This window comes from Lasiodiplodia theobromae, assembly GCF_012971845.1.
Source record: "Lasiodiplodia theobromae strain AM2As chromosome Unknown scaffold_17, whole genome shotgun sequence".
Lineage (NCBI taxonomy): Eukaryota > Fungi > Ascomycota > Dothideomycetes > Botryosphaeriales > Botryosphaeriaceae > Lasiodiplodia > Lasiodiplodia theobromae.
In genome coordinates this window covers 649,576-780,118 of record NW_023336377.1, presented here as the reverse complement: position 1 = coordinate 780,118, position 130,543 = coordinate 649,576, and the positions used below count along the sequence as shown (strand labels likewise).

The following is a 130,543-nucleotide window of genomic DNA, read 5'->3' as shown; positions in this document are numbered from 1 at the left end:
ATAACAGATATTGAAGAGGAATAACATCGTCACGGCTGCTGGCGCAAGTTGTGTCGCCTTCTCTGGCTGCCATCGTGCTGCCTCGTAGAGGGCTCCGGCGATGAGATTCACAGCAAACAGACTTGCCGCCCCGCCCATCAGGCACACACGACGCCCGAGGCGATCAACAATCTGGGCACTGATGATCGTGCCTACTATACCAACTGTATTTAAGCCACCTGCCAGCCCGTTCCGCGTGAGTCGAGAATAGCCGGCTGCCGAGAGGAGCACTGGCGAATATGCAGTCACGGCCTTTTCCGAGCGGTTAGCGGAAGGACGTGGACAATGGAACATGCGCTCACTGTTATACCAGTCCACGACGCCATAATCTGAAGCCACATGCAGAGCCAAGCGCGCCGGCCTAAATGATGCCCCTTTTTCCCGCCTTTCCCAATCAGGATTTTGCCAAATTGAAGAGGCGAGCTCTTCATACTCTCCTTTGCAACAGCTGCAATTTCTAGGTATTCCATTTCTACCTCGGCATCATAGCTGCCGCGGATATGTTCTAGCACTTCCCTTGCTTCGTCATGCTTTCCAGCAACTGCGAGGTGGCGAGGACTATCTGGCAGCATTTTGACACCGACGAGCAAAAGAAGCGCCGGAAAGCATTGGAAGGCGAGTAGAAGACGCCACCGAACATCCGAATACCCGCCGTCAATGAAAGCGAGGCCAAAGCTAAGCCAATACGCAACCGAGATGCCAAGATCTGTAAGCATGGTAAGTAAAAGTCACTGCTGTTCCAAGTGTGCACCAGTACAGTTGGCAATGAATACATATCCTAGGAAGCCTCCACGGTGTGAGGCTGTGGACGTCTCGGAGACAAGAACTGGCGTGATTCCAGTCAAGGCACCGGTTCCAAGGCCTGTTACAACACGCGCCACGATGATGAAATCGCTCGATTGACTGGCAGCCTGCAAGGCACCTCCAATGAGAGCAAAAATGGATCCGATGAAGAGCCTAGTGTCAAATCAGCACTCAGAACAATCCCTGGGATTAGAAGCACGTGCCCGTTGATTCGCCCAACCCTGTCGGCTGCCCAGCCGCCACCAAAACAACCAACAATACAACCAAGGTAGTAAACGGACACGATGCCTCCTTGATGAACCTGATCTGTCACAGTCCCATTTGGTAGACCAATGTCCACTTCTTGTACGTATCTAGGCGAGGCGTTGACCCCACCCATGACCCCCTGGTCATATCCCTCGAAGAATATGCTGATTAGAGAGAATATCTGGATGGAGATATTCAACTTTTTCGGGGACAAGCACTTCCAAAGCGTCGTGTACCCCATGGCGACCAATACCCGCTGCAGCGGCAGAGGTATTGACGGAAAGCCAGGGATGAAGCCTTAGGCGAGCGTCTTCGCAACTGCCGAATCCTGCAGTGGATTCGTCCAATTATGCGGTTGGGTGGGATGACACAATAGAAGCCCCTTCTCGTTTTCTCGAGGGAACTCACGGACAACAGGCGCTCTCTCTCAGCCACAGAAGCCTCATCTCACAGACTCACTGCTCCTCCACGGCTGTTTCTCTCCGCAATCTGCAGGGACCGGGCGGCCAGACCCGACAACGTGGGTGGTGGGTACGGTACGGCGAGGCTGATGTACGGTCGATCAGATGTCGTCCGGTCGGGCTCGGGAAGGATTTCTCGGTGCCACTCAGACGCTTAACCGGTTTGCCGCCTTCCACAGCACCTGCAGCCCATTCGTCCGTTTAACAATGATGATCTGTTAAGCGCTTAAGCTGCATAATTCCCATGTTCTCTCACGCTACCTGCATGGTGCGCCGCTCGACGGGTGTTTGGGTCGAAAGGGGCTGATCAACATGCCATCTAACCGTTTAACAGATATCGACCTATTTACCTCCGGTTTTGATTTATGCGCGATGACGCCTGCAAAAGCATATAAATCCTCGTCAGACCACACAAACTCTATACTTAATCCTAGTCAACTTTGCCCTTCGAATCGAAAGTAAAAAAAATTCTGCGACTGTAGCTATGCGAATGGAGCTATCTTCGACTCTTCCAATTGCAACATTGCCAATGAACTTTGCAGCTAGTTCCTACTAGAGCTGACAATCAACAAAGCACAAAGAATGGCCCTACGACTTTCGTGACAATGCATTGTTTACAGGTCTCGTATGTCTCGGCATTTCTGGAACAATGTCTTCGACAAACAACAATTCAGATGAATCACGAGATATAAGAACACGCTGCGTAGAGACAGAGACATCGACACAGCGACACTAGCGAAAATATCTCTGGCAGCAGAACTGGCTTCTTGACTGACCTGTGATAACCTTCGCAACCTGTCACACCACACACGCCAAGAGAACCGAGCACATCCAAAATGGCTATCGACGGCAATGTCACCGCCATTGCTCTCATCCTCTCAATCCTTTTCAGTACTTACTGCAGCACGCTCATCTATGGCATAGTTGAAGAGCGCCGCCTCCGCCACGCAAATCACCGCGACGTCGAGGTAGCCAACAACAACAACAACCCCATCCCCCGTCCCATTGCCGCCCGCCTGGGCCCGACTATCGAGCTGAACAACAACCTGCCGACGTCGTCGCCTATCCTCCGCTCCGCGAACGGCATCTTGCACCACCCTTCTCCCGTCTACCCCGCCCGCCTCCAGCGCGCCCGCGTCCGCTTCGAAGCTTGCACGGACTCGTGCTGCCAGGACCCGTTTGAGCTGGAGTCGGCGATGCCCGCGCCTCCTCCGCCGGCGGTTTCGCCTTCTTCCATCTACGGTGATGATGATTCAGTCTCCGTTGCGCCTGATGATGCGTTTTCTGTCGGCAGCGATGACGAGGAGGAGGACGGTCTCCATGGCATGGAGGCTGTGGAGCTGGATGATCCGCTCAGTGAGATTATGGAGAAGGAGGTGTTTCCTGGTGGATGCATCTGAATGGTCCGATGGGATCCGAATGGTAAGTAAGTAGGTAAGTGCCGAGTTCTCATCTCAATTCATTTTCCTTTAGAAAATTTTCTTCGATTGCATGCATGATCCTGTTATCAATGTGACTTGAGCACACTACGCTCTTATTGTAATACTTGTTCGATTATAGGCTTCTGCTGATAGCTGAAGTATTTTGGTGGGAAATTAATTATGTAGTACCGGAACAAAGGGGACATTCGACACTGATTCAGGACTGTAGAAACCCGAAACAGAGCGGCCTTGCCCAGCCAACCAGCAATGTGATAATACGACGTCTTGGTAGTCTCGCCAGACACCCCAGGATCGCCTAATTCGTGTGAGGCGTCAAAGACCAAACGGAAGATATTGCTACTAGCAAAAGGGTATCCAAGTATACAGAGATAAGGAAGGGAAAAAATGAAGGAGGCGGGCAGCCAGATACGCTTCGCTTTTGTGCAGCGGCGGCACTTGCGGGGTTTGATCAGGAACGTCGAGTGTCTGAGGGATGTGCTGGTCCTGGTTGGCCGGAGCGAGAAATTGCTGCAGCTTGTGCGGGAAAAGGGAGAGGAGGCGCTACGCGAGAATGATGACGGTGGTCTCATGACAAAGCTGGGGTGGTTCGAAAGTAGGGATGGGGACATGAGGTGGGGTATAGAGTTGGTGGAGACGCGAACGCCATAGAATGAGCGCTTCTTCATTTCCGAGTCGATTCGCCAGAGAGGGACCTGGAAAGCGTTGAAAGCGGGAGATCAGCTGGTTGGTTTATCCATCTTGGAAAAGCTTGCACATCAGGCTATGATAATGATTTTCTAACTCTACCATCCCCTCAACGCCTCTCAAATGCCGCTAAACCACCCTAAGCTATGCTGTGAACTTTTTGGACGAAAAAATGCAACTCTCTGCGCTTCCCTTTGACTCTCATATCACCAACATCTCCCCGTCCTTCATAGGCCAGCGCCCCTTCTTCCCGCTCTTCCGCTTCTCCCTCAAATCCTCCTCACCATCCCACAACGCAAGTCTCAGCCTCGCATGAAACTCCTCAATCGCAAGCAAGACCCCCCTCCTTTCCTCATCAAGTGATCCCACTGCCGTGTGAATAGCCCTCCTTCCATTTTTCCTGACCAAGAAGTACTGCTCCCCCTGCTGAACCCAGTGATTGGCGCTCAACGCTTCCGCCAAGTTCCTCGCGCACAGCTGCCGCGCCTCGGCGAACCTCTGCGTCTGCTCCTCAGCGAGCGGATCCGGGTCGTTGGCCGGATATGGCGAGAACGCGTTGACGTCTTCCGGGTTGACGATGCTGGAAGCGACGAAGAGGCTGAACGCCTTGAAGGCGTCGATGCGCTGCACGGCTCCGACGGCACGCCCGGTCCGGCGGTAGATGTGGGAAGCGGGCAAGACGGTTGCGGTCGCGGCGTTGAAGATCAGCGCTAGGATGTGCAGGACGTGAGGTTGTTCGAGGAGGCCGGAATGGGTGATCAGAAGCTCTGTGGTGCTGTACAAAGCATCCAGCATTGTTGAGAGGAGCACGTCAACGATGCCGACACTGCCGGCGTCGGAGATGCTGTACTGGCAGTTCTGGTAGTTGAGCTCCTCGAGTATTGGACGAGACGCTTGGAGGAGAGGTTCGGCGAGAATCCACCCGGCGACCGTCTTGAATGCTTGCTCAATGTACGCAGGGAATATAGCGCACAACAGGACTTGCCGCAGAGTTGGCTTCCGAGCGTCGCCTTGCTCAGGCGTCCCGACAGTTGCCGTGCGGAGCTGACTGGCCAGATACGCTTGCTCATTGTCGACAGCGGCACGCTCTGAAACGTTCTGCACAAAGGATACCAGCTGCTTGAGAGTCCGTTGCTCCAATAACTTTGGCACATAGCTCTTCAGTCTGCCTACTACATAAGTCGGGTCTGTTGCAGGCAAAGGAAAGGCGCTTGAATCGGTGAAGAACGGATCGACGGGACAGATATCGTGCGTGTGCTGCTGAAGGAATTCGACAACGTTGTGGATAAAGTCCACGTACGCGCCCTTTTTATCAGAGTTTTGTCCCAAGTCAAGGTAGTTCTTCTTCATCGCAGCCATGAATTGTCTGATGAGCTCCGTGTATTCTCTGCGGAGTCCTGGAAGGTCTCGGCGGCCTGCTTGCATAGCTGCTTCGTAGTCGTCCCGCATGTTTGACAGTAAGCTTGATATCAAGCTCAAGCGCCGTTGGCGGAACTCGGGCAGCTTGATGTCGACACGGCCGCTTCTCGGGTCCAGTAGGAAGGGTAGGTTTTTGAACAGCTGGTGATCGGGATCTCTGTTGATGAGACTCGTCGTAAGCCGGTGTTGGAATTTTAGCGTAGACTCGCGCTCGACCAGTGAAATAAACCAGGACCAGAATATGTCATCCTTGTTCTCGTCGTAGCTGCGAGCATCCTGATCCAACACCATCGCCATGAAAAGGGCCGTGTATCTGCGTGTCTGCTCCGTGTCCTGCAGTTGGCGCCACGAGTTTGCATGGTAGGAATCCAGAAAACTACCCCATCCTCTCTGGCCTTTGCGAACGGAATGATGCGCAATCATGGTCCATGTCTCCACCACCTTCGTGAGAAGAAGGTCGTTGGGTGCAGTGTCGGCACCAAAGCAGCTCGAAACCAAATGCCATACGGCGTCATGGAGAAAGTCGACAGAGGACTGGGGCGTAGTTGCGCTGTTGAGGGCCGTTGGTTCTATATCCTCGAGACTGAAGCCGCCTCCGTAGTCCTGACTATCTTCGCTGACTTGTTGGCTTTCTACTTGACTTTCTTTGGTCTGGACAAATTTGAGGTAGGCTTGGAAAACTTCTAGCACTTCCGCGATGATCTTTCCGACCTGCGCGTTCTTGGCATCAAACAGTTTGAAGACATCAGCTATTGCGGACTTGTCCAGCAGCGAGGTGGCGGTTTCCGTGTCATGAGCTGCTACAATTGCTGCTTTCATACCGTACACGGCATCTCCAAGCGTGGCGATTATCTGTGCTTGGTTGTTCTTGACGGTCAACTGGAGCTGTTCGGCTGAAATGTTGTCGTTTCCTGCGGATCTAGCAGCTTCATATTGACTTTCGGCCTCGGATCTCGCCTGCCTGTACTGGACTAAGTTCTGGGAGATGATTTCTTTGAACCAATCTGCAAACGGCTCCAGAGGCTCTTTGCCTTCGGTAGTGGATATCTGATACCTGACGAGATTCGACCAAGCTCGGACACTGAGGCGACAAACCTCCCTGTGGGATCTGGTTTGGTCCACAAGGTTGCGTAAGGACGTTAAGCGCGGCCTGAAGCCTGGTGGCGAGGCCCAGTACAAGGTGCACAGCAGGTCATGCTGATTGCGTAACCCATCCAAATCTTCATGCCTCAACTCTTCTTCCTTGTGGTAGGTTCGCCGGTGATTTGGCACCAGTCGCCAGGCAATGTTCTGGATCTGCCTTTCTTTGCAAATCAGCCGCAGGCAGTTGAAACCGACAGCAAGAATTTTCAAGAAAATGTGGAATGTTCGGTCATCCGGTTGGATATCCAACCGAGGATGTTGGTGCAAATCCTCCAAGAAGCGTGGCGAACCCTTGCTTTCCTCGTTCTGTAGGTTATTAAATCCTCGACGCGAGAAGAAGTCGAAGACTGAGGTGAGCAGAGAGTCACACTTCTTCCAACCCCAGGTGTGCATGAGATTGTAGCACCTGATCAAGCAAGACCTGACATAAACGTTGACGGATGCCTCGTTAGTCTGTGCCGTCTCTGCGTAGAGCACAAAGAGTCTACTGAGAATCGGCACAACCACTGACCAATCGCCCTGGGCGGAGTGCATGTGGTGTCCTGGCTTGATAAGACCGTCTGAGTAAATTTCCATGTATGGAAGTAGGACAAAGACGTCGTACCACAAGCGCTCGAACGATTGAACATGGCAAAACTTTGCTACTGAAGAACTCCATTCATGCTTGACAAGGTCCCAAAATGACCATTGTGGCGTTCCGCGAGCGAGGAGCATATGATTGACCATGACGACGGTTTCAACGGCTACCCTGTCCTCGCGTATGCCTTGTTCTCGAGCGGTGTGACGGCGGTTCTCATCGGTGTAGCTGCGCAGCTCCGCCATTCCTTTTCGTAGGACAGATTGCAGGGTTGGTTTTACGAGTGCTTTGAACAGTAACTCTGTGCTTTCCTGACCGGAAGGCGCGTCTTGTTGTTCAGCAATCCGTGTTACTTGGAACGCTAACAATGCCAGCAGCAGTGATAACCGTAGTTGCATTCTCTGAACACCATTTTCCCGAAAAGGACTGCCAGATAGATTTGCGAGGTCCGCAAGGATGCTTCCAGATGCTGAATCAAGCAGATTCTGCATTCTTGTCGCAAAAGAACGGCGGTCGACAGGATCCAAGAAATGCAGGTTTGTCGAAAAGTATCGAGAAATGTTTCTCAAGAGGCAAAGATAATCCATCAGAGCCAGCGATAGGGAGACGTCGGATGACTCATCCTGCGTTCGGTTCTGGACATTCTCCAGACGAGACACAGAGGACGAGAGGAGGTTTGCCATCTCAGACGCCACCTCTTCCGTCCAAGCACCCCATCGGAAAACTGTGCCATCGTGGCTGAAGGTGGAAACGCCAGCAGGCGAATCCATGTCGCGGCGGCCGACATCCAACGCCTTTTGAAACTCACCACTGCCTATCATTGTACTCTGATGGAAGAATGTCCCCGACCATAGTCGAGAAACATCAAAATCGGTAGGATATCGAGTGCCGTATGGCCCGAGACCTTCTAGTCGAGGAGCCACAGTGGGAATAGCTTGAGACGGAGCTGAAGAGAGCCGCTCCTGGATTTGAGGTATGGGGTCGCTTGGCTGTCTATACTCGCGTGTTTCAACATCAACACGCTGAACCTTCGTCTTGAGTCTTCTCTTTGGCTTGGGCGGAGGTTGGGAAGCTTCTCTCTCGACGCTGGGAACAACGTCGGTCGGTGCGGGATCAAGGCTCGGTAAAGGTGCGACTTCATCATCATCTTGGAGAAATCTTTCTAGTCGGGGATTGCGAACCCGACCTGTCCAAGCGTCCCGAAACTGAACTCGATTAATGCTGTCGTACATGCGGTCCAACTTTGAAAGTTTTCTGCGAAAAGCAGCCGCACGATCTCGTGACTCATGCTCGTTTTCGGATCTCTCCAGTTGAGCAGTCTTGTACTTTGACTGCCCTGACTTTGGTTTTAATGATGTAGGTCTGTGTGCAATGCTGATTTTTGGCTTTGGTCGGCGAGATTTGGAAGGCGTCGGTGAAGTATCTCTGGACAATACCATCGGGTCGAGCCTCATCTGACGCATCCTAGACTGACCAGCGTCGTTTCCATCGCCTTCTGTGCCGGACGCTTCATCCACCCTTCTTGAATCATTGTTTCTCTGAAGCTTCTCAGGTTCCGGCAGATGTTGCTGATGAGACTGACCCTGTAGATTGGCAACCCGATCGTATAGAGGTGGCCGTACCGTCCGAGGGTTTGCACCGTCCCTCGTTGAACGCTTCACTCTACCCGCACGCCACTCACGAAGTGCAAGGTTTGCGTCTTCAGTATCAGCTTCAGTCTGCAACCTGATGAGCTTGTTGGTTGGACTGTGTCTGCCTTTGTTCGGATGCCGCCGCGCTTGACGAGCAGCAATCTTGAGGAATTGGGGAACCTTTGCAGACTCCTCATTATTGAAGATCGGGGCATCAAGAATGCTCAGTTCCGGCGCTCGACTTCTAGGCACACGTTTCGACCGCTGTCCATTGTTCGCTTTCTGCCTGGATTTCCCGCCGCGCGCAACCTTGGAATGGGTGGGGCGCTCTGATCGGTCAAGTTGATGGGATTCTGCCCGGATAGCCATAGAATCCGTTAGCTTCAGCTGCCGCTTCTTCCCAGTCTTCTTCCTCGCAGTGTGTCGTGAAGTCGAGGGTAGCATCGGGTCAATCCAGTCATGTTCTTGGACCTCAAAGACACCCGCCTCTTCAAAGCTATCGGCAAATCCGAGGTCTCTTTCAAGATTACGTCGTGCCTGGGGAACGGTGGTTGAAGCCGAATCAGCACCGGATTCACTGTGATCATCCTCGATAGTGATCGGTCCAGCATTACTTTGCGGATTGGAAGGAGCTGGACTGGCGCGGCGAGACGCCAAGCCTGATGTCGTAGTTCTTCGGCGAGTAGAAGCGTCGGAATCCCGTCTGTCGCGACGCGATGGACCTGAGGACGGCTTTCGGACGGCTTGAGCCTGCTGGTCAAGCCTCAACCATGATGCAGGAAGAACGCCCTTTATCCGTTTTCTTGCTTGTCTTAGGCCTTGATCTTGATCCTCGTGTACCTCATCTTCCTCATCGGAGGAGTCAGAGGAGACAACCGTGACAGAAGCCGTACGCTGGAGCCCGCGATGCCGCGAAGTACTGATAGGGGGTTCGTCATCAGAGTCGGAATCTACTCGTCTTGTCTGAAGCGGCTTTCTCGTAGATGACGTAGCTGGCGTTGGAGGTTGTGGCAGCCGAATTGGTGATAAGTGTCGCAGTCGTGGAGGGCGATGAGGGTGTCGCAACTGCTCATTGTGATATGGAAGGGTTTCAGAGGTGGGCGGGGAGGGTGGCACGTCCAACACTGCGTTGGCTTGCTGTATCAGGTTCGTGCTGGTCTGGGGCGGTTGACGTAGTGAGCTACTCCTGTTGAGTGATCCCTTCTTGGAAAACGTATGCAATGTCTTCCGCCGCTTGAAGCCCTGCTGGACACTGCCGTCGGGTTTCTTGCGCAACAGAACACTCAAATCGGGGAATTCGAAATCTTCATCATCGACGTTCATGCCCATATCGTTTGGATCAGCCCCAAGGCTTGGTTGAACTGGAACCGATGTTGCCCGTTCGAGGTTAGGCGGTGAAGACGGCAGCTGAACAGGTGAACTGTGTCGTACACTACTCGATTGAGTGTGATCAACCACAAAATCCCTGTCTTGAGAATCTAGCTCTTGGCTTTCTCCGTGGCCCATTCCGTGCTTCTGCCCGTGATGCCGATGATGCTCTGGAGCAACGTTCACAGGCTTCAAACCTCTGGACTTGAGGTTCTGTTTGTACTTTTCAGCTTCCAAGAGATATGGATGAACCTGTATGGGGTTTCGCTTTCTCAATGCTCGTCTCATCTGAATCTCCTCAGCAGTTGTTTCATCCAGATTGATTGTTGCCCGTGGAGGTATCATCACTCGAACCGACTGCTGAAGTCCATTACTGGTCTGGCCTGGCACCTCTCGCCGCGACGCAGCAAGTGGTGGCGATGATGTCAAATAGTCAGGAGGCTCGATGTCAGACCTGGCGTCACTGAGAGGGCTCGAGAAAGCAGAGATATTGTCTTGCTGCAATTCGTCCACGTCATCATCCTGGCGCACCGGCGTCACAGGCCTCTGAGGCAGGATTTGGGGGACGACTCCCGGGGTAGAGGTCAATTGGTCATCCGAAAAGAGTTGCGTAGCGAGAAACCTGCCCGAGAGCGCATTCGTGGAGCTCTCGGTGGCAACATCGGAGCTGGGGTGACCGGTGATCCGGGCCTCGACCGAAGAAACAGGCAGACGTGTGTTGACAGTGTGAGAGCTGGGATATGCGTGGGGCCCACACTGCGGGGAGAGACCGTTCGCTTTGGTGTCCAGGCGCAAACGGGGTTCTTCGAGTAATCCATTTTGCGAGCTGTCCAACGCAAGTTCATCCTGGCTTCCCAGTGGGATTTCGCCCGCGCCGTTTGGTGCTTCGAATTGGCCGACCTGGGGATATGTCGTCACCTCGGTCCCCCCAACAGGCACTGTCTCTGCCTCCGGCGGCTTCGGTGTGGAGGAATCATCGAGATCAAGGTCTTCGTCCTCATCTGAGTCCAGGACATAGCCTTTGATCCGCCACTGCGACATGAGTGTCGATGGGCATAGCGGTTGGCTCACGGGAAGCTGCACGGCAAAAGTAAGGAATGTGTTGTTGTACAGCAGGCGGAGGCAACCACAACCTAAAGCCGCGCCGGGGTTGACGCGCGACGCGAGAACGCGTCGTCGCACTTCCGTTATCGATAAGCCGCTGACTAATGCACCTGCCCGTTTTTCGAAAGCGTCACTACAGCGACAACGTCACTTCATCTCAATTATTGCAGCAACATGTCGAATCTCAACAGAATAATACCCTTGATCCTCGTGACGGGCGTAGGAATCTGGAATGGTATGGCTTTAGCCAATTCACCCAGGTATCAGAGCAGGTGCTGATAGGACGGCGCAGGCATGTACGTTTTTAAGCCTGCCTTCGAGGAGCAGAAGGAACAAAAAGACAAAACATTCGAGAAGCAGCAGTACGTATACTATAGCTTGTGTCAAATGCGCACGGTTTCTGACGCAAATCAGCGGAGGTCTAGAAAGCGGTGAACCCAAAGAATCAGCAACACAAGATTTGGGCGCAAAGACCCCCGGTGCCGATGTAGGCGTGCAAAAAGCAGCGGAGACACTTTCCCAGCAGACCGCCGCCGCAAAAGATGCCTCAGGCTCAAACTCATGGTTGAAAGGTTGGGGCTTAGCCTGGCCAGGCAGCAAAGCAAACAGTGAGGCGGAGCAATCCAAGTACGACGCACCAAAACCTCTAGGACCGCAACCATCAACGCGCAAAACTCAAGAAAAATCGGAAAATTAGCAAAAGGAGGACTATTAGGTGTCTGAATATTTTCCCTGCTGTCTAAATATATGAAGAGTCGACTTCGAAGCACTCTCTCGCTAATGGCTATCTCTGTCACGTGCTCAGGGGAGACCTTCACCGTCTATTGTAGCCAACCTCAGAAGGGCTCCGAGACCTCCATCGTGAACACAGACACCAAGAGTCACTTTCGATCGCTTTCCTGGAAGTTTTATGTGTTGGCCGCTGGGCCGTTTGGGAGCTCGGTGTGTCAGCTGATTACGCTGCTCTGGAGGTGCACTGCACTATTTCACCTCCCCACAAGTCATCCTCCGATTCACTCAGTCACACACCGCACGAAACTACCCACACCATCAATTGAACATCCCGAATCTTCGATGCAAACACTGAAACAGGTTGTTTGAAATCATTTCTCTAATATCAGCGCTCCTACGCGACCCGAACTCTTCTGTCGCCGTTCATCTTCGGCCTATGACTGCAACCGCTTCGACGAGAGCTTGGACAGCAGCATTTTGAAGAGAGCACGCTCCTCGAGTGATGCATCAGGCTTGACAGAGCCTGAGAACACATTGTACGTATCCAGCCGTCATCGCTGCTCTGCTTGTCCATCAAGCCACCCAATGCTGCCTGAGGGACGTCTCGAGTCCTCTGGCTTCTTCACCCTATCGAACGATTGTTCCAACACGTCCACAGTGCTTTTACCGGGTTTTCGTTGCCTCGGGGGTCCAAAGTAGCCGAGACGAGAAGAGCCGATCAGTGCCAGACGCGGGTGGGTAGGTGAGAGGTAGGAGGTGCACCAGCGGGAGGCCGCCAAGACCAGACCTCGCTTCCCACCTTATAAACCCAGCCCTCCCCCTCGACCCTCCTCTTCCTCTTCCTCCCACCACCTGCCACACCTAATCAACTCTTCCCGCTATCCACCTCTTGTCCGATAGCGTTCATCCTGGATTGCCAAGACCTTCCAGGTTCCTACACTATTGCGGTTGATGCTCTTCCTTATGGGACCTTGAACCACTGTCGCCGGGTCACATGCCTACCATGCCGTCGTCGCTACCGCACCGGGCGCATAAGCCCTCTATGCGCGATATCTCTCACACCCAACACACCCTTCACAGCGCACACGACTTCGGCATTGAGGCCGCCCCGTCAGCTGATTTCCTCCTCTTCCCAGACAAGACTGCGACCATGTTGTCGTCCTGGGCTCCACCATACCCCACCATGCCATCCAATGGAAGAGAACTTGTGCACCAACCCCGGAACCTCCCACGAGGAGTTGAAGGCGTAGCCATGCCGCCGGGCAGAACGACAAGCCCCAAAGGATACGCACCATCGCCTGACTCACGACAGGCCGGGACCAAACTCACTGCAGCGTCACATCGTCGCGGGCGGAGCACCGGGTCGTTGCTCGGTCATGCTAAGCATGTCTCGAAACCAAAAGGAATCAATGCCGTCCGAGGCAACGAACCTGGCCACGTGATGTCATCTCGACCGTCATCTCGACAAGGTTGGCACTTGCCGACTCTCGACCCTCCTCTTGCAGCTCCCCACGACGTCGAGTCTGGCTATGCTCCCGTCCGATCATTGTCTGGATCTCAAAGCCCATCGTCCCAGATCGGTCATGCCGAACCTGGGTACTGGGTCTTCTCGTCGACACAAGCAGCGACGAACCAGTCACACGACGATAGTGACAATGACCCTTCTCGTTCGCCTCCTCCTGCCCCGAGGATCGAGCGTCTTCCAACTCCTGACCTCCCACCAGCTGAGGCTCTTTCATTCTGCAACTGCTGTGCAACGGCAGACGCAGGCCACCATGAAGCTTGTGCGCTTGTCCGGAATAGGAAGTTGCAAAGAAACTTCGACCTTCTTGGTGTCGGTTCCATGTTTGATTAATTTTACTTTTCCTGTGTATAACGGTACGGCGTTGGCGTTGGTGCGATACGTTTCCTTGAATGAGGCGGACACAAGACTGACTGGTCTAATGGAAGTCGCGAATGACAGTAATGAGAATACGAAAACAGGGTGGAGATACGTTGGTTGTGGGGGTTACACAAAATACTTTCCTTGCTAGTCGACCCAGATCTCGGTATTAACGTACGAGAAGTCGAGGTCCAAACAAAGAAATCTTCCATGTGCACACAACCAGACTTTGGTGAATGTCAGGCCGTAGGAATGGCCTCTTGCTTTTGACATCACCCCTCGTGTCTGCCTGCTTTGTTTGTTGCAATACGACTTCGTGATGAAACAGTGCCACTCATACAGTCTGGAAAACTTCATATCCATCATGATCGTCCTCTGCGGTAGCGAATGGAGTGGGCACGTTCTGCTGTGCAAATCATGGGATGCTTCAAATTTTCTTAGCCCATCTCTTTACGTCTTTCCACTGTCCACCACGAAGTATTTGCCGGCTTTGCGCTCGGCATGAGCAAGCACATCCCAGTCTTCGGCGCCTTTGGTGTCCACAGGACCTTCTTTCCTCTGAATCCTCTTATAATGCTTCCCGCGCACCTCTTCCTGCTCTAGAGCCTTTTTGAGAGAGCTAACAGATATTTTATTCTCATCCTCAGCGGCGCGTGTCTCGTCTCGAATGGCCCGTAGCGGGGGTACGCTTTTTGTGTCGACTTCTTGGATGGCACGGACGAAGTGGAGCTGCGACCGTAGGGTCTGCAGCATTTTTGTCTCCTCTGCTTCGTCCTTCGGCTCAGGTAATGCGGAGAGATTGAGGAGGTGTCGCAATTGCTTAGATGTAATGGTTGGCGCATCGGCGGTTTGAGCGTCGGCAGGAAGCAGCGTCTTGACGGACCATGTGGGTTCGGACAGCAGGGCTTCGATGTCTACGGCGGTCTTTGCGGAGGAGTGCCGCAACGTGACCAGTGGTATTACGGGTCGTATAAGCGCAGAAGCTCTTGCGCATCTCGCGGTTTGAGCGAGCGGGCGTATTCTCGACATTGGTGCTGCGGCAGCCGAGTTAGTATTTCTTGAGGCTCGGTGTTGTGCTTTTTTGGGCAAAACATGAATAAGAAGAATGGGCGGTATTATTCGTACCAAATTCGCGAGCTCCACACGCCGTTTGGAGTCGGTTTCAGCAATGTGGTATGTTTAGCCGGATGATGTCGTCGGAGAGATGAAGTCGGCGGTCTTATCGATAAGCAATGGGTGTCGGGCGTGGAACAAGTGGGCTGTGACTGCCGCTGCCTCGTAATGGTTCCAAGAACAACACCGCCCCTCAGAACCACACAACGACTCTACTGCCACCACCCGCCGAATTCTCAGAACATTCCCCCTCTGACAACACACGCATACCACCCTTGACGCTCTCCAGCCACCATGGCCACGCAGGACCCTCGCGCGCTGCTCCAGAAGGTAGAGAAGTCACCTCAAAGACCGGCTCGGCGCATACTCACAGCTTTCCACAGGCCGAGAAGGCAGTTGCCTCGGCCGGCTCAGGCTTCAGCTTGTTTGGCGGTCGTCAAGAGAAGTACGAGAATGCGGCGGAGCTGTACATCCAGGCCGCGAACGCCTTCAGAATGCAGAAGCAGGGTGAGCTGAACCCCGCAGCCTGCCCGAGGCGCGAATGCACGGCACTAAGCAACTGTTTCGCACAGGCAAGGAGGCCGGTCTGGCGTTTGAGCGCGCCGCTGCGATCCAGCAGAACAACCTGAACGAGCCCGATGACGCGGCGAACACCATGACCGAGGCCTTCAAGACGTACAGGAAGACGGACCCTGAGGATGCCGCTCGTTGCCTTGACGTCGCCATCAATCACTATACTATGAAGGGTAACTTCAGGCGGGCGGCTACGTGGAAGCAGAACATTGCGGAGCTGTTCGAGGTTGAACTTGGCGACCAGAAGCGCGCTATGGAGGCATATGAGACCGCTGCCGGCTGGTATGAGCAGGACAATGCCGAAGCGTGAGTTATTTCCACCGGGCTTTCGGACCGATCATTGGTTGACAATGCTTGCAGGTTGGCGAACAAGCTGTTCCTCAAGGTCGGCGATCTCGCGGCTCTTGAGGGAGACTACTACAAGGCGATTGAGAACTTCGAGCGCGTCGCGAAGTCCAGCATCAACAACAACCTCATGAAGTGGTCGGTCAAGGAATACTTGCTGAAGGGAGGCATCTGCCATCTGGCAACCAACGTAAGATATTAGACTGTGGACCTGGCGCGATGAGTACTATACTGACATCACGTAGGATATGGTTGGTGCCAGGCGGGCACTGGAGAGCTACCAAGACCTTGATCACACCTTCGCGTCACAGCGGGAGTGCATGCTACTCAATGACCTCGCTGAAGCGGTTGAGGCCGGTGACCAAGAGCTTTTCTCCGAGAAGCTCTTCCAGTTCGATCAGCTGTCGAAGCTTGACAAGTGGAAGACGACCATGCTCCTTCGCATAAAGAACAACATCGAGAAGCAGGAAGAAGACTTCTCGTAAACGGGCAATCAGATAGCCGCGCCGAGGTAATCTCATTGGAAGCACGTTCTTGAATACCAACAAAGACGGGCGAATTGTCTATTCAGTTAGGGCAGAGTTGTGGACAGGCGTTTTGCACCTATTGTTCCAGTGCGGGAATACGAATACATGACTTTGCATACAGCACCTTCAGTATTGCGTACTCAATTTCACCAGCTAACACCGTTGCACCAAGCATCACACGTCTAGAATTACATGCATACGGAACGCCACAAAAACGAATTTAAGTGATTTAGTCGCGAGGCTACTGTTTGCTCTATCCCCATACACGGTTAGCAAGGGTGGAATCGAGACGATCTTCGTCTAAACCATTTCGGGAGGAGTGAGGATTGCTCAGATCATGCTCAGGAATACTATTTCACTTATTTGGATTGGGTCAAGTATGGTTGAAATTCACTATGTTTATTCTCGGGATGGAAACAAACCCCACTGATAAACACAGAAAGCGAGGTGTATAGTGGCCCAAATCCGACTTTGCGGTGCTTTCCCTACCGTTTCGACTGGCTCATAGTGCTGGTAATCCTCCGTTAGCGTAGAGCTGAAACATTTCTGAGGGCCTCGTCATCATCGTGACAGCAGTGGATTCCGCAGGACCCTGCATGAAGCAGCCAAGCCATATACGTCATAGTAACTCATGGAGCGTGCAGCAACGCGTCCTTGCTTCACATCATTCAACAAGGGCACCATTTCCAATTCTAGCCTTTTGAAAGCTTCGTTCGAAACCCTTCCAAACTATTCAAATCACCGCGGTGCAGAAAATAGTTCCAACTTCAACACCAACCATGTCCAAGATGCTCTCAGGGCACATGCCCTGGTCGCACCACGATGAAGAGCAGAAGAAACCAGACGACCAATCGCTCATCACGGTGCTCGAAACAGTAGAGCTACGCAGCGAGCTTACTCTCCTACTCGCCAACTGCCTCGAGTCCATGCGCGCCACCATCACCGACGCCTTCGACGCCCGCTACACGGGCAGCGACGCCGCATCGGACGCCGCCGCCGCACTGCCGGACCTGAAGGGCGACGATGCACTCCGAAACCCGAACCTGGACGCCGGCACCGTCGACGTCGAGGCGCTGGACAAGCAGCGCAAGGAGCGCGAGCGCCGCGAGAAGGAGCTGTCGGCGCCGGCCATGCGCGAGCTCAAGACGGCGGCGCTCGGCTTCTTCGATGACTGGCGCGACGCGGTGCTGGCGCGCGTCGGCGAGGTCGTCAACTCCAAGGAGGCGGCCAAGAGCCAGAAGAAGGACGCCGCGGCCAAGTCGGAGGCCAAGCCGAGCACGAGGCAGCGGACGCTGTCGTCGTCGTCGTCGAGCTCCGCGCCGCCGCCGGATGAGGCGGTGGGCAGGGCGTTGAAGGAGCTGTACCCGCCCATCGAGACGCCGTTGGTCGAGCTGGAGAAGGAGAAGAGGGCGTTGGTGCTGCATTCGATGCTGCTCTTGCTGTTGAGCTTGGAGCATTATTCGGCGCACTCGAGGATTCTGCTGCTGTATTTGACGAGCAGCTTGCGGCTGGATATTGAAATCTTGACCGACGATGAGAAGAAGGTGGCTAGGGGCTTGTTGGAGGCGGCGCACAAGATGTCTGCGGAAGAAGAGACAAAAAAGAAGGCAGAGGAGAACGCTACAAGCCGGAAGTGGAAAGTTGGCCTGGCTTCCGTCGCTGGTGCCGCTGTCGTGGGTATCACTGGTGGTTTGGCGGCCCCTCTGTTGGCGGCTGGATTAGGTATGTTAATGCTGATAGAAAGCCACCCCATGATCTCAGACACACACGGCTAATAAACACCCAGGTTCCGTAATGGGTGGACTTGGTCTTGGTGCCACCGCCGCAGCTGGCTACTTGGGAGCGGTTGCTTCCAGCAGTGTCATCGTCGGCGGCCTTTTCGGGGCCTATGGAGGCCGTATGACCGGCAAGATGATGGACCAGTACGCCAAAGAGATCTCAGACTTCGGATTCGTTCCCATACAAGAATTCCACCGCCCACGCAAACTCGACAAGGAGCACCGGCGCCTACGCGTCGCGATCGGCATCTCGGGCTGGCTGACCAACAAGGACGAAGTCGTCGAGCCGTGGCGCGTCATCGCCCCGTCAATCGAGGGCTTCGCGCTGCGCTACGAGCTCGAGGCGATGCTGAACCTGGGTAACGCACTCATCGGCATGGTTAAGAGCGCAGCATGGAGCTACGCCAAGAGCGAGATCATCAAGCGCACCGTCTTCGCCAGCCTGACGGCCGCCCTCTGGCCCATCGGCCTGCTAAAGATCAGCCGCGTCATCGACAACCCGTTCAGCGTCGCCAAAGCCCGCAGCGACTTGGCCGGCCAGGTGCTCGCCGATGCCCTCATCAATCGCGCTCAGGGCGAGCGTCCTGTCACCCTTATCGGCTACTCGCTCGGCGCCCGTGTTATCTACTCCTGCTTACAGTCCCTCGCTGAGCGTAAGGCTTTCGGCCTCGTTGAAAGCGTCGTCTTGCTTGGCGCGCCGACGCCGTCCACGGCCGCTGACTGGCGCCGCATGCGCAGCGTTGTTTCCGGCCGCGTCGTCAACGTCTACTCAACTAATGACTACATCCTCGGTTTCCTGTATCGTACGTCCAGCATTCAGTACGGTGTTGCGGGCTTGCAGAAGGTCGAAGGAGTGAGGGGAGTCGAGAACGTGGACGTCAGTGATATCGTCTCTGGCCACACGCGGTACCGGTACTTGGCAGGCCGAATTCTTAAGAAGATCGGCTTTGAGGATGTTGATATCGAGGAAGTCGAGAAGGAGGAGCAGGAGATGCAGAAGGTCGAGGAAGAGGAGAAGAAGGAGGCTGAGTCACAGGAGAAGACGACTACTGGAGACAGTGGTGAAAGCAAGGATGCGGATAAGGAGGCTGAAGATCTGGAGAAGGAGGTTGAAAAGAAGAGTAAGTTGGGTCTCATGGAATGGACGACTGAGAAGCTCCGGCTGGGCGGCGGGAGCGGTGCAGGCAAGGGAAATGAGAAGGTTGAAACACAGACGGCGATTTGAGAGAAAACGGAAACAGGTACATGATGCACCATCATAATTAACGTAGACACGAGATATAATGAGCACAATTCATGCCTTGAGCCGGAGCTTCGGTTACTGGCCATCAATTCTAGATGAACAATGACCAAGGAGATAGGGAAAAGTGAGCCGATGTATGATGGTTGGCCAAAATATGTCATTGATGAATCGCTTCCCAGCTTGCCTCCTTCTGTGTCTTCCTGAACGCCATCTTCGAGTAAATCATACAACCCCATGTTAAACCTGCACCGGATTACCTGAACTTGCTGACAATAACCGCAATGATGAGAAGAACAAGAACAGTGATGATTGCAATCGTAATCACCCGATTCGTAGCCATCCTGGAAACAAGATCGTGTCAGCAAAAGGGTCGTCGAAGCCAAAAGTCAGGTCTAGGGCGACAGTACCTACGGGCCATCCCCCTCAGCGTCTTAATACTCCTGTCCGTGTAGCCCTCACTCTCAAGCAAGTTTTGCCTGGTCCTCTCAATAGTCTCCCTCTGTGCCGCGAGGTCTGCCAACGTGTTCCGGCCGATATCCTCAGTCTCCAGAGCAATGCGGTGACTGTCCCTCAGACGGCCGCTGCTGCGCTCCAAACGGTCGGTACCAGAAAGCAACTGTTGACGCTGCTCGAGCTGGTCATCAGCCGTAGGGTTGTCCGAGTAGCGGTTGCCGAACAGGGCACGGCGGTCAGAAGCCAGCGACGTCAGCTTGCGGCCCAGCTCATCGACATCCGACTGCAGGTTGCGGAAGCGCTGGTTGATCTTGTTCTTGGCGGGCGCGGGGATGTTGGGCTTCTCGATGCGCATTTGGTCGATCTGGGTGTAGGAAGGTGTTCATTAGCTTTGGCCCTTTCTTCCTGCTCCCATCTTCGAGTCTTACCAGCTCCTTCGCCTCCTCCAGCGCGCGCTCGGCCTGCCGTATCGCGGCTTTCCTGGGCTCGCCGGACAGCTCGGGAATTTGGTCGAGCTTCTGCTGGAGGTCCGCCTGGACCAGCTTGAGCTCGGCTTCATAGCTGGAGAAACGCTCCGAGCCGGCCTCTGAGTCCAAAATGTCCGTCATGGTTGCTGTTTTCGATGCTGCGTCAAACTAGGCTAGCGGGAAACCGTCGCAGTCCGCTGCTATTGGGACAAAGAGTGTTCTCTTCTCGGAGTGGCTGGTGCCTGGTGTGGAGGTGCGCCGGTTACGCAGTCGGTGGAAATGCGGTCGTGAGTCGTTAAAAAGTCGAGCGCTCGAGAGTCCAGCACGAGCGCAGCCAATAAACAGATGGCGGGGGTATCACGAGGTTGCCAGTGGGGTCGTCACGAAGCGTGGTTGGCGAAGGTCGAGCGGTGGCCGAGCGGAGGAGGGTGGAATGTCGCCGCGGCCGGAGTTGCTGGCCGTTCCTGGCTTGGGTCTTGGCGCTTTCCCAGCCATCGATCCCTGCCCGTGCATTGAAGGAACCCCCTGCTACATTCCGCTTTGCGATCGTTTTAGTAGTGTTGCGAGTCTTGCTTTCGCCGAGCTTGAACCTTCTCTTTCTTTTCAACTATCTCAGGCCGGCGCTCGTCTATTCTTTGATTCTGCGATTGTCTGTCTCTCAGGTCTCATAGCCGGATGATGTCAGCACCTGCTGCTTCTGGAAGTCAAGTCCACTTTTGATCGCAAACAACCACGAAACATCAACACCATGGAGAAGAAGAGGATCGCAGTTGTGGGCAGCGGAATCACCGGTATTGGTGCTCTCTATGCCCTTCGAAATACCCCCCACGAAGTGCACCTCTTTGAGGCTGCCGACCGTCTAGGCGGTCACACCAATACGGTGCAGTTCAGTCATGAAGACCGCAAGACTCCGGTCGACACCGGATTCATTGTGCTTAATACCGCTACTTACCGTAAGTCGATCTCCTTTGAATGGACCAACTTTTGTTAACCTCTTCCAGCAAACTTCATCGCATTCCTCAAGGAGCTCAACGTTGAGACGGTGGAAACTGCCATGACCTTTGGCATCTCTCGTGACGAGGGAGCATTCGAATGGTCCGGAACTTCGCTCTCTTCCATCTTCGCGCAGCGTGAAAACCTCTTCCGCCCTTCCCATTGGCGCATGATATTCGACATCATCCGCTTCAACCAATTTGCTCTCAATCTTCTCCAGGATGAATCCGGTGTCGACCTTGAACTCAGCATCGGAGAGTATCTGGATCGAGAGGGATATTCTGCCAGCTTCAGGGATGACTACTTGATCCCTATGACTGCCTGCGTGTGGAGCACCGGTGCCGATAAATGTGCTCTGGAGTTCCCTGCCCTAACCTTAATTCGCTTCCTTTGGAACCATCACCTCCTAAGCACCATCAGTGTACGCCCGCCATGGTTGACAGTAAAGAATGGCTCCCGGTCCTACATCAATGCAGTTATGCGGAACTTCCCATCTGACAGGGTTCATCTCTCCACTCCTGTCAAGAGCGTAACAAATGAGGATGGCAAGGTGGTTGTCGAACTACCAAACGGCCAACGAGATGTCTTTGACGACGTCATTCTAGCATGCCACGGGAACCAGGCCCGAGACATCATCTCCTCGTCTGCTACGGCTGAGGAGAAAGAGATTATGAGCGCTTTTCACACATCTCCCAATACTGTCTTCTTGCATTCGGACACCGCACTCATGCCCCGCCGCCAGGCTGCTTGGTCTTCCTGGAATTACCTCACGACGAGCTCTCCTACGGCACTAAGACCCAGGGTTTCAAAGAAGGGCTCTTCGTCTGGTGCGCTGAGCACTGTGTCTTTGACATACAACATGAACATCCTACAGCACATCCCGGTATCCGAGTACGGCCACGTTCTCGTCACCATGAACCCGCCACACATGCCAAGACCTGAACTTACGCAAGCAGCCATACAATATGCACACCCGCTCTACACTGCTGCAGCGGTCAAATCGCAGGAACTACTTCCTACGATCCAAGGCAAGAGGGGCATCTGGTATGCCGGTGCGTGGACTGGCTATGGTTTCCACGAGGACGGGTTTTCGTCCGGGATAAGGGTGGCCTGTGAGGGCCTGGGTGGTGACGTGCCATGGGAGAGGGTCGAAACGAAGTTTATCAGGGGAAATAAGCCTCACTTCACAATGAAGGATTACGTCGTTCGCGTCTTTATTACTATCCTATTGATATGGATTAGATTGGTGGAGACTGCGATGGCACGGTTTGGGATTTGGCAGCCTAAGACAGGAAAGGGGAAGGTCGCATAAGTGTTCAGACGGAAAGACAAACCAGTACAAAGAACCTAGAATCTCTTTCTTGAATTCGGAAGCGTAGTATCATATTCATATCTCTTCCTCACGCCCGTGCACTTCATACCATCGATCCCTCAAGTCTTCTAAGTACGGCTGATACCCTGTACGGACAAGCCTTCATCTGTCAATGGATAATTTGCTGGTGATGGTGTGCTGTATCCACCAGTTAAATCCGGGCGCTCACGGCGTGATAAGGGCACGACCCTTACACGGGGCTCCCATGATGTAGCTGCTTCGGCAACGTGCGGCTGTTCTCGGCGGTGAAACTGACCCAAAGTATCTACCTTGGGTGTGTCAACGCTTGCTGAGCCCCCAGATGCTCTTGTAGGGAAAGTGGAAGCATGATTATCAGATGACAATTTCCTGAGCATCTCAGCCGTTCCCAATATCCTGGCAAGTCGCCTGTAGTTGTCGGAGAGTGGTCACTGTCTCTTGCCCCAATTCTTCACCACCACCAGCTGGCTTGTTGAAACGGCCGTATCTCAGATCACTAAGATCGCCAACAATACCCTTGAGGTCTTCCAATACGGCCTCAGTCTCTTCCTCGATTTCCGCGATTTCCTCTTCAATATCCCGCTCAGCTTGTTCCATGTCCTCGATGACCATCTCCGCTGTCCGCTTCTTCCGACGGCCGGTAGTAGCGCCAGTGCGTCCGTGGAGGTCCTCTTCCATCATTACATCCATCTCTTCTCCGCGCGTGAGACCGGCCGCAGCGCTGTCGGCAGCCTCATCGCGCCTCCTCGCTCGTGCGACCTCGCGCGCTTGCCGTTCGCCGCGTTTGCACTCGGCGGCAATGTTGCGCTTCACGTCATCGGTATCAATGGCACGTTGGTGCTGCAGCTCGCGGTACAGCCTAGGGATGGCGGGATTGGACTGGAGGGCGCGCGGGAAGAGGTCGGTGAATTGGCGCAGGGTGATTATGGTCTGAAGCGGTGCGGGAGGAAGTAGGAAGCTGGAGAGGATCGACGACTCGCTAGGCGCCATGGACGCGACGGAGAGGAGAGGTGCGAGGGCAGTTAACACCGTAGGTCCGGGTGTGCGGTGTGTTAATGACGCGTTGTTGGTGGACGCGCCGTGGAACAAGCGAGGAGTCGACGCGTCGGGGCGACAAAGCCGGCAACGGGTCTTTCTTCGCTCCTTCCTGCGCACCCATACCCATAACCACGTGAACGCCGCATCAAGACCCTGCTTCCAAACCCCCCTTCCGACTCGCTACTGCCTTGCTGATCTTGCCTCCCGTCAACTTCAACCTCGCGCCACCCCTTCGCACGCCCGATATGGCGCCTGCATCGCAGCCTATGTTCGCCAAGGACGAGAAGGCGCTGTGCTTTCATCACGAGCTTCTTTACGAAGCCAAAGTCCTCGACGTGAAGCTGGTAGACCCCAACGACAAGAAGAGCGCGTACCAGTACAAGGTCCACTACAAAGGCTGGAAGGCCACGTAAGTACGCTCTCTTTCACCGGTCCCGTCACCGCTCCATGGTCGGCTGCCGCGGCGGCTCCTAGTCCTCACTTCACGGCTGCTCGCCGACTATTGCCCCGTTCGCTTGGAACAACATCCGTTCCCGTCCGCTGCACCGCTCTTGATGTGCGAGTTCCCAGCTCTCAAACCCCATTCACCGCGGCTTCACTTCCGAAAGCCTTAGCATGACGCTCCACTGTGACTTCGACGTTGCTGACAAACGTGCTAGTTGGGACGATTGGGTTCCGCAGGATCGGCTGCGCAAGCTGAATGACGAGAACCGCGAGCTAGCCAACAACCTCAAGAAGGAGTTGGAAGCCATGCGTCGCGGCTCTCAGGCCCAGAAGTCGGCCTCTACTTCGCACAAAAAGAAGACCGAAGCCGGCTCCGCACGCGGCAGCGAGGGCCGCGAGACGCCTGTGGCGTCGACCAGCCTGGCAGGCCGCAAGAGGGGCAGGGACTTTGAGGTCGAGAGGGTAGGTCATCTCACTTTCGCTTCACGTCACTTTGCTTTGTACTGTCCGCGGGTTCCGTCCTGTTGTCGCCATTGTTTAATTGTACCTATTTTACACGTGCTTCTTTGTACGCTTGCGCCGTTCTTGCTTCCTGCTCTTTTGCTCTTCAACCTTTCAACCCCTTTTTGAATCTCGGTCTCCACCCAACACCACCATTGGTTCCCGCCCATCCTTCTGCAACCGATGAGGGAGTTGGGGTCTCAGCCATGAGGAGTTCTCGGCCAGGGAGACGGCCTGCGAAGAGAGGAGAGCGCAACCAGGGGATACAAGCCCCCAAGGAGAAGGCTGCTCCAAAGAAGGCGCTCTCACGGGGGAAAAGGCCGCCTCTAGAGAATAGGGGCAAAAAGAGAAGGAGACAAGAGCAGGAGAACGAGGCCAAACCAATCGAATGGCCAGCTGAAGCGGGAAAAGTCATCAACCGCCAGCCTGCTACGGCCCACTCGACCGTCCTTAAGAACTGCGACAGGTCCGAGATTGGTGACCTTCATGTACTTTATCTGCTTTATTGTTCTACACTGCGTTCAGCATATTGCACACGGACTCCTGCTAATACTTGTACAACAGGAAGAGACTTTCCGCACCAGGCCAGCCATTCGCCTGCACATGCCCGACAGGCTCAAGTCGCTTCTGGTCGACGACTGGGAGAACATCACCAAGAACCTTCAGCTCGTCAAGCTTCCAGTGGCGGTTTCGGTCAGCACTATTCTCGACATGTATGAAGAGCAGGAAGCACCCAAGCGTGTGGCAGGTAGTGCCGAAGCCGACATCCTCGAGGAGATCATTGCCGGTGTCAAGGAGTACTTCAACAAGGCGCTTGGCCGCATCCTCCTGTACCGCTTCGAACGCGACCAGTACCTGGAGATCTACAAGAAGACGGAGAGCCCCACCGATGACCTGGCGGGCAAGACGATGAGCGAGATCTACGGTGGCGAGCACCTGCTCCGACTCTTCGGTACGTGAAACACCATGATTGCCTCCATGAAATCATCAGGTGTGGCAATGTCGCTTGATGCTTGGCAGGAAGTGCCGCTGGGTGATTAGTTATTTCCAAGTGCCAAGGCTGACCAATTGAGCAGTGTCATTACCGGAGCTCATCGCACAGACGAACATGGACCCCCAGTCTGTGAACCGGCTCCGCGAAGAGCTAGTGAAAATCACCATGTGGCTCAACAAAGACGAGACGGTGTGCAGGGTATTTGTGTCAGAGTACGAAACGGCTGATAGCGAGTACGTCGATAAGGCTAAGGGCGATGAGAGGCGTTGAGGTACCAAGCGGCAACGGTTGGAGCGTGCTTTCCAGCACTGGTCATTTCTGGTTTTCGTGGAGGCGCATTGGGCGTTCGCGTGGTAACTGGGGCCATCTGGTGGACAGTGAGGGGGGTCCACTGGTGATGGACACGATTTGATTTCTGAGTTTCCTCTTCCCCGAGATTTTCTGCAGAGGCCCCTGCCCGGTGGCGTGGAATTGGGTCCCGTTCGGCAGCGTGCACGGGCTTGGCATCACGACAGCTCTCTCCAACAGGCTTCGTATTGTTTGGGCTGGATAACGGGAGGCTCCGGGCAGGAGTGAAGGAGAAAAAGTTACACCAGACTCTTCTAGGCGGCATTGCGGGCTTCCAGGCGGGTTAGGAACCATAGTTGAGCAGAAACGTAGCTCGAATCCCCATACAAGATGCAACGGCGGTACTGGGCGCAGGGCGCAGGCCCTTGAAAGCCACAGGGGAGCACGCACGATGCGGCTTGCAGCGGTGCAGCCGGTGGTTCGTGTCGCGGCGAGGTATCCGCAGGCCGCGCTTCCCCGGGGCTGTGAGGCCGGCTTGGGCATGGCGAGCAGCCTCACGTTTTGGACGCAAATTACCGAGGGGGCGGGTAGGGCACTCGCTACTGAGGCAAGGGCCACAGGGATGCGGCGGGATGCACAGCAGGCTGGACTCGGAACCCGGCGATCGTTCGAGTCTCGAACAGACAAAGACAAGACACAGGTGCCGCATCAAGGTAAGCACTCAGCATTGGTTAGAGGCTGTGTTGGAGGCGGGCACTACTCTTGGGGCGGCGGAGAAACGCAAGCAGGCGTTGCGAAGATTCGCCGTGCGCTCTGGACTGCCCGCCGGGTGTGTGGGCCGGATGCTCTGCGACGATCCCGCATCCAAGTGACGTGGGTGACATGCCACTGTGACCAGCGCGCCAGGCTGGATTCGGCCGACTCAGTCTCCGCTTGCGCTCGCAGACGCCTAATCATCCCGCCATTGAGCTTCACAAAACCCCCCGCGCCGCGAAATCTACCCAGCCCATGATCCGCGGCGCGCTTGCCTCGACCCCCCAGCTCCCGGCGGCCCTTTTTCAGCTGCCACACCCCGGTCACGTTTCCTGCACGCCTGCCGCCACGCATACCGACCCGACGATCTACTATTATTATTCAGCCCTCTGCCCGTGTCTTCCCTGCACCTCACCAGTCCTTTATCTTTTTTCCTTGCACCCAGCGAGCACCAGCCCGCTGCTCCATTCCCTCTCCGGCCCATGCTACCATGAACTTCTCGTCGAGTCCTGAGAGCCAATTTCACGCCTGCTACTCATAGCCAACCTCGACCCGAGTCCTCGTCACTCGCTCTTACCCGTCTCAACCCGCCTCCCTCACTCCGCCCACGATGGGCCTCCCGCTCAAGGAGGAGGCATGGATATGGTACTCACTCGTCATTTTCGTAGCCGCCGCCCGCTACGCCTCGCGCATCCTACTGTTCCGCGGCGACCTGCGAAAGCTACAGATTGACGACTTTATCATAGCCGTGGCCCTCTGTTCTTACACAACTTTGATTGTGACCATCAACATTGTCGCCTTTACTGAGAGCAACCTCCTGCCACCTGGATTCGACGAAAAGGATCTAACGCCCGGTGACATTGCGGAGCGCAGATTCGGCAGCAAACTCGTGCTCGTTGTCGAACAATGCCAATGCGTGACCATTTGGGCGGTCAAGGTTGGTACACCGCTGCGGAACTGGACGCGCACTCGTCCGGATGCGATAGGCAACCACCGGCGCCAATTCTCATTCTGGCGAGCGCTGCAACCCCACACGCACCTTCGTTTAAAAAAATTTATGCTGACCCCGGTCACAGGCTTGCCTTCTGATCATGTATTATCGCCTAACGTAAGTTTCCACTCTTTATCTTGGCGCCAATGCTGACGTTTGCTGCCTTAGAATCGCTCTCAAGGAAAACATTGCCGTGAAAATCCTCTCCGTTTACGTTGCCTTTGGTTTCGTCTTCATGGAGGTCTTCTACTTTGGAGTGTGGTGCCGCCCTTTTTCCAATTACTGGGCTGTTCCGACGCCAAACACGCAATGTAACGCTGCGACCAATCACCTCATCACGAACGCCGTTTTCAACATTTCCTCGGACCTGTTCCTCCTCATCCTGGCCCTGCAGATGATCGTCCGGAGCCGCCTCCCGCTGCACCGGAAATTAGTCGTCAGCCTGATTTTTGGCATTGGGGTCTTTGTGATCCTCGCGTCAATATTAAACAAGTACTATTCGTTCACAAATCCGTTCGGTGGCTTGTGGACGTACTGGTACACTCGGGAAAGTAGCACATCACTCCTGGTGGCCAATCTCCCGTACACATGGACGCTTCTCAGGCGCCTATTCAACCTGAGGTCATTCGATGGGCGGACTTCCGGCACTGGGACCAACACAGAAAACGGGTCCCGCTTTACCTACCACACCAGCCGCACCGCTCGCGCCCGTCACGCATCTGTTCAACCTGACGTCCTCAACAAGTCTCCAGTCTGCGCCCCAGCTTCTGCATTAACGACCCCTAATGGGAAGGTCATGCGCCGTTCCGACAGCCACACTGTCACGCGCGGCTTGGTAGACTATGCAAACCGCCGCCTCAGCGGCGCCCCTACGATGGGCGCTACGAGCACCCTCGACAGCAGCCGCAGCTCTGCCGCCCGCTCCGAAAACCTTCTCCTCAAAACCTACCCTAACAATCACGAAATCTACGGACGCGCCGATCAAGAGGCGTTGAGCCTCGACCCTTGGGACCTTGGAATCGACCTGGCCAGCAGCATGGCGGAGGCCAAGGAAGAGGACGAGTATCCGTACAAAGGCGACCAGAAGGATCGCGAACAGCTGTTCAATGACGCCTACAGGGATATCGATCCCACGCGGCTGGGACTCGACAGCGCCCACAGGGATGCTGCCGACCTCCGCGCGCTGGAACGCGCTCTGCTGCGAGGCGAATCGTGGGATGAAGAGGCTGAACTCGGTGGCGATGATGGCGTTGCCTCCACAGTTGCACCACCGCCCCCGAGATCCCGGTCCACAAGTCGGCCAGGCAGCTCCCAACAAACGACCACTACCACCAATCCATCAAGTTCACCGACTAGCAGTCCAGTGAAAGAGTAGGGATTACAGTTGCTCTAAATTGTGCAGCGAGGTGTCTGGTGTTGGTGCTCAGACCTTCTTATTATTTTTCCTATTTTCTTATCGCTTTATGCCTTGCTTTTCAGAGCTACGGCGCAGGAGGTTCTGAGTTACTGTTTTTCCTTTATTGTTGATGATACCCTGGGTCCCGGGCTCCTACTCTGTTCTCTTTTATTTCCTATTACATGACCTCGAAGGAGGGAAACCCGAGTTGGGCATTTGCCCCATCTCTCTTCTACCTATATTCTAATCCATGATGAACTGAAATGACAGCCTAGAGAGACAGAGTTCGGAACCCTTGTACATACAGAGAGACGCTTGTATAGATGTATTCTAGATGACAGAGAGACGACGGAAGAGCACAAGAGGGTGGGGTAATGACGATTTCCAAGAAATCCAAAAAAGCGAGGGCAAGACACCAGGCGGACTATTATCCGGTAGATCACACAAGAAAACTTTTTCGATACGAACAGATGTTGTAAGATCATGACCATCGTGATGAGGATGTGAGTTGGTGGCTGCTGCTTGGGGTAACCCGGGGTTAGCAGATCGTTTCGGATGTGATGTCATCGCGGCCCGAAATGAGGGGGGATTTCGTTTTTCTTTGCAGAAGATCTGCTCCCACCCTCGGTCAATCCGGGTGTCCGGCTGATGAGAGAAAAGATGGCATTTTGTTTGATGTGCATGTGGGTGGGTGGGCCGCCTGATGTCGATGAAACAATATGATGAAGGGGGTGGGTGTTTGGGCGTTTGGTCGTGTGGCGCAGGTTTCGAGGCGCTCTGCCACACAGGAACACACACCGTCCCAAGCTCCTCCTCCCTTTAGGCCTCCCTGACGTCGAAGGATACGTACTGTTGTGCATCATTGCTCGCTCTTCTTGTCCATCCAATAGTTTGATTGCTCACCTTCTGCCTTATTCGTGCTTTTGCCTCCTCCGAGTTCTGAGACCAGATGACCGGTCATACTGTACTGATCAGAACGGGGAGCATCCACCAATCGCCTATTCTTGCCTCCAGCCCAGACTCGGCAATTGCAGGAAAAAACGGTACCAAGTAGTGTTGTGCTATCTTGGCGCATATACACACTCGAGTACAAGGACTGCTCTGGAAGCTGACATGCCGCAAGCCATTCCCGCCTCTTAGTAGTTTGTCGTACGACGTCTCTTGGGGTGTGAGAACATACGTGTAAGTGACGTGGAATCCTTTTCTCAGATGGTGGAATGCCTGAATTCGACACGGAACGTCGGCATCGGGGTGAACGATGGGTAGTGGTGTGATTAAACCCTAATAGGCCAGCGCAAAGTGCGATGATTGTTGTTGAGACTTCCGCCAACGCACCAATCTTCAGTCTTTTTTGGCATCTTGGCGTCTGCGGGCGTTTCGGGGCGCGCGAGGCGCCCGCGCTGTATATCCGAAAAAGACTTTTCTGACTTTCGGATGTCAGCTCTTCCTCTCGGGCGGACTTTTTTCGCTGAGCCCTAGTCCGGGGGGGAGAGGTCTTGGGTCGTCCGTAGCTTTCCGCACCCACCACCCTTGCTTTGGGGCTTATACAACGGGCGCACGGGCAGGATTCTTGCCCCCAGGACAAAGCCACCGTTACACCGTTCGTTTGCATCCTTGGCTGACAGCCCCGGATCTAGTGCGATGGTGCGGTGAGTGTGTGTGGGACTAGCGGGCTGGTCTGGTCTCTTTGTCATACTTGAGGTTGGAGCAGCGTGACTTACACTTCATCGAGCCTCAACATCGTCCCCGTCTCAGACATCCGACAATCTTTTGCACTTGATATATCCAAAATTTCCCTTCGTCTGCATCAAGCACCAGCTACCATCAGCAGCTCAGCTGACTCATCCTCATCTTCGATGGTCTAGTGGTCATGATTTCCGCTTGTCAAGATGTATCTTAACAAGCGCGGGAGACCGGGGTTCGATTCCCCGTCGGAGAGATATACCTTTTTGCCATCCCGATGTGCTGTTGGGGGGCTATGCAAGGACATGGGTGGTGTTGAGCAAACCTTTGCACGGGGCGGAGTCGGCACGGCTCGGGGCGGGTTACCGGACTCGGCATTCCGCCGGCCCGAACCTTAGCCGAACCCCGATACTCGCCGATGCTCCCGACGTTGCAGTCCCCTCTCGCAGCCGATGGCTACGTAGTGTGGATTTGTTTTCTTTGCTCATGTCATGGGCAAAAATTCTACATACACGTCCGGACGATAGCTTCAGCTCCCCCCATATGTAATTTTTCTTTTTCTTTTTAAAAACAAACTAAGGTCTATGTTCTGAGGCCCTACTATTCTTCGCGCTAGCCATCGACTGCAGCACCGCTTTGTATGTTTGGTGAATATCCAGGCACAGATCGATATTAAACGGGTTACCCTACTTTTGCTTGGCTTGCTTGAGTGGTACTCTTTTTTTTTTCTTTTTTTCAATCATCAAACGCAAGCGCTTTAGCCCGGCAAATTTATGAAGTAGACCACACTGAGCCGCTTCTAAGCTACTTACTTAACGCTTGGTAAGCTACTTATACATAACCGAAATGATCACTGAGACGAAGAATTGCAGAGACGTGCAACCCCCACATCTTCTCTTCCGAAGTGGACGACAATTCGATGAAGATTCATGGTCAGCCTTGTGCGAATTCAGGCGCCAGTACACAACAGATTGCGCTCTGCAGCAGCGTTACAACGAGCTCTTCCAGCACTACTCTTCGCAGATCCTGGAACATGGCAGACCATTCCGTGGCCGATATCGTTGGTCTACGTTATACATCGAGGGGCTGCTTAGGAGGATACACCGAATTGATGGTATCGAACTGGACATGATTCGTGATGCAATGGAGCACGCCATCAACGAAGTGAAGAGAGGACTTGGAGAGCAATTGCATCGACTGCACGAGTCTAAAAAACGAAGGCAGCTTGAACCCCATCAAAGAACCCTGCTCGACGACATTTATTGGGCATCAATTAAAGCGGATCTTCTCAACATGCCCATAACGCTGACGAGCAATGAGGCAGAACATGCGGTTACAGAGGGGTTTGCGATTGTCCAACATATTGAGGATAAGCATCAAAGGACTATGGTCCACATAGCAGAACCCCTAGCAATTGATGCAGCAGTAGACTACCTCCACAGCATACAGCCTACCTATGAGGCAAAATTATGGCAGGATCTTCTGTTCTCTACCCAATTTGACGACGAGACGGACAGCACGTTTGGCAAGTATTCCGAATATTATTTTGCTTGGGTAAGTTCAATGGCTCTATCGCCACCACTCAACTCCGGAGAGGCATGTATGCTGATAATATCCAGAGGTTAGCAAATTTCTTACGAGATAACCGAAAGGTGGAGTACACAAAGAGCCGGAGGACTTTTTTGAGGGCGCTCGGTTGCGCAAAACTTGTGCCGAAACGCCAAGTTGGACATCCCTTGGAAAAACGCAAAGATGAGTTATATAGCTCCGCGCCCTTGCTAAACTCATCGGACTTCGATTTGACCTCCTTCCAACTCGTACGGACGTCGTGGACTAGTTCTGGTGGCACCAAAGACCATACAGCGTGGCTGAAATCAGTGGAAGAGAAGAAACAAACATCGACATTCTGCTTTCCCAAGAACAAAGCAGGACCAGACTTGTTATTCATTCTGAATGGGGAAAAAAGGCGGCAAGCTAACAAGTGTACTGTGCGCGATGCAGGTAAGCTCATTTGCTATCCTTGGTTCAACCGTTATCCTTCGTCCGAGCTCACGTTTGGAGCCAGAGCTAGTCGACAATTTACTGATGCTCCGTTCTAGTTCAAAGTAAAAGATGTAGTGAAAAGTGAGGAATTTGTGGGAAGTTTGGTTCCTTCTGAGAAATGGCTCCCGGCAGACTGGAATCTCGGCCCGGTAGTGTTGATCCTCGTGTCTGCCGCGGAGGATATCAAGGACGTTGACAAGTTCTTCAATAAAGGGTTTGGGGACGTGAGACACGCCAAAGATCTGCAGGAGGGTGGTAGATTGAGGGACGTTGACTTCTATCTCTGCAAGATTGATCGAAAATTCTCACAAGATCTCTGGGGGGAAGTCTGGATGAGGTTGATGGTATCAATGAAAGAGCAAGAGGGTCTATCTTAAACAAATCACCAGGGAGTGGTGTCGTTTTCCACGTTTAAAGCATCAATATGGAGCACGCAATAACATGCTTAAACCAATGGATAATGCCACATGGACTACTCGTATAAAAAATGTGGACTCGCCTAAGTTCTGCAGAAGCGGATCCGGCAGTACACGCTCTAGTACATGCAGTTTAGGGGGCTATTGGATCGGTTATATTAATGGCCCGCTGACAATGGGCCCATGAACAGGGGTCAAGCGTTTCACATACGATGACTGCAGCGACGATCTCGTTTGCACTCACGGGATTCTCTCTTCTGCTTCAGGGTAGTGTGCTAACACTGCATCCGGCTACTTTCCCGACAAGATTACCATTGAGAACGGATAGAGGGTTTTCTTTGGTAACCATGAAAGATCCCTGAGATTTCCCCGCTCAGAATTTGATAAGATTCCCCGCACATTATCGCCCCCACCTCATGCAGTGGGACCACCAATGGCCTAGCGTGTGCATGTTAACGGTTATTCGAAACTCCTAAGACCATGTAAACAGACACAAATGGGCCGATCAATTGATTCGTCATCTTCCCAATAACCGATTTGCCGACAGCACTGGAAGTTGTTAAATGCACATCAACCTACCTGTAAGCCACATATTCTTTATTCTCGACGACATCAAAACCAAATTTTGTTCTTGATCTCACACCTCAGACTGACCCAACCATGACAGCCACGACAGGCCAGCACTTCGACGCAGTCATTATAGGAGCAGGGCTCGGAGGTATCTACCAACTCAATGAGCTCCTCAAGCTCGGTCTCTCTGTCAAGGTGATAGAAGTGGCGCCCGACATTGGAGGAACATGGTACTGGAACCGCTACCCCGGGGCGATGAGCGATACAGAGAGCTTCGTGTACCGGTATTCCTGGGACAAAGAAGATCTCCAGACGTACCCCTGGCCGAACCACTACGTCCACCAGCCCGAGGTTCTGGAGTACATGCAGCACGTGGTGCGGAAGTACGACCTCCGCAAATACATGCAGTTCAACACAGAGATGCTCTCAGCCGACTGGGACGACGACGCCAAACTCTGGCGCATCGCCACCAGCACCGCCGAAACGGTCCTGGCGCGCTACTTCGTGCCCGCGCTGGGCGTCCTCTCCAAGCGGAATCTCCCCGACATCCCCGGCATCGACTCCTTCAAGGGGACCCTGACCCACTCCTTCGCCTGGCCCGCAGACCTCGACGTCACGGACAAGCGCGTCGGCATCATCGGCTGCGGCTCGACGGGCGTGCAGATCGTGACGGCTATCGCGCCGAAAGTGAAGTCGCTGACGTCCTTTATCCGCCACCCGCAGTACTCGGTGCCGGCCAACAACAGGCCCGTCTCGCCCGAGTATCGCAAATGGGTTAATGAGAACTACGACGCCATCTGGGAGCAGCTGCGCAACTCGTTCGTCGGCTTCGGCTTCGTCGAGTCGACGCGGCCCGTCTTCTCGGTGCCGGAAGACGAACGCGAACGCATCTTCGAGGAGCTGTGGGAACGCGGCAACGGGTTTCGCTTCATGTTCGAGGGCTTCGGCGACATCGCTGCGGACAAGAAGGCCAACGAGGAGGCGTGCAGGTTCATCATCAAGAAGATCCACCAGATCGTCAAGGACCCGGAGAAGGCAAGGAAGCTGACGCCGCGGGAACCGCTTGCCCGCCGGCCCATCTGTGACAGCGGGTACGTTTCTGATTCCTCCACCCCCTCTCCTTTCCCGGAAGTGCTGATGCAGCATCCAGATACTTCGAGCAATTCAACCGTCCCAACATCGACATCGTCGACATCATGGCCAACCCAATCGACTCCATCACCCCCACCGGCATCCAGACCGCGGACGGCACTCTGCACGAGCTCGACATCATCGTCTTTGCCACCGGCTTCGACGCCGTCGACGGCAGCTACACGCGTATCTGCATCCGGGGGCGCAACGGCGAGACGCTGAAAGACCGCTGGGCCGACGGCGGGCCTACGAGTTACATGGGCACCTTCGCCGCCGGCTTCCCTAATATGTTCATGGTGTTCGGCCCGCAGAGCGCGTTTTGCAGTCTCCCGCCTATGCTCGAGGCCGCCGTCGAGTATATCACGGCGGCGATCAGGAAGGCTGAGGAACTGCGGAAGGAGCGCGGTGGGGAGGCGGCGCTCGTCGAGGCGACGGAGGAGGCGGAGAGGGGCTGGGCGAGGATGTGTGAAGAGGTGTCGGCGGGGAGTTTGTTCAGGCAGGAGAACTCGTGGATTTTTGGGGCGAATATTCCGGGGAAGCCGTTGGCGTGTCGGTTTTATTTTGGGGGGTTGAAGAGTTATCGGGATCAGATGAGGGAGGTTATTGAGGACGGGTGGCGGGGGTTCAAGCCTTTTGTCAGCGAGGTGTCTGATGGGGTGTCGAAGATGACGCCTTTGGCTGCGGAGACTGCTGCTGTCACTTCTTGATGGGTTTGAGAATCTAGCGGCTTCGTAGAGTTTTCAAGCGTCTCGTACTTCATCGCCGATGTGGCGCCACTTAGCACTTTTCACTGCTGGATCCATATCACATGTCTAAGAACTTGGGAATTCATATCCAAATTTCGAGATAGTGTATCTGAAACTTCATGCTGGCAAATAAGTAGTCCGTGCCCAGATGTCCATATTGGAGAAGTAGGTGGCAGAGACGTCATCCGTACAAACCAATTCGTCCGTCTCAAAACCTCCGCAGCGGCAATGCTCTTTCATAAGACCCTTTTCAACCAGACCAACAGACACTGTTCCTGCCTCTTTCAGCCCCAAAAGAAGCCTCTCCATATTGAATCGGTCAGAAATCCAAGAATCACCGACATTGACACGTCGGTAAGTGAGCAGTTCTGTCTGTACAGATGCCCAAAGGGTTGCCAAAGTTGGATCTCCTCTGAAATGACCTCCTCCAGAACACGTGAACTCTTCATATACGTTGTAGTCATCATCGGACTCCGAGTCCAGCGCATCGACATCATGGCTCCGTGTCGGAAGCCACGTCTCCTGACTACGCCAGAGCACCCAGCAAAGAATCTCCCAGCCCGTTGCGACTTTTTTTGACCAAGAAGATGGCTTGTAGGATCCGAGCCGCTGAGCTAGTTCAGCTGGTGTCAAATCTTCATGGGTGCAGGTATCCATGCTTTCTGACTGGCCGATATCGAGGAGTTCTAGCGAGACAGGACGCTTGATCTTAGGGTCGACCCCACTATCAAACATTCGAAGAGCACAGGCAAGAATCCCAAAAAGATCCTCATCATCGGAGCCAGACATGGCAAGATGAAATGCAACCATGACGAGCGCGTGGAGGTGCGACATGGTGAGCTTTAATCCGCAAGATGTACAAAGTCTGGTGAAAAGTCCGCTGTGGTCGCTGTTGCCTCGACGGGGGAAGTAATTCGATTCTGTAATAGCGTGACAGATAGCATTCGCCGAAGTGTGACAAAATTTGTGCTTCCATTCTGCGGGAGCGGCGGGAACTCCTCGAGACAGCAGTGATCGGTAACAGGCTGAATCTGCATCCCAGCGGCCACAAATGTCCATTTCGTCTCCAGAAAAGCGGCTTTCGCGATTCGTTGGATCGATAACTGATGGTAGCACTGTTGTATGGGATTTCAAGATGACAAGCAGAAGCTTGTCCATGACAGTGTGTCCCAGATCGTCCACAAGCATTTTCATAAGACTGTAGCTCCCGAGCAACTCAACGAGGCTTTGAAATACGGTGCAACAGGTCTTAGACCCATCGAGATAGCTGGCGGCTAAGTGAAAAGGATAGCATGACCGGATGTCAAGTTCCAATTTAAAGGCCTTTTGCACCAACTCCACTACCAGATCAACATTGCGGCCCATGATTGCAAAGCTCAATGCCTCAAGAAGCATTTTGTTTGGAGTCCGTTCTGCTTCTTTGGCGACCTGAGGTATGGCGACTGGAAGCTGGTCAGACTTGAGAGTACTGAAGTCGCTGTGCTCCAAAGCATCTCGGACCCGTTCATCGAAGGATGGCTCTTTCCATGAATTGTCCCATGATTTCCACGTGCTTTCATCGTGTGGATGTGGCTCGGAAGCGGCTGCATGTGTCGGAGGAACATAATCGTGCGCAGCTCCTGACACATGGATGACCCAATTACACAGCTGAGATGGTTCTGGATGTGGCAAGCGATCGTTTGTAGGAGATGAGATAGCGTAAGGAGAGGCGCCGAATAGCGATGAAAAAGATCTTGGAGTGTCCTGGCTTGATGTGGGGATATTGGCCTCGAATGCGTCAAAGCGCAGTCCAGCTGCTGTCCAATGTCGAGGACCATGACCCCAATGCTTGGCAGACTTGAATGAGAATAGCCAAAATTGGTACAACCATTCATTCATAGTTCTTTACGCAGAGTCAGTGAAATGATACGGACATCGAATGAAGCGAGACTCACTGGAAATCTTGTCTGTTCATTGTCTTGACAAGTTCCGCGTGCTTGCCCTGAACAAACAACTGGGCTCTTTCCATTGCCACTCTCTTCAAAACATCTGAGTTCATCCTTGCTTGAACAACTTGAGCACTGGGAGATGCTGCATCCGAAGGAGGAGTTTCCATGGTTACGTCTCCGTAAGGAGATGGAGCGGTCACACATGGAGAGGAGGGAAGTCTGTCAGATCCAGAGGACCTGAAGGCCCCATATGGCATGCTCCAGCTTGTGAATCTGTCGATAGCTTGCTGTTAACGTGGAACGTTGAAAAAAGAGCGAAACACGTACATGTTTTTGCCGAATGCGAGCTTCGAATTTGCGACTACCCCTATGCCCGATGGAGGACCTTTCAGGATGAGGTCTTGTCTCCGTCGATCCTTAAGGTACCTCCGCATCTTTGCAGGCGCCACGGTATGTCCCTGGTACTGAATGGCTGTAGAGGTCCGTCCTGCCTCTGCGCAGGTCTGGAGACATCGTCCGATGTGGTTCTTCGCTTCTGAGGGCACGTTCTTCCTCAGCTTCCACTTCTTGAACTGGTATTTGTACTGATGTACCCTAGAAAAGTGGAAATATGTATGTTAGCAGTTGATAGCACAGGAAGGAGAGACTCAGGCAACATACCCAGCGTCAAAATCGTGGTTGTCCTTCATGTACTTGGCGAGATCGGGCAGCTTGCGCTTCTCGTTGATGTATTGATGCTCGATGATGTCCTTCAGTAACTCCCATCGCTCATGTACAGGAGGACGGGATGTCCCAGAAGGAAGGGCTGGTGGCCTGGGAGGATCCATGGTCCGTAGCCCGAGCAGCCTGGAGAGGGCACGGGCCGAAGCGTAATGGCGTATGGGAGAAACAAGACTGGGCGTCAAGACTGGGCGTCTAACGGGAGATGTTGAGGAGGTAGAGGAAAGATGAAGAAGCTGGCTTGGCCTGAGAAATTCGAGGAGATTCGCATGCGTTTTTATGCTCCGGCAGCACCGTGGAGGGACGGAGGGATGTGAGGTGGCCGCGCAAGGCTGATACTGGTCGTGACACAAAAACTCCCTGCAATGCCAAGCCATACAAAAGAGAAACAGCCAATCGCGGCCAGAGAATCATAGCTTGTACTCGCTCGGTTGCCTTGCTCCTGCCTGGCGCAGATCTTCGCGTCCTAGTGACGCCAGCAGGGACCCCAGCCCAGTCTTGCAAAGGAGGACTAGCCAACCACGTCGGGCGGGTGGTGAGCGCTGCATACCACATGCAGCTAATTGTCTCACCACGTTCCAGGCACCCCACACTGCCAACGTTGACAAAGGAGTAAACGCCAGTCGGAGGGTCTTGGAAAGGGTTATCAGCTTTGGTTTCACTCAATCGCCTCCGAATATCATCAAAAATGGAAATGCGGATCCAGCCGTGCATCTATCACCTCCCGATGACCAACTTTTGGCGCAAGGCAACTCTGCTCCCAAGCAGTGCAAAAGAGCTTCGGCCAATCCTAGTCCTCCACGGCTAACTCCAAATTTCCCAAAGCCGGCCCAGAGCTTTTGGGGCACCCAGTGACGCGTCTGGACATTATGCTTGGGTCTGATGGAGTTTCACCGGCTTGCTGCAAGGCAGTCCAGAAGGTCAGATTACAGCTTGAACTTCGCAGTTCTGTACCAACAAATTAGGTATAAAAACTGATCTCTTGTTCTCACTGCCAGCCAGCGAGCTCCAGCAGTTCTCTCCGACCTCACTTCACCCGTTCTTGATCTGAACCCTCAATATCAAGGCCACAGTCCCTTATCCAAGTTCTCTACAGAATCTACGAGCAGTCTGAACCTGCAAAATGGCATCAAGCAACACTAAGCCAAGTCAAACCACACGCTCTACCTCTACCACATCGTATATATTCACCTCCGCTCATTTCAAAGCTATCTCCTACTAATCATGTCCCACACAAGGTCCTCGCAGCCTCAACAGACATCGACTTCAAGCTCCGTTTCACATGGCATCTCCTTGTCCACACCAGCACAGCTCCTCCCTGGCAACGAGACCTTCCAGACCACCACCTGTCCCTATCACGGACCCATTGTGCAGATGAGGTCAAACGGTGGTGACCAGAGTCATCAAGACATGAGCCCGATGGACCGATTCCTTGCTGAGGGTCCCGTACAACAGTATGCGCTGTTCGTTCGGCCGGACAATGGACAGCTTTCTACGTCAAAGGGTTGCACGTGTGGGAAGAACATGTAGAGGCACACGATCGGCGCTGGGTCGCACCCATGTACTGAAATGCAAAAACAAGGCTTTGATTCCGGTGGTGAATCATTCTGTGATGTAACGCGAAAGTGATGTGCTACACTAGTTCTTGAATAGTAGCTTATGTGTCAAGTACAGTAACGTGAACAATGTTGTGGCCTCTATATAGCCATCTGGGGCATGCTCAGAGGTCTTGAAATCCCAACTGGAAGTGACCGTCTCAATAATCGTGACCAAGCCCGATTTATCGCATTTTTCATACTGCTGGATCCATGCCTCATCTTTGGGGGTTCACGTGGAAGTTTAGATAGAAAAAAAAAAGAACTCTCCGGAGTGCAAGCACTTGTCAAGCATCTTTCAATGCGAACTCAAGTAGAGCTGCAAATGTAGGACTGAGCGGGCAACAAGGTTGAAAGTATAAGAGAAAGCCCCAGATATTGTGGGAACGCAGCAATCCCATCATCAGCACCAGCAACAGGCGCCTGCTTTTACTTTCACGAAACTACTGGTGACGACCAGATAGAAGCGTTGCATTGTATTTGCTTATCAAAACAGCTCTCAAATTCTCCGTAAATGTACCAAATTGCTTCGCCCAATCAATTGTGCACTTTACACTCGTCACAGAAACTGTGCATTTCTATCCAGCGATAGTGATGTCAAGTCGGCGCCGTTTGTTAATTCAAATGAGTAGCGTCGTATTCATATTTGATGACTGTAAATCATAATGCAGCGCGGTCCTCACTTGAAGCATCTTGATGATCATGCAGTGTTGAAAAGGTTGATAATTAAGTTTCAGAAGCTTGCGATTAACCATGCAGTATTACCTAAACTCCCGAGATGCAAATATACGGAGCAACCACTTCAACTTATTTCCTCCTATCCAACCAATAACGTCCGACCACTTCAAGCACCAAGCTTCTCAAGGGTGACAGCGAGGTAGACCTGGTCAGGGACCGTGCACACCAAATCGTTGATCGAAGAGCCACCGGCATGGCAGATAGGATCATCAAAGTCGGCCTTTCCGCCAATAGTGTTGCTGCAATTCGACTCGTCAGCAAACAAAAACTTTTACAACAACCCCTTTTTACCAAAAAAGTATAGGAGGAACAAAAAACTCACTTCTCAGAAACCTCCTGCCACAGGAACAACTCGTTCTTCTTGTCGGCGCCGTTGCCGGCGGTGTAGCTGAAGCTGAAGAAGGTGTTCTCGCCGCAGAAATACACCTTGCCGTCCTCGAAGGCCTGCGTCGCGCCCTTGATCACGGGGTCGTACGGAATGCACTCGAAGTCGAGCGTGCCGCCGTTCGTCGCCAGGATGCGGAACGACAGCGTGCTGATCGTCTTGCCGTCGTACTTGCGCGTGCTGAATTCTTTGATCTGGTACTTCGTCGTCTCCTTGTCCGGACCGGGGCAGGAGTACGTCGGCGGGGGGGAGTACGACGGGTCGGTGGGCGCGGCCAGGGCGGTGGTGGCGCTGAGGAGAGCGGTGGCGGCGGCGGCGGTGAGGAACTTCATGGTGGTGGTGGGGGAGTGGGTTGGGTTGGGTTGGGAGTTGGAGGGATGGGTGGGTGGGTTGAGTGGTGGTTTATTAGCGGCTTGTGGATGTTGAGGGCTTGGTGCTGGATGGAGATCACTACGAGGGTGCAGTCGGTCTCTATATATGCAGGCCAGCTCGTACTCGTCTTGCGGAGAGAGGACTGAGTTTTGCGAGTGGCGGGAGAATGCCCCCATGATCCGACGTCATAATCTTCAGAGCGGTGTCGTATTTTGCTTGTACTACGAAGGGTGTCGTGACCAGCGTTACTTCGACAAGGGCTGCTGTGTGGTCATTGGACTCTGCGCAGCCTCGAGCAGAGCAGCTAGTGCTCGTATGGGCGGGGTTATACGGATGCTCCGTGGTTGTTCCGGCGGGAGGTGCATTCGACCACTACGTCATTGGCCGTCGGTAATTTCGGCTTTAGATCAAAAGGGTGATGTTTCTCCCTTAACATGAGCTTCTCTACGAGTATAGACGTGGCAGGTGCTATGCTGCGCCTCTAAAATGACCACTTTTAGATTCTTAATGGTGTATGGCGTGTCGCTCAGATGTCTTCACTGTCTCGTAAACTAGCGTAAACTAAAAACAGCTAAGCTACAGTCACTATCCGATGGGGTCCGGTTTTGGAAGATCAAAGATAAAAATAGATTTGACCTCGGAAACCAGGGACAGCAAGCGGCAGAGAACGAGTTAAGTCCGAATGCGGAGTCAGTCACAGGTTCGCAACTTTATTTTGGTGGACGAGGAACTCTGCCGATTGGCATACCAAGTTCTGGGGAGAGTATCGAGTAAGGTTAATGTGCTCTGTGCTGTTCAAGCTTAAATCGGCCCTTCATATATTGGAACAAGAGTGTAACATGCATTAATTGGCAACCTTTCTTTTGACCGGCAGCACATGCCCTATAGGGGGCTGGTCTATTGAAACAATGTAGTTTATAGAAACTTTCCCTGTTCGGGTACTTTAATTGCCGTTGTCCCGATAGTCTTGCTTTCTAAACTCCCACCGCGTTACCAGCACACTCACTACCATCAGTCCGGCAACAACTTTCGTGCCGTGACACCTGGAGCAAGCGCACTCGCCGATCCAAAATCTTATGCATTGTTCCCCTGTGTGAAGTCTCTTTTGCTTGATCTCCGTATTCATGTTCCTTCATGATCACATGAATGCGCTGCCGAATAGGGGCTTGAAGGGCGGTTTCACATGGCGGTGTTGAAGAGGCCATGGAGGGAACACAGACCGGACAGCTTGCTCACAAGCACGAAAAGTCTCAGAAGTGGGTCATGAAGAGCAGAAAAAGATTTATTTGCACATCACTAAACTAGAAAACTCAAAGTGCCAAGTACCATGGTGACCGAAGAACATAGCCGCTGTTTTTCTTCCTCATTGCTTCCGCGCCTTCTCCCTTAGGGATCCACGCAACGCCACCCATCCCAGCCAATGATATCCCCAACCAAAGTATCCAGCGTGCGAGTGCCACGCTTTGGTCCATGGCTGGCGAGAAGGGTCCGAGCATCGCAGAGGTAAACAGTGGAACAGGGACTCGGGGAGCCGTGGGACGGGACGTCGCTGGACCGGACTGCGCGTCATCGAGCGGTCGAGGGACACCTATAAGAAGAGAGAGAGACACACATTTATCAGCCGCTTGTGCGAGCTGAGTGGGTGGGTCAGAAACACGAAGAGGTTATCATCATCGGGCTAGCCTCAGACACCAGATCCAGGTGTTTCTTCATCCCTCACCCACCTTTCTGTTCTGTTGTGGTCCTTTGCAGCTGGGTTGGTGAGGGTTGAGGAAACTGAAGTTGAAATGACCGATGATGACGAGACACCAAGGCAAGGTACTGCGACCTGGGAGCGGCGTTTCCGTGAGGAAGCACCCTGCTGGGGAGAGACCTGCAGGTGCATGCTGAGGTCCAAATGACACGAGAGAGAAAAGGAAGGGGTTGAAGAGTTGTGATCATGGATGAAAGGGGTCAAATGTATGAAGCTGGCGGATGATGGCGATGGGTGGATGGTGATGAAGGAAGAAGAGGAGAAGAAGAAGAGAGGCTGCCCTTAAGTAGACGATCAATGCAGCTGCACGGCAGCTTCACTCTTTACACAGAAGGATGGCAGTGTCAAATGTTATGGTAGGGGCGATGTCCCGGGAGGCGAAGGCACTGCATGAGCTCTAAGCAGGTGCTCGTGGAGAGGGAAGGCAGATATCACTGCTACGAGAGGCAAGGCCTCTGGTGCCGGGCAGGTAGACCTGAGCGCGAAGGCAAGCAGACATAGTGGATATTCAAAAGGGCAGCAACTCAAGATCGGTGCGTTTTGCAATCGTGAGCATTCCGCGCACACCCATATTCATTCTCGCGCGAGGAATAGTTTTGCGTGCATGAGGCCGCATGCGAGTGTCATGATTGTCGTTTTGTTCTACGTCCTGATCCAAGATGCCGATAAAGTGATGGCAGGCGCGGCGCCGACTTCCAGTTTCGGGGTGCGGCGCTGCAGCAGCGCCCTCGCCCGAACAACGCCCAGAATCAGCTTGCCAGCCCTTTCCACACTTGCAAACTCTGCCGGTCGGATGTTTGACTTGCTGGAAGTGGTGGTCTTCGCGCCAAGAATCTTGCCGCTTTCGAAGACCCAGGGAAATAGGGAGCATCCAGAATTCCGATTTGCAGCGAAGACGACCGTGTCAGCTTCAAACAATGGACTCAGACTACTGACGGGCACTATGCCTGGTTGATGCACAATGGTATTCAGCTGACAATTCCATGATCATCCTACAGAATTCTCATCTACGTCAGAATCCAGCGGCTTCCCCAGTGTCGAAGTCACGCCGGAATCCCCCGCCCAGTGCAGCAGCATCGACATCCGCGGCGTCCTTACCGAATGGAATTTTGATCGCATCGCCTGGGCTGTCTCTAGCCGCTGTCACGGCTTGTCTTTGTATCCGGCGGGTTGCCGTCGGGATCTAGGGCGTTTGGGTCCGCGCTCTTCTTATGTAAGGAGCAGTCTCAAGGTCTGCACGTTGCCGCGCCGGTCTGCAAGCGGAAGTGCGCTGCTGGGGTTGGTGCAGAAAGCGGCTGGTGGAGCGGCAGCTAATTTTCTCATTCAAGCAGCGTGAGTTGTAGCTTCTAAATCCACGTTCTGTTCTTCGCAGACGCTTTGCTTATCTGCCCTGAGATTGTGCGCAGCAAGGCTGGATGGTGAACAATGGGGGATATACTGGGGGAGGTGCATGGGGTTGCAAAAATCAAAAAAAAAACGAAGATACGGCAATGAATCGCGGTAGTTAAGCATGAAAGTTGACAAATTCGCATGATTCAGGAATCGGATAGCGACAGCCAAGATGAAAGAAAGTTGATGCATGCAGGTCGAGCGGTGTGTACTCATGTTTGCTCTGGTGTGTAATGATGATATAGACGTGTACATTTATGTTGCTCATAGGCACAATGCTCTAAAAAAGCAAAGAGACTTGGTAATGGCATCTGCATTGTTCCTATGCAGGTGCAATTCAAAAGGCTAAAATAGGCGAAGATAAGAGCTGTCGGACGTCATGGCAGCCGTTTGTGGTTTGGTGTTACACAAAACCGTTGAAAGCTGCAGGTGAAACATCCGCGCCGCAATGAAGAAATGACGCTGCGGCCGCCGGCCAGGATGGCAGGCGAAGCGCCAATGCAAGGGATTTCATGTAGTCAGTCGTAGAATTCATCAAGTCATGGTGGGAGTCTTGTCGTACGAGCGCTGGAACTGGGTTTGATTTGATGGCGTTGGGAAGGGCCTCAAACGGTTACTTGATAAGGCTACATAAAGAAGCAAAAAGTACCCCGGCCTGTCCCGCCCCACCGCGATAGGAACGACTTATTTAACCCACAGCTCATCTTGACACCTTCCCCACACTCTTCTTCACTCGATAGTTATCAGAGCCACTGTGCTGGAGAACATTGCGGTACGCTGCCAGTCTTTGCCGCGCGTCCCTTGCCTCCATCCCAACACACCAGGTACTGGAAGCTTCTCCACAGCAAGTCTGTTGGTGCAATCAACCTTCTCGACTCGAATCCAGCAAATATGTACGACTGCGATACCTGTGATAGGACGTTTAGGAGCCAGCATGCCTGCAATCAGCACATGGCTGCCCTTGGCCATCAGCGCTATGAGTGCGACCACTGTACTCGCAGCTTCGCCACCTGGCGCGCTTGTAAGCAGCACATGAATGACACCGACCACTGGATCTGGGAGTATGAGTGCGATACTTGCACAGCCCGCTTCGACTCCCAATGGTCAGTCGACGAGCACATGGAGGAAGAGGACCACTGGAGCTACCCCTACGATTGCGAGACCTGCACCTACGCCTTCCGCACCGCCTTCGACCGCGATGAACACCAAGAAGACGAGGGCCACTACAAGCATCTCCACTGCAGGGATTGCGACAGGTACTTCCCGAGCCAGAACAACCTGCAGCAGCACCTCAACTCGCGCGTCCACCGCGGCGCCAACGTCATCTGCCCCTTCTGCAATGCCGCCTTCACCACCGCCTCCGGTGTCTCCAGCCACCTGGAATCCTCGTCCTGTCCCAAAGCCCGCAATCTGGACCGCGCCACCATCCACCGCGCTCTCCGCCAGCGCGACCCCGACGGCTTCATCACCGAGCGCCTACTCGAGTGGACCGAGACGGACCACAACGCCCAGTGGGATCCCAGCTCCGCCTGGAATGGAGATGGCTACGAGTGCTACATCTGCCACAGGGAGTTTGGCAGTGCCCAAGGTCTGCGCCAGCACGTCTTCAGCCCCGCTCACCAAGCGCCGCTCTACCACTGCCCCAACAAGCGCGGCACCTGCGGCGGCAGGAAGTTCCCCACCTTGGCTGCCTTGTTCAACCACCTTGAGAGCCAGACTTGCAACTACATCCGCTTCGACGGCGTGCAGAAGAGCGTCAACAACTTCCTTACGGCTGGAAGCCGCAGGGCAATTACCTTCTCCTCATCATGAGTCGCATGGAATGGCGTACTGCATCACAGTATTTGGGGAGATCGTTTGATATGCGGGCTGGCCTGCCTGAACCTGTCTCACCGGATAAGCTGCGTCTTGGCTCTGTGAGCAGTTGGACCCAATGTCTAGAATGTATTTGTACGATTAGCAGCCAAATCCAAGCCCTCATCATCCTCACAACTCCCCCCAGCCATGCAGTCACTCGTCCCCTCCCTTCGCACTCCCCGTAATAATATCCCCCGCCCTCTCCGCAACCGCGTAAATCGTGCTCGTCAAATGCCCACACACCTGCCACGGCAACACGCTCGCATCAACAACCCGTACATTCCTCGTCCCATACACCCGCAGCTCCGCATCCACCACCCCGCCCAACTCCCGACTCATCATCGCCGCCGTCCCCACCGGGTGCGCGTTTGACCCATACACCCCCTTCGCCCACGCCAACCACGCCGCATCGTCGCCATCCATCGGCACCTCCCCCACCGTCGGCGCCGCCATGCCCACCACGTACCCCGCCAACGGCGCCGTCACCAGCGCCCGCCGCGCGTACCGCATCGCGGCGACCTGCACGGCGTTGTCGAACGGGTTCATGAAGAAATTCGGGTTGATCGCAGGCGAACTGCTCGCGTTTGCGCCGCCTACGCTGAGCGGCGACGCAGCGGAGATGTGGATGCTGCCGCGGCCGAACGGTAGCAGCGCCCACGTCGGCAGCGCGACGGCGCCGGCCGCGCTCATCGGCGCGCTGAGGATCTCGGCGAGGGGGAGGGTTGCGGCGTTGGCGAAGAGGAGGTCGGCTTGGAGGGTGAGGAGGTGTTCTTGGATGGCTGTCGAGTTGTTGTTGGAGGAGGAGGAGGAGGAGGAGGAAGAGTCGGGGTCGCCGCTGTTGGCGACGTTGAGGGCCGCGTAGGAGGGGATGGCGGCGCGGACGGAGGCTTCGAGGGCGGAGAGGTCTGAGGTGGAGAAAAGGTCGGTGAGGGTGGCGTAGGTGACTTGCGGGGGGTAGTCGAGGAAGGTGGTCGTGTCGTTGGGGGAGAGGGTGCCGGCGAGGGCGACGTTGACTTGGTCTTGGAGGTTCTCGCCGACGGTCGGGAGGGCGATGCGGACGGGGATGGAGTATTTTTGGAGGATGCTGCTGTGCTGTTAGATTCTCTTTTGGGTGTAGTTGAGAGCGGTGTGGAGTCCACTAAGAGGAAATCAAGGCGATGGGACAAAAGTAGAGAAAAAGTCATTGCCAGTTGACCGCCCAATTCCCAAGAATGGTGGTATGGTGAGGGTAGAATATTGCCAGGGCCTGTTGCTTGAGCTGATGTTTTTGGGCAAAGTCATGATACCGCTCGAAAGGCAATGACAAAAATCAAAGCATTCGGCACTTACGCAGGATTTCCAATACCAGAGTACTCCAGGAAACATGGAGTCCGCGTTGCCCCCAGAGACACTACCACCTCTTTTGCAGCTTTCAAGGTTGTGATGGTTCCTGTGCTAGAAGAGACCTCTACTCCTGATGCTGCCAAATCGCTGCCATACTTTTCCTCATCGTCCCAGGTCAGTCGAAGTGCCGTAGTGTTCAAATAGACGTGCAGATTGGGTCTGTCCTGGACAGGATAGTAGTACGCTCTTGCAGCGTCTTCTCTGATGCTCGTGGTTGCGTTGACGGTGAATGGCCAAACACTGTATCCACGCATATAGCCCCCGTTGACGTCTTCATTGTATGGGCTGCCAACATTTTCCCAGGTGGCCTTGATAATGGCGGCAGAGTTGTTCCGCTGCGGTGCAGCATATTGCCAGCCTACAGCCAAAGGCCCATCGAAACCGTGGTATTCGGGGTTGTAAGCTGCCCCGTTAGCTGCTTGAGATGGTGTGGGTGGGATAAAGTGTTCGCTCTTCTTGTAGTAAGGATACAGCGAATTCCAGTTCCAGCCGCTGTTCCCGAGCTTCTCCCAGGCATCGATTTGAACTGTTTCGGACCGGATATATGTCATGCCTGTCGGGGAGTTATTTTAGTGCTCATATCGAGATAGAGTCCTTACGTATTTCTCTGATATAATCTTTCACATGAAATAGGACTTTCTCATACCATTGATGGTGCTAGTCCCACCGAGGGCTTTCCCAGCATGGTAAACCTGGCTGTCATTTGCAGCATATTTTTGCGGAAGAGTGGTATATTGCCAATCAAGTTCAGAGCCAAGTGATAGGCCGAAGCTGGTCGTGTTTTGCACTCTCGGGTCATTGAAGACAGAGCCGCCTGCCTCTATGATAGCAACTGTGACTGACGGGTCCTGTGAAAGCCTATTGGCGATGACAAGCCCCGCGGTCCCACCACCCACGACAATGTAGTCGTAGGTCCCATTGGTAGCGACTGTCGTGTGGGCACTTTTGCATAAAAGCCCGAGACTAAAAATGAGGGGAAGGAAGCGTGACAACATGTTGCCATTAACGAAGCCGCAACAGGATAAGGGCGAGCCAAGCCATGAGGAGACCTCGGGGCTTTATGAATCGTCTCGAAGGATTACTGCAGGTTCAAGTCACACGAGGGACCCGAGTAGGTTGCAATTGGTGATGTTGCATGCATGGAGAAGGATTGCGGGGGAACGCCTCTTCCCCGATCAGGCATGTCAGCCGGGAAGAGGCGTCCTCCAGATAGCGGCCTCACTACTTCCGTTCCGATTCCTTGGCGAGGTGGTGCAAACTGTGCACAGCTCCGAAATGAACGGCTGCTACAGCTTACATGCAAGACATTTCGCATGCCACTTGCGCAGGGTAGTCGAATTTAGTCCAATTGCGCAACCGTAGAACTACCGGTTGCGAAGGATGAAGTAGGCCGCATATTCCTGTGGATATCGTCGTGTGATTGGGATTCCATTTCCCCGAACTTGCGTCTAAAACTACGACAGCTTCACAGCGAACCATTCCGGTGTATCTAAAGATGACTGCCGAGGTTGCGAAATTAGTTAGGAAATTGGTCGTCTTTACTTTTTGGCTTGGCTTCGCCCCGGCTCCGGCTAACAGCTAGCTTCAGATGTGCTGGTGTCTTGACCGGAGACTGACAACTCAATTGTGTGCGTTGGTTGAGAGTGAGCAGCGAGATCGGCCGTCAAGCTGGCTGATGTTCGGTGACAGCTGAAAAACACATCATGAATGACGACGTGTCGCTAGTAAGTCCATGACGAAAGAGTCGCTTGGCTGGAGGCAAATCCCAGCCGCAGTGGGGGGTGAAATTGCGCAGCGAGCTACGACTAGCCTTATTCAACCGAGGTTCCAGGATCCGACGGAGCTGGAACTCACATCAGCAGCCGCATCGCGTGGCGGAAAGCGAGCTGCATGTGAGATGCATGAACCGCGACGGCGGTGGTACGGTACATCACAAGGCTGCAGGGGAGTGCGTGCAACACCAGCGGGGGAGGCGACGATGATGACGATGATGATGATCGCCACGACGAAAATGCGGAGGCTTCGGGGGTGTTCTTTCTTTGTTCGTGGCCCGTGCGACCCCTGAAAGAAGGGCCAACACCACACACTGACGCCGGTCTGCGCTCCGGGATTCCTTCGAGAAAACGGCGCGCCGCTTCCAAGACACCACCGGCGCCGCCGCGTCCTCTATCTCACAAGCTCTGTCGCTCCTTATACCCAGCTTTTCCTTCTCCATTTTTTCCTTCTCGTGCCTGCCGTGCCCCGACCGTCGCCCGCCGCTCTTACGTTTCCTTTTCGTCGTCCCACCCTTTCCTGCCAAGTCACAGCCGCATTCCGCCAGCGCAGTCGCCGCGCCAACGACGGCAATTGGGAGGAAGGCACGATTGTTGTCGAACAAGTGGGGTTCTGAGATGCTGCCACACCGCATTCAGATACCCACATCCACCTGGTATGAGCTGTACCGCGGAACGGACCATGTCCCGGGATGGCGCACTCACCGCTCCATCAGACAGTTATGAACCCTGCCTTCCGGCTCGTTCCCGCCGCTTCGCCCTTTAGCAAATCCAGATCCAGCTTCAGCAAGCCGAGCCGGTCCGACGACATGCTGTCGCTCCGCCAGGTTGTCGGCTCGACCATCGGCTCAGCCCTCGCCTTCGACAGCCTACCCCACGAGCGCCGTGTCGCCTTCACCGCAGGTGCTGCCGCCGTGGTAGCCACCATCGACGAGGACCACAAGGTTACCCAGCGATTTTTCCGCGCCCACCCCTCAACCCAGGCCGTCCATACGGCCTCCGCCGCCTACGGCACCCCCGCATCTGATGCGCGCAATCGCGGAGCCGTGTCTTCGCGCGATGCCGGTGTAGGCGCCTCTTTGCATGGTTCAGCGGCGGGCGATTGGGCTGATTCGCCAGGTGGAAAGTCGTCGTCAGCGAAAGACCGGATAAAGGCTGCAACGTGTGTGGCATTCAGCTCTGATGGAAAGTATATCGCCGTAGGAGAGGTGAGGCCTATCGTGAACCAAGGGGTGCTACCCGAATGCTGACCCCTGGACCAGACGGGATACAAGCCCAGGATCTTGGTCTTCTCCACCGCCCCAGATGCCCCACCCGAGACACCCATCGCCACCATATCCGAACATAAGTTTGGCGTCCGGTGCGTTTCTTTCAGTCCTGACTGCAGGTACTTGGCCAGCTTGGGTGCTGCAAATGATGGCTTCCTCTACATTTGGAGCCTGAACCCCCGCACTGGTGCAGCAACTTTACATGCAAGTAACAGATGCACAAACCACATCAACAAGATGGCATGGCTTGGAAATAGCCTTGTCCTCGTGGGCACCCGACACGCCAAAGTCTGGCGCATTGACGAGGCAGAGCAGCATGTCCAGAGCAAGACGAAGCATCGCGAAGAGAACATCACTCTTCCCGGAAGGAACTGCATTCTGGGCTCCTTGGTCGAACAGAACTTCTCCTCCATTGTGGCCGTGTCCGACACGAAGGCCCTCGTATCGACGGAGAAAGGGGACATCTGTCTCCTGGATGACTCGGACCGCGCTCAGCGGTTGTTCAAAGTGGCATCCGCGGACTTTGGAATTTCGGCGCTGGCAGCTGATTCTAACGGCATCTTGCACATTGCTGGTACAAATGGCGAGATGACGACCATGGAGATCAGCAAGTTGGTTGATGCCGCACCGCCCCCTACGCCAACTTCGCGAGACGAGTCGCCTCCTGGATCGCCCCCGCGATCGCCAACAAGTCCTAAATTTCATCATGATACACCATTCATCATCGCCATGGCGCCCATCGGCGACCTCTTGGTCACGGTGGACACTAGAAGAGCCATTCGTCTCCTGGAAGTGGGGACGGATGGTGACTCATCCACTAACAAAATTGTCCAACAGCTGCCCGCTCAGGGCGACGCTGTCTTGGGCGTCCACTCTCTTCCCCTCTCTAATTCTTTTGACGCGTCTTTTGTTACTTGGTCTGCAGATGGCCTCATCAAATTCTGGGCTCCAGATGGAACTGAAAAAGGTGACATCAAAGTGCACTTGGAGCAACTTGAGAATTGCGATGAGGTCAACGAGCTCAGGACCATTGAACCATCTCCTCATGTCGGCTTCGTTGCTACCGGAGACAGATACGGTGTGCTCAGGTATGTTTCTATTCTCGTTCAGTCAATCTCCCGTTACTAACCTAGGAATCAGTATTATCGACGGCCAGACCGGCAAGTGCACCTTCAGTCTCAAGGCTCACGGAAGCGAGATCACCGACATTGAGATCCACGAGGGTGAAACCCCGTTGGTCGTCACCTCTGCACGGGATCGGACTGTTCAAGTCTTCCAGAAGATCGGAGAGGCCTGGGATGTTCTGCAGACCTTGGATGAACATGCGAGCGCCGTCACTGGCGTCCTTTTCTCCAAGGACGGAGCACACCTTCTTTCCTGTTCTACGGATCGTACGGTGGTCGTGCGAGACTTTATGACCAGGGAGGAGAATGGAGCTGTATTGAAAGCTTTCCTCATTGCTCGCACCATCACCCTGAAGTCTACGCCCGTCTCCATGGCATTTGATGCCGATAACGAGAACATTCTCGTGGTTTCAACCATTGATCGGCAAGTTCAGAAGTATGACATCATCTCTGGACAGCCAGTTGGCTCCTTCAAGTCGGCGGATGCAGACGGTGGCGAGGCTGTTGTCCTCTCTGACCTCGTACATTTCACCAACCCGAGAGGTCAAGGTGTTATCGCCGGCGTTTCTAGCACCGACAAGTCGGTCAGAATCTACGACGAGAATGGGAACCTCCTTGGCCGTGACTGGGGCCACACGGAAGGTGTTACTGACATTGCTTTAATCTCCATCAATGGTGGAGAAGGCGATGCCGACCAGATGGGTTTGGTAACCGTCGCAGTCGATGGTACAATCTTCATCTGGAACCTCGACTTCAAGCTACCGCTTTCACGCTCGTCCTCCTACGACGTTGGCAAGAGCGGGGACTTGGCGGGCATTGCTACTCCGGGCAAGGACTTACTTTCGAGCAGACCACCCATTAGGCGTGTCCTGTCTCAATCCGAGCTTGCCAAGTACCAGCGGTCTGGCGATGACGAGGCAACCACGCCCACGGGCAGCAGGTCTCCCACGGGCTCGTTGCGCAAGAAGTCGTCCAAGCTGTCGCTCCACGGCGGTTCCGCGCCGAAGTTGGAGCCTTCTCCGGTGGGGAAAGAGAGCCACGGGCCGCACGGCTCGAGCAGCCGGAGACATGGGCGCAGCAACCGGTCGCCTTCACCGCCTAGCCCGACATTGAAGCACGCTCACGCTGCGTCGTCCGGAAGCCCCAAGGTGCCGCACCACAGCCCGAAGGGCTCGCACCACACGCTGCGCAGACCCTCGTTCGGCTCCTCCCGCTCCAAGACTCGCAGCAACCAGAACTTGCGCGAATCTTCAGGCCTGGCCGCAGCTGCAAGCGACCTGAGCAAGAGCCTGAGGCTGTTCAGGAAGAAGCTCGGAACCAGCCAGGACAAACTACCTGCGGATGCACAGAAGGAGCTGGAGCGCGAACTGCGCATCACGTCCAGCGCGCTCGGAGGGGAGGGCAAGACGAAGGAAGTCAGGCACGCTTCGTCGGAAAGCAGGCATGAGGGTGGCAAGGCCGAGGTGAAGAGCGAAGCGATGGACGAGGCGTCGATGGCGAAGCTGCTTGAGCAGTACTCGGAGCGCCTGGTGGAGCTGCTGGATCGCAGGATCGATAAGAGCGTGCAGAAACACGTGAGGCAGCTCAGCCAGGGCTCCGTTTCTGGCCGAAGGGACAGCGATGACGTCGATGCGGCGACGACCGAAGATACTGAAGAATAGGTAGTAGTAGGGGAGGGCCAAGCGCTGGGTGCCGAGGATGGAAACCAAAAATGGAAATCGGATGAACGGGGCACCTCGGACACGGGGTCCTGGGGGATGGAGCTCGGGGAACTCTGGGGGGTGCGTGGAATTTTTGGGGTGGAACTTTTTTCTCAAATTACCGGACATCCATTCGTGGAGCGGACATTTTTCTAGCGTTGGCGTTGGACTGGGCGCAGGGACCTGGGGCCAGCACATGACTCTGCCCCGGGGGGTGGAAGCTTTCTGGCATCACGGACACGGGCTGTCGTGGGAAAGCAGAGAGGATATTTGGCATTGTTATTTGCGTCTTGGGACGATCAAAAGACGCGGGTTTCAGGGCTGGGTCTACTTTATGGGCATTCCTTTCTGCATATACCCGTCGCTTGGAGAATACTTTTACTTGGCGTCTTCCTCTTTTAAGCTCTTTTCCGGTGCCGAGCACGTGTCCGGGGTCTGCCGATTGTGACCATTTTCGTCCACGGTTGACGGGATGGCGTGGCGGAAGATGCACGTGAACACGTGAAGAGCAGCCGCTTTAAGGTTGCTCCCGTCGTCCGAAGCCGGGCGAGAGTCTTCTGCTTATCTGGGCCGACGCGGTTGGTTGCGTCTCATCCGTGGGCAGTTGAAGCAGATGTCCGCATATGGACGACGATTGATAAATTGTATATCCGGGGGTAGCGGGCAGGGATTCTTTGGATGCATATGTAGATTTACAAATTGAACAACTCTGTGCAAAGGTATAATGCGACTCTGCCCCTGGGAGTCAGGTAGTACCTATATGTCTTTGCAATTATTGAGGAGAAGTTGAGTAAACCGCAACGCATGTGCTCTTACACGACGTCGTGGTGGTGGGAGCGCGGGAAAGAAGTTGCGGTGTTTTCTGCTTTCGCGCAGCAATGGAAGGCTCTTGCGGCGGTCGTGCAGCTGACCCCGGTCGGACGAAAGTAAGCTTTGCATGCTATCCCAACAATTCCACATTGCAACTCTCGCAGCACGCCGATGCAACGGAAACAACGCCTCACGCGAGAAAATTTGGCTCGGCCTGCCTGTGCGTCGCCATTCTTGGAAACTTTGCTCTGTGTAACCGCTGCAGTTGCCCCTCGAGCGTGCCTGACCAGGTAAAGGGATCCTGTGTCACGATTCGTACTGTGTCAGCGAGTCAAGCCACACTAGCACCGAGCAAGTGGGGATTTGGTTTGGGTTGATGCCGATGTGGTACGTGAGTTTCACAGCGCTTGCGGAAAAGGGAACTACATCACACTCTCCTGCTGTGCCGCGGGGCAGATCGTCATGCAACAGAAGCTGGGCCCGAAGAGGAGAAAAGAGCGAGCCGCATGGGGGGCGGAGATGCAAAAACGCCCGAGCGTCGCTGCCGTGTGCTTGTCCGTCCAGTGAGCGGCCGTCTGACGCGATCGGCTGAATTGCGCGTCGGTTGGGGGCCGATAAATCAAATTGTTGTGCTGGAAGGAGGAGGTCCGACGAGGAGTTCCGAGGGCGTGTGGATCAGCGGCACGGTTGAGAGCGAGCTAAAACGCAGGGTGCCTGCAGCAGCGTGGGGACCATCTGCGGTTGACAGCAGCGGGCAGCGGCATTGCAGAAACGGCCGACCTGGTTGACTGCTGTCCCAACCTGCGGCTCCGGCCACGGGCGCTCGGCTGCGAACTTGGGCCGAGGAGAGGGCCTGCTGGCCACGACAACACCCACTGGCGGGCTTGGAAAATAAGCATCCGGCAATTTAAGCGTGCGCAGGTGGGTGGTGGGGCTGCAGGTGGTGGGTAGCTGCGGCCGTGCCCTTGGGCCGGAGAGGCGAAAGCGGCGGAGGGTGGCCGCAGGCCGGAGCAGAGGAATCGCATGGCTGGACGCAAGCAGCCAGAGGCCCGCGACCCGAGGAATTGGGCTTGGGAGCCCTGCGAGCCGAGACCGCCGCTGCGCTGTGCCGCGCCGGGCCTGGTGACGTCTGGGGCAGGCGATTGGCGTGCCTTCACGTCGCGGGCTAAGGGAACGCCCATCCTCCCAAGCTTTCCCCCGCACTTCACGACATGCAATCCGGACCCTAGACTTCGTGAGCGGTGCGTGCCCAGCACACGCCGCGGCTGCCTGATGTATAAGGGCTTGGATTCCCCAGATTCTGCACTACCAGAGAGATCTCCGTCCGTCTTGAGCCCGCGCCGCAGCACCATTATTGCGCCAGCCCACCTGCACCTCTCCAACCCACCCTCCCCTTGCCCGAGTCACCGCGCGTGTCCACCGTCGTGTCACAGCGCCTCATTTAAACGCGCCGCCCGCCCCATTGATCTTGTCCCAAGCCCTCCTCTTCAGCCCGCCTAAATCCTTCTGCACCAGCCTACATAAGCCGGCGCAACCCCACCACCCTCGTCTTTCAAGAGCTCTCGCACCTGCCCAAGCTGCCCTTCCGCCGGCCAGCACACCTCGCCTGCTAGACCGCGCCAGCGCCGGCGCCTTCCTAATCCTCACACCACTTCCACCCCCCAGCTCACGCGGCCATGTCCGAAGCTAAGACCGGCCCCGTTGTGGCCGAGGCGCACGAGGTTGACACCTTCCACATCCCAGAGGCTTTCCACAAGTGAGTAGCCCACCTCCTGCGCGCCAATGGCGCCCTGCCGAAGCCGCCATGGCGACGCCCAAGGCCGAGTTTCGGCCAACGGCGGGGCAGTGACTTGACCCCGCGCTCGGCCCCTCTCTCAACATCTTTGACATTTTTTTCCGCATGCCGCGGAGAGCGAGCTCACGCGGTGCGGCTCCGGCGATGACGCGCTGCTAACGACCGCACCAGGAAGCACCCGAGCAAAACCCACCTCGACAGCCTTGACCACTACAAGCAGCTGTACAAGGAGTCGATCGAGAAGCCGCACAAGTTCTGGGGCGAGCGCGCACGCGAGCTCCTGACCTGGGAGCGCGACTTCCAGACCGTCCACTCCGGCAGCTTCGCCAACGGCGACAACGCCTGGTTCCTCGAGGGCCGCCTCAATGCCTCGTACAACTGCGTTGACCGCCACGCCATCGCGAACCCCGACAAGCCTGCCATCATCTACGAGGCCGACGAGTACAATGAGGGCCGTACCATCACCTACGGCGAGCTGTTGCGCGAGGTCTCGAAGCTGGCCTACGTGCTGAAGCAGATGGGTGTCAAGAAGGGCGACACCGTTGCGCTGTACCTGCCCATGATTCCCGAGGCCGTCATCTCCTTCCTCGCCTGCTCGCGTATTGGTGCCGTTCACTCGGTCATCTTCGCCGGCTTCTCCTCCGACTCGCTACGCGACCGCATCGTCGACGCCAAGTCCAAGGTTGTCATCACCACAGACGAGGGCAGGCGTGGCGGCAAGGTCATTGGCACCAAGAAGATCGTGGACGAGGCGCTCAAGCAGTGCCCCGACGTCTCGCACTGCTTGGTGTACAAGCGCACCGGCTCCGAGGTGCCGTGGACCCAGGGCCGTGACTGGTGGTGGCACGAGGAGGTCGAGAAGTACCCGGCCTACATTGCTCCCGAGTCCATGTCGTCGGAGGACCCGCTCTTCCTTCTCTACACCAGCGGTTCGACTGGCAAGCCCAAGGGTGTCATGCACACCACCGCTGGCTACCTGCTCGGCGCCGCGATGACGGGCAAGTACGTCTTCGACATTCACCCCAGCGACATCTTCTTCTGCGGTGGTGATGTTGGTTGGATTACTGGTCACACTTATGTCGTGTACGCGCCTCTGCTGCTTGGAGTCGCGACGGTTGTGTTCGAGGGTACACCTGCTTACCCCGACTTCTCTCGCTACTGGGATGTTGTTGAGAAGCACGGCGTTACTCAGTTCTACGTTGCGCCGACGGCGCTGAGACTGCTGAAGCGCGCCGGAGACCACCACGTGAAGCACAAGATGAAGAACCTGAGAGTGCTGGGTTCCGTCGGTGAGCCCATCGCGGCCGAGGTGTGGAAGTGGTACTTCGAGGTCGTCGGTAAGGAGGAGTCGCACATCGTCGATACGTACTGGCAGACGGAGACCGGCTCCCACGTCATTACCCCTCTGGGTGGTATCACTCCCACCAAGCCCGGCAGTGCTTCCCTCCCCTTCTTCGGTATCGAGCCCGCCATCATCGACCCTGTGTCCGGCGAGGAGATCCACGGCAACGATGTCGAGGGTGTTTTGGCATTCAAGCAGCCGTGGCCCAGCATGGCGAGGACCGTGTGGGGCGCGCACAAGCGCTACATGGACACTTACCTCAATGTGTACAAGGGTTACTACTTCACGGGTGACGGTGCGGGCCGTGACCACGAGGGCTATTATTGGATCCGTGGCCGTGTCGACGATGTCGTCAACGTGTCGGGCCACCGTCTCTCAACTGCCGAGATTGAGGCAGCTCTCATCGAGCACCGTGAGTACCATTGGAACCCCTGAAAGATATTGTACTGACCTGGTTACAGACGCTGTTGCCGAGGCCGCTGTCGTTGGTATCCACGACGAGCTCACCGGCCAGGCGGTTAACGCCTTCGTTGCGCTCAAGGAGGGCAACGGTTCGACGGAACAGACCAAGAAGGACCTCATTCTGCAGGTCCGGAAATCGATTGGTCCGTTCGCCGCGCCCAAGGCAGTCTTCGTTGTCTCAGATCTCCCCAAGACGCGGTCCGGCAAGATCATGCGTCGCATCTTGCGGAAGATCCTGGCTGGCGAGGAGGACCAGCTTGGCGACACCTCAACGGTACGTTTACTAAGCAATTGCAACCCATTCCGCTGGCCAAGCTCACTGAACGCGCGGCTCCGGATGATTCGGCTGTTTACTAATGCTTGGCGTACAGCTGTCCGACCCGTCGGTGGTTGATAAGATCATTACCACGGTGCACGAAGCCAAGAAGAAATGAACGATTCCCCACTTCACGACCTGACAGATACGGTAATGTCGACGGACTTTAGACGGCGCAGTCGGTGTTTTGACTGTGGCTGTGCGGGTGACGGGCGCGCCCGTGTTCTGTTTACGAGCTGGCGTTGAGGAGGCAAGGTCGACACAGAGGGTGTCGCATGCCCTGGATTGGATAGCCGTCATGTGCAGGTTTCCCATGCCTGAGCGATAATTGTTCCATCATTGTAGTCACATGAACAAAGGGAGGGGGTTTTAAGAGCAGCTAGCTACGGATTGCAAAGCGAAGAATCAAAGAGTGCATTCTGAATCAAAAGGGGTGTCGCGTTTGTGTGATTTGTGAAGCGAAATGGGTCTGTCTGGAACGCAGGCGTCGCAGCGCCGGCCTGAGCGCAGCGACGACAAGAGCTAAGCGCTGGCGCTGCGTTGCACGGCGACCGCGGGCTCCTGGGCGCTGACGATGCCCTTTCCACGCGACATCAGATCTGGATGGCGCAAACGCGCGGGGCCCGCGACTGCGAGCGTGGATTCGACGAGAGGGCGAGGCACAGCCCCCGCCGCGTGCAGCGCGAATCCGGCGTTAAGATAGCTGTCGCCGGCGCAACGAGCGCGCCAAATGACGGGGGCTGGCGGGAATCGGCGCGGAGAGTCCACAGACGTGCGACCCCAAGGCATGCCAAGCCGACTTGGCCTTGCACTGCCTTCTCTTGCCCGTCATCCAGCCGCTCGCCTCGCACCTCGTGTTGTCTTATACGCCCTCTCCTGCATGTCGCTCGCTCTCTTCGACACTCCGCAAACACTGCACACCATCTCTTCGCTACTCAGCCGCTCGCTGCGATTGCCGCTACTCGGCCGTTCTTAACCCCACGGCCATGCGCCTTTTCCGCTCCGCCGCCGCGGCGGTTGCGTCGTGCGCTTGGACGGCAGTCGTCGTCATCCCCGCCCTTTTCGACTCCGTCCACGCAAGCTCAGTGGCTCGCAACCCACTCACGGCCCTCGAGGTCCTCCGCAACCCCACGATTCATACATTCAAGAACCGCGTTACCGCTCTGTCGGAATTCGACCTGTCCTTCGAACTTTTCCGCGACCAACGCGTGCGCCTCGCACTGGAGCCTAACCATGACATTATCGCAGAAGGCGCGACAATTGAGTACCTGGGCGCCGACGGCCAGGTCACCCGCCGCGAGACCATCGACCGGCTAGAACACAAGGTCTACAAGGGCCGCGCCTGGGTCAAGAGAGGCGAAGACCGATGGGTGGACAAGGGCTGGGCTCGTATTACCATCCGCCGCGACGGCATTCACCCGCTCTTCGAAGGCGTCTTCAGCATCGACCACAACCATCATCACGTGCAAATGACTTCTAGCTACACCGCGACCAAGCATGTACTGGATCCCGCCGTGGAGCCGTCCGACGACGAGTACATGGTCGTATGGAGAGATTCGGATATCTCGGAGACGTCGTACGACCAGGAACGCCAGGAGCTGCGCCGCGACCTGGGTTCGGAACTTGCGTGCCACTCGGACAGGCTTGAGTTTAACATGAACTTGGACCACCCGGTCTATGGCCGCATGCTGAAGCGAGAGGAGGGCTTCTGGAGCACCCCCATCAGCTCGCTTTTCTCCAAGCGCCAGCTTGACTCTACGCCTGGATCTGGAAACTCCGCCGGTGTGAATTTGGCCTCTACCATCGGATCGACGGCTGGTTGTCCCACCTCACGCAAAGTTGCTTTGGTCGGCGTTGCCACCGATTGCACATATACCGCAACTTTTAATTCCACGGAATCCGCTAGGGCCAACGTGATCAGCGTGATGAATTCCGCTTCTGATCTTTACGAATCCACATTCAATATCACATTAGGCCTTCAGAACTTAACTGTTAGCGAGGCAACTTGCCCCGGAACTCCCCCGCAGAGCAATCCCTGGAACCAAGGTTGCTCGGATAGTGTCACTATCCAGGACCGCTTGAACCTGTTCTCGGAATGGAGAGGCGCAAGAGAGGACACCAACTCTCACTGGACTCTTTTGACCAATTGCCCCACGGGCCAGGCCGTTGGCCTTGCTTGGCTTGGACAGGCGTGCGTGCAGGGATCCATGAGCGAGAACTCGACCAGCGGCAGCGGCAGTGAAACTGTTGCAAGTGCCAACGTCGTTGCGCGGACGAACACGGAGTGGCAAGTCATTGCTCACGAGACTGGCCATACTTTTGGTGCCGTCCACGATTGCACGTCCTCGACTTGTGCCGACAGCAACACCGTCAGCTCCCAGCAATGTTGCCCGCTCAGCTCCAGCACTTGCGATGCTGGAGAGCAGTTCATCATGAACCCGTCGACTGCCAGCGGTATCACCAAATTCTCTGCATGCTCCATCGGAAACATTTGCAGCGCCATGGGCCGCAACAGCGTCAAGTCGAACTGTCTGACAAACAACAGAGGTGTAACCACCATCTCTGGTCAGCAATGCGGTAATGGCATCGTTGAAGAAGGTGAAGACTGCGATTGCGGTGGCGCGGAAAGCTGCGGAGACAACCCGTGTTGCAACCCCACGACCTGCAAGTTCCAGAATGGCGCCGTTTGTGATGATTCCAATGAGGATTGTTGCAACAACTGTCAGTTTGCACCTGCGACTACTGTGTGCCGCGCGTCGACCGGTGACTGCGACAAACAAGAGACCTGCACAGGCAATTCCCCGTACTGCCCTGACGATGAACATTTGACAGACGGCAGCAGTTGTGGCGATGGATTGAAGTGCGCCAGCGGCCAATGCACCAGCAGAAACCAACAATGCCAGTCCGCGCTGGGAGCGTACACATCCGGATCCAACGACACGTACGCTTGTGATTCCAATACTTGCGTCATCAGCTGTGCCAGCCCAGAGTTTCCCAACGGAGTGTGCTACAGCCTGCAGCAAAACTTTCTGGATGGCACGGAGTGCGGTGGCGGTGGACATTGCAGCAACGTGAGTTATTTTTTCCACCTCCATCGACCCATTTGTTTTTTTTTTCTAACTTTTCTATGCAGGGCCGTTGCACTGGTTCCGATGTCGGAAAGGAGATTGGCAACTGGATCAGCCGTAACAAGGGCATCGTCATTGGCGTTGCCGTCGCCGTCGGCGTTCTCCTCCTCATCTCCATCTTCGGTTGCATTTCGCGCAGCTGCCGCCGCCGTCGCATGCGCGCTCGCGCCAAAGCGGCCGCCGCAGCCGGTCCCCCTGCTTGGCCTGGTGCCAATAATGGCAGGGGCATGGGCATGGGCGGCCCACCTCCTCCTCGCGTACCCCCGCCGTGGGCTCCTAACCGTGGCATGAGCGAGAGTCAGCAGCCATTCATGTCGCCGCATCCGCATCAGGGCGGTGGCGGGTGGTACGGGCCCCCGCCTCCGGCGTACAGCGGTCCGGCTGTTAGGTACGCGTAAAGTAATAATGGTCGAAAAAGAGAGCGCTGTACAGTTAGCTCTTCTTTCTTTTTCACTTGCGTAGAAAAAGCTCTCTTATCCCCGGGGTTGTTTTTGGCTCATGTCCGGTTACGAATTTACTTTTCACATTTGTTACTTGCATAGCTTTTGCCATATCATCATCATCATCATCCATCTAGTGTAGGAGTTTGCTGGGGTTTCTTTTTCTTTTCCTTTTAATTGGTGGGGTGATGTCAAAAGCACCCGTGCTTTGCTACAAAGACCAAGAAGACGTTGTTCTTTGTCTTTCTTCTTTTTGCATACAAAAGAGCATGTACTACTGATCGTGGAGGCATTATCGTCTTTCAGGGATCATTAATATTTTCTCGACAATGCGACAATGCAACAAAGCAGCGCGTTCAGCGAATGGGAAGGGAGCGCGGCGAGGCGTACGTATAGCGACAGCTTATGGTTGCCGTGTGGACGTCACCTGCCGAGACGCGCGTCCGTCATCGACTAAGATAAGAGAGCAGGGGTTGCATGTGTCTGTCTGTCTCTCTCTTTCCCTCTCGTCTCAGCTTACGGATTATTGGATTTGGGGGGGCCGGAAGTTTTTAGTGCGGTTGGCATGGAAAGCTGAGGCTCTTGTTTATTTGGGAAGAGGGGGCATCTGGGAGATCCCTTGTTTTGCTGTTTTGGGCATAGCATCGTGTTATTCTTGGATACACATGGGGGGTCTGTTGCGGGGGGGAAAAGTAGGGCTTACTGGTGCATGTGTGTGTGTAGGTGCATGGGAATCGGAGCGGGGTATATTTGTTTATACAGCGGGATAGGATCATAATACCCCCCCTCGTCAGAAGATGGGCATTGGATGTGTGCATTCCTTATGACGTTTCGGTCCTTGAAAGTGAAATAACTAGTTTACCAGCGGATCTTGCTTTTCGAGACGCGCGTGTTTTCGACGGAAAACAAAAACCACGGATTCCGAGAGGCTGAGCGACGTTTCGCAAGACTTGCAGTCCGCTACTTGCTCCTATTGGTTGACATTGCTAAGTACTAGGGAGGGCAGCTGAAATGCTGCTTGGCGCGGATGTAAACACGGGACGAACGTCATCACAATAAGGTCTAGACAACAGCTTTCACTCGCCCTTGACTACCAGAGTAACTTTACGCGCTAGGGTCAAGGTGTATGCTTGTTAGTGCGATGACAAATTTGACGACAACTAGAAAAGATGAAGTGATCTTCCAACATACTCTTTCAAAAATCACAATGCCACAATGTAAACAATGACTTCATCTCTCCACGCGGCACTAGACGTAAATCGCACTAGCCAACCATTCACATGCAACCATACAAGATGGTATGTACAGTCATCGAATTTTCGGTACTTATCCCACATAAGCACATACATTTCATGTCATGTTCTATTTACAATTGAAATCGTTGGCGTGCGATTTGCAGCAGCAACCCTACGCGCTCTTCCACGCTCCGACGGTGCACTTCTGGGTCAGCGCCCTGTCGGTGTAGCTGCCGTCCGAGTTCTTGATGGGCGTCTGGACGAGCTCGTACGTCTCGTCGAAGCCGCCGGCCGACCAGGCAGTGTAGCCGAGGAAGACGTCGGCGTTTTTGCTGTATCAAATGTTAGTTGATAAACTTCCTTGCCTTCTCTCCTTTCCGCGAGGAAAAAAAAATGTTCAGGGAGAGAGAGATCATCACTTACTTCAAGAACTCAATCTGCTCGCAGTACAGCTTCTCGCACGACTCAGTGTTACCGCCACCGCTCTCAGTGTTAATGGCAGTGCGGTTATTCTCGCGCAGCCAGTCAGCGAGCGGGCTGAAGGCGTCGTCGATGTTGTTAGTAGTGCACTCAGTGTGGGTGCCCGAGTTGTCGCTGTCGCTGTACTTGTGCACATCAAAGATGAGCCCATCCGTCGACCCATCCGGATTCGTCACCTTGGCCAGCGCCGCCGCCGACCCGTCCGACACGAAGCTGGCGGCGCTCGTCCAGTCGTTGCCGGGCAGCAGCACGTACTGGCTCGTCGCACCAGCGTTACGGATCGCCGTCACGACCGCCTGCACCGTGTCCGCCCACTTGCCGACGTCCGGCACGTCGTGCGGCTCGTTCATGACGCCGAAGGCCACCTTGGCGTTGTCCTTGTACTTCGTCGCCAGCTGCTTCCAGAGGGACACGAACTGCTCGTTCGTCGGACCCCCCTGGCCGATGATCTGCCCGTTCCAGCGCGCGTAGTTGTGCACGTCGACGATGCAGAGCTCGGCGCCGGACGTCAGGCAGCCTTGGACGAGGGCGTCGTACTTTGCCGCGTTGGCCGCGTCGAGGTCGCCGCCGAGCTGGTGCGCGACCAGGTACTGCCAGCCGACGGGCAGCCGGAACGCGTTGAGGCCGTCGTCGGCGACGAAGTGGTTCATCTGGCCCTGCGCGCCGTTGGTGATGGTCATCGGGTCCGTTGCGTTGGCGGATGTCTGCGTGCAGGTGCCGTCGGTGCCGCAGCCGAAGTCGAAGCCGGCGATGTTGAGGCCGGCGTATTTGACTTTGGATGTGGCTTGGGCGGCGGCGACGGCGTTGGAGACGCGGAGGGGGCTCCTGGGGAGGGCTGTGACGGCCGAGGCCGAGAGGAGGGTGGCGGCGGCGGCGAGGGTGGTGGTCTTCATCTTGGAGAGGGGTATGGCTGAGTAAGGTAAAAAGATTGTCTTTTTCAACTAGGAGCAGACGAAAGAAGGTAGAGAATTGGAAACGAATGGAGAGCAACCGGGCTCAGTAGTTTGAAAAAGCTCCTCAAGTGCCGAAGCCTACTGGAAACAATCGTCCTCTGGGGGGAAGAAACATCACTTCTTATACCTACGACGTTTCGAAAACAAGGCCCGGGCCACAGGCGTGGGGATCGTGCTCATGCCATCTCATGTCGCGCTTCAGGTGGATGCAAGAGGCATAAACGAAATAACCGGCAGACTCTGGGGAAAGGAGGATTCTCCACAATTATGAGATCGACAGGACGCCCGCCACGGCGCTTTCATGCAAAAAAGCTTGTCGACGCCCAAGGCGACTGGTCAAGCCTCTGACACAGTTTGAGTGAAGCGTGTTTGAACCTCAAGCCCCTGTAATCGATAGCTGCGTTGCTTGATCCCTGTTGGCGGCTCGCTGCTGCTGACGGAAGTGGCGCCCAAGCGCTCTTGCTTCGGAGAGAGGAAAACACACAAGTGGGCCGGTGGCTTTGTTTCTCAGTGCTTGAGTGAGGGTGTGGAGAAGCTTGTCTAGATTAAGGCGGAGCCTACCTGCGGAGGATCAAAGCGGGTAAATGAGAACAACAGTTCGCCGGCCCTTACTGCTAAATTCTGTGCCTCAAAGCTACTCGCTCGTTCAGACTCACCATTAACAATTTTTTCCGAGTAAAAGAAGCCATGGATAAAGGGCTATCCTGTCAACTCGATGATGGGTAAAGTCGGTGTCCAGTGGGCCAGTGTCGTCTGAGGTTGATGGTGGGGTGAGAGGGAGTTGAGGAGTGACGGCCCGTCATTCCATTCTGAAACGTCTGTCGTCACGACTTACTCGGACTCCTCAATGCGAGTGACGATCACAAACGGGACCATAAATCAATGTCCAACTACGGCTAAAAGCGCCTAATAGAGCCCACAGCCTTTATCAATACTGAACATCCCTTCAGATCGCGAAAAGTTGTGTTTAGAACACAGGCAAGAGCATCGCGGAACTGTTCGTTTGGACCCTGTGTACGATATTTCGTCAGCAACAACTTCTGAACAAAGAGTTCAACTCTTCAGATATCCCATGAAGCGTGAGCGAATTGACCCGTCAGTAGCAACAACACCTGCGGTAGAAGGTGTGCTAGCTTCGAACCAGCAAAGAACTCCCCAGACCCAACTTCCCCTCTCTGGGGTATTCTTGTGACGGCGCGAATTCGTAGTTGACAAAGAAACAAGCAGCCTCCGTACACGGGATTCAGTACAAAACCATCGCCGTACTTGATTTCCATCACCTTGCTTCGTTCATCAAATGTACTTTCTTCTCCCAAACACGTATCTTCTCAGCTTTCACTGTCCAGGTCTAAAATACACGACTACCACCTATATATTTCCATTCCCCATTCCCCATCTTCCCCTGCCCTGTCCTGTCCTATCCTGCCCACCACTTCTAAACCCGAAAAAACCACGCCATCCACCCGACCCAACCCCCATCCCAGACCCTACCTCCTCACCTCCTCACCTCCTCCCCGACATACCCGCCGCAGCCGCAGCCGCGGCGGGCCTCACCCTCGCCGCCTCCTCGCCCGGCCCGACGTCCTCCGCGACGTTGAAGCCCCAGCTAGACTTCTTCTTGCGCTTGCCGCGCTTGTCGCCGTACTGCTCGTCGAACTTGCGGATGGCCGTCAGCGTCGCCATGTCCTCGCTGATGCTGGCGCTGATCTCCTGCATCGCCTTGTCGAAGTGATGGGGCAGCAGCGTCCGCTTGGCTGGGTAAGGGGAGGAGGTAGTGGTGGTGGAAGGGGTGGAGGAGGGAGAAGAAGAGGAACGGGGAGGAAGAGCCAGTCTGTCGACTTCGTCCAGTTCGCCCTTTGTGCGGAGGATTTCGCGAATTCTATGCTTCGTTTGTGCTGGCGTCTCAAGGTTGTTGTTGTTGTTGTCGGTGGCGATAGTGGTGGGGTTGGTGGTGGTGGACTCGGCCTGTTGTTGTCCCTGGACGGTGGTGGCATCCTTGCCATCGTCTCCCTCGGTCGCTGCGGCCGGTTCAGGAGACGTCGTGTCGGCGGCGGCGGCGGCGGCGGCATCCTTGCCCACGCCCATCGCGGCGACCGTGGCGTAGATCTCGTTTTCCTCGCGCACGCAGTTCAGCGCGGCGGCGACGCACAGGTTCTTCAGATCCGAGCCGGAGTAAAAGGGCGTTTTCGCCGCCAACTCGTCCAGCTTGATGCCGGAATCCAGTTGCTCGTCTTTCAGGTGGATCCGCAGGATGCTCTCCCTGTCCTTCTGCGTCGGCAAGTCGACCAGCAATCTCCTCGGCAGACGCCTCAGGACCGCGTCATCCATATCGAAGGGCCGGTTCGTGGCGACCATGATGAAGACGCTCAGGTCGTTCATGCCGTCCCACTCCTTCAGGAACTGGTTGAGGACCTCGCGGTGCGATGTGCGGTGGCGAGAGCCCGATCGGCTGCCGAATATGGCGTCGGCTTCGTCGATGAAGACCACACAGGGCGAAAGCTTGCGTGCGAGCGAGAAGATGGCACGGACGTTCTTTTCGCCCTCGCCGACGTACATGTCGTACACCTCGCTACCACTGACCTCGAGTACCGTGGCGCCGCTTTCTTTGGCAACGGCTTTTGCAAGGAGCGTTTTGCCGGTACCAGGAGGTCCGTAAAGGAGCAGACCGGGTATCTTGTCGGTTGCAAGGACACCGTACTTGAAGGCGTCTGGGCGAAGGAGAGAGAGGGATGTCATGGTTTTCAAGGCGTCAATGGTCTCTGATGGGGCGTGAACGTCGGAGAAGGTGGTCTTGATGCCAGAAGGATTAACAACTCCAGCAAGGAGTTTCTTCTCATGCTTATTTGCAGTCTTCTGGATCTTCTCCAACTTGATCTCGGAGGGAGTCTCGACTGGTGGAGCTTTGCTAGCAGTAGCTTGGACCGTATCCTTCGGCTCACGGTGCTTCTGCCGTTCTTGCGCAACCCAGGAGAACTTGACGTCGTCGCTCATGCGTAGCAGCAATCCAGCCAGAATCACCAAGTCCTTGTTGAGTTCCGAGTTTTCGCTAGAGGCTCGTTGCAGACCAATGGCAGTCTGTACTAGGCGGTGAACTTCGTGGAATGCAAGCACCCTTGACGTCCAGTCTGCAGCTGGAAAAAGCACGGAATACTGGAGCCGGGCGACTCTATAGCTTATACTCTGGGCATCCGGGTCCAGTTTCCGGATCATGTCTTGGATATGCCTGATATTGATTGCCTCGTTTCGCCTGCGTTCGGCCGTGTCGAAATCCAGGGGTTTTGGTGGAAGAAGTCCGTCATCCGACAGCTTGTTATTCTCGCTTAAGCTTTTTTGCACCTCTATGGACGGCTTCAGTGACGTCGTGCCGAGAGGGACGACAATGGTCCGGAAGAAACTGTCCTCATTCTCGGCTTGCAAGCTTCGGATAGCGGAGCGGGATACCTCAGGAACAAGCTCAGCGGACGACGTGGTGCCAACGATCATAATCTCGGATCCATTTTTCCGTCTGTTGTGGACTAGCTCAGTGATCTTGTCCAAGACTCGTGCTCCTTGCCGGGTGGCAGTAAGTTCCTTGTAGTCGTTGATAAGAACAATTGTTCGTTGTGAAGGAGGGCTCTGAGGGTTTTGTGAACTTTTATTGAGCGTTAATTTAAATGGGCCTCCTTGCCCAATGACGAGAGGCTCAGCCTCCAGACTGTTTTCCTCTTTCCGTGTTGGCACAGAATCCTTAAAATCCCTGCGCCTGGCAGACGTCGAGTCAAGCAAAGCGTCAATATAGGCGCCAAGCTTCATATCATTCCACCGCGTTGTCTCGGGTGAAGGATCTCGTCCGAATGGAGCGGGAGTGAAGTCAGCGGTTCCCATAGCAGCATGACGGCCAGATGATGTGCGTGAAGACCCGCCCAGAGCCTTCAAAAAGTCGTTCATGTCCATGGTTTGCACTCCCTGCACGATAAAGCCACCCTTCTTGTTTGCCTTTGGAGCAGGCGATGTACGACCGCCAATGGCAGGTGCTGCATCGTCCTGTCCATCTTCCGCCTCTTCTTCCGCCTCGTGATCATCGTACTCGTCTTCTTCCAGTTCGAATCCGTCTGATTTTATCCGATACGCCTCGTAACCCAAGGATCTAAGGGAGAATGCGTTGGGGTCAGAGCCTTCATCGAGATAATCGCCAACTAGCTCGGCAATGTCCTGGGAGTCGAGCTTGACAATGTCGGCCTGCAGGTCAGCAGCCACATGCTCAACAAGTTGGTCAAGGCGTGGGATGCCGCCTTCCAGGGGGGAGTGAAGAATAAGATTGGACTTTGCGGAAGGGAAAGATGAGCCCACGTCGGGTCTGGCAGTGGCAAGGCTTCCGGAAATGGCTGCGAGGACCTCAAGGTATACGAAGAAATGGAGAGTCTTGTCGGGCAAAGTATCTTCGTGGACATTAAACTCCGTTGCTTTGCGAGAGTAGATCTTCTCCACGAACTCCAGAATATCCTCATACCGGGGGTACTTCTGCGCATCATTATCCTCCGCCGCTCTGGCTTCCAACAATTTGTACAATTGTTCAGGAAGAGGCAACGCCAGTTTTGCTATCTCCTTATCTGCCTTGCCCTCAAACACCCAAGAGAGGGAGAGGTTCCCCTTCGTTTCAGGCTTTGGCGGGCCACTCCCAATAGGATTTCCGGCATAGTCATAGGCCTGGCCAACCCGGCCGGGATACCTTTGCTCGCGGACTGTGACATTGTTTTTCAAGAAGTGTTCCGGTATGTTGATGGGAGGAAAACCCTCGACCTGCTTTACTCGAGACGCGCGTTTCAAGTTCGATATGTGCTGACGCAACGTTTCCCTCGGCTTGCGCGTCTTGCCATCCAGCAGGGCGGCTGAGTCCCCAGCTGCCTCGGCTGCTATCTCGGCGCCGACGTCATGCTGGGCGTTGTCGCCAGTTGGCAGGGGGGCATTCGCAGGCGGTTGGGACTTTTCGTTGTCATTTGCGGAGATGGAGGGCGTGGAAGGATCGCGGGGCTCGCTGGGAGAACCGTTGGAAGACTGGAGGCGGGCGGAACGGTAGAAAGTCCTCAGACGCGGCGGGAATCGTCGGCCGGCGATGACCTGGGCGGGAATTCTACGGGCAGCTCGCGCGGACCGCCATGTCACGGCGTGCATCCGGGGTGGGAGGCGCTCGGACGAGCTCGCGGGCGGCGAGGCTCGTGTCTGTTGCTTGGAAAGGGAGAGGAGGAAGGAAAACGCGTGTAGGATGCTGTGGCGGAAGAGAGTAGTTGCGGAAATGTTGGAGCAGAACGCGGCGCCGATGATGACAAACATGTCAAATGCGCCAAGTCCGGCGGCGAACGCAAACTCCGACCGGCCCAACTTTTTTGTCCGCCGCAGCTATTCTGCGCCTGCACTGCTCCGCCATGGCTCCCGCGACGATGGAACTCGACACGATGGACCTCGAGCACCCGGTGCTGCAGTCGCATTCCTCCAAGGGCAAAGAACTCGCCAAGAAAGCGCCCACCTCGACCCACGACCGCGAGGAAGCCGAAGCGAAAGCCCGCCTGCAGGTCGCCGAGAGCACATACGGCCGCGGCGGGGGGAAGCTCAAGGTCAAGAATATCAAGGACAAGAAGCTGCGGCACGAGGTTCGCCTGCAGGAGCAGAAACGCAGGGATGCCGTGCTCAAGGCCCACGATGCAGAAATTCTGCTGGAAAACCAGAGCGGCTTCCTCGAGCCTGAGACGGAACTGGAACGGACGTACAAAGTGCGCCAGGACGACATCCGGGGCGACATTGCCATCGAAACTGCCAAGAAGGGGTTTGAGCTGAAGCTGACCGACCTGGGCCCGTACGTGGCCGACTACACGCGCAATGGCAGAGAATTGCTGCTTGCTGGGCGCAAAGGCCATATCGCAACCATGGACTGGCGCGACGGCAAGCTGGGCTGCGAGCTGCAGCTGGGTGAGACGGTGCGCGATGCAAAGTGGCTTCACAACAACCAGAGCTTCGCCGTCGCCCAGAAGAAGTATGTCTACATTTACGACCACCAGGGAGTCGAGATCCACAAGCTTCAGAAGCACATCGATGTCACCCACCTCGAGTTCCTGCCCTACCACTTCCTACTCGCAAGCATTGGCCACGCCGGTTACCTCAAATACACCGATACCTCGACCGGCCAGATGGTCACTGAACTCCCCACCAAGCAAGGCTCCCCGACAGCATTCGCCCAAAACCCTTACAACGCGATACTACACGTCGGACACCAGAACGGACAGGTTTCATTGTGGTCTCCCAACTCCTCGGACCCGCACGTGAAGCTGCTCGCTCACAGAGGTCCGGTGCGAAGCATTGCGATGGACAGGGAAGGGCGGTACATGGTCTCAACTGGCCAAGACATGAAAATGGCCGTGTGGGACATTCGCATGTTCAAAGAGGTCAACAACTATTTCGTCAGGCAGCCTGGCGCGTCTGTGTCCATTTCGGACAGGAATCTGACGGCGGTGGGCTGGGGCACGCAAGTGTCCATCTGGCGGGGACTGTTTGACAAGGCGCTCGAGGACCAGCAGAAGGTGCAATCGCCGTACATGGCCTGGGGTGGCGAAGGCAACAAAATCGAGCGCGTAAGGTGGTGCCCATTCGAAGATATCCTGGGTGTTTCGCACGACAAGGGCTTCAGCAGCATCATCGTACCCGGCGCTGGTGAGCCCAACTTCGATGCTCTCGAGGTCAACCCCTACGAGACCATCAAGCAGCGCCAGGAGGCCGAGGTCAGGCAGCTGCTCAACAAGCTGCAGCCTGAGATGATTTCGCTCAATCCCAATTTCATCGGTGATGTGGATCTGGCTTCTGCTGAGACTCGTCGCAAGGAGCAGGATACGAAGCCGGAGGATATTGTGGAGAAATTGAAGAACAGGGGCAGAGGAAAGAACAGTGCGCTGAGGAAATACCTGCGGAAGAGAGGACAGAAGAACGTTATCGATGAGAAGCGGATGAAGTTGCAGCAGGCGCTGAAGGAGCAAAACAAGAGGGAACAAGCTGGCTTGCAGAGGGACAGGGAGAAGTATGGCCCAGCGCTTTCAAGATTTGCGAGGAAGGGTGCTTGAAGTTTTGCAAAGGGCTAAGGAAAAGCGAATGCTCCGCGGCGTCTGGAAGGTCCAAAAGCATGAATTGGCGTTCACGGTTAGAAAAATTTGACGGGTACGAAGGGGAACGCGATACCTCAGTGGTTGACCAGACCACTAGAATGCTTGTTGGTAGTTAATCTCAAGTGGGGACATATTTGTACATCCTACGCGCTACGTCGGAAGAGTGCGGAGTCTCCAATGAGGGGCAGAGGGATACTAATCGACACCAGAGTCTGTTCCATGCCAACACCATCTGAAAAGAGCGGATGCCACCAACGGAAACTCGATGCGATATCAGGCAGCAGCCATGAACTTAAGGTCTGGACAGCAGGCGGCCGTTGGAAGGATCAAGGCAACTCGGTTTATGACGTTGCCGAGCTCGGCTGTGCGAAAGTGAAAGGCGAAATTCGTATTATTCTTAGAAATGGCAGTGCCCAGGGTGCCTTACACCGCACGACGACCCAGCGAATACTGACTGCAGGAATCAGCACCGGCGAGTCGGATTCATCAGCAGTGATTCAGACGATGTAAGCCCGTTTTGTGTCTCAATTCGGTAGTGGTGGTGTTCTTCACGGCATCTTTCAGCTTCCGAAGCCCTGACGAGCCCATGGTGTGGGGAGATTGGGGGCCAGACACACCGCACCAATCCTGCAGGAGCAACAACCCATATTTTTGGAACCCAATCACTACACGAGTCAAGCAGATCTGCATCGCTTATCCAGATACTATTTGCAGACCAACGTTCAACCTGTCGCTTTCGTGACTGGTCCAGACAGGGGCGATCTCCACGTGGGCCCTGCGGCTCTGCGGCGTCTGGGGCCAAAATAGGCCAAGTCTCCTGCCAAAACCGTTGCATCGTACCATGGTCGGGGCCTTGTCTGTGCTTCGATCGATGAACAACTCCGTATCTCGACCTACAACGGACCCTTAAGCTGCTCGTAACTGTAGCCAACGTTCCAACACATTCCAGATCGGAATATCCCATATGACAGAGCGTCAGCTAAGGTGAACAAGCATCGACCCCTTATCGATATTTGCTGACGCGAAGATCCACCCTCGACCCTACCTCTACGCCTCATCTGGAATATTTTCCGACAAGGAATACCGAATATCTGCTTACTGGCAGATAACGTCCCTGCAGTGCTGATCCATCAGCCCTACGGGAGGCTGGAAATTCGCAATCATAACGCCTAACACTGACTCGTCGGAGGCCGCCTGGAGGCCTCAACGCCCAGCCTTGCGTTCTGACAGGTGCATTAGCTGCAAAGCACTCCATTCTTCCCCGGATCCTCTGCCCTGACCGTGTTGCCTCATCGCCCCAATGCACATGACCCTCTCCAAGCCTCAATCCTTGGGGCCAACGATGCCATCTAGAATGTCTTCATGTGCGTCATATTACTCTGTGAGCGGGATAATTCAAGCCACGAAGAGGCTGAAAGAGGCCTTTATAAGTATGACTTGAACGTCGACCCCAAAGCCACACATTGCGTTTCACCAAGCAATTTACTTCTCACGTACTCACTACTCACTTGTTAATCAATATGGCTCCCTTGGATTCCAGGCAACAGCTCCTCCTCTCCATGCAAGGCCAGGAGATGTACCTGCCAGATCTCTGGCCGTACTTTGCCCATTGGCCCACTGCGGTGAACCCCGGAGTTGACCGCCTGCGGAAGGACGAGAGTGACTGGCTCGATGCGTATGTGTATCCCACTTCTTTGATTCCGCGGAGTATCTCCAAGGCTTCGGCGGACCCCATTCGGCAGCAAGCGTGTTAACATATTGTGCAATTTGTAGCAACATCCCTTCGCCAAGGCTCAGGGCAGCATTCAAGAAGGCGGACTTCAGTCTACTAGGCGCTGCAAGCTCTCCTTGGGCATCTTATGAGCGGCTCAGGATCGCCTCGCTCTTGATTGTTTGGGTACGTCCGAAATACTCTGAGGCACCTTGCAACAAATTGGCTAACTTGCCCTTCTGGGCTGAAAGATCTTCGTCGTGGACGATGGTAAGCACGCCTAGACTATTCCGCGACTAGTATCAATTAGTCCGCTAACAGCGTTTGGCAGAGCTCGACATGGAAGATGCGACTTTGGTCGATGATCTCGAGGCCTCGAACAGATACCGCTATGACCTCATTGAGCTCGTGCGCGATCGCCTTGGACTCTCGAAGGGTGATACCGCGTACGAGAGTCGCCTAGCCAGCGATATAGGGTACAGTCACATCATTCAGAGCTTCACTGAGATCGGCGATGCAATCCGGAAGGCGTACAACATCGGTAGGTCCCACCCGTTGAGGCGGTATAATAAAAGGCGGATCTATTGACAATGAAGCAGAGCAAAGACAAAGGTTGTTTGACAACATCAAGTTCTACCTTGACATGACCAAAGCGGAACAGTGCTCCAGATTGGGTGGTGGAATCCCCAGCCCCCAGGAATACTGGACATTCCGTGATGGCGCCAGTGCTGTGGAGGCAACCCTTGCCATGATTGAGTAAGTGTGTTCCGTATGTTTCTCAGCTTGTGTATGCTAATAATTCTTTCGTAGATTCCTTGGGGAGTGTAAGGGACTTCCAGCGCAAGTGTTTGAGGATCCCGACATGAAGAAGATATGGACTCTTACCAACGTCAACGTGTCCTGGTATGTTTACTTTCCAACCATCAAAGCAATTGAGCTAACGAGCATCAGCGTCAATGATATATTCTCTTGCAAGAAAGAGATGGTATGTGAAAATTGCTGCAACCCTCTTGATGCTTTACCATTCCCGATCGCGCTCCTAACGTTTTGACTCAGGCCGGCTTGTCGATCGCAAATACGATTCCAATCTTTTACGCAGCCGCTACGGACAGCGAAGACCGACTCCAAGCTGCAACCGAGCGAGCCGTGGACCTGATCGCCCGCACCATCTCCGAAGTTGATGTCTTGACCGACAGGCTCATGCTCCGCTACGGTAGCGAGGATCCCGATGACGAAACAACGAAGGAACTGCAGATCCTCATCGACGGCTGCAAGACCTGGTGCACGGGGAACCTTTACTGGAGGTATGTTCTTTTCAAGCCGCTTTTCATATAGTATTAAGCAACCGACGCTGATTGTAAAACCTTACAGTTATGAAACTAAGCGGTACGGCAAACTCGGCGATAAGCGCAGCAAAGATGGAAGCCTCACTATTCAGTTGTGAGCATGATGAGATGAGCATCCAGGCGTTGGTGGATTTATTGGGAATTCTGCATGGAAATAGAGATATGACGGCAACGGCAACGGCAATGGCAACGATTTAGTTAATGTATGAAATATGTCCTCAATACTCTTTCTGAGTTTCTGTGTGATTTGATCTGCGCTCGAGCTTCAGAAACACACAATCGAGAGAAAAAAGCAAACATTCACGTGCTACTCCGTTTTCGGCACCCCAACCCATCTGCTCCGAAGTCAGCATACCTCATACGCTAGTAGTGAAGCTATATCATGTGACATTTTCTGAACACTAGGCCATCAGATTTCCTCATACATAAGCTTCGGATCCTTAGTGACGATCAAGGGATACGCAAACCGGAACTAGTCGAAAAGATGTTTCATATGACAGCATCTATAGACGCTTGGCTTGCAGGATCGATCTTTGTCTCGGGCCGTGCACCAGTAATCAAGCCGTAAGGTGAAGATAGATCTACATCAGCGCTTCCGATGGTTCTCAGCTCTCCAAGCGGTGAGACGTTCGGAACCAATCATGCGTGGTGACGCAAAGTGCAGTACCAGAGATGGTGTGGACACAGCAGGATGAAGTTATTGGCGCTTCCCCGCATCCGCTACCGAGATTGGTATTTCAAGGCCTGCCCGATAACCCTTCTAAACTCAAGCGCGTAAGCTCGTTCCCACGTCCCCACTGGTCCACCAATTTCTACATCTTTGAAATGAATTCTCCCACTTCGGATGTCGAAAAGCGTCCTGAAGATGCTTCAAATGGATCAGAAGCTCGCGCTGACTTGGATGAAGAATGGACGGAGCAAGAGGAAAAGCAGGCGCTAAGACAGCTGGATCTCTCGTTGATGTCACTGTAAGGGTTCTGCCATGCCATCATGGAATTTCAAGCTAAGACTATCACAGCCTGTTTGTGCTTTACATGCTGAGCTACATTGACCGGTCAAACCTTGGAAGTGCTTATGTTGCAGGCATGGGAAAGAGTTGGGGAATCACCTCGAGGCAGTATTCCTGGATAATCATTGTCTACTACATAACATATCCGCTCGGCCATGTATTCATCCCGCTGTGGAAACTCCTCAATCTACCGGTAAGTTCGTTTCGGATCCCAATCGCAGCATGTCACTGATGCGAGCGATAGCTCTGGGTCACTTTTATGGCAATTGGCTGGGGTGCCATGAGCATGCTGCAAGCTGCCACAACCAATTTCGGCGGCATGATTGTTTGCAGGTCTCTGCTCGGCCTCTTCGAAGCTGGCTTCTCGCCCGCAGTCCCACTTTACCTGTCATTTTTCTACAACAAGCGTGAGATAGGGCTCAGATACGGTCTGTACCTGTCCGCCGCCCCGCTGGCAAACTCGTTCGCAACAGCACTTGCCTACGGCATCGTCCAGGCCCGCACAGCCCTCGAAGGCTGGCAACTCCTTTTCATCATAGGTCAGTCCATCAACCCACCCACCCACGCGCCCCCTCAACACGGACTTCTCATCAACTGACGACCCCAAGAGGGCCTCCCAACCATCATCGTCGCCCTATTCACCTACTTCTACCTCCCCAACTCCCCCTCTGAATGCCGCTTCCTCACCCCACGCCAAAACTACATCATCAACGCGCGTTCCGTCAAGGCCCGCGGCGACACGGCCAAAGGCAAGCTCAACACGCACGCCGCCCTCGCCGCCCTGCGCGACCCGAAATGCTACTGCTGGGCCGTCCTCTTCTTCTGCTGCGACATCGCCTTCGGTTCGCTGCCGGCGTACCTCCCCACCATGGTCAAAGACATGGGCTACACGGCCGTCAACGCGCAGGGCCTCTCCGCGCCGCCGTACCTCGTCGCCTTCTTCGTCTGCGTCGGCGCGTGCTTTTTGTCCGACCGCGCGGGGCGGCGTGGCGTTTTCCTCGCCGCGAGCTTCTGCGTCAGCGGGACGGGGTTCGTCGTGCTGGCGACGGTGGAAGCCGTGGCGGTGCGCTACTTCGCCATCTTCCTCGTCTGCGCGGGCGTTTTTCCTGGCATCGCGCTGAATTGTGTGTGGTTGACGGATAATCAGGGGGGCTTCACGAAGAGGGGGTTTGGGCTCGCGTTTGGTGGGATGGTCGGCCATACTGGGTCGATCGTGGGGGGCTTCATCTTTCCGGCGGAGCAGGGGCCGCGGTACGTCAAGGGGATGTGGATTTGTGCGGGGACGATGTTCGCGGGGGTGTGCATGGCGTTGGGGTTGAGTTTGGGTTTGTGGTTGGTGAATCGGCGCCGGGATCGGGTGTATGGGGAGAGGAGGACGGGGGATGAGAGTCTTCCTGCGGAGGTGGAGACGGTGGGGGATGCGCATCCCATGTATCGCTACGTTTTGTGAACGGGGAAACTGGTCTCTAGAAGATTGTTGCTCGAGAAGAGAGCTAGCTGGTCAGGATTTCTGAGTAGAGTAGTAGTGGTGTTGATGCTATGACATTCGGATAAGCTTTGGGAATGGCGAGAATCCTTCCAACACGCCACACCGCACGATCCTCCTCCTTCCCCTCAGTGACAAGCCTTTCCATATCTCCTCAATCTCACGTAATTGTAGGGCAATGGCGCAATGAACCCGGCGCCAATCGAGATCGCCGCCGCGCTCCAAAACCACGGATCGCCCAGGTTCACCGCGCCCCCTGTCAGATGGTAGTCCACCACGTTCTGCGCCATCTCCATGGTCAGCATCGAAATCAAACTCATCCCCGCTGCCGTCTTCGCTGCTGCCGGCCAGGAAAGGCCGTCGCGGCCGACGCGCAGAAGGACGGTTTCGAGGAGCATCGATGATGAGACGCCGGCAGCCACTTCGATGGAGGGAGGCAAGTCAGTCGGAATTTTCTCAATTAGCCCTGGCTAGGGGTGTGATGCTTACTTGATGTAGCCATAATGGGGCCAACACCCATGTCAGGATAGAAGGACTGAAGGAACCAGAGCGCAGAGAAATCACCGAGGGTACAACCGACGAGGCAACGAAGCGTGTTTACGGAGGCCCGCTTCCATGTTGAGCTAGATGCCCAGAAGGGAATGGTTGTTGGCCCTGGCGGTGTTTGCTTTTTCTCGCAGGATTTCGCGTGTTGGCATGTCAATGCTTTGCTTGACGTAAAGAACGTCTGGCGCTGTGATCGAGTCATGAGGTGAGATTGGAGGTTTAAGCATCCATACAGCCGCGCATGGAAGTTACGATTCCTCATGAATGAGCCGCATGTTCGAATTCTTTGTGTGTGGAAGCAAATGGGGACCATTTTAATGCTGCTCCTGTGTTAAATTCTAGCGTAGACAATTTGTCGATTCTGCTCGGAGAATGACGCAGGGAGAGAAAAAAAAAAAACAAAAAGGCAAGAAAGGGGATGGAGGAGCAAAAAATTATTATTTCTAATGTCGTGTTGATGAGAGAGCATGCAGAAAGGATGCTGGCGGACGGAATAAATAGGCGAAAGAAAGGATGCGGCTTTTGTGCGATTCGTCGGGGCCGAAAACCAGGTGAGCGGACTGCTTATGTAAAACCACAACAACGAGGTCGGCGACCAAGGAAGACAATTGACTATGGATAGATAAGTCAGATAAAAGTTTCAATCACGTTTGACATCGTACTTACTATTTTTTTTACAATTTTTTTTAATTACCGTAACACCTACACTTGCGCGTACCTGGCCGTCACTTCAAAGATATAAAAGAAATATGCCAATAGAACCCGGAAAAATATCAAGATACAACGCAATGCACTCATTCCAGTTTGATCCATTTTGCACTCCGATGACATCTCTCCCATGCTTGGGCATTGACTTGCCCAATAGCAACCCTCTCCGCATTTTCTCCAAACCACTGAATCAACATAACATCTACCAGGATGTCTTCCAGAAGGCAATCGTTGTGGCCCAGGTAGCAGACGGAAAGCGCTATGATATCGAAGTGCTTTTCGATTAGAGTGAAGTCCCCCAGGTCTTCGAGGTCAAAGCTGTCCAGCGTTCCCATTGCCTTTTGCTGATGGTCTGAGACTGTGATCTTCTCGCAGGTAGAGCCATCCATTGACAGCCATATAAGACTATCATTCTGTGTCTGGTTGGTGCCTTTCTCTAAGAAGCCGACTGGTGTTGCCAAGGCATAGAATTGAAGATTGACCTTGGTCCCTGGACTTAAGCTGTGTGATGTTCTCACTCCGTCGTTGATTTCTTTTAGAAATGTGGCGCTGTAGGCTTTTAGGAGACTATCGCCACCTGGGTTGGAAGGGTAATCGAATGCTACCGAGCGTTCCTGGGAAACGACCACCATCGTCTTCATCAGAAAGGAACGGCTTTGATGGTTCTGTGAAGCTTCATCCGAGAACACCTGGAAAGAGACTCTGCCCGTCCAACCCATCCAGGACCAACTCGCAAGCTTTGGGTCAGAAGAGCGCCGCTTCAGTGGAAGGGTTCCAGGATGCGCACTCCATAGGAGCGCAAATCTGAAAAAGCGCATTGGCAAGCCCTGGTGGAAACTGCAGTCCCAAAGAGATGCTAAAGCGGATTCAATACCAGAAAATGCAGGCCAAACATCGGAGGCGAAGCTAAGATCCTTGCAGGTGTAACTTTCAACGATCCACTGGTAAGATAAGAGCCATGACCATCCAGAAGCCATTGCTAATCGAGGCAATGGAAACATCGGCATTCTTGCGTCTTTAGGGTTGAGTTCCCACTCATCCGATAATCCACTATACCAGCTTCCGGTGCCGCACTGGAGGACCGTCCGATTCGTGTAGCTAAAGAGGCGCCTACGGGAAAGTAGTATTTCCTGGTAGGTCCATGCACGGCTTCCGAACTTGGAGGAGCGCAGAACTTGCTCCAGATCGTTGTCGTCCACTGGAGCCTCCATTCCTGGATACGTTTCCGAGAGGGTCAAATCGGTGTAGTGGGCACAGGGAAGACCGCTGTTAGCGTTCAGTGCCTCGGCCGCCACGATGGTTAAGAATGACCGGGAATAGATCTGTGCCATGTGTGCGATCTGATGGTGCTTCTGCTCTGCGTCATCTTGGACAATACAAAGAGAATCGATCCATAGGTAGTATCCCTTGAGACCTCGGACCAATTGAATGGCGTCTCGAGCAACTTGTGGAATATTTTGCATGATGGCGTTGAATGACCCTTCCTGGCGGAGGAAGTCGAGATTGGATTTCGAAAGGCAGTGCTGTTCGACGCCTCCCCAAACATAGCTGAGTGTGAAATAACCACATGTTGCTGAGTTCCGTTGAACCAAACACATCCTTCGGACATCGATGAGGTTGATCTCAACATCGTCTTCTCCAAGGCCGAGGACGTCCCCATTGCAGCTCTTGCCGTGATCCTGACAGCATATCTTCAGCTCCGACAATATCGGTTTGCAGCGGCGAGCGATGAGAGCTGTGGTATCGCGATTTTTTGAGTCCATAGGTTTAGAGACAGACGGATAAGGCTGGTGTTGATCAAGAGCTGAAAGGAGGGCAAGGCTGTATGAAGTGCTGCCACCAAGGCAGCTGCATGGCTGCTTACGCAAGTACGTACCTTTGTGATACTCAACTATTCAGGCCGCGCGTTTCTAGCCTTCGATGGGGTACAAGTACGTCGTTGTTAAGATCGCCCCAAGGCCTTGGATAATCGAACCGAGGATGCTCTCCCATACCGTACGGCATCGTGGCGATAATACTGCTACTTCAATTGAGCACTCTAAGTCTAGCAGTTGAAACGGGAAGAATTGAGCGGTGGAGTAATTCCCCTCCGCTGGCTGCAGGGCCAGACTAACCGATAACGGAAACCTTACCATACAGCTAGCTGTAAATTTCGGGCGCTTGACGTAGCGCCCAGACCCTCCAACTTTCAAACCACCTTGCGCAATAAACATCAACACCCGCTACCCTCGCATTCCAAACCCTTTCCCGTCTTCCATTCCGCCCCGGAAGCCATGGAAGCACCCCAAGAAAGCGATGCCCAACGCCGCGCGCGCGAACGTCGCGAGCGCCGTCAAGCCAAGATCGCCTCGCAAGGCGCATCACGCCTGGAAGCCATCACCTCGCTGAGCGGCCGCCCAGCTCCCGCAGTCGAGGATGGTAAGCCCTTCTCCACCTACAACTTACTCTCATACCTTCCGTACAGCCTCTGACACACTTCTCCAGCCACCCCCGCGCCCAGCAAACCTGCCGCAGAACCCACCACCACCACCACCAACGCACCCGCAGCGACGACGACGACGACCACCCACCACGACACCACCGACCCGCCCGAAGTCGACATCAGCGAGCACTACTACCAACCCACGCCGCGCCGCCTGCCCCCCTCCGCCAGCGCCTCCGGCGCCTCCACGCCCTTCGGCCCCGCCAGCGGTCGGGACAGCCCAGCGGTCGGCGGCGGCGGCGGTGGTGGTAACATGGACGACCCGATGATGCTGATGATGCAGCAGATGCTGCGGGGAGGAGACGCGGGCGGGCAGCCGGGAGGCGGCGGCGGCGCACCGGGAGCCGAAGATCCCATGATGAAGATGATGCAAGCGATGATGGGCGGCGGTGCACCAGGCCAAGCAGCAGCGCAGCAGCAGCAGCAGAAGCAGACCAGCTCGGCGTACGTGTGGCGCATCGTGCACGCCGTCTTCTCGTTCGGGCTGGCGGCGTACGTGGCGCTGACGTCGACGTTCGACGGGTCGAAGCTGAGTCGGAGCGCGTCGGCGTTCGGCCAAGATCATGACGAGGAGGCGGCGGCGGTGGGCAGGCGGTTGTTCTACATCTTCGCGACGGTCGAGGTGCTGCTGCAGACGACGCGGTTCTTTGTCGAGAGGGGACAGCTGCAGCAGGGTGGCATTATGGGCACGTTGGCGACGGTGTTGCCTGAGCCGTTTGCTGGGTACGTGAGGCTGGCCGGTCGGTATAGCGTGATATACACAACCGTCGTGGCGGACGCTATGGTGGTGGTCTTTGTACTGGGAGCGATGGCTTGGTGGAAGGGAATGGTGGTGAACTAGGGAGTGTTTGGAGCTTGTGAAGAAGTAGCAGACTGTTTGTACAAGGAACAAAAAAATCTCAAAGAATATCCATAGGCATCTGACGGCTGGCAATCATGTTATCGTGAAAACTTAGGACGGCGGCGAGGTAGCCAATGGTCCGCAACTATGAAGGCTAGCCATATTGATGTGTAGCCTTTCCCAAATCCTGACACCCCCGTATTATCTCAGTCTATTGGCCCGCACTCCCATTTGAACATATCTGAGTATCCTCTCGTCCGAGAAAAACGCGCTTTTTGATATATGTCCGTAATCCTGCAATATGGTACAATCCGACGCAAGCGCTCGGTATCTTTCTCTCCTCCTTTCACACCCCAGTTCTAATACCACATTCTTTTTCTTCCTTCCATCTAACCCCCCCACACCAAGGTTTCCCCTACGCGCCACACACACCCATCCCGTCTCTACGACGGATTCAACGCCACGCCTCCCCTCGCCGCAGCCAGCATCTCAGCCTCCCTCTTGCGCTGCCTGTTGACCTCGGTCTGGCGCTCGCTGTCCCTGCGGCTGCGCTCGTCGTACTCCTTCAGCTCCTGCAGCTCTTCTTTCTCCACCTCCGTCGGCTCGACCTCTTGCGCGCCCGTGGCCTCGTACAGCTGCTGCAGGATCTCGCTCTCCGTCTTGTGCTTCATCTGGATGGTGACGGTGCGGTTGGCCGATGTTGTTGCCGATTGCGCTTCGGTGGAGGTGGAGGAAGAGGGTGCGGAAGAGGAGGAAGAGAAGATGATGTTCATGACGGCCGGGTCGGACTGCGCGGCGGTGCGGTCGACGGTGATGCGCAGCGCGGGGTTGCGGTACTGCAGGCGCGGAAGCATCGTCCGGAAGAACTTCCTGTATGTCCCCAATCGCGACGAGGGGCGTTGTTGTTAGAGACGTTTGTGCTCTGGTTCAGGCCGGTGGTATGGTGAGGTGTCGGACGTACTTGGGTCCTCGGTGGCCGTCGTCAATCTTGGGCGCGAAGCGCATGGTTATTTTCTTGACATCCTTGGGTAACACGGCGGCGCCGGGTCCGAGTCTGATTGCGAGGAGCTATTTAGGGCAGAAAGGTGGTCTTAGTTTAGTGGTTTTCGGAGGTGGTTGCGGCACGCCAGTGCGAGGAGTTACCTGCTGTGAATTCGCAGACGCGTTAGCAATTGCGGGTGGAATCCGGGGGTGAAAATGATTCTTACTTTCTTCAGCTTGTGCATGCGCTGTCCTATCGTCGGCATCTTGGCGGTTGTGTGGAGAATTGGAGTATTGGGCGGGTGGATGCTGTTATTCGGCGGAGGAGCCGATCAGAAGGTTTCCCATGGGCCGTCGGAATTTTGGAACGCCGGTATCTTATCTTTCGCTGATTCATCGGTAAGGCGCGCCAACTGGTTCCGAACGCGCTCGCGTCGAACCACGAGCCACAAAGTCAATGGATGACGCGTATTTTGCAGGATTCTATCACAAAATCACACGTGTGTGCTCGGCAGTGGGACATCATCACCACGACAGTGCAGCTATGAAAAATCCATTGGCCATGAGACCGAACGCCCCGCAGTCCCAACTACCTAAGTCCTATAGTAGTACCCATGACGTTTCGCCGTACGCTTCTGTACTCATAACAGTACTCGTGACAGGTATTTACACCCCATCTCATCCAATAATCTAAACCCTGAGAACCTGCGGACACTTTTGCATAACTTTTACCGCAGTTGGAGCGTCAAGTTCGTGTAACTCGTTCTTGTTATGAACTAATCATCTACTGCGCGGCGGCAGGCGCAGGGCGCTGACCACCGGGAGTGGGGGCGGCCCTCCGGCTAATAGAAAGTTAGATATACTCAAATTAAAGAAACAGAGAACTTACACAAAAGTCCTGCTAAGCATGGAGATGGCAATCATGGGCAGCCAGCTGGGCATCTTGGAGAAGCCCCAGATAACGTAGGCGACGGGAACGGCCACGTTGTACTTGACAAGGGCGCCATCAAAGGGGTGGAAGATGCCCTCGTAGGGCTGGGTCTCCTTGTACTTCTCCTCGAGAGAGATCTTGGCAATGTCCGTGGCAGTGGTCGTGGTCCTGTTCAGGTTGATGAAGCGGACAGTGGTGGCTGGGGTGGACTGATCCTCGAGAGGAGCGGGCAGAAGAATGTGCAAAATCGAAGGAGGACCGGCGGCCCAGGTGTTGCAAAGGACAGGCTCTGCCTCGCAGTCGACCAGGCCGAGATTGGGCGATTTGGGGCTGGCAGCGAGGAGGGGGACGGATTTCTGCAAGGCGGGTCAGTCAGCATTGCGCGTCCAATGGGGCGGCACAGGGCCTCCAACGTACAGTCCAGGCCTCAGTAACGTTTCCGCACAGGCCGAAGCACGTCTTGTTGCCGCCGGTAAGGTAAATCAACCACTCCTCGGGGGCGGCGCCGGCAGCAGAGGCGCTGGGGGTCACGACGTCGCGCCAGTTCTCCAGGGTGAGGTTGGCGACGGCCTTCTCGACAACCTTGGAGGCACCGGCATCGATGGGCGACTGCACGGCGGGAATGGCAGTCGAGACGTAGTCTTGAGCCTTGTTAAACCAGCCCTTGACCTTCTCGGCCAGAGGCACTTGCTCCTCGGCGAGCGCAAGCGCGGGGAGGGCGACCAGGAGAGTCTTGGAGAAGCGCATTGTGGCGGTTCGCGGGGTGGTGGTGGGAAGCGGGTGCGAAGGGAGAGGGTGGAGGCGAGGGACGGCGCGCGGTGGTGTGCGACGATGCGGTAATCGTGCAGATAATAAGCGGCGAGGAATGTGGCGGAGAGCTGGCAGGCAACAGGACGGGACTTAAGCCGGAAGCGCGACCAACGGTATGCAACGCTAAGGATAGGCCGAATTGCAAAACACTGAGCGATGGAGGGAAATGGAGATGCCAGGTGACAATTCGCGCGGCGGGCAGGGGATCCCGAAGCGACGCGTCGAATTAAGCTGGAGGCAGTCTACGGCGAATTGGGCTTAGTGTGCTCCACGTCTTGCAACTGCTGGCCAGAGCTCCAACGGCCCTCCTGCAGTCGCGTCCCAGTCGCACGCAAAGGGCGCCGTGAATCTCACCCTTGGTTGGGGCAGTACAACCATGGCTATCTGCCGCCAACAATGTCCCCTGCTGAGCTTCGCCGTGCGCTGAGTTTTCAGCGGCCCGCTCCCACCGTTTTAACTCTTCGTATCTCTACGCCGCCGCTGAGACCCGCCCGCCGCGCACTGTATCATCCTTCATTTCTGGACCTGGACAGTGCGCACCATGCATCCTACGCCCGCCAAGCTTGTCGCGCTGCTGGCCGTCACCGCTCAATGGTCCGGCGTCGCTGCTGGTCCGATTGAGAAAAGAGATGGTGAGCAGTCGTGATCTCCATCCATCAAGTCAAAGCTTCCTTATCCTGACAATCTGCAGACTCCACCTTCTCCGGTACATCAACCGCCCCCACAGCCGCTCCTGTGGAGACCATCAGCACTGAGATAGTGAGCCGACCGACTATCACTGGCGTAGCTCCCACTCTATCACCAAACGCATCAAGCTCCCTGGCCCCCAGCGGCGATTTCCCGATCTGTGATTTCAGCATTGCAAAGCCGTTCTGCCTGCCGACCAACAACTCGGAAGTCTACGTCGGTGAGCGCTACTACGTGACGTGGAATCCGCACTATTTCAAGCCCAATTCGACCGTCAATATCCTGCTCAATTGGTTCAATGATACGAACAGAAATGTGTGGGCAAGCGGGCCCATGCAGAGCAAGTTTGGCGTCACAGCTATCGACATGAAACAAGAATGGCTGCAAGGTTATACAGCCTACAACCTCACTTTCTTCGCACAACACTTGGACGCTGCCGCTGGAACTACCGCAATCGTGTACGATGGTCCAACAGTGGAGCTCCAGGCAAAACCTTCGAGACATCTGGAGCCACAGGAGGCCCCGAAATCGGCCCGTGAAATGGGACTGAAGGTTGGAGTGCCGGTTTGCTTGGGATTCGCGGTCCTCGTCGTTGTCGGGTTGGCATTTGGAATGCGTAAGCACAGGCGCATTGGCCTCGGTAACGTCATGGGTCGCAAAAGAGGCTACGGCAGCCGTAAAGCGCGGTGGCAGCGTTTGGGTCGTGGTAAAGCTAGCAAAAAGGATGATCTCTTGCAGGAACATGAGTTGCTCAGATCCGGGGAATACCAGGATGACCCGCTGGCGCAACGGAAGCTCTCGAGCGATTCGAGTTTGGACACAGCTGTGGAAAGGCCATCGGATGATCGAAATGCGTTCAGGGAGGAGATGGAGAGACAGAAGACGGGTAGCCGGCAGTGAATGAGGAATGCACTTGTAAGCAGGGAGGCATCGGATCCGTAGCTGTATTATCTACTAGTGGAGTTCTACAAGCTGGGTGGCTGCATCTAGGAAATGTTAAATTCCTGAGAGCTGCCAATCACGGCGGTTACCGAATCCTGACTAGTGTACCGTTTGCCGGACCCCCGCAAGCCCCCACATGACTTGTGTGTCGCTGCCCCGACTCGGATCACACCACGAGTGCAGCTTTGCTGCTCTTCCACTGAACTATCGGCAAAGTCTCCAAACAGGTCTCACCCTCGATCAGGAATGTTTATCTGCGCCACCTGACATGTCCGTTATTTGTGAAGCCACCAGCAGGAGTTATGTTATCGAAGACAGCACACCTTCTCTCCCCGCATCCGCGTTGCCCCGCCAAGACAGCGGGCTCTGCGCACGCTGCGAGGTCCTGGCCCTAGACGACGGTAAGCAGGGCGGCCAGGTCAGAACCGAAAATGGCGAGGACTTCGTATCGTTCGGAGATAAGAGATGGCTGGACCTGGACTACAAGCTCGAAGACCGCCTGCCGGATCTACCCGCTCTCAGCGCATCTGCGACCGCCGGTTGCGGCTTTTGTCGACTTCTCAAAATCGCCATCTTGAGGCTCGTGGGCGGCGAAAAGACTCCCGTCCCACCTGACAGGTCACATGTCCTGGCCAAGCACCTCAAGTTCCTGCTCAAACCAGGCCACAACCACGACCATTTCCGCTCAAATCACGACAGAGATCAAACCGTCTTTGACGAGCTTGCGATAGAGCTGTTTTTCTCTCGCGATGAACACATCGACGAATGCCGAAAGCCGAGACCCAGGTTTGCTATCGAGGAAACCCTGTTTTTTGAAGTGCATGCAACGCCAGGTATTTCCTAATCAGGCACATGCCTCCTACTCACGGCTGATGAGCTTTAGGTCAGTGTGCTAGGTGGCTAGGTATCTCTCGACGGCCCATCGCTCCATCCGCACTGTCTGCAGCTGGTCAAACAAGACTCAACGAACTTGTTGCCGGTTGTCCTCCACAGGGCTCAGAAACGGCTCGTTCGTTTCTCCCTTCGAGGCTTGTGGATGTTGGCGGCAGAGATGGTGCCCGAGAACCTCGCCTGATTGTCACCTCCGAACATGCCAATCTGGCTAATGGAACCTCGGACGTACGTTCTGTTCCTTATGTGGCCTTGAGTTACTGCTGGGGAGAAACCCGGCCGTCATTCACCACAAAGAAAGACTCCCTTCGGGATTATCTCCAAGAGATTCCGGTGAAGAATCTCCCGGATGCTCTTCGCGACGCAGTGCTGGTCACGCGAGCGTTGGGACTTCGGTACTTGTGGGTCGATTCCTTGTGTATCGTCCAAGATGACACTGAAGACTGGGAGAGAGAATGCGCACAGATGAAGTCCATTTACTCTGAGGCGCATCTTACTATCTCAGCTCTTGCAGGGGAGAGCTGCCAGCGCGGCTTCGCAGATCGCGCACTAGCTGAGCCGGAAATTGCAGTGCAATTCAAGTCATCTCTACGACCGTCAGTATGTGGGCAATTTTACTTGAAATTACCACATCCTCTAGGGATTGACGAGCGAAGCGTATTCTCTAGTTGCCTAGATCCTTGGGATTTCCCTACTTCCCGAGTGGCACTGACAGTACGTGGATGGCCGCTCCAGGAGTGGCTGTTGTCCCCGAGGAAGCTTGTTTTCAGAGATGACATGGTGTACTTCCAGGCGGGCACGCGTCGAGAAGCGGAGAACGGCTATATCACTCACGATGAATCGTTAGATGAATGGTCGAACTCCCTCAAGAACACGGAAACGGCAATGCAGAGATGGTACGAGCTCATGGAGGAGTACTCGCTGAGAGACCTGACCTACCAACAAGACCGTCTCCCTGCCATTTGCGGGTTGGCACGAGATGTGTCCGATCGTCTTGGTTTGGAGTATGTTGCCGGCCTGTGGGCGTCCGATCTACAGAAAGGGCTGTTGTGGACAACCTTGGCAGAAGACGATGAAGACAAGATTCCGCTGACCCAGCGACTTGCTGAACTAACGAGCACTGATGCGTACTTGGCTCCATCATGGAGCTGGGTTTCCTACCCTCACGGAATCCTTTGGTCTTTACCTGGACTTGACCTCTCGAGCTCTCACATATCTCTCCTCCCAAGCTGTGAGCTCGTTTCAGCTGTAACCACTGCTGACGGTCTAAATCCATTTGGGCGCATCAAAGCCGGACACCTCAAAATCCGCGGCAAGTTCTGCCAGTTGCCGTCACCGAAGGTCTACCTAGCATCGAAGTCTCAGTCCAGGCTGTTGACTATCCGAACGACAAAACCAGACCGTGATATCGCGACAGTAGAACTTGACTTCCGTTTCGATCACCACATTACCTATGAAGGATTCATCACGCCCCTTACCTTGCGCGACACACCGCTGGAAGGTCTTTCGCTGCTGATGACGTCCAAGTTGGACGACAAGACGGTTGGTGGACTCATACTTCTGCCAACAGGAGTTGAATCAGAGTTTCGGAGGGTGGGAATAGTCGTCTCCAATCCCCGAGGCATGAGGGCTTTTGATGAGTTTGAGACTCACAAAATTCGGATCGTCTGATTGCACGAGGTTTTACGTATTTCGAATCCGTAGTGTCTTCCACGCCCACGAAGGGCTTCAATTCGGAGCTTGAGAATATCTGCAGCGAAGACGTGCAGTCCAGCTATGCTTGTATCCGTGATTGCATCTTAAAGACAATGTCCCTCCCCCTAACGCCATGCAAATGCACAACATCCTCATCTTTCTCGCCTACTAGAACTCCTACTTCTAACCCATATAGCCCATGGATTTTGAAGGACAGTGAGGAGCGATTTGGCAATCACACGGATGTGATCCACATTCTCTCCCAAACTTAAAGTAACTTCAAGTGCCCAGTGACCTGGTTGATAACGCTGACGGGGCCAGGTCCAATGCCCAGCACCGTGGCGCTGCCGGCAGCAATCTGCGTGCGGCCAGCATCATGGATGACCTGCGCGCAGAGACCCATGCTCAGCGCCTGCGCCTGGAGCAGCTGCATGTCCTCCTCGCTGGTGCACTTCAGCGCCACCTTCATCTGTCCGTACCTCTCCCAGCGGCGAAGGAGCGGCGAGTCGGGGGCCTGGCGGAGGAAAGCCTTGTAACAAGCGAGGGTGGCATGGCCGCACTGCGCAGCGATCTTGCCTGCTCGAAGCGTCAGCGCAAACGGCCTCTAATGTAGATCCAGCAAGAAACATACCCGAGCCCATCTTCAAGTCCGTCCGCACGACCAGCACAAGCTTGCATTCCTCGTTGCGGTCCGTGAACGGGTTGAGATCCTGCGGCGCAGCCTCATCCTCGTCTTCCTCCGAGTCGCTGCTTTCCTCCTCCGAGCTGCTGCTCTCTTCTCCGTCCTTCTTCTTCTCCTTCTCCTTCTTGTCCTTCTTTTCCGACTTCGCGGCCGCGCGCCCGGCTTCGACGCCGTGCAGGTACCATTCTTCGGACACGCGCTTGCCGAGCCAGAGGCCGCCGACGATGACGCCGCCGAGAGTGCCGACGAAGGCGGAGACGAGCCAGGGGAGCGGAATCGCGACGCTCTGGCGCATGAGCGACATGGTGGAGGCGGGGCGAATGGGGAAAAAGAGGGACTGGTTGCGCACGCGGGTTGTGTTCTTTTTTGTTTGATCGGCGAGAGTCAGACTCGAGAGCTCGGGCGTCGACGTCAGTTCGGCGGAGCTAGAGGCTGGAACGCTGTGGTTACCCGGCGATGCAAGCTTACAGCAGCTCGGTGACTGGAAACTGCTCACAACAAATGTTTCAATTGAAACCCGATTTGCAAATATGATGATCTGTCTCCCTTCGATGTTCTTGGACCCCACTAGATGTATGAGGTACAGGGTTTGGAGGTCATCCAACATTGGCTTCCTGTTCAGCATGGCACATTTTTTAAAGCATGACCGAAATGTATGATAGATTGCTTTTTACTTGTAGCTTCAGTACTCCTAATAGAAACATAAGAACTTCAGACGTCCGTGGTGGTCTCAATTGCATTTACAAACCTAGGCACGGTCGAGCGCGCGGCGGCGAAACGACCTCCGGCCGGCGAACCTTCAATCTTGCACCACCGCGGAAGCCGTCCTCAGCAATTCGACCGCCGCGGATACCAACCATCCCCCACACCACGTCTCGGGCACGCCGCCCGCTCACAACCGCCACAATGGCTCTCCGCGCACCCTCATCGTCATCACTCGCCCTCCTCGGCCGCCTCACGGGCCCGATAACGACGCAAACACAAGCCCGCACCTTCGCCAGCAGCGCCGCCCTCAGCGCGAAGTCGACCAAAGCCAAGCTGCGCGACGACCACGCCGACGTGCCACGCTACCCCTACGGGCCCAGCCTGTGGTACAAGCAATCCAACCACGGCCTGTACGGCGGGGCGCGGATCCAGTTCGGCAACAACGTGGCGAAGAAGTCGGAGCTGAAGACGCGCCGGCAGTGGCGGCCCAACATCCAGCGCAAGACGCTCTTCTCGCGCGCACTCAACCGCGGCGTGCGCGTGCGCGTGGCCAGCCGCGTGCTGCGCACCATCGACAAGGTCGGCGGCCTGGACGAGTACCTGCTGGGCGAGAAGAGCGCGCGCATCAAGGAGCTCGGCATGGGCGGCTGGCTGCTCCGCTGGCGCCTCATGCAGACCGACCGCGTCAAGAAGCGCTACGCCTTGCAGCGCGAGCAGCTGGGCTTGCCGCGGGATTCTTTGTTTGACGAGCAGACGAGGGGCATGAGCGGGGAGAAGGTCTCGGAGGAGGAGATGGCGGAGCAGGTCAAGTACTACGATTCCATGCTCGAGAAGGAGGACAGCGTGCTGCTGAGCGAGGGGACTCAAGAAGCTGTTGTGGAGGAGGCAATCAAGGCAGAGGGTTCGGCGAAGGCGGCTCCCAAGGTGGTGGCATAAATTGGGCTACGTGCTAGGGAAGACAGGTGGTTGTGTACGGGTTGTTTATATCACGGATTTCATGGAAGGATACTGTAAAATTATGATTGCATTCAGCGGGCATGGCGCAAGCAAAAGCTGCTGGGCTCTGGGCAAGGAAAAATCGACATTCTCCAGGCCTTGTCTACCTAGACGGATGTGCATGATAGATCTCAAGCCAATCAAGTGCCAGTAAATCAACTCCATGACCCTACAGGAACCATCGTAACTCTGCACGTGCAAATGCGGCATGACTGATTGCAGTCAAACACACAAGGCAACTTCATCTAGATGCAGCGTGACGCAAGCAATTAGATGCTATGCAGGTGCACAGGTCGGAAATTTGAAGGCGCCACTTGAATCTGTCCTCAGACCAAGACTTAGGCAGCATGTACTCAACACAAGCATCAAGATCTATCTAAAAAGTATGTACGCTGTTACGGTTGTGTCTCCTGTCTTCAGCCTCCAATGGAGGAATTCCGCGGAAACTAGGAATGTAACGCGCCGCAAAGCCGCCCTCCCGGCTCAACCTGAAGCAGAGCCCCAAGGAACCGTTCAGACGACCCGCTGTAGTTCTGAAATACCTGTCGGCCACACAGAGGCACGTACACTAGGTGTATTGTCTCCCCTGTGCGTAGCCGGCCGAACTGTCGCAGCACTCGACCCTGGACACCTGCGAGATTGTTAGTTGCGGTTCTGCGCGGAAAATACTGCGATTTGACATACCGTTAGGCGCAAGGGAGCGCTGGACACAGGTTTGTGTTTTGGTGAGGAAGAAAGTTGCGCGCGCCAGAGATTTTTATGGGCGCGTCGCGTCCGTGCGTTTCACCGCTAACCGCATCCAGATGGGCGGTGAGTGCGGCTCCCAAGGTCAACTTCTATCGCCGCCGTCACCGATACCCGCGACACTTCAGCGGAATCGTCAGTCCTCTCCACCCTTGCCTCAACGCCGTCGCATAAAGGCTGCCATCACCTATCTCGAGACCTAGCGCGGCACAAATCACCCAAGATGGACGCCATCTCGATTGAGGAGGCCAACAAGATCCGGGTGGCCATGGGCATGAAGCCCCTTCCGGTCCCCGGCAAGGAAGACACGTCCGGCCCCGTCTTCAAGGAGCCCAAGGCCGGCGACGACTCCGATGAAGAGCCCGCAAGCACCCTCGAAACCCGCTCCGCCGCCGCATTCGACAACTGGAAGCAGATAGAGGAGGAGAAGGCGGCGAAGGCAAAGCTGCAGGCAAAGAAGGACGCGATCAAGAAGGCCCGTGACCAAGCGCAGCGATTCGCCAAGCTTGAGGGCCAGGGCTTGGGTGAGGGCGATGATGTGGATGCGAAGACGTGGCTCATGGGGCAGAAGAAGAGACAGAAGAAAATCGAGAAGGCCAGGAAGCTTGAGCAGGAACTCGCTGAGCAGGAAGCCCAGTTGCAAGCGGAGTACACTGCGAAGGACCTGGCCGGTGTGAAAGTTGCCCACGAGTTTGATCAGCTCGGCGAGGGCGAGGAGCACATTTTGACGCTCAAGGATGCCGCTGTCGACGACGAGGAGGCCGGAGACGAGTTGGAGAACCTCGGTCTTGCGGAGTCTGAGAGAACGAAGGAGCGCCTCGACTCGAAGAAGAGGAAGCGCGCGTACGATCCGAACGACATGGACGAGTCCGGCCAGCAATCTATCCTTGCTCAATACGACGAAGAAATCGACGGCAAGAAGCGCAAGGTGTTTACTCTTGATGGGCAGGGTAGAACGGTGGAAGAGACTCAGAAGATCAAGGATGATGGCACTCTCGGCCAGTCGAAGGTCAAGATTAGCCTTGACCTGCTGCAAGAGGATACGCCCATCTCCGACTACGTGGACCCCTCCGAAGTTAAGATCAAGAAGCCCAAAAAGAAGAAGAAGGAGAAGAAGTCCAGGAAGAAGGCTGCCGACGATGACGACATCTTCCCGATGCCAGAGCCTGCTGCACCCCAAGAAACCGGGGGGATGGACGTCGACCAGGCGGAAGCTGCCCCGCCAAAGAAGAAGATCGTGGAGGACTTCATCGATGACGAAGACCTGCAAGCGAACCTTGCCATGCAGCGACGAGCTGCCTTGAAGAAGAGGAAGAAGATGAAGCCTGAGGACCTTGCTCGGCAGCTCCGTGAGGAAGCCTCCGAAACTCCCGATGTCATGGATACTGTTGAGAATACGGAAGATGAGCCTGGTCTCGTCATCGATGAAACTTCGGAGTTCGTCGCCAATCTTCAAGGGCCAGCAGAGCGACCGGAACGCCAACGCAACAAGTCCTCTCAGCCACGGAGTCGTGCAGTCTCCGAGGCAGCCAATGGTGTGGATGAAGAGGGTGATGTTGATATGGACAAGTCATACGCCGAGGTCGAGGAGGCACAAGAACGAGCAGCCCGCGAAGCAAGGAGCGTGTCGGTTCCAGACATCACTACCACTGGTCTGGACGAAGAAGAGACTGTCGACCGCGGTATTGCTGCAACCCTCCATCTCCTCAAGCAGCGTGGACAAATCGCGGAGGCGAATGGCGGCGAGCTCAACCAGAGGCACATCGAGCACCAGCGCTTCCTGGCCGAGAAGCAGAGGATGGAAACGGACGCCGAGATGCGCGCCAAGCTCCAGCGTGAGCGTGATCGCCGCTCTGGCCGCCTCGAGCACATGTCCGCCCGCGAGCGTGAAGCCCTGGCTCAGAAGGCCAACCAGGACCGCGACCGCCTCGAGTCGCGCAAGATGGCAGACATCTTCAACAAGGAGTACAAGCCGAACGTCGAGCTCAAGTACATTGACGAGTTCGGCCGCCGCATGAACCAGAAGGAGGCCTTCAAGCACCTCAGCCACCAGTTCCACGGCAAGGGCTCCGGCAAGCAGAAGACGGAGAAGCGCCTCAAGAAGATCGACGAGGAGAAGAAGAGGGAGGCCATGAGCAGCTTGGACTCCAGCCAGCATACCGCCATGAACACGGCGATGGATACGACGGCGAAGAAGAACAGGCAGGCGGGTGTGCGCCTGCAATAGACGGTGCACGCTGGTCCGCCGAGAGTGAGAGAGAGCTTACTGGACTGCAGGGTTTCTTGCAGAGGAAGACAAGGCGTAAGGAGGCACTGGTGTTTCGAAGGTTAGTATGTACTACTCTTGTCAGTATAAATGGGATTAAATGTTAAACAAAACTATTCTTTAGTCCACGTGAGATCCTGGAACGGCTTTCAAGGTATGTTGCCTGCAAGCTCCATGTTCTCACCATAGACGATCAACATCTGCGCCCCTAGTGAGCTAACCGTAAGCTATGTGCTTGGTAATTCTTGTCCCAATAGCAATGATGTGATGGCGGCGCCGATGCATGCGAAGTAGCTACACTCCCGAACGTCGTCAGCATTTCAGTGCCCATTGATACGCCAGTCGGCTCAAAGCTCTGTCTCGGAATAGTCGAAATGCAATGAGATCCCATGATCCCTGTAGTGCAGCAGGCTGATCTCGGACTCAATATCTCGTGTACCAAAGTGATTCGCTGACAGTATTTTGGATTGGCGTCGTATTACTTTAGAATCCTCGGGCGGGTCGTGTATGACGCTATGTGATATGTAGCAAAGGATTTTTTGCCTGTAAATGATAGATGATCCGTAGTTGATGACGCAGTACACGTAAATGTGAGATGTGACGTCCGAGTATGAAAGTCTGCCGGCGACATTATAAAAGAACGTCGTAAGGTAACCGGTCGACAGTGAAGAGATTCTGTAACCGCCCCACCTTCCCCCCTTCCCCACCCGCCCCGCCCACCTCCACCCCCTCTCTTCTTCTAAGGCTAGCAGCTTGATGCTGTTAAATGTGCTGCAACTGCTGGTCTTGAATTACAAAGGGCCAAATGAACCAATCATCGTTCTTGAATCAGTTTCCCAACGCAGGCGAAAAAAATCATTCGAAGGACGCGAAGCACGCTACTGGCATATCGATGAAAAAAGGCAAGAACATTGCATTGCTTCTAGAACTTCATCATTCTTGTGATGTTTCACTACTAACGCAGGCAGGTAACTCAAATGAACGCCCAGTCGAAGTCATCGACCACACCAGCAAACAGAGCTTGATCGAACGTCCTGTTTCCAATGTCAGATACATACCGAACTGAACATCACCACCGCGCCAAGCCCACTGTGGCCTTGATTGCATAACGGCCTTCCTCAGGATTGGTATCGGGGGCCATTCTCATACCTTTCATCCAGGGTTCCGAGGACATCATCCAGAATGCCCCGAAGCTCCTGGTTATTATTAAAGCGCTTGTGCTCCAGCGCTTCCATTGCCCCGGTGGCCCTACAGTTGGACCAATTCCACGACAGAGTACCTGGGTTCAAGTATGGGACAGTTTGACTGACGAGCAAGTTCCACGTTGCGGAAATGGAGGGATAGCTGAGAAGGCTGTGCATCGTGGTGTCCTTTGTCCAAGCATCCTTTGACATGCCGCTCTGCTGATGGTTAAGCAAGTGTTCTTGACGGAGGGCGAAGTCATCAAACACAGCCTCGCAGATGCCGCAGGCGTATAGGCTCTTCTTGTCACTATGGTGTGTCGTCTCAAAATGTTGACGGGAACACTTGGTCCTGTTGACATGACGGGTACGTCCCAGCTTGGTGTTCCATGACCTCCCGCAGTCCAGGCATCGGTGATGTTTCTGAGGTTCGTGGTTCTCCTCGATGTGGTTGGTCAGGTTTCCCTGGCTCCTATATGGCGGTACATCGCAAAAGGGGCACCAATGAATCCGATCTGTCATCAGGAAGACAATGTAACACGTCTGTATGTTGAGAAATGGGAAGGGGACGGAGAATATTGTAGTTAGGTCGAGGTGTGTGCAGAGACAAGGGCTGTCAAGTTTCTTGAGCATGTGGTTGAACACAGTGATGAAGCCGCACAGCGCCGAGGACAATTGAAAGAGCATAAGAAGTGAGCATTTAAATATTCTACCGCCACAGCGAGGCTCCTACCTTTCGCATGGCGCCGCACGCACATGGACGCAGCCCTGTTTAGCTGACTGAGAGGAGCTGCAATGTGAATGTTAAAGGTGACGCACTGTGCGGTACCAAACAACAAGTCAGAGACATGGTGAATAAGCATTATGTCTGTTCCTCCAATCGGCGCGCGCCAAGGCCTCCCTACTTACTGCCCGCATCGTGCATTCGGACTAACGGTCTTCGCGCCATGCCATAGAACTCGAGAAAGCTGCCAGACAAATCAGACGTAAGACCGGTCTCGTGGCTTGCAGCTTACGGTGACAGCAAGCTCAGCCATCTAGCGGGATTTAGGCGTCAGCGAAAGCGGATTGCATACCGCCACAGACAGGGTTGGCAACGGACCCAGGCACACGGTTCGTTTCGGGCGGACGTCGAATGGCGAGCAGGGCGCCAGCCCGAACGGGCGAGCGTGCGGCGTTGGCCCCCTGTGCGTACGCTTGGCTGGCCCTCGGCGCTAGATGGCTTGCATTCGCCGGCTCGTGGGTGCTGTTATACTGAGCACGATCGGGGGGAGCAGCGAATGAGACAGGCTGCGAGGGACTGCCGCAACGGGCAAGGTGGGGATCGAGCAGAGGTGCCACAAGGTCACTTTGATGCTTATACAGCTCTCACAATTGTCTGATCGAAAACGAGTTGAAAAATCTATGCTGCATATTCGAAGGGTTACAACAGGCTGCGAAGATGGAATATCGGTGACGAGATGTCCGACATGCGATCATCCAGATTAGTATTCCATAATTTTGTTCAAACGTTGGCCAGAGAATCACACCCACGGCAGATGGCAGCCTGACTGGTCTTGATATTCTTCTGTACACGACGAATGGCTCGCGAAGCCTAGCACGTTGAATCATCTTTTCGGGCTGCACATTTTGAAAACTTATATTTTTGTGAGGCGTATGCGTACTGAGGTGGAACAGGGAGTTTACTGCTAATGGGAACAACTGCTGATGGAAACAAGAAGACTGGACTGCTATCGAGATGAATCTTTAGGGGATTCGGGAGGCCTCTAGCGAAGCGTAAGAAAAGACTCGTGTGCCAATGGCACGTGACTTTCATGCTCGTAGGGCCGGGCGCCGGGGTATGTCTCAGGCAGAGGTCCGGCACTCGTGGCACCCGTGGTCTTGACAATTTTCTAATTACTTTAAACGCTAAGTACACCTGACCCAACTCACATAAACCTCAAAAGCAGCACATTTCCAACTAAAAAGGCAACCACAGGCCAAAATGACATCTCTTCCTGCCGCAATATCCACTCAGCTGACCATAAAATCATATGAAACGCCTCCGTCATTCCGAAGAAATTGCTAAAGGATTTGAGATAATAGGAAACCCTCAACGGAGCCGTGGCCTCAGACAAGAGCGAGAGGAGAACCACCGTGAGCACCAAGAAAATGAAGCAAGGCATATCGAAAGGCGCTACAACTTCATCCTCCAGTAGCTCCTCTTCAAGAAGCAGAAAGTCAGGCTCCGGTGTCGCTTCTGCGGCCGCGGGGTCTCGCAGTTCTGTCTCTTCAGTCTCCACTGGATCATTGAATAAGAAGGTTTGCACAGCGGGGGTGCTTGGCTCGTCTTGCTGCGCATGGCAACGCTTGCAGATGGAAGGTTGTGTCGGTCTTTCAGCCAAGCCTCGGCTGTGCCTTGTCGTAGGTGCATTCTGCTCGGATGTTGCAAGGTCGGCGGAGGAAGTGGAGCCGACGGCGTTTGTGACGGGAGAGTTGGGAGAAGACATTTTGTTGGTTCATGGATGGATTTCTCAGACGTGCTGCCTTCAATGTTTGATTTGGAGCTCCTCGTAGTGCTGTGCAAGCTTGTTATAAACATGTAGTCTGCAGTTGAGAGCGGCAGTGAAAAATGAAATACACGGTGCCTGGAAACGGGGTCACTCTTTCCACGGGACGGGGTCAATATTCCGTGGGCGAAACTGGAAGAGTGACGCCGGTACTGCTCAGTGAAAATTTGATGGGAAAAATAAGCCATAAACACTCTAAAGTGAAAGTTCTATGGTCTATGCATACAAGCTCACACTTCAGCAGTTGTTAAATACTGAAGCATACATGTCGAATTTCTAAGTGGCGCATCATTCCAAGCGACGCATCCTACGCCTGGCGGAGTCCCAGGCCCTGAACAAAGGCTGCATCCCACCAAAAAGTCCGCACGACCAAGCGACTGATACCACATCAAACAACATCAAGAATATCGCCAGCGGTACATCAATTGGACTGTGTTCACCCGCCATGAAGCCCATGGACGCTATCATGAAGACATGATAGTGGAGCGCAATCATGTTGCACGCGTGCGTCAACTTCGGGAAAGACTCATTCATGTGGTAACGAATCCTCTCGGCCACCATCATTTGCCCAAGCGCGGTCATCGCAAGGAAGGGGTGGGAGCTCGCAAGGTGTTCTTCATCTGTGCCCATAAGGGTGCGGATGATGGCCGTAGTTCCCGCTATAAGCGCAAGTGAAAACCAGAACAGAAGAGCGGCCTTGAAAACGTTCCTGTTGTAGTTCTTGGGTTCGGAAGAGCTGTAACTGTGATGTGTCGTCCTCTCTTCATCGAAGCGGGCGGAATCGACCCTAATCGTCCTCGGTCGTTGGTATGGATATGGAAACATTTTGGAGAAAGTCGAAATTGATCGTAGGTGGTTCCACTTGACTGGTGCACTGGAACTGTCGAATATTTGGCGATGGAGTGAATTCGTGGGGCTTGCAGTATTGTTGGAAAAACTCAGAAAGATGAAGCCAGATTATATATTCAATGCTTTTATGGGAGTAGGACGTGATCAACCAGGGTACATCCTCAGAAACTTATCCAGTTGGGGAGCCTAGCTCAGGGTACGCCGGATCAGACCCCCATAATCCAGAGAGCCCATGTCTATTCTATTCTACTAACTCTTCGCAATCGTGACATCATAAACCCGTGGCGCAGCGAGCTCTGGCTCTACTCCACGTAAGCAGTGAAAATTTGAAGAGCTTCCCTGGCGCTGTATTCGACCTCGACGCCTTGCCCAACAAAGAAAATATAGCCCTCCTTAATCTCGTAGACCTTTCCGTCGATTTTGAGGTCACCAGAGCCTTGCGTGCATACCAACGAACTGGGCCCAGTGACGGCGGAAAGAGTTTCGCTGGCTCCACATGGCACTTCGGTTGCGAGCATGTTAAACTCACCCATGGGAGGAGCATATACCTTAGTATGACCGTTCTTGCTACCTTGGTAGGGCTTGCTAGGCAGGATGGCCTCGTTGGCATCATGGGGAGTGAATGTCAGACAGGAAACGAACGTTTCGATGTTGTCACGGTCGGCGCGCGGGCAGAAGCCGGTGTTGAGAACGTTGTTTGACCGCGCCATGCACTCGATAATGTCTCCAGCCAGGTAGGCGTGGATTCCATCAGCGGGGATGTAGATGCTCTGTCCAGGCTGTAGTACCAGGTAGTTCATGGTGATGAGGGCGACCAGACTGCCAGGGTCCTGTGGAATTTTTGGTATCAGCAACATGACTGAGCTCAGAAACAGGCTCAACATACCGTCTTCCCGTACTGGCCTTGCAAGCGCGGCAGCAGATCCGGAATGTTGGTGTACTTTCCAAATGCCGACTTACCCGCCTTGCCCAGCGCCTCTTCCACCTGCTTCACTTCGGACTCTGACGCCTCAAGCATACGCTGCACCACATACTTGAGCGTCTGATCGTCAAATGAAGGCTTCTTGACTTCGGGCAGGAATCTCTGCAAAGCCTCGAGTGACATGAGCTGCTCAATATCCTTGAGCGGCTTGAAGCCGCAGAAAGCTTCAAACTTGGTCAAAGCAATTGCGATCTCGGGCTTGTGGTTCGGGTCAGTGAAGCTCGAAGGGTTCTTTCTGTGCAGCTCGGATGCAAGCTCCTTGTTCTACGAAGTATCAGCATTGGCAGCTCGGATCACAGGCGGAGCGAGACTGACTGGATGCAGTTGAAGCGGAAGAGCTTTCGCAATGGACAAGACCTTAGGGAGGTAGGGCAAGTCCTGGCCGAATTTCTGGACTACTGTCTTGCCTAATAGCTGGTCTGGGTTCTTGTTGATGAAGTCCTGGAGATTTTCTCCCGTTTCCAAGACATATGCTGGTAGGTCCGGGTAGGTGCCGTACCACCTGAATCCGTCAGCATGGGCAGCGGGAGCAGAGTCAAGAGGAGATACATTTCGGCGTAAGGCTTGCTCTCGTCGAGCTTGAAATCAGTCCTGGGCGTCATGGCTGCCAATCGAGCAGCGACAGACTGAGAGCCCTGCTTTCCCCACGGGTACTCGTTGCAGTAGCATTTCAGCTGGACGACTTTTTGAGACATAATGCAAGGAATTGGCAGACACAAAGTGACAAAAACGATTCAATTGCCGAGAGGAAGAGACAAAGCACCAAAGCCGAAGGCGAGAGTAGTGTAGTTGTAGTTTGGTCGCGGCAGCACAGGAGACGTGGGTTGTTTATGAAGGCAACTCAGCAGAGACTCGACGTCATAGTCGCGTCGGCGTATCGGGGGTGGAAGATGCGGCGCAAAGAACCAACGGGAGGCCCGGAACCCGTCGTTTTGTGGAGAAAGTCAGTCAGTGCAGACATTGATTGTTAATCACCATTGTGTCGTCGCTGTACACGCTTCGGCCCCGCACTCCAAGTTTCGTTATGGTAGCGTGGTGTTCTTGGTCGATCCATGGCCGCGAAGTTGCGACAGAGTAGCACGGTCCGCGCGAATCCCGGATCAGATTGTCGTGGAATTGGAAACTAGAGGCGTCTCCACAGACCGTGCGGGGGCTAAACTCGGAGATGCAGCGCTCAACGTCGTTCTCGAAAAACAGAGAGAGGGACGGGTGACGCGAGCGGCGACAGGGATTGGTGACAGGGCGGAACCAGGGTGTGTCAAATCACCGTCGCGCGGCTGCTCACCGCCCGGCGCTCCAGGGTCCGCAGCAGGAGATTACAAGCACTCTTGGCTCCTCCATCTCGTATGCCACCGTGGTAGCTGAGCTGCTGACTCCTTCGACACCACACTCCTCGTCCTCGTATCCGTCGCGCACGCTCTCGGGATCATGTCGCCTTGATCGCCCTCTCCTCCGCCTACAACACCTCTCCTTGCGTGCTTGTCGATCCGCCAACTCTATCTCCCCAATTCGCGAGCGCCGCACTCCTCTCCCGACTCAACCTCCGCCATGCATTTCGCATTCCCTCCGCGCAAGACCTCGCGCCCGCCGCCCTACGTCGCAGCCGCCAATGCGCGCAGCCAAGGCTCCTTTCTTACCTGTCGCATGGCCAGACAGCTTGCCATCTACGGCTTGATCGCCCTGGGCTTCCTTTACATCGTCAAGACTTGGTTCTTCGCCGGACCAGCCCCGGAATACATTCCCGCCGGCACCCCGCCCGTCGTGGTCGTCACTACCTTCGACTCACGCCTGTCCGACTCGTTCAAGGAAAAGATCCGGCTGAACCGGGAGACCTACGCCGCCAAGCATGGTCAGTTTGGCCAGTGTGCTGGATATGCCTTAGGAAAGCTGACTGGTGTCTAGGCTACGCAACCTTCTTCGCCAACGCCTCCGACTACGACGTCGGCAACAACCCGATCACCTGGGCCAAGATCCCTTCGATGCGCCACGCCATGACCGCTTTCCCTCACAGCACCTACTTCTTCTACCTCGACATCAATAGCCTCGTCATGAACCAAGACCTCTCAATCGAACAGCACATTATGCAGAAGTCCCGCCTCGAACAGCTCATGATTGTCGGCCTACCGGTCGTTCCTCCGGATAGCGTTATCAAGACATTCGCGCATATTTCTGGAGACAACGTCGATTTCGTCTTGACCCAGGACACGGATAACCTGTGCCAGAATAGCTTCATTATTCGGCGGGGAGACTGGGCCAAGTACTTCTTGGATGCGTGGTTCGATCCGCTGTACCGGTCGTACAACTTCCAGAGGGCTGAGGGCCACGCGCTGGAGCACATTGTTCAGTAAGTTTGGAGATCCTTCATGATGCGGATTGAAAGTGAATTAACCGACTTTCTAGGTGGCACGGTACGGTCCTTGCCAAGCTTGCTCTTGTTCCCCAACGCATCATGAATGCCTACACCAGAGCCGAGGAGGGCGGCACGGATGCCATGTATCAAGAAGGCGATTTCATTGCCGCCTTTCCCGATTGTAATGACGAGAAGAAGAACACGTGCGAGGACGATATGGCGCCCTGGTGGGGCGTATCCCAGAAGAGTTCGGACTCGTCGTCTTGATGAATTGAACATTTGAGTTGTTGGCGTTCAATGGGTATATCCGAGTTCATGGTGACATAAAGTTTGCGAGGCGTTTGGATTCCTGTTAGCATCTTCGGTCTGATCGTACAGTGCTATGTATTAGTATCCTGATACCAAAGGCTACTTAAGCCTAAACCCTTTATAAACAAATATTCTGCCTGCAATCTACGAGGAGTAAATAAATGAAAAAAAAAAGAGTGATATTGCTTTGTCATAGCTACACCGTTCTCAAAATTGAGACCCTCACTGCACCAAGACGGCCCCGCAATTGTGCCGACCATGGTGACAGAAAGCGGCAACAAGCTTTCCACCCTTGAGTTAGCCGGCGATCCTCGTCGGGCCCAACCCATCAAGCCCCAGCCCTATCCCGAACCACTCCCAGCACCTCCAACTCCGCCCACTCGCAGGTCAAGTTTACACCTGGCCTCGTCGAGATCGCTTCAGCACAAAAATGCTACCGCCGATAGCTCCTACTGTTCTTGAGCGCAACCCGAAATTCAAGGTGCTGTACGACGACATCTCGCAAAACAAGCTCAACCCCGACGCGTCGACAAAAGATGAAAAGAAGCAGCGCCTGATAGATCAAGCAAGGGAAGTACGTATATTTCCTTTGCGCATATGCAACCCTGTCAAAATTTCCACGGTGTGCATTCATGAGCTAGTTGGCCATGCCTTTTTCTGAATGACCTTGAAGCTCGGTTCTGTGCCTTTGCTAATTGGTACAGGAGTTAAATACAAAACGAACCGACCTAGCAAAGACAGAAATTTTGAAAAGCTCTCTCGAGAGCCTCAGTGCACGAGCAGCCGATCTTCCTGATGAAGTATGGCCCCGGATCCTCATAGGAAATTCAGCCCGTCCTGCTGACACCCGCCAGCTCCACGAAGTCGTGACTATTGTCGCCGCGCAGCTGAACGGCCGCATCCCCTCTTCTGACCGTGAAATACTACAAGAAGACATCGAATACTTCACCGTACGCCCCCCGCTCCCCCTTCCAAATCCCACCACCAAACCGAACCGACTAACCTAAACCAGGAACACATCGTCCCCATCTCCCGCGCTCTATCAACGCACCTCAAATCCACCGCCCTCCAACTCTGCCGCATCGCCACCCCCGAATGTCCGTCCTCCTCAGTCTCCATCCCCATCCCCATCCTCCCCATCCTTCATCCCCGCCGCTGACCAGCACCACAGCCGACCCCACCCCCTCCACCATATCCGACCTCCCCACAATCGCCGAGGACCAACGCGCCGACCTAACCACCTCGACCGCATCCCTCGCCGCCCACCGCACCGCCCTCGCCGACCTCGCCGCCGCCACGCTCGACGCGCAGACCCGCCTCGTCGAGGTCGTCGTCCGCGTCCTCGAGCAGACCGTGCACGGCAGCGCCGCGCGGGCGGCGCGCGCCAAGGCAGAGCACCTCGCGGCCGTCGCGAAGGGGTTGGAGTTGAAGTTGAGTGTGGCGATGTTGGGTGCTGTTGCGAAGGAGGGGGGGAAGGGGGAACTGGAGGCCGCGGTCGAGGGGTATGGCGCGTGGTTGAAAAGGGAGAGGGAGGAGTTGGAGCATAGGAAGGGGATTGCGGAGGAGAGGTTGAGGGAGTTTGAGGAGGTGGGGGGTGGAGGGGGGGCGGGGGCGGGGGCGAGGGCGAAGAGGGGGAGTGTTATGAGGGAGATTGCGAGGAGGTATGCGGAGGTGGAGGAGGAGATTGCTAGGGTGGAGGGGGAGTTGGGGAGGTTGGAGGTTAGGTGATTAGGTGTGTGGTACGTTTGTTTTCGCTTTTTTTTTTTTAATCTTAGCTTGGACTGTGGAGAGCTCTTATTTTGAAGATTTCATATATCCGAATGATGATAGATTAACCTACTTTGAGGCAGGCTCTCCCCGGAAGAAGCAGTAGAATCGCTCACCAAGGAAGCTCCTCGCCGTCTCTGTGCCAGAATTTCCCGGTATCTTCAATCCCCTTGCTCACCAATATCTTGTACAGCTTCCCCGCCGCCTCATCCGGATCCACCATCCCCGGAATCCCGTGCGCCCCCTCCAAGGTCAACGTGAGCGGCGTCCTGACCATTCCCGGGTGCATGATGACGACCACGACGCCCTTGTCCCTCAGCTCCACGGACAGGTTCTTGCAGATCATATTCAGCGCCGTCTTGGACGAGCGGTACGCGTAGCTGCCGCCCGAGCTGTTGTCCGCGATGCTCCCCACGCGGCTGGACACGTAGCCCAGGCGCGGGCTTGACGACTTCAGGATGTTGGGCAGGAATGCTTGCGTTAGTAGTAGGGGGCCGAAGGTGTTGACGGCGAAGGTCTTGGAGAGGGAGCTGGCGTTGAGCGTGGTGAGCGAGTCGTGCGCCGCGTCCATGACGCCTGTCGTGGAGTGGTGTCTCTTAGCATGAAACTTTATCTCGAGTGTTGAGATACAGTTTTGGCGTACCAGCTACGTTTAACAGCAGATCTAGGGGTCCATCTCCGTATTGCTGCTTGAATTTCTTGATGGCGTCTTCTGATGTGACGTCTAGCTGGGACGTCTTGCAACCCAAGCTCTTGAGTCCCTCCCCGTCTTGGACATCGATGGCGTGCACGTCGTATCCCTATTATTTCCATAAGTTTTGAGTTTCATTGTTTGCGAGAGGAGAGCCTACTTCTTTGATCAAGACTTTGGCAAATTCGTGGCCGATGCCAGAATTGGCTCCTGTGATGATAGCAGTCGGCATTTTCTTTCAGTGCAAACAAATATTTGCTAGTAATCTCAAGAAGGATATTTCGGAGGTTCCATCATATAAATGCTTTTTTACAGCTCACGAGAAGTGACAGGAATGAGGGGAAGGGCTGACAAATTCATATATGCGGGGATGACGTTCCGCTGATGTTGCTGCCTGCTCACTGTCGCATTTCAGAGCTAAATTGATTCAGCAGCAATCAGAATGGTACGATGATCGCGGAACCTTTCCACGTTATTTTCAAGCAAGGTCCAGCAATCATGACCATCAGCATGTTGTTTGTTTTCGATAAATTTGTAAAAGTCGTTGCCGTAGGGAGTCCACCTGCAAGCTTGTTGATCTCTACAACCGGTTGAAAAATGACTGGGTTTCCTCTTAGGGAAACGGGATTGAGTATGGGTGCCAAGCTGCCTAATGGGTAGTTCAACTAAAAATAATATTAAGGAATTGGGCTTGGCTATGATCTCTGGAAGAGCTATTAACGAAGTCGGGAATGGATCGAACGATACCATGGTACGGACGTAAGCCTCTCGATGATCATGGCGCTCCTCAGATTGACCAATAGATGCAGGCAAGAAGCGAGAAACTATAATATCTGGAAGGTGTTGGAAATGCCGCGGTGTTGCAGGTATTTAATGGCGCAAACGATGCTATGACGCCGAGGCACAGGGTTCCTAGCGGGGAATGTGGAAGCTATCTATCTCTCTGCCTTCCGCCGCCCTCTCCACTCAACCGCAACAAACAACTCCTCACAACGCAAAAATGGCCGACACGCGCAAGACTGTCTTGATCACCGGGTATGTCTCCTATCTGTATTCCGCGCCAGAATCCCCGCTGACCTTTCGTGCGCACAGCTGCTCGTCCGGCATCGGTCACAGCCTTGCCAGAGAATTCCACTCCAAAGGTTCTTCCTCCCCATGAGCCCACCGCTGCAGCCCTCGCGCTCCTCGGCTGATTCAATCGCCCTCCTTCTCTCCGCACAGGCCTGCGTGTCTTCGCTTCCGCCCGTCGCACCGAAGCCATCGCCGACCTTGCCGAGCTGGGCATTGAAACCGTCGCCCTCGAAGTCGACAAGCCCGAGAGCATACAGCAGGTGCGCCGCGAGATTGAGGAGCTCACCAATGGAAAACTCGACTTCCTGGTCAACAATGCCGGCCGTAACTACACGGTGCCGGCGCTCGACATTGAGATGGACGAGGTGCAGCAGACGTTCGAGGTCAACGTGTTTTCGGTCATGCGCATGTGCAAGGAGTTTGCGCCGCTGTTGATCGAGGCCAAGGGCACCATTGTGCAGATTGGCAGTTTGGCTGGCGTTATGTGAGTGTCCGACGAGGATGTGCGAGGTTTACATGTGCTGACTGTACGCAGGCCCTATGTCTTCGGAAGTACGTCTAGAGCCCGCTCTACAAGTAGAGCCAGTAGCTAACAGCTGACCAGGCGTCTACAACGCGTCCAAGGCCGCCCTCCATCAGTACAGCAACACTCTCCGCGTTGAGCTCTCTCCCTTCGGCGTGCGCGTCGTGACGATCGTTACCGGCGGTATCAAATCCAACATTGCCCGGACCGACCGCCAGCTTCCCGAGGACTCGTACTACATCCCTCTTAACGAGGAATATCAGAGGCGCTTGAAGCACAGCCAGGAAGGTGCTATGCCCAGCGATGACTACGCGAAGAGCGTCGTTTCCAAGGTCCTGAAGTCCTCTCCACCGAAGTGGGTGTGGGAGGGCAACAAGTCCTGGGTGGTGTGGTTCCTCAGCAACTTCCTCCCCAAGGGCGTCATGGTGAGCCTAGTCCAATACTTTATCCCAAAGTTGTTGCTAATAGGTGCTCGAAGGATGCTGTCTTCTTCCGCATGTTCAACCTGTGGAAGCTCATTGGAACAGCAAGGTCGAAGAAGACTGCGTAGGGCAGTTTCGCGACCTTTTTATTTTCCTTTGTCATCCAAAGTTTTGCGTGCTGTACAATATCCCTCTGTATCGCATGTCGCATTGCTCAACCGGTAAGGAGTTGGGGTTTGAAGCGGTACACACCGTTGCATCGAGTACTCCCTGAACAGATATAGGTGAAGTATAGGTTGGTCATACAGTATTTACTTTTTGCTGCTGCCTAGTAATCGGTCGTACCAAGTGGCAATTTCAGCATCATGTTGAAAGTCCTTGTATGGCTCACCTACGACTTTGCCACCGCTGTCGAACGTAACACCTTCAGCTGCCAGGAGCCGCTTCTTCTCAGCCGCATGTTTGCCTTGTTCTCCCCAGTCACCGTTGAATCCACCAATCCGTCCGTCATGTGCCAGGACCCGATGGCAGGGCACAGTGGGCGCAAAGGGATTGTTGCGCATGGCGTTGCCTATGGCTCGTGCGCTGCATTTGTGGTGGTGGGCGGTAATGTACGAACTCATGGCCCCGTAGGTGCTGTATCGGCCTCTGGGAATGTAGGTCAAGAGAACGAGAGCAAAGCGCCGGAATGCGGTGAGGTCTTTTAATGCCGCAATTGTATTCCTGGCCTGGAGAATCTCTGGCGGTGGGGAAGTGGTCCTGGGTGTTTCCATCTTTGGACTGTCGCTGAAGAAATGACTCCGGATATCCCCAGTGCTCGGTCCCTTCTTCTGCTTCTTCGCAACGTTCAGAGTCGTATCTCGGTCCGGTTCGGCATGCTTCCTCTTCGGACCACTCTTGCCTCTCAGCTCGAGACTTCGCTGGTTCAGCTTGTTGAGATCGGCTTCGCCGTTGGCTATTTTCCGCCCCAGGTCTAAAGCTGCCTGGAGCTGTTGCCTTGACATATGCTTAGTAGCTGGGGCGCGGACGCGCTCCATCCAGGGTCTGTCCTCGCCTACTGCATTGTCAAGAATGATACGAGCGAAGCAGTGATCCAACACGACGGGCCACTTGGGCTGGGAGTCGCCGCGAGTTTTCGCCAGACGTGGCAGCTCGTCCTTGTAAAAAGCAGACCATTTCTCCTGGAGCTGAGTCAGGTCGTGGGTGGCCATTAGTCGAGTCGCAGGATGCGGTGTGGAGGTGCAGTGTGACGCGCGTGTTTCGGGCTGCAGCTGGCGGCGCGATGGATGACGCGCTGCACCCTTGGTGCTGACTCGCGGGAGCTCTTCCCCACTTCGCGCGGCTCTCCGAGATCTCCCACCGCTATTGCTTCCGTGATCCGCGCGGAGCCTTCTCCTGGCTATGCTCTTCTTGGCCAAGCCAAGAACCTCACATGCTATGGCCATGACACTTGTAGCGCCTATAGCTAACTGCATGTAAGCGACGATCTGCCTGCTATCAGTTTGCAGCCTGCCCGAACAGGCTACTGGACAAATGAGCACGAGGATAATCGGTGTGATGGTTCTTGCCTTTGCAGGTAGGTGCAGCTACGGCTCCTTCTCGCGTGCGGCAGCCTCGCGCCTTCCCGCAGCTCGAGGACAGCCATCAGAGTGACACAGCATGACCGTTGGTCGCCAGGGATGGCCATCATGGTGAAACTTCGCAAAGCAGGCCCTCGTCAAACGTCTGCCCAGGACTGGCTATAAACAGCATCCCCGACGTTTGTCGACCGTGGAGGGCCCGACGCATCGAATCGGCAGCTTGCATTCACCGCGCCTTTCACCGGTTGCAGAAGCATTGTTCCCTGCAGCTTCCGCCACACATATAAACTTAAGCGTCTTGGCTTCTCCCTACAATTTTTTGATCCACAATCCTCCTCCTCTTCCTTCGGCCAAAATGGGTGACCTCAGCCTCCCAGCTCCGACGGTTTCGACCGCCCATGCTCGCTCTACCTACGACTCATGGGCGAGGATAAAGGAGCACCTCAACCAGTCCAACGTGGTTGTCGACGGAGAGTCACTTGAGATTCCCGGCCTCGTTGCTGTCGCCAGACATGGCTCGAAACCCGTCATCGACAAGTCACCACAACTGGTGTCGAGGATCGACGAAAGCGTCAAGATGCTCCAGCGCCACCTTGACAGGGGTGACCTAGTATACGGTGAGTCTACCTTCGCGCCAGTACATGCTTATACTGACATCATCTCCAGGTGTGAATACTGGATACGGCGGCAGCGCTGATACTCGCACTAACGATGTCGTCTCTCTTCAAAGCGCTCTCATTCAGCACCAGCAAAGCGGCATCCTCTCCAGCAACGACACTGGACGGCCATTCCTCGGCCAGCAACAGAGCGCTCTTCACCATGTCGATGACTACGGCGCTTTGTCCATGCCCACTTCCTGGGTGAAGGGCTTGATGCTTCAGCGCGTGAATAGCATTGTGCGTGGTCACTCGGCTGTCTCCCTTGCTGTCATCGACGCTATCATGGCCCTCCTGGAACACGACATCACTCCCGTCATCCCTTTGCGCGGAAGTATCTCCGCCTCCGGAGACCTACAACCGCTTTCGTATGTTGCCGGTGCTATCCAGGGCAACCCGGACATCTTCGTGCGCGTCGGAACCCCCTCTCAGATCATGCCTGCCAGTGTTGCGTTGCAGTCTCGCAACCTGCAACCGGTAGTCCTTGGTGCTAAGGAAGGACTTGGATTGCTGAACGGTACATCCGCCTCAAGTTCTGCAGCATCCATTGCAATCTACGAGGCCAATCACCTGGCTCTTCTTACGCAAACTCTCACTGCCATGGCTGTGGAGGCTCTCAACGGAACTGCCGAATCCTTCAGTCCTTTTATTGCAAGGGTCCGGCCACACAGAGGTCAGATAGAGGTGGCCTCGAACATCTACGGATTCCTCCAAGGTTCTCGTCTGTCTTCCGGTCTTGATGGAGAGAAGGATATGCACATGGCCGGTTTGTGCCAGGATCGGTATCCACTTCGCACTTCCTCCCAGTGGATTGGCCCGCAACTCGAAGACCTTCTTCTCGCCACCGAACAGATATCAGTCGAACTAAACTCAACTACCGATAATCCATTGATTGACGTCAATACTGACCTTGTTCATCACGGCGGAAATTTCCAAGCAGCATCCATAACCTCTGCCATGGAGAAAACCCGCACCGCCATTCAGATGTTTGGCAAGCTGCTCTTTGCCCAAGGAACAGAGCTTCTCAACTCCGGCCTAAGCAAAGGCCTACCTCCTAACCTCTCAGCGGATGACCCAAGTCTGAGTTTCACTTGCAAAGGAATCGACATCAACCTCGCCGCCTACATGTCCGAGCTGGCGTACCTTGCCAACCCGGTCAGCAGCCACGTACAGAGCGCCGAAATCCACAACCAGGCCGTGAACTCGCTCGCCCTCATCTCCTCCCGCTACACGCTCCAAAGCATCGAGGTCCTCAGCCAAATGTGCGCAGCATACCTCTACGCCCTCTGCCAAGCCCTCGACCTGCGCGTCCTGCAGTCAAAGTTCCTCGCGGAGGCTTACGCATCATTCAACGCCACCCTCATCAAGACGCTCAACGACGCCGAACCCAGCCAGGAGAGCTTCGCCGACCCCAAGGCCGTCCAGGAAGAGGTCTGGGCCGCGCTGAAGGCTAAGTGGAACTCGTCGACGAACGAGGACCTCGCGCCTCGTGCCGCCAGCGCCGCCCGCGCTGCTGCCATGGCGTTCTTGTACCGCGTCCCTAACTCTTCCGCTAAGGCTCACGCTTTCGAGAACTCCTTGAAGGAAATTTTGGAGTCGACGTATGCGGGCTTGCGTGCCCGCATGTTTGAAGAACATGTCGACCTCACGCCGCCGTATCTCGGCCAGGCGTCGAGGAAGGTTTATCGGTTCGTCCGTGTGGAACTCGGTGTGCCGTTCCATAGGGGCTTGATGGATTGTCCGGAGTATGGGGTGCGGAATGGGGAGGTGGGAGGGGATGGGAGGCAGAGGAAGACGGTGGGCAACTGGATTAGTATCATCTATGAGGCGCTGAGAGCGGGGTTGCTACATAAGCCGATTATGGAGGCGCTGGTGGAGAATGGTGTTTGAGGGGGGGTTGAGTGATGGACTTTATGGGGAGTCAGTGGGGTGGAGGTGTTGAGGCTGGAAAGAGGGCGGGAGGTAGGGATGTTGCTTAATGGCTGATATGAGTATGAGTAGATGTTTTGGGAAAGGTGGGTGTATGGATGGCTGAGGTAGCGGAGGAAAGTAGACTTGATTGTAGATAGAGGGTTCATGATTACGAGGTTTGCCTGAGGATGCTTGAGAAAGAGAGTTCTATTGTCTTGTGCTTTTACTTGTCGTGAGAGCCGCAAGGCTGGCCTGGGGGGTTAGCATGACGTCATACGGTTTCAACGTTCTCAGCCTTGCTAGGATCTCTCGTAGCTTGCGGAAATAAAAGATTGTGTATAGATTGTGGACAGAGGTTAACTACTGAAAATGCGTGTCTTTGGCTGCATGCATTTCTGATGCTATGTATGGCGGGAAGAGCCTGCGCGGCTGTTTCACCGGGTAACACCGTTGCCGCGATCCTGATAGCAACCGAGGCCTGTCGACCATGAGGCTCTTTGTTGGGCAGCAATGAAATATTATGCAGACGCCATCGCGCTAAAAGCGGACGGGTGCATGAGGTAGTTTCGCACCACAATGAGTGGAAGCGAGATCCTGGCAGCTTGGGAAAAAAGGTCATGATCTCGGGAGGAAGCTTACAGCGCGTAACCTACACTTACCGACAGTCATTGTGCTCCACAGAAGAAAGAATCAACCAATAGAATCCAGCATGTGAGTGGCTGGTTGACCTACGAGTTTGACGCAAGGCGAAAAACGGCGCTACGCGACGAGCAGCGATAGGCCGGCGAAAGCTGCGCCTAGACCAAGCCATTCGGCAGCTGGCGGATTCTGGTTCCGTACTTAAGACGTTCTCCTCTGCTCTATGCTGCCACGCAATAATTTTCCGAGTCTTGTCATTTTGCATGATTGGTGTATACGCCTCACGTCCCTACTTTACAGGGAATGATTGCGTCGCAGCATGGATCAAAGGAGAACATCTCGCATAATCCTGTGCTGTTGTTGGATCTAACACCCCGTTCTCTTCTGTTCTGTGCTGCCACGCAATCATCTTCCGTATCTCATCATTTCTTTCCAAAATATATCATTTAGTTATCGATAAGAACCCGATCAGAATAGGAAATACTTGCACCGAATCATATTCTTCCGCGGGCTTGGACGAAGTAGTCCAACAAGAAAGAAAAAAAAATGCCTGCTTATGCTAAATTGAAGAAAGGTGCGATCACCAGAAGTATGAGTGGCATATTTTAACAATCTCCTCTTCCCTTATTTTTCCATGCTACCAGATTTGGCACCCTCTGGGTTTCCTTTAGCGCAAGTGAAACGATCAAATATTTTGTCTTGACCTCCACCCACGATACTTCCTACCTCTTTCCCACCGTCGAAACTTCCGATGTCTCCTTCCATACACTGGTGTCCGTTCTGCGGGGTGAAGTTGTATAAGAGCAAGGGAAACCTCAACAACCACATCGAGCAACATCATGAACCCCAGAAGCACTACCACTGCAACGAATGTAACGGATCATGGACCACGGCACTGGGTTACTCTCGCCATACCAAAAAAGTCGGCTGCTCAGGCTGCCACCTCGAGACAAGACACCACGAATCCAAGAAGAGCCTTTACGCCTGTGGCGTGTGCGCTAGAGCCTTTGACGACTTCGGTCTTCGCCAGGACCACCTCTTCACTCACCAACAGAGTGGGGTGGGAAAGGCATCGTGGGACATGAACAATGTCATGCTCGGCTTGCTCTCCCACTCCTCAATCGTCGGACCATGGAATGCTGCGGTTCAGAGGAAGTCCAACAACTACCCCAGTCCTCAATGGCAACCCCGCTGGGACTGGAGCAATCCGCAAGCGGGCGAAGCTCTCGCAGCACTTGAGCACATGCGTTTCGACAATCGGGGGGACCTCGACCGAATCCTAGACAATGTCATGTCGGCGTTGACCTCCGCGAGTGAGCAACAGCTCCATGGAACCGGCTACGACGCGTTGCTGAATATCGACACGGAAATGGACTTCGGGGCCCTTTCGGAAGAAGATTTCGTAAATTACTTGCGTCAGCTTGAGAGCAACCTATAGTATGCCCTCAAATTGTTGACCTTGGTCATGTAGAACTGCTTACCTTTATTGTAAGTTGGTTTGATTTGGCAGACACGTTGATGAGTACGAAACGTGGTTAACGAGCGCTGGAAAGAAGGGTTGGATGGTGTTCAGACTAGCTCTATATCGAATCTAGCGGATCTGTTCGGTGTATGTTTTCTCACAAAAGATGTAATGAGCAATGAATTGATCCCTTATCCCCCGCCATTGGCAATGAGTAATTTTCTTGAAATTGACTTAATCTCTTTCCCCCCGCAATCGCAGACTTCCATGCACCGAAACACGCCAGGAATTCATCGCACTGATTAAACAAGCCATCCGAAATACTACACGTCATTTTCTTAGGATTTAGCAAATGGAACAAAAATTTTAATGCCCTGTGAGTTCTGGAACCAATTATCAAGCCTGGACCTGCACACTACTCACAGTCGTCCTGCCCAAGCCTTCTTTTCCGTAGAAGTCCATGGGGTACACGTCCTCGCCGACGTCTTCCTGCCCTGCCTTCTCCATCCATTTCCCTTCTCGGACACCCAGCGCTACCAACGCCTCGTACGGGCTCAGCAGTGGCCGGGGGAATGCATAACCCCAATCGATGCTCAATCTCGGGCAGGCAATCTGGACCCATGCCTCCACGCCACCGTCTTCCACGTTCGCGCTGTCTTCGTCAACCCCTGCTTTCTTCTTTTCCTCTTTAGTGGCGCTCATGAGCTGGAGTTTGCCCGGGAAAATCTCGCTCAGCAGGATCTTCATGCACGGGATGCCCTTCTGCTTGAGGTGGTTCTCAATCAGCGTGAGGGTGTGCGGGTTTCCCTGGCGGCCCAAGGCACCGAGGATGAGACCCCACTTCCGTGCCTTTCTTGCAGTCTCGATCGCTGACGCGCGGATTGAGTACATCTCAGTGTGTGCGTAGGTCTCGTGAGTCAAGCGACGGCTATATGGGTCGTATCGGTATGAAGGTAGGTGTGGGTTATGGATCTGAGCGGATTCAAGGTGGAAGCGACCGTCTCCGAGGTACAGCAGGCAGTCGGCTTCGATTGGTGCGTCCTTGGAAGCCTTTCCAGTAGCTGAGACTGCCAGAGATTCGGACTTCTGCTTAGGAGTAGAAAAGCGCGGAGATGTACAGCCCAGGATTTCGCCTTTGGATAGCGGCATTATTTGGGGTACAATGATATTGTAACCTTCTCTCCGCAGCTGTGGCGCAAGGCCGTGGATCGTTGCGTTGAACTGAATTGTGCCTACCATGGCAATGGTTTGTCCCGGCTTGAAATTCCGGACAATCGTGTCGGCGAGATGCTGCGTATCGATCCCAATGCTGACGAACACATACAGTGTTGCGATCTTGGTGACCGCAACGGGTATCAAACAACTATGTGCGTAGTGAACCAGCAGATCACAGCCCAAAGCTCGAGCAGTAAAATCGTCAATACAGCAAGCGCCGTATGTGACGTCACCCATTATTGTTGTGGTTATACCGGGGCAGAATTGCGTGAGAATGTCGGATATTGTTGTCGCGAAGAGCAAAAGGCCCTCGGGGAGCTGGAGTGCCACAGACTTGTGGCCATTCTGGCGGATACGGTGGATGGTCTTGTGGATTTCGAAGTTGTAGTTTGAGGGAAGAAGCGAGATAGCGGCATTGATGTCCGGATCTTCAAGGATAGAGGCAGGAATGTTATTCAGCGCGCGTGCTGTTCTCCGGGGTTGCGCAACTGCAAACGACTGTTAGCACATGTCCACAACGAAGCCTCCGACCGCCAAAGCTGTGCCCCAAGCCTCTGCGCGCCGCTGACTGTATTCCCTTGGGTCGCGCAGGCCTGTAGGCACCCAAATAATCATATCACCATCGTACCTTGTATTGCGCCGCTATCCTCGATATTTGCGTTTGGGTCGGCCTTCGCTTTCGCAGCAGCAGCACTCTCTGCCGCCCTACGGCCGACGAATCTCTTCTTCGGCTGCTTGGGAGCAATGTTGGGCTCGCCGCTCAACTCCTCCTCAGGAGTTGGCCCCAAGTTTGTGGCAGCCCGATCCTCTTCCATGTCGATAGCGGGGTCGTGAATTTTTCGGCGGCGGCGCGATGGAAGATGTGGGGTGAAATTCACCCAAAAAGTTGGTCGACTGGAAGATGCTTCGGTGCAATCAGTCGATGCGTGCGGTGGGCGAGTCGTATCAACAGGCGTAGAGGGAGTGGATTGGGGTTGTTGCAGGCCGAATATTTTGTTCAGACGAGGCGCTGGGCAGTCGGGCGATCAGGCGGCGGAAAGCGAGTCAAAGCAACGGCAATTAGTTTCAGCCTTATCGGCTTAGGCCCGGCTTAACGTTACCCCACACGATGTCATTCCACACTCCCTGACTAGAGCTTCTAACAGCTTCCGTCCGATTTTCATACCTCAGTACTCCCACAATGTCATTCATCGCGCGAAGAACCTGCCGGAGGCTTGCCCGTCCCACGTTCCCAACCTTTACGCGCCGTTGTCTCTCGGCCCCGACATCAGATCATGTCCGTCTCGTCGAGGTCGGCCCGCGCGATGGTCTCCAGAACGAGAAGACGAGCATCCCCGTCAACACCAAGATAGATTTCGTCAATCGTCTGGCCACAACTGGCTTGAAGGTGATAGAAGCTGGCAGCTTTGTCAGTCCGAAATGGACACCTCAAGTGAGCCAACCGTCCACTCCTAACTTCCCCGCTCGTCGGCTAACCATCCTCCACGCAGATGGCCAATTCCTCCGAGATACTCGAGCACATCCTCAAAACTCCCCCCAAATCGACCGAGCCTATAATCTACCAGTTTCTCATGCCCAATGAGAAAGGCCTCGACAACTTCCTCAATGTCTACAACGCCCACGTCGCTGCCGCCACCGACAAAGGCCCCGCACTAAACACCTCGTCACAAGACCCCAACGCCATGCCCTCCGCGGCCTCTGGCGCCGCCGCCATGTCCCCGACCCCGGAGATCGAAGTCTCCATCTTCACCGCCGCGACCGAGACGTTCACGCGCAAAAACACCAACTGCAGCATCGCCGAATCCCTGCAGCGCTTCGAGCCGCTCATGGCGCGCGCCCGCGACAACAAGCTGCGCGTGCGCGCCTACATCTCGGTCGCGCTGGGCTGCCCGTACGAAGGGCCGAACGTGAACCCGCACGCGGTGGCGGACCTGGCCGTGTCGCTGCTCGAGCTGGGCGCCGACATCATCTCCGTCGCCGACACGACGGGCATGGGCACCGCGCCCCGCACCCGCGAGCTGCTGCGCACCCTGCAGGCCGCCGGCGTCGAGCGCCAGGACCTCGCCCTGCACTTCCACGACACGTACGGCCAGGCCCTCGTCAATACGGTTGTCGGCCTCGAGCACGGCGTGCGCGAGTTCGATGCTGCCGTTGCGGGGCTCGGTGGCTGCCCGTACAGCCCTGGCGCCACCGGCAACGTCGCGACTGAGGATCTCGTGCACCTGTTTGAGAGTTTGGGCCTGCGGACCGGCGTGGATATTCAGAAGTTGGCGGAGGTGGGCAAGTGGATTTCAGGGGAGATTGGGAGGACCAATGAGAGCAGGGCAGGTAAGGCGACCCTGGCGAGGATCGCTAGGGAGAAAGGGGAGGGGTGTTGAGAGATGTTGAGAGCCTCTCCTGAAAGGGTGAGAGTGGAGTTATCTGGGTGGGGGGTCTTTGAAGATCTATATTGATTTAGCATAGCATACATTGCGCGGCACAGAGCCTGAAAAATTCGAAATCATCGTTTTTTATCTCTCTTAAAAGTGATGTGTTAAGAGCAATGTGCAACGGGTATTTGGATATATATCATCCACGTTATTTGCCATCTACCCGGCCGACTGACCCGAGACGAAATACCACTAAAGCAATGGTATCTTTCCCGTACTCCGTGCTTGAGAAAACAATGTAAAGAAAACGAGCGCGGGCAAGAAGCCCGTCTGTCATGAGCTCGCCTGGAGAATGCCCAGCGAACGTCAAGGGGCGTCTACGCCAGAAACCAATGATGAAACAATACCGTACAAGACGTGTCGTCCTCGAGTCGATCGTACAATGACAGAAAGGAAAAGTAGACTTTTCTTCCTCAACAAAACTCCTACATCCAGACCTAGTTTGCATATCTTCAAGCCGCCACCTTCGGCGGCTCGTCGTGACGTTCCGGCTCGTACGTTGTCTCACCCAATATCGAGGGACCGGAGGGCGGTGCGGGGACGGTGGGTTGCTGCGGCTTGTTCGCGGCGGCTTGTAACCTCTGGTCCAACACCTTCAGCGCCAGCGCTCTCCTCCTCTCGGCCTCTTCCCTGCGGCCTCCTCTCGCTCCTCTGCCCGGGTTCATGAGACTCGGCAGACCGCCCTCGGCGCGCGCCATCGCCTGCTCGTTGCCCGCATCAATGGCCTCGTGCGAGAAGGGCGTGCAGATCCTAATCGCCACTAGCGCGTTGTAAACCTGATCCGCGAACAAGCCAACCGGGGTCTGCAGCGGCTCGGGGAAGAAGTGGGCGAAGGAGAAGGTGTCGGACGCGTCGCCGCGGACAAAGGCGTCCTCGCCGGTGGAGGTGGAGGCGAGCGAGGGGGACATGCGGAAGAAGCGCAGGTAGATCCACGCCGTGAAGAAGCCAAACCACGACAGGAAGGTGGCGGTCTCGGTGCCGAAGAGGACGCCGGAGAGGGTATTGGCGATGAGGAAGATGATCGGGAAGTGTTTGACGCGCATGCGGATCGCGCCCCTAGCGATGGAGACGGTGTGCTCCGGGACCAGTTGCTTGAAAGAAACGAGGAAGCCGGCTTGGATCGCGATGCCACCGGAGATCGTTGCCGTCCTGTGGAAACGTTAGTAAACTGCTTGTGTTGGGCGGACTGAAAGCCGAGACGTACATAGCTTCCTCGTTCTTGGAAACGGCATAGCCAATGACGTAAAGGAGATAAGTCAATATGTTGGGTATCATGGAAACGAAGAGAACGAATTTGGCAAACTCGGCGGAGCTCCAGGCACGCTCCAGATAGCGGCCGCCGTAGAAGATGGTGAGGCCGGTGATCAACAGGCCGAAAATGTTCTCCTCCACAACGGTTGCAATCAGAAAGACCCATGGGTATACAATAGCTGTTGAGGGAATGATGGCCAGGTATGGGGCGCCATCTCCAGCGCTAACAAGCGGCTTGCCCACGCCCTGCACCCAGTCGCTGTAGCCCGGCCGCAGGATCCAATTGAGCAGGGTAAAGATGAACAGACAGACCAGCAGGCCGCGGGTGAGGGGTGGGACGTTGATGCGCATGGCGGAGGCGCTGGAGAGGGACACGGGGAGCTTGGAAAGCTTTTGGGAGGTCCCTGGATTGCGGGGCGCCTGGGAGAGATGCGGCGCGGGGATGCAGCGGCGGGTTGGCTGAGCAGGTTCGGCGGGGGCGCCTCGACGGGCGCGCGCAGAGGGAGCGGAGCGTGGTGGTGGTGTGGTGTCGGCCGGGAGTTTGGCGATCTGGAGGCTGGGCTGGTCCCTTGTGAGACGACGTGGTGCGCAGGGCCTGGGGCTGTGGCCCTCTTGCACAGACGGCTCGCGCCGATCATCCATCCCCAGGGCAGCCGGAGCCTGCGCGCCAAGCAAAGCAGCAACGGGTCCATCCAGCGCCGCACCCAGCCCGACGAGCCTCTCTCCACTCCACACCGCAGACCCATTCCCAGACAGGTCGCTTCACCCACCCAAGATCCAGGAACCCACCCCCGGGAGCCCGCTGCGCGCGCGCGACATCATGCGCCATGACCGAGCACCTCTCCTCCAACGTCGTCAACTACCTGGTCTGGAGGTATCTGCAAGAGGCTGGTACGTCACTGTTCCCGGATGCACGCGTTTTCTCCCCAAACACAAGCCCCCGCCAAACCATGTCGTGTCTGGATGCACCTCTGCCTGCGCACCCTGCTCGCGCGTCGAAGCCGAGCTCGGCTGCTCCGCCGCCACCGCGCGCCGACCTCCGCATCCGTGAAAGCCTTGCCCACCCGTCCATTCTAATTTTCAAAAGGATACGCCAAAGCAGCGCTGGCGCTGGCGCATGATTGGAACGATGAGCCCGAGACGCTGCCCTTCGCCGACAAGGTCCAGACGCACACGCTGCTGCGCATGCTCCAAGATGGCCTGTGGCTCGATGATATGCGCGCCGCTGCCTCCAATGTACGTGCCCGCCGCTCCCCTATCGAGAATGCATCGTGCTAAGACTGCCAGGGTACCGAGGAACGCCGCTACCAGTTTGGCCGCGATCACGGCCGTCCCTTTGCCCGTTACAACGGCGACGCGCGCCGCCGGAAAACCCTGTCGAGCCGACGCGTGCGGAAGGAAGAAGTCAATGGAACCGCCGCTGATGGAGACGCCCCCGCCCGGAAGAAGAAGAAAGGCAGCAATGAGGCGCAGGCGCGTGTGAATGGCGATATGGAGATCGAAACTAATGGCGCTCCCGCCGAGTCGGAAGCCATTGTTTCGGATGCTGATTCGGTTATCGAGGAAGAAGTGGCGCCCTTGGTCACCACCCTGAGTCTCGGCGAAAGCGGCGGGCTGCAGACTGAGAAGATCACAGATCTAGGGCCTCAGACCACCTTTTTACGAATTGACGAGCCAGGAGCCACTGTAGTCCACACCGAGTGGAGTCCCACGGAGCCTCAGCTCCTCCTAACGGCTGGCGAATCCCTGTTACGCATCTACCACATCCCCAATTCATCACAAACCCAGCCAGACGCCCCGACAGAACCCGTATCACGAGACCTGGACATCGGTCTGAATCACCCAACCGTTACCGCTGTCGCCTGGACCTTGCCTGGCGAGGCACTCATTGGCACGCTGGAAGATATGACCGCAGACAGCGGCGAGAAGATGACCAAAGGAAAGCTTTACCATCTAAGCGAAGGCGGACTGCAGACACGCTTGGTCACGGCTGTGCTTGGCAGTGTGTTTGCTCTGCGCTACAACGCGCCAGCGAACCTCCTCCTGAGCGTGTGCAGCACAGATGTCAACTCGCGCATCTGTGTGTGGAAGGAGATAAAGCAGGAGCCTCTCTACAGCGCACAGACCGACCATCCCGTTTTCGCAGCCGAATGGATGAACGACTCGACATTTGTCGTGGCCGGTTACGGAATCCTTGAGGTCTACGAAATTACCGCTGAAAACAAGCTGGTAGTCCAAAAATCCTTCACAACAAGCACGCGCTGGGAGAACCTCCGCTACGATCCCGTCTGCAACATTATAGCCTGCAGCAGCGCTTCCGACGAAACTCATCCAAAACTCGGTCTCATTCTCCCCGGAGACACGGAAATACGCACGCACGAGTTCGCACCGGGAGAAGATATCACCGGCCTTGAATTCCAACCGATTACCAATCCCGCCTCGCATAACGCCGACTCGCATCGCCTGCTCGCAACATCCTCAGACTCTGGCTTCTGGACGGTTCAATTTTGGAATGCGAAGAAGCCATTTGAGAACGTGCAAAGATTTTCGAGCGGTTCAGTCATCGAAATTGCCTTCTCACCAGATGGCTATCTTCTGGCCGCTGCTGGAACCGACACGGTGACCTTCTGGGATCCAGAAGTCGGGATAGCAAAGGCCAAGTGGAAACCGGCAGACAACGACGAACAAAAATGGGACACCACTTTGCCAGATGCACGGGATACGGAGCTGGAGCATCTCCTGAGATGGGATGCAGACGGAAAAAAGTTGGCGTACAAATTGGGGAACCAGGTATGTCTCTTCCCGGCTGTCGAAGTTCGACACTAACAGCGAGTTGCAGGTTGCGATTATCAATTTCTGGTCGATGAATTCCACGGCGCAGAAAGTGTAATAATACGAGGAGACCGCAATTATGCATTCAAGATTCACCATGAGAGAGACATTTTGGGCGCACTGTTTTGGCGGCGTTTCTTTGCGTACGACTGGATTGGCAAAGGGTCAAATGTTCATGAATTTCTTGGCTGGACAGAGAAGGGTGGACAAGAGACGGAGCGTGGAGTTGACAGGGTAGGAAAACATGTACACCTGTTGCGCTGGATCAGTCAACGGCGGCTTGAACCCAATGCATTAGTTCCGAGCCCCGCGAGCCCGGTTCCGTCGTTCGGTCCCGGCAGCCAGTTACATGCGACGTTGACGCCAGTGTTGGACCTGGTGAGATGGATTCCTGACCCAATCACCGAGGGCTGGTACCTCTCCACTCCTGCAGCCAGTTACCTCGGATTTGTGTACAGCATACGGCCATTCAGCCAATTGGGAACTTGACGAGATGCGCCTGACGTCTGTGGCGAGTCATTGGTGGGTTCGGAATTGGAGCCGCTCCAGAACCGGCCGGTACTTCCGACAAGGGCCTGTCGGCAATCCGTCGAGTTCTTATGGCCGGTTTCGCTTTGTCTGTTCCGGGTCCGTCTGGTCACCACTTTAAAAAGTCAGCCAATAACGGGAGCGATCCTTCAGTCCGACCATCCAGACTACGACCGTTTCGGCAATTTTGTAAGGAGCAGTGCCGAGCACAGAGCAACCCCGCAACGCCTCTTTGTGGGGAAGAAGCTTGAGGGGCACAACGCTTGTCTATACCGCTCATTCTGAAGGTGTGGAGCAAACATGTTACATATCCTCCGCAAATCATGCCATTATTATCCACTCCAACTGCTTACTGGCTGCTCGATCGCCGGCAGCGCCTCTACCCCTCATTTGGCCAATGGACTGGGATGAGCCTTGGACAGCAGGCCATTGCCGGTGGTCCCTACCGGTGTCCCCAACACAAGGAGTCTAGTACCGTTGGACCCATGTGTGGCTTATTCACGCGGGTGAATGGTGTGCGGGATTGAACCGCGCGTGTTGCTTTTATGTTGTTGATGTACCCCCCCTCTTTCCACTCCACTGCTCTCTGAAAGCCATTTGTGTGATATATTAGTCTGTCTTCTTGCCGAGCGCCTTTGATTTGCTCGCTCTAGCTTTGCTTTCGCTGTCACTCTCCATACCCGTCCTTGCTCGAGCGCCATGTCCGCCGTACCCTCGCTCCCCGAGTCACTGTCAGCGAGGAGCAACACCACCCCACCTGACGATGCCCTCCTCCACCGCATCGACTCCGCCAACAATGCCACCAACGGCGTGACCAGCCATCCTCCTCACAAACCCACCACCACGACCACCGCCGCCAAGACATCTTCTTCCCCTCCCACCACCTCCACCTTCACCCTCCACCAAGCGCCCGTCGAGAACCAGCGCCCGCTCCGTGTCATCGTCGTCGGCGCCGGCTACTCAGGCGTATACCTAGGCATCCGCATCCCCGAGCGACTGCGCAACGTATCGCTACGCATCTACGAGAAAAACGCCGGCATCGGCGGCACGTGGTGGGAGAACCGCTACCCGGGCTGCGCGTGCGACATCCCGTCGCACTCGTACCAGTACTCTTTCGCGCCGAACACGCAGTGGAGCAGCCTGTACGCGCCTGCCGCCGAGATACAGCGGTACATTGAGCGCACGGCGCGCGAGTACGGGGCGGATCGGTTTATTAAGCTGGGGCATGAGGTGAAGGAGTGTAGGTTTGATCGGGGGAGGGGCGTGTGGAGGGTGGAGGTGAGGGAGGGGGCGACGGGGAGGGTGTTTGTGGATGAGGCGGAGGTGCTTGTGAGTGCGAGGGGGAATCTGAATACGATGGCGTGGCCGGAGATTGAGGGGTTGGGGAGCTTTGGGGGGGAGGTGATGCATTCGGCGAAGTGGAATGAGAAGTGAGTAGTGGGCGGGTGGATTGATGCTGCTGAAGTGGTGATCTGGGTTGCTGACAGTGGACTAGGTACGACTTCACGAACAAGCGCGTGGGCGTCATTGGTGCTGGCAGCAGTGCTATCCAAATAATACCGAGCCTGCAGAGGCTCCCTGGGACGCAGCTCTCGTGCTTCATCCGGAGCAGGACTTGGATATCCCCACCATTTGGTCAAGAGATGTGGGACAAGCTTGGCCTTACCAGCTTCATAAGTAGAGTGGCCCCCTTCCTTCATCCACCACCATGCGTGTCAGACTAACACCGTCCAGTCCCCGACGAGCTCAAAGCCAAATTCCAATCCGACCCCTCGCACTACCACCAATTCCGCCTCGCCGTCGAAGAAGACGCCAACTCCATCCACGCCGTCACCATGCGCGGCACATCCATGAACCTCGGCGCCAAGAAGGCTTTCGAGGACAACATGCGCCAGCGCCTCGCCGCCCGCCCGGACATCTTCGCCTCCTTGCTGCCGTCCTTCTCCCCGGGTTGCCGCCGCTTGACGCCTGGCCCGGGCTTCCTCGAAGCCCTGACCCAGCCCAATGTTGAATTTGTGAATGAGAGTATCGCGGCGATCGAGCCTCGTGGCGTCCGCACGAAGGATGGCGAGCTGCACGAGATCGACGCCCTCGTCTGCGCCACGGGCTTCCACGTGTCGGCGCCGCCGCCGTTTCCTGTCATCATCGAAGAAGGAACTAGTGGTGGTGGTGGCGCTGTCAGAAGCAACAACGGCGCCGCCGATGGCGTAGACCCAGCCGCCAAGCCCACCACCACCACCACCACCACCACCAGCGGGACCCGGACTCTCCACTCCCACTGGCAGCACCGCGCAACATCCTACCTCAGCCTCGCGACCGACGGCTTCCCCAACCTCTTCATGATGCTGGGGCCCAACAGCGCCATCGGCTCGGGCAGCCTGACGATGATGATCGAGAGCACGGGCGACTACATCGTCAAGTGCGTGCGCAAGATCCAGCGCGACAACATCCGCAGCATGGCCGTCTCCGCGCGCCGCGTGCGCGACTTCACGCAGTACGTCGACGCGTACTTCGAGGGGACGGTCTTCGTCGAGGAGTGCAGGAGCTGGTATCGGAGTGAGGAGGGGAAGATCACGGGGCTGTGGCCGGGGAGTACGAATCATTGTATTGAGGCGTTGAGGAGTCCGCGGTGGGAGGATTGGGAGTACGAGTATGTGGGGGAGGGGGAGGAGGGGGAAGAGGTTAATCGGATGGCGTGGTTGGGGGATGGGTGGAGCCAGAAGCAGAGGGATGGGGTGGATTTGGCGTTTTATTTGTATCCAGAGTTCTTGGATAAGCCGGTGCCGGGGAGGCCGGAGGAGAAGGAGGTGTATAAGGTGAGGCCGTTCTCGTACTGAGAGGCTGTGTGTGCTTGGAGCTTAGATGGGGCATGGGAACGCTGTGAAGATAACGAGTCGAGGATACCACATGACATTTTTTTTTCTTCTTATTCTCACTGCATACTGTGGAGGAATCCGGGGGAGAAGATTGTGCTGCTGCTGGACTTCGCAGACATGTGTCCCCCTCATCAGATGACATCGGATCGGAACTCAATTTTTTTTTTTAGCAAATTCCCACAACCATCTACGCTTCCCCTTCCCACTTTACTTCTGAATCGCGCACTTGTTCCACACCCCCGTCAACGTCATGCCCACCAACTTCTTTATCCTCGAAGGCTTCGCAAACTCCCGCATCTTCGCCTTCGCCTCCGGCTTCTCCACATGCGAAACCTCGATCTTGCGCTCCTCCCCCTCCTTCTCTTCGAAGAAGATGCTGGACTGCGCCCTCTTGCCAGCCTTGTAAAACTTCCCGACCTGCGCCTGCCCGAGCGTCGGCACCGAGTCGAACGGACTACTTGCCGCCGGGAAGTGGTCACGCTCCTCCTCGTCGTCGTCGCTGTCGGTCATGTCCGGGAAGCTGCTGTGGAAGCGGCCGAACGGGTCCGAGTTGGTCATTAGGCGGGAGATGTCGTTCAAGACGTCGTTCTTCAAGTACTCCGGTTCCGATTCCTTTGCAATTTCTCTGCGCTCCTGCGTTCTTGGGGGTACTGAGTGGTTGCGGAAAGTGCGTTCTGTAGTGTTGGAGGGGTTCTTGGTACGATCCGTCTGGCGGGTCGAGGCCTTTCTTGTTGGAAGCGGTTCGCGCTTTTCGGTTGAGATGTCTTCCACGTTCTTCGCTGGCGGGCTTGGAGAGATGGTGGCTGGAGGGTGGATGGCGAGAGGAGACCTCTGGGTGGCCTTTTTGCTGCTTCGGCGCTTGGGGATTGGTATGCCATAAGAAACCGGGGCTTGGTGTGCCTGCGGGGGCTTCTGGGGCGCCTTGGTAGACGAATTCTGTGACTTCTTCTCCTGGGGACGTCCTTTTTGATCCTGCGAGATCTTGCGCAATGGTTGCTCTTGTTGGTTCCGAGACGATGCTGGCGAAGATTTTTGCGGCGGCTTTTGAGATTTCTTCAATGAAAGCTTCCGCTGCAAAGAGCTTGCAGGAGGCTTTGCGGGGACTTTGATCTCAGCATTTTCCTTTCCATTGGGAGCCATCTTTTGCTGGTTTTCAGCATCTTGGCTCTTGTTGGGGTCGAGGTAAATCCACACTCTCGAGGCGCGACTGGACGGAGGGAGGTAGATGTCGCTTTCCTTCGGTGCCGACGGAGCTTCACGCGACAGCCTCCTCTCACGAGCACCCCCATTAAGACAGACCTTGATGACAGAGCAATTCCTGCTGTCGTCCAGGACACCTTTGCGAATCTCCTTGGACACGTTGGGGTGGCCGACCGGTCTTTCGTCGATCCAGAAGCGGATGATCTCGGGGCGGTACTCCAGCACGAACATGAGCTCGTCAGGATCTTTGCCGGCGTCGGCAGGTCGGGTGGCGGCATTGGACGGAGACGGAGCGATGTTGGTCATGTAAATGAGCTCGGCGGAGCCGTCGAGCGGGCCCGGTGGCCGCATCTCGCTGCGGAAGGACGGGTGGACCTGCACGACGGCGTTGACTTTATTGTTGCGGTTGGATGGTGGTCGTTGGTCAGGGTTGCGCGGCGCGTCCATAAGTGGCAGGTTCTTGACGAGGGTCCATGTTTGGTGGTGGTTTCTGCGCAGACTCGGGTTCAAGGGTCGCGCCTTCTGTTTTTGTTGCTGCTGCTGTTGCTGCGGCACGGGTGCTCGTGCGGGCATGTCTGAGACATAGCTGAACTGCAAATTGGGATTCCGATCAGCCGGTGTGTTTCGTGATAATACGAATGCGGGTGTGTGTGCGGATTTTGTTAAGTGATGTCGGGCGGCGGAGCGGGCGCGGGTATTTTTGTGGGGCGGGTACACCGGGGGCACAAAGGGAAAAGGCAAGGACAGCAGATTACGGGCTTGTCATGGTTCAGCAGCTGAATTTTTGTGACAATGTGTTGAGACATGTTGGACGGGAGCACAAGGTCGGCTGGGTTGGTTGTGCGGAAGAAGCGCAAATAGAGGGCGTGGGCGACAGATAAGCATCTCCTCCAGACGGTTACACACTCGTCGCACACGTCCTGCAGGGGCGCTAGGCGCAATAAAAACGCCCCATATAATTATGATGCAATTTAAGATGGCACGCAGGCCCATTCTACGGTGTTCAGAATGTCTTGCTTCAGCCACGTGAGGCGCCACCCCTGTCCACCTGACGTGCATCGCCTACCCGATCTAGTAGGTGCCACCACAGCTGTCACCCTCCATGCGTCCAACTCTACATAATTCTAATAGGACGGATGCGCAGAAGTACTGTTTCGGTAATAATCAAACATTCAGCCAATGCTTCCATTTCGGTCGAAGAATACATGAAAAAAAAAAGTGGTAAACGCGCGCGCCAGTGCTTTCGTCAGTATTGACTGCAAGTCCACTTATTCCGCTGAGCACTCAAAAATTAAAATTCGGCGTGATCATGTGCAAGGGGATATTGAGCAAACTGATTGCCATTTTAGTTTGTTTTGAAAGGTTTGCTGTGTGGAATGTCTATTGTCCTCTAAGCGAACGAGGCCATAAGCAATATAGAAACGAAGGAAAAGGGACCACCAATAACTACAAGAAAGTAGGACGTAAATGAGAGAAGGGGATACAGGTCTTCATCCACCCACTGACTCTAGATATTCGTGTAGTACTGGCACTTGAAGCTGCTGGTCTTATCATTGAACCCCATCGACCCCAAATTTTGCACCGGCCCCCGGATCTGCCGCGACTCCCCAGAGCAGAACCCGTTCTTGTACAGCCAGCAGTATGCCCCAGATACCCAAACAGACGACGCCTTGTCGTTCATCCAAGAGGACAGGTTATAGCACGACTGGTCGGCTCGGACGCGCTGGTTCATGCACACCCCGCGCAGATTCGAGTCGGTGCAGAGTTTGAATTCACGCCAGACGTTAGAGCTGACTCCGACTCCGCGGGCCGAGATGGGAGAGGAACTGTTTGTAACATCGAGTGGTGGCGAGACGGAAGGGACTTCAACGGCCAAAGTAAGGGCGGAGGAGTCGGTGGTGGTAGGCAGAGCGGCAGAGTAGCCGGCTGTGAGGACAAGGAGTGCGATGGTGGTAAGCTGCATTTTTGATGGATGATAGCGGTGATATGTTGTTCTGTACTTTTTCTAGCCCAAAGGAGTGTAAAAGAGGCGTTGTGTCTGGTGTGGGCATGCTGTTCGATAAATATTTGTAGAAGTGGCTGTGGCGTGGCCTGGACAGTTTATAGAGTGTCAATAGGCTGTCAACAGGCGTATGCCGCGCCGCGTAAAGTTTCTTGATGTTGGCGGTTTATTGAAAGTCGAGTGAAAGATTGATCGCGGGACCCTTCCGCCATCGTGCGAACAAGCTTTCGTTGTTACGTGGTTTTGAGGAATAGACAAAGCGCATCAATGAGAGACGGGTGGCAAATTTGGAGGCGCTTTCCCGGTTGTCAATAGAGGGTCAAAGCGCTTTGTACCCGGTCAGGTTCTTCCTCGGGCTCCCATTGGCATTTTCGCCACTGGGAGACTCAACGAAAAACCACAGGTGAGGCACTTCAGCGAAGGTGAACGCGATGACACCCGTCGCGTCGGCTAGCGGCAGTGCAATACTAGCGACACTGTGGTCAGTGACATAAGCGGAGCTCAGCGGCCACTGACCGGGTTCCAAAAACTAGTTTAATCAATAGAAAAGCCCTCGTAGGGACGTTCTAGAGATTAAACTAAAAAGAACAGCTACTACACTTGATCTAAGCCAAAAGGCAAAGAGAGCTGAGGAGAAAGGGAAGTGAGCTTGGGCGCGGGAATGAGGGGTTTAAGTAGGTGCGGGTAGACGGTGATCGGAATCATTGCAGCCGGTCAAGGTGGGCGTGCTGGCTGGGAAACGGGTGGAAATCGCAGATTGTTGGGACCCAACAGTTTGGCAGAAGGCGCCAGCAAAAAAAAGAATGTTCTGGTGTCTCTGAATTCCAGTCTGTTCCGGAGCCTTACCGCAACGTTGACTAAGCCCAAACAACCACAAACCAACACTACACTCATATCCTCCGGCCCATCTGGCCAGATCAGAAAATCCCACAAGCTTTTCCAGTTGTCAATGCAAGTTACGTCCGGAAGGCAGCCGATGAAACCCTCTTTCCAAAGCCATTTGCTCCATGCACCGTTCATCTCACAGTTCACGTTCAAGTGTGCTACCAGTTCCCACAGGGAACTCTCGCATTTAAAAGTCTGTAGTAATATTCCATTAAATATGTGCATATGAGATATACAGATATGTGTATGTAAAATATACAAAGGAAATCTACCAAAAAAAAGGAAAAGTCCTAAAGAATGAAAACCCCCCGACGACCATGCCCAGCACAGCCGCCATGACCCCCTCTCTAATGCATTATCAGGGCTCCGACCTCCTCCACAACTCCTTCCCCATCTTCCCCACCACCACCCTCACCGCCCCCTTCCTCCTCAGCGTCTGCCCATCCTCCTCCTCCTCCTTCCCCTCCCCCTCCTTACGACACCCCACATTCAACTCATCAAACGACAGCGGCCGAAACTGCTCCAACCACTGCTGCGGACTCCTCACCGTCGTCCCCGCCGACGCAGGCGCATCAACCCACGCCAACCTCACCTCATCCCCACCAACCCCAGTGTCTCCGCTGCCGACGTCGTCGGGACCCCACGCCCCGCTGACGCGGCTGGCCACCGGCCGGAAGTCCCTGTGGCCCAGCGGCCGCCGCGGGATGGTGATGACGCTGCCGTCGCTGCTGCGGTTGCCAATACCATTACCACTACGACTACTAGCGCCGCTGGCGGTGCTGTACCTGCCGCTGCTGATGCGGCTGCTGGCGCTGGCGACGGTGGTGGGGGTAGCGGGGGTGGAGTCTTGATCGGTGGGACGGTGGTGGTCCTCCTCGCCGAGGAGGCCGAGGGAGACGGCCATGTCGTAGGGTGTGGGGGGCAGGGGCCCGTTTAGGCGCCTCAGGCGGGTGGAATTGGAGGTCCAGGTTTGTGGGCGGTTCTTGGACTGTTCGCGGAGACGGGGGTTGCTGCGTTTGTGGCGGAGGAGAAGAGCGGGGTGGTCGGTGCGAGGGCGGGTGGTGTCCTTGACGGAAGGGTGGGTGATGGTGATGGTGGGGAGGGAGGGGGCTGAAGAGCGGGAGGGCGGTTGCTCGCTGTCGTCATCTGCTGCAGTTGTGATGGGAGGGATTTCGCCCTCCAGCATGGCCTGCGCGATGCGGACCGCTTCTGGGATCGTCGGCTCTTCTGGCTCCTTGACCTCCTCCTCCTCCTCCTCCTCCTCCTCGGGCTTCTCGTCGATGGAGGAGGGAGAAAGCGGCTGTGTGCCGGGGCGGAGTGCGTTTGGAATACGGCGCCGGCGTTGGGCGGCGTAGCCCATGAGCAGGACGCTGTCCAGCTCGCTGTTCTGCATCTGTGCAGGTCCAACGGTGCGGGCCGAGCGGGTGCTGCTCACGGGACTGCTGTCTCCGCCGATGACTTGGACGTCGCGCTGTTGGAAGCGGGCGTACGGCACGTAAGTGGCGGTCTCTATGTGGGCGCTATCAGTGCTGTCACGGGTCAGCAGCGATGTTGTGGTGTCAAGGCCTGTCACTGACATCCTCGGGTCCCAGGGAATGTAATTATTCATCGAGTCCGGCTCGCTGATGGGGGAAATATCGGCTGCGTTATCGACTGTTCTCGAATTAATCTTGCGAATGGCCAGGGGAGCGGGCCGCTCAGCCTCTGGAACCTCCTCCGCCAACGGCTTGGAGGCCAAGCTTGCACTCTCCCGAGAACGGCGGCCTGACACGAATGAGCGAACCTGCGCCCACCCGGACGGCTCTTTCGAGAAACTGTCCATGACCTTGTGGTCAAGGTTTCTATTCTCTTCTATGCTCGACTGGACGTATTCAGCGAGTGCCCGAGCCTTGCCTGTCGGTGCCATTCTTTTTTCCGGGGCTAAGCTTGTCGATCGCGTGGAGTAGAAAAGAACACTTAAGGTAAAAAGAAACCGCCTGGGTTAGAAGAGAAGGAGAGACACTTGAACGCGCTTGTTAGTTCGAGTACTACGCGCGCACCAACATGATCATATAGGTTGGGCTCTCGGGGATTGTTCAAATTCACAACCGCATTGTTCTCTCCACCGCGTGAACAATGCGCCGACCGTCAAATGTTAGTTTTGCATTGTATCTATACAACGACCATGAACGTCATTGTCTTTACATTGTTCACGAACGTAGGAAGCGCACGAGTCCAGTTTCCATCGTAGGTGGGACGAAAATTCATCATTATGTGTAGAAGTCGATAAAATACTGATGACACAGACTGACCATGGACGGCGGTTGTTCGCACCCTTGAATGCACGACCTGGTTGAATACACCTATACGTTTCAAAATCTTATCAGACATGGAGGGCTAAAACGTTACTTTTAGTACTGTACTGTGCAAGCCTACAAAGCAGCAAATCAGAAGTGTCACGCATTCATTCGCGCACGGTCACCAGAACAACGCGCATACTCTTC

General features: G+C 55.0%; 50 protein-coding genes across 50 annotated transcripts; 27 read left to right on the top strand and 23 right to left on the bottom strand.

The window, feature by feature from the left end:
• Nucleotides 1-2,386: 2,386 nt before the first annotated feature.
• LTHEOB_6166 (uncharacterized protein) lies at nucleotides 2,387-2,950 on the top strand (the record flags this gene model as incomplete). The annotated part of the gene is made up of 1 exon (XM_035515392.1): nucleotides 2,387-2,950. One exon carries the CDS (start codon nucleotides 2,387-2,389, stop codon nucleotides 2,948-2,950), a length of 564 nt encoding a protein of 187 aa, XP_035373297.1.
• A 927-nt stretch (nucleotides 2,951-3,877) lies between these two features.
• LTHEOB_6165 (Methyl methanesulfonate-sensitivity protein 22) lies at nucleotides 3,878-7,060 on the bottom strand (the record flags this gene model as incomplete). Its single annotated transcript, XM_035515391.1, has 1 exon — nucleotides 3,878-7,060. One exon carries the CDS (start codon nucleotides 7,058-7,060, stop codon nucleotides 3,878-3,880), a length of 3,183 nt encoding a protein of 1,060 aa, XP_035373296.1.
• A 2,198-nt stretch (nucleotides 7,061-9,258) lies between these two features.
• LTHEOB_6164 (Methyl methanesulfonate-sensitivity protein 22) lies at nucleotides 9,259-10,855 on the bottom strand (the record flags this gene model as incomplete). Its single annotated transcript, XM_035515390.1, has 2 exons — nucleotides 9,259-9,365; nucleotides 9,631-10,855. The coding sequence occupies 2 exons, from the start codon at nucleotides 10,853-10,855 to the stop codon at nucleotides 9,259-9,261; spliced, it is 1,332 nt and encodes a 443-aa protein (XP_035373295.1).
• Nucleotides 10,856-13,982: 3,127 nt separating this feature from the next.
• On the bottom strand, nucleotides 13,983-14,561 carry LTHEOB_6163 (uncharacterized protein; the record flags this gene model as incomplete). The annotated part of the gene is made up of 1 exon (XM_035515389.1): nucleotides 13,983-14,561. The coding sequence occupies one exon, from the start codon at nucleotides 14,559-14,561 to the stop codon at nucleotides 13,983-13,985; it is 579 nt and encodes a 192-aa protein (XP_035373294.1).
• Nucleotides 14,562-14,939: 378 nt separating this feature from the next.
• Nucleotides 14,940-16,048, top strand: LTHEOB_6162 (Vesicular-fusion protein sec17; the record flags this gene model as incomplete). The annotated part of the gene is made up of 5 exons (XM_035515388.1): nucleotides 14,940-14,975; nucleotides 15,029-15,152; nucleotides 15,218-15,524; nucleotides 15,579-15,753; nucleotides 15,809-16,048. The coding sequence occupies 5 exons, from the start codon at nucleotides 14,940-14,942 to the stop codon at nucleotides 16,046-16,048; spliced, it is 882 nt and encodes a 293-aa protein (XP_035373293.1).
• Nucleotides 16,049-16,869: 821 nt separating this feature from the next.
• Nucleotides 16,870-19,093, top strand: LTHEOB_6161 (uncharacterized protein; the record flags this gene model as incomplete). The annotated part of the gene is made up of 2 exons (XM_035515387.1): nucleotides 16,870-17,812; nucleotides 17,877-19,093. The coding sequence occupies 2 exons, from the start codon at nucleotides 16,870-16,872 to the stop codon at nucleotides 19,091-19,093; spliced, it is 2,160 nt and encodes a 719-aa protein (XP_035373292.1).
• Nucleotides 19,094-19,364: 271 nt separating this feature from the next.
• On the bottom strand, nucleotides 19,365-20,172 carry LTHEOB_6160 (Vesicle transport v-snare protein; the record flags this gene model as incomplete). The annotated part of the gene is made up of 3 exons (XM_035515386.1): nucleotides 19,365-19,452; nucleotides 19,519-19,928; nucleotides 19,993-20,172. The coding sequence occupies 3 exons, from the start codon at nucleotides 20,170-20,172 to the stop codon at nucleotides 19,365-19,367; spliced, it is 678 nt and encodes a 225-aa protein (XP_035373291.1).
• A 607-nt stretch (nucleotides 20,173-20,779) lies between these two features.
• On the top strand, nucleotides 20,780-22,336 carry LTHEOB_6159 (Amine oxidase; the record flags this gene model as incomplete). Its single annotated transcript, XM_035515384.1, has 2 exons — nucleotides 20,780-20,984; nucleotides 21,033-22,336. 2 exons carry the CDS (start codon nucleotides 20,780-20,782, stop codon nucleotides 22,334-22,336), a joined length of 1,509 nt encoding a protein of 502 aa, XP_035373290.1.
• Nucleotides 22,337-22,753: 417 nt separating this feature from the next.
• Nucleotides 22,754-23,365, bottom strand: LTHEOB_6158 (Kinetochore subunit Nkp2; the record flags this gene model as incomplete). The annotated part of the gene is made up of 1 exon (XM_035515383.1): nucleotides 22,754-23,365. The coding sequence occupies one exon, from the start codon at nucleotides 23,363-23,365 to the stop codon at nucleotides 22,754-22,756; it is 612 nt and encodes a 203-aa protein (XP_035373289.1).
• Nucleotides 23,366-23,658: 293 nt separating this feature from the next.
• On the top strand, nucleotides 23,659-25,622 carry LTHEOB_6157 (Histone acetylase complex subunit mrg15-2; the record flags this gene model as incomplete). The annotated part of the gene is made up of 4 exons (XM_035515382.1): nucleotides 23,659-23,822; nucleotides 24,073-24,319; nucleotides 24,923-25,310; nucleotides 25,435-25,622. 4 exons carry the CDS (start codon nucleotides 23,659-23,661, stop codon nucleotides 25,620-25,622), a joined length of 987 nt encoding a protein of 328 aa, XP_035373288.1.
• A 1,381-nt stretch (nucleotides 25,623-27,003) lies between these two features.
• Nucleotides 27,004-28,759, top strand: LTHEOB_6156 (Family decarboxylase; the record flags this gene model as incomplete). The annotated part of the gene is made up of 3 exons (XM_035515381.1): nucleotides 27,004-27,330; nucleotides 27,470-27,501; nucleotides 27,553-28,759. The coding sequence occupies 3 exons, from the start codon at nucleotides 27,004-27,006 to the stop codon at nucleotides 28,757-28,759; spliced, it is 1,566 nt and encodes a 521-aa protein (XP_035373287.1).
• Nucleotides 28,760-33,582: 4,823 nt separating this feature from the next.
• Nucleotides 33,583-35,330, top strand: LTHEOB_6155 (Cyclohexanone monooxygenase; the record flags this gene model as incomplete). Its single annotated transcript, XM_035515380.1, has 2 exons — nucleotides 33,583-34,583; nucleotides 34,643-35,330. 2 exons carry the CDS (start codon nucleotides 33,583-33,585, stop codon nucleotides 35,328-35,330), a joined length of 1,689 nt encoding a protein of 562 aa, XP_035373286.1.
• Nucleotides 35,331-37,299: 1,969 nt separating this feature from the next.
• LTHEOB_6154 (uncharacterized protein) lies at nucleotides 37,300-38,124 on the bottom strand (the record flags this gene model as incomplete). Its single annotated transcript, XM_035515379.1, has 3 exons — nucleotides 37,300-37,570; nucleotides 37,625-37,891; nucleotides 37,958-38,124. 3 exons carry the CDS (start codon nucleotides 38,122-38,124, stop codon nucleotides 37,300-37,302), a joined length of 705 nt encoding a protein of 234 aa, XP_035373285.1.
• Nucleotides 38,125-40,456: 2,332 nt separating this feature from the next.
• LTHEOB_6153 (Major allergen Alt) lies at nucleotides 40,457-41,067 on the bottom strand (the record flags this gene model as incomplete). The annotated part of the gene is made up of 2 exons (XM_035515378.1): nucleotides 40,457-40,589; nucleotides 40,673-41,067. The coding sequence occupies 2 exons, from the start codon at nucleotides 41,065-41,067 to the stop codon at nucleotides 40,457-40,459; spliced, it is 528 nt and encodes a 175-aa protein (XP_035373284.1).
• A 4,214-nt stretch (nucleotides 41,068-45,281) lies between these two features.
• LTHEOB_6152 (Zinc finger protein) lies at nucleotides 45,282-46,061 on the top strand (the record flags this gene model as incomplete). The annotated part of the gene is made up of 1 exon (XM_035515377.1): nucleotides 45,282-46,061. The coding sequence occupies one exon, from the start codon at nucleotides 45,282-45,284 to the stop codon at nucleotides 46,059-46,061; it is 780 nt and encodes a 259-aa protein (XP_035373283.1).
• Nucleotides 46,062-46,259: 198 nt separating this feature from the next.
• On the bottom strand, nucleotides 46,260-48,484 carry LTHEOB_6151 (Glucose-methanol-choline oxidoreductase; the record flags this gene model as incomplete). The annotated part of the gene is made up of 3 exons (XM_035515376.1): nucleotides 46,260-47,190; nucleotides 47,436-48,042; nucleotides 48,136-48,484. The coding sequence occupies 3 exons, from the start codon at nucleotides 48,482-48,484 to the stop codon at nucleotides 46,260-46,262; spliced, it is 1,887 nt and encodes a 628-aa protein (XP_035373282.1).
• Nucleotides 48,485-49,983: 1,499 nt separating this feature from the next.
• On the top strand, nucleotides 49,984-53,314 carry LTHEOB_6150 (WD repeat containing protein; the record flags this gene model as incomplete). The annotated part of the gene is made up of 3 exons (XM_035515375.1): nucleotides 49,984-50,469; nucleotides 50,524-51,617; nucleotides 51,670-53,314. The coding sequence occupies 3 exons, from the start codon at nucleotides 49,984-49,986 to the stop codon at nucleotides 53,312-53,314; spliced, it is 3,225 nt and encodes a 1,074-aa protein (XP_035373281.1).
• Nucleotides 53,315-55,839: 2,525 nt separating this feature from the next.
• LTHEOB_6149 (Acetate- ligase) lies at nucleotides 55,840-58,196 on the top strand (the record flags this gene model as incomplete). Its single annotated transcript, XM_035515373.1, has 4 exons — nucleotides 55,840-55,919; nucleotides 56,130-57,712; nucleotides 57,762-58,036; nucleotides 58,134-58,196. The coding sequence occupies 4 exons, from the start codon at nucleotides 55,840-55,842 to the stop codon at nucleotides 58,194-58,196; spliced, it is 2,001 nt and encodes a 666-aa protein (XP_035373280.1).
• An 868-nt stretch (nucleotides 58,197-59,064) lies between these two features.
• On the top strand, nucleotides 59,065-61,604 carry LTHEOB_6148 (Peptidase M12B; the record flags this gene model as incomplete). The annotated part of the gene is made up of 2 exons (XM_035515372.1): nucleotides 59,065-61,149; nucleotides 61,212-61,604. The coding sequence occupies 2 exons, from the start codon at nucleotides 59,065-59,067 to the stop codon at nucleotides 61,602-61,604; spliced, it is 2,478 nt and encodes an 825-aa protein (XP_035373279.1).
• Nucleotides 61,605-63,053: 1,449 nt separating this feature from the next.
• On the bottom strand, nucleotides 63,054-64,254 carry LTHEOB_6147 (Endoglucanase iii; the record flags this gene model as incomplete). The annotated part of the gene is made up of 2 exons (XM_035515371.1): nucleotides 63,054-63,213; nucleotides 63,305-64,254. The coding sequence occupies 2 exons, from the start codon at nucleotides 64,252-64,254 to the stop codon at nucleotides 63,054-63,056; spliced, it is 1,110 nt and encodes a 369-aa protein (XP_035373278.1).
• Nucleotides 64,255-65,817: 1,563 nt separating this feature from the next.
• On the bottom strand, nucleotides 65,818-69,624 carry LTHEOB_6146 (ATPAse AAA+ type core protein; the record flags this gene model as incomplete). The annotated part of the gene is made up of 1 exon (XM_035515370.1): nucleotides 65,818-69,624. The coding sequence occupies one exon, from the start codon at nucleotides 69,622-69,624 to the stop codon at nucleotides 65,818-65,820; it is 3,807 nt and encodes a 1,268-aa protein (XP_035373277.1).
• A 92-nt stretch (nucleotides 69,625-69,716) lies between these two features.
• LTHEOB_6145 (Small nucleolar ribonucleoprotein complex subunit) lies at nucleotides 69,717-71,399 on the top strand (the record flags this gene model as incomplete). Its single annotated transcript, XM_035515369.1, has 1 exon — nucleotides 69,717-71,399. The coding sequence occupies one exon, from the start codon at nucleotides 69,717-69,719 to the stop codon at nucleotides 71,397-71,399; it is 1,683 nt and encodes a 560-aa protein (XP_035373276.1).
• A 1,562-nt stretch (nucleotides 71,400-72,961) lies between these two features.
• LTHEOB_6144 (Terpene synthase) lies at nucleotides 72,962-74,596 on the top strand (the record flags this gene model as incomplete). The annotated part of the gene is made up of 9 exons (XM_035515368.1): nucleotides 72,962-73,116; nucleotides 73,215-73,338; nucleotides 73,404-73,422; nucleotides 73,484-73,693; nucleotides 73,752-73,908; nucleotides 73,963-74,055; nucleotides 74,104-74,137; nucleotides 74,209-74,456; nucleotides 74,524-74,596. 9 exons carry the CDS (start codon nucleotides 72,962-72,964, stop codon nucleotides 74,594-74,596), a joined length of 1,113 nt encoding a protein of 370 aa, XP_035373275.1.
• A 727-nt stretch (nucleotides 74,597-75,323) lies between these two features.
• Nucleotides 75,324-76,957, top strand: LTHEOB_6143 (MFS transporter; the record flags this gene model as incomplete). The annotated part of the gene is made up of 4 exons (XM_035515367.1): nucleotides 75,324-75,466; nucleotides 75,517-75,700; nucleotides 75,752-76,046; nucleotides 76,116-76,957. 4 exons carry the CDS (start codon nucleotides 75,324-75,326, stop codon nucleotides 76,955-76,957), a joined length of 1,464 nt encoding a protein of 487 aa, XP_035373274.1.
• A 1,376-nt stretch (nucleotides 76,958-78,333) lies between these two features.
• On the bottom strand, nucleotides 78,334-80,010 carry LTHEOB_6142 (Heterokaryon incompatibility protein; the record flags this gene model as incomplete). Its single annotated transcript, XM_035515366.1, has 2 exons — nucleotides 78,334-78,737; nucleotides 79,362-80,010. The coding sequence occupies 2 exons, from the start codon at nucleotides 80,008-80,010 to the stop codon at nucleotides 78,334-78,336; spliced, it is 1,053 nt and encodes a 350-aa protein (XP_035373273.1).
• Nucleotides 80,011-80,520: 510 nt separating this feature from the next.
• LTHEOB_6141 (Sad1 interacting factor 1 protein) lies at nucleotides 80,521-81,570 on the top strand (the record flags this gene model as incomplete). Its single annotated transcript, XM_035515365.1, has 2 exons — nucleotides 80,521-80,665; nucleotides 80,732-81,570. The coding sequence occupies 2 exons, from the start codon at nucleotides 80,521-80,523 to the stop codon at nucleotides 81,568-81,570; spliced, it is 984 nt and encodes a 327-aa protein (XP_035373272.1).
• Nucleotides 81,571-82,013: 443 nt separating this feature from the next.
• On the bottom strand, nucleotides 82,014-82,817 carry LTHEOB_6140 (50s ribosomal protein Mrp49; the record flags this gene model as incomplete). The annotated part of the gene is made up of 3 exons (XM_035515364.1): nucleotides 82,014-82,440; nucleotides 82,532-82,638; nucleotides 82,779-82,817. 3 exons carry the CDS (start codon nucleotides 82,815-82,817, stop codon nucleotides 82,014-82,016), a joined length of 573 nt encoding a protein of 190 aa, XP_035373271.1.
• A 518-nt stretch (nucleotides 82,818-83,335) lies between these two features.
• LTHEOB_6139 (Pth2-domain-containing protein) lies at nucleotides 83,336-84,229 on the bottom strand (the record flags this gene model as incomplete). Its single annotated transcript, XM_035515362.1, has 3 exons — nucleotides 83,336-83,393; nucleotides 83,441-83,838; nucleotides 83,900-84,229. The coding sequence occupies 3 exons, from the start codon at nucleotides 84,227-84,229 to the stop codon at nucleotides 83,336-83,338; spliced, it is 786 nt and encodes a 261-aa protein (XP_035373270.1).
• A 604-nt stretch (nucleotides 84,230-84,833) lies between these two features.
• On the top strand, nucleotides 84,834-85,879 carry LTHEOB_6138 (uncharacterized protein; the record flags this gene model as incomplete). The annotated part of the gene is made up of 2 exons (XM_035515361.1): nucleotides 84,834-84,924; nucleotides 84,984-85,879. 2 exons carry the CDS (start codon nucleotides 84,834-84,836, stop codon nucleotides 85,877-85,879), a joined length of 987 nt encoding a protein of 328 aa, XP_035373269.1.
• Nucleotides 85,880-86,189: 310 nt separating this feature from the next.
• On the top strand, nucleotides 86,190-88,483 carry LTHEOB_6137 (Heterokaryon incompatibility protein; the record flags this gene model as incomplete). The annotated part of the gene is made up of 3 exons (XM_035515360.1): nucleotides 86,190-86,707; nucleotides 87,180-87,207; nucleotides 87,548-88,483. 3 exons carry the CDS (start codon nucleotides 86,190-86,192, stop codon nucleotides 88,481-88,483), a joined length of 1,482 nt encoding a protein of 493 aa, XP_035373268.1.
• Nucleotides 88,484-88,775: 292 nt separating this feature from the next.
• On the bottom strand, nucleotides 88,776-89,493 carry LTHEOB_6136 (Mitochondrial peptidyl-tRNA hydrolase; the record flags this gene model as incomplete). Its single annotated transcript, XM_035515359.1, has 2 exons — nucleotides 88,776-89,083; nucleotides 89,139-89,493. 2 exons carry the CDS (start codon nucleotides 89,491-89,493, stop codon nucleotides 88,776-88,778), a joined length of 663 nt encoding a protein of 220 aa, XP_035373267.1.
• Nucleotides 89,494-90,095: 602 nt separating this feature from the next.
• LTHEOB_6135 (54s ribosomal protein l24) lies at nucleotides 90,096-90,830 on the top strand (the record flags this gene model as incomplete). Its single annotated transcript, XM_035515358.1, has 1 exon — nucleotides 90,096-90,830. The coding sequence occupies one exon, from the start codon at nucleotides 90,096-90,098 to the stop codon at nucleotides 90,828-90,830; it is 735 nt and encodes a 244-aa protein (XP_035373266.1).
• Nucleotides 90,831-91,857: 1,027 nt separating this feature from the next.
• Nucleotides 91,858-93,861, top strand: LTHEOB_6134 (DNA binding protein sart-1; the record flags this gene model as incomplete). Its single annotated transcript, XM_035515357.1, has 1 exon — nucleotides 91,858-93,861. The coding sequence occupies one exon, from the start codon at nucleotides 91,858-91,860 to the stop codon at nucleotides 93,859-93,861; it is 2,004 nt and encodes a 667-aa protein (XP_035373265.1).
• A 1,012-nt stretch (nucleotides 93,862-94,873) lies between these two features.
• On the bottom strand, nucleotides 94,874-95,493 carry LTHEOB_6133 (uncharacterized protein; the record flags this gene model as incomplete). Its single annotated transcript, XM_035515356.1, has 3 exons — nucleotides 94,874-94,934; nucleotides 95,050-95,391; nucleotides 95,447-95,493. 3 exons carry the CDS (start codon nucleotides 95,491-95,493, stop codon nucleotides 94,874-94,876), a joined length of 450 nt encoding a protein of 149 aa, XP_035373264.1.
• Nucleotides 95,494-98,781: 3,288 nt separating this feature from the next.
• Nucleotides 98,782-100,063, bottom strand: LTHEOB_6132 (Mannose-6-phosphate isomerase; the record flags this gene model as incomplete). Its single annotated transcript, XM_035515355.1, has 4 exons — nucleotides 98,782-99,309; nucleotides 99,366-99,725; nucleotides 99,777-99,963; nucleotides 100,011-100,063. The coding sequence occupies 4 exons, from the start codon at nucleotides 100,061-100,063 to the stop codon at nucleotides 98,782-98,784; spliced, it is 1,128 nt and encodes a 375-aa protein (XP_035373263.1).
• A 946-nt stretch (nucleotides 100,064-101,009) lies between these two features.
• Nucleotides 101,010-102,078, top strand: LTHEOB_6131 (Alpha-mannosyltransferase; the record flags this gene model as incomplete). The annotated part of the gene is made up of 3 exons (XM_035515354.1): nucleotides 101,010-101,310; nucleotides 101,364-101,805; nucleotides 101,862-102,078. The coding sequence occupies 3 exons, from the start codon at nucleotides 101,010-101,012 to the stop codon at nucleotides 102,076-102,078; spliced, it is 960 nt and encodes a 319-aa protein (XP_035373262.1).
• A 472-nt stretch (nucleotides 102,079-102,550) lies between these two features.
• On the top strand, nucleotides 102,551-103,848 carry LTHEOB_6130 (Galactosyl transferase; the record flags this gene model as incomplete). Its single annotated transcript, XM_035515353.1, has 4 exons — nucleotides 102,551-102,694; nucleotides 102,975-103,070; nucleotides 103,133-103,217; nucleotides 103,292-103,848. The coding sequence occupies 4 exons, from the start codon at nucleotides 102,551-102,553 to the stop codon at nucleotides 103,846-103,848; spliced, it is 882 nt and encodes a 293-aa protein (XP_035373261.1).
• Nucleotides 103,849-103,999: 151 nt separating this feature from the next.
• LTHEOB_6129 (Short-chain dehydrogenase/reductase SDR) lies at nucleotides 104,000-104,810 on the bottom strand (the record flags this gene model as incomplete). The annotated part of the gene is made up of 3 exons (XM_035515351.1): nucleotides 104,000-104,463; nucleotides 104,531-104,687; nucleotides 104,739-104,810. The coding sequence occupies 3 exons, from the start codon at nucleotides 104,808-104,810 to the stop codon at nucleotides 104,000-104,002; spliced, it is 693 nt and encodes a 230-aa protein (XP_035373260.1).
• A 768-nt stretch (nucleotides 104,811-105,578) lies between these two features.
• LTHEOB_6128 (Short chain dehydrogenase reductase) lies at nucleotides 105,579-106,722 on the top strand (the record flags this gene model as incomplete). The annotated part of the gene is made up of 6 exons (XM_035515350.1): nucleotides 105,579-105,613; nucleotides 105,671-105,720; nucleotides 105,800-106,133; nucleotides 106,185-106,201; nucleotides 106,254-106,597; nucleotides 106,651-106,722. The coding sequence occupies 6 exons, from the start codon at nucleotides 105,579-105,581 to the stop codon at nucleotides 106,720-106,722; spliced, it is 852 nt and encodes a 283-aa protein (XP_035373259.1).
• Nucleotides 106,723-106,905: 183 nt separating this feature from the next.
• LTHEOB_6127 (Methylated-DNA) lies at nucleotides 106,906-107,805 on the bottom strand (the record flags this gene model as incomplete). Its single annotated transcript, XM_035515349.1, has 1 exon — nucleotides 106,906-107,805. One exon carries the CDS (start codon nucleotides 107,803-107,805, stop codon nucleotides 106,906-106,908), a length of 900 nt encoding a protein of 299 aa, XP_035373258.1.
• Nucleotides 107,806-108,529: 724 nt separating this feature from the next.
• On the top strand, nucleotides 108,530-110,720 carry LTHEOB_6126 (Phenylalanine ammonia-lyase protein; the record flags this gene model as incomplete). The annotated part of the gene is made up of 2 exons (XM_035515348.1): nucleotides 108,530-108,791; nucleotides 108,841-110,720. The coding sequence occupies 2 exons, from the start codon at nucleotides 108,530-108,532 to the stop codon at nucleotides 110,718-110,720; spliced, it is 2,142 nt and encodes a 713-aa protein (XP_035373257.1).
• A 1,411-nt stretch (nucleotides 110,721-112,131) lies between these two features.
• LTHEOB_6125 (uncharacterized protein) lies at nucleotides 112,132-112,818 on the top strand (the record flags this gene model as incomplete). Its single annotated transcript, XM_035515347.1, has 1 exon — nucleotides 112,132-112,818. The coding sequence occupies one exon, from the start codon at nucleotides 112,132-112,134 to the stop codon at nucleotides 112,816-112,818; it is 687 nt and encodes a 228-aa protein (XP_035373256.1).
• A 420-nt stretch (nucleotides 112,819-113,238) lies between these two features.
• On the bottom strand, nucleotides 113,239-114,872 carry LTHEOB_6124 (Diphthamide synthesis DPH1/DHP2; the record flags this gene model as incomplete). Its single annotated transcript, XM_035515346.1, has 2 exons — nucleotides 113,239-114,545; nucleotides 114,686-114,872. The coding sequence occupies 2 exons, from the start codon at nucleotides 114,870-114,872 to the stop codon at nucleotides 113,239-113,241; spliced, it is 1,494 nt and encodes a 497-aa protein (XP_035373255.1).
• Nucleotides 114,873-115,237: 365 nt separating this feature from the next.
• Nucleotides 115,238-116,435, top strand: LTHEOB_6123 (Hydroxymethylglutaryl- lyase; the record flags this gene model as incomplete). Its single annotated transcript, XM_035515345.1, has 2 exons — nucleotides 115,238-115,489; nucleotides 115,548-116,435. 2 exons carry the CDS (start codon nucleotides 115,238-115,240, stop codon nucleotides 116,433-116,435), a joined length of 1,140 nt encoding a protein of 379 aa, XP_035373254.1.
• Nucleotides 116,436-116,938: 503 nt separating this feature from the next.
• Nucleotides 116,939-118,088, bottom strand: LTHEOB_6122 (Rhomboid family protein; the record flags this gene model as incomplete). The annotated part of the gene is made up of 2 exons (XM_035515344.1): nucleotides 116,939-117,635; nucleotides 117,691-118,088. The coding sequence occupies 2 exons, from the start codon at nucleotides 118,086-118,088 to the stop codon at nucleotides 116,939-116,941; spliced, it is 1,095 nt and encodes a 364-aa protein (XP_035373253.1).
• A 476-nt stretch (nucleotides 118,089-118,564) lies between these two features.
• LTHEOB_6121 (WD repeat containing protein) lies at nucleotides 118,565-120,627 on the top strand (the record flags this gene model as incomplete). Its single annotated transcript, XM_035515343.1, has 4 exons — nucleotides 118,565-118,628; nucleotides 118,825-118,973; nucleotides 119,025-120,527; nucleotides 120,577-120,627. 4 exons carry the CDS (start codon nucleotides 118,565-118,567, stop codon nucleotides 120,625-120,627), a joined length of 1,767 nt encoding a protein of 588 aa, XP_035373252.1.
• Nucleotides 120,628-121,796: 1,169 nt separating this feature from the next.
• LTHEOB_6120 (Flavin-binding monooxygenase) lies at nucleotides 121,797-123,934 on the top strand (the record flags this gene model as incomplete). The annotated part of the gene is made up of 3 exons (XM_035515342.1): nucleotides 121,797-122,527; nucleotides 122,593-122,774; nucleotides 122,832-123,934. 3 exons carry the CDS (start codon nucleotides 121,797-121,799, stop codon nucleotides 123,932-123,934), a joined length of 2,016 nt encoding a protein of 671 aa, XP_035373251.1.
• A 246-nt stretch (nucleotides 123,935-124,180) lies between these two features.
• Nucleotides 124,181-125,746, bottom strand: LTHEOB_6119 (Transmembrane protein; the record flags this gene model as incomplete). The annotated part of the gene is made up of 1 exon (XM_035515340.1): nucleotides 124,181-125,746. The coding sequence occupies one exon, from the start codon at nucleotides 125,744-125,746 to the stop codon at nucleotides 124,181-124,183; it is 1,566 nt and encodes a 521-aa protein (XP_035373250.1).
• Nucleotides 125,747-126,680: 934 nt separating this feature from the next.
• On the bottom strand, nucleotides 126,681-127,136 carry LTHEOB_6118 (Beta/gamma crystallin; the record flags this gene model as incomplete). The annotated part of the gene is made up of 1 exon (XM_035515339.1): nucleotides 126,681-127,136. The coding sequence occupies one exon, from the start codon at nucleotides 127,134-127,136 to the stop codon at nucleotides 126,681-126,683; it is 456 nt and encodes a 151-aa protein (XP_035373249.1).
• Nucleotides 127,137-128,418: 1,282 nt separating this feature from the next.
• Nucleotides 128,419-129,966, bottom strand: LTHEOB_6117 (uncharacterized protein; the record flags this gene model as incomplete). The annotated part of the gene is made up of 2 exons (XM_035515338.1): nucleotides 128,419-129,589; nucleotides 129,638-129,966. 2 exons carry the CDS (start codon nucleotides 129,964-129,966, stop codon nucleotides 128,419-128,421), a joined length of 1,500 nt encoding a protein of 499 aa, XP_035373248.1.
• Nucleotides 129,967-130,543: the final 577 nt, after the last annotated feature.